Source organism: Trichomycterus rosablanca, chromosome 4, assembly GCF_030014385.1.
Source record: "Trichomycterus rosablanca isolate fTriRos1 chromosome 4, fTriRos1.hap1, whole genome shotgun sequence".
In the NCBI taxonomy this organism is placed as follows: Eukaryota; Metazoa; Chordata; class Actinopteri; order Siluriformes; family Trichomycteridae; genus Trichomycterus; species Trichomycterus rosablanca.
In genome coordinates, this window is record NC_085991.1 from 26,322,702 (window position 1) to 26,439,165 (window position 116,464).

Consider the following 116,464-nt stretch of genomic DNA (forward strand, 5'->3'; position numbering starts at 1 on the left):
AACAAGTCCAAAAGCCAGCATGTGCCATGGTATGGGGTTGTGCCAGTGCCCTTGGTAAATGTAATTTACACCTCTCAAATGACAGCATTAATGCAGAAAAGTACATTGATATTTTAGAGCAGTATATGCTGCGTTCATGACAACATTTTTGCTAGTAATGTCCAGCCTTTTTTTCAACAACACAATGCAAAACCACATGCTGCACACATTACAAAGGCATGAAGCAAATAAATGGTACAGGTACTAGACTGGCTTGTCTGCAGTACCGACCAGTCCCCAACAGAGAATATGTGGAGAATTTTAAAATGAAAACAATGACAACCACGTACTGGTGCACACCTTATGACTAGTTTGCAGGAAGAATGGGACAAAATAAAACCTAAAAACACTAAATCACTTGGTATCTTTGGTACCAAAATATCATTTCAGTGCTGTGAGTAGGAATGGCAACATTACAAAATGGTAAATGCTTTACTGTCCCAACTTTTTTGAAATGCGTTTCAAATAAATATAAAGATACCAATAAAGTTAAGAATTAATTTGATTGATTACATAGCTCATACATGCACTCATGCAGGTAATTATTTTTCACAATTTTATTGATTAAAACATTACAAAAGTAGAGTTCATTATTCCTGTCAGTGCCCTGAAAAATGTCTAGTGTATGAATAATTATCTAGCATATATAAATATTTAAACAATATCTAGAAATAAAATATAATTTTACAATAGAAAAAAAGAAAAGTATTTAAAATACTACTTAATTAATATTTTAGGTATTTTGTGGGATTTCTCTACAGTGGTTGAGATCACACTGACTGCATAAAAAAACTATTTCACTCTATGTAGAGTCTGAACTTGCCAATAATATCTACAACTACTCCACATAGAATTACAGTATATTAACATGTCAATATTATTTCATTTGCACTGTTATTTGACATATATTACTTACAAAACAAATATTCACACCAACATAGTTGTTAGCTTGATCTTTGTTGATCAGATTCTTTGCTTTCTTACACATATTGTAGGACAGTAGTGTGGCAGTAGTTAGACAGCTGTGTGAAGGATGTTAAATTTAACATAGTGTATTATAATCTTGAAATGCCAGGTAGGGCATGCATAAGCCCTACCTGGCATTCCAAGATTATAATATACTGATAATATTGTTGCAGGGAGGTACACAGTGCACTGTAAAACAATTCTGTAATTTAATCATAGAAACATTAAATAATAAAAAAAATCAGGTAAACAGCACTTTAACTGTCATTATTTTCAACACAGCTGTTATTAAGTCAACACAACAATACTTTTGGATTATATACTCTTATACAAAGTATCATATGAATAAGATCTGTATTTCTTGCTAATTACTCATTGATTACTCATTTCAATCAGTAAAAACAAATCATCTAGGGTGATATCTTGTTAATGTGTCTCACACGGAGTGTAAATTTGTCTGGCACACCATTGTTGATCAGAACCTTTTTGACCTGTAAAAACAAGTAATTATAGACGTGTCATGAACAATATAGCACTTACAAATTATAGTTCTAGAAACATTGGGACACTTTCTAAAAATTGCAATGAAAATTTAACTCTGTAATTTGGTAATTCACCTGAACAATTATTTATGTCAAATATTTTCAGTATTTTAATTCTATTTGTTAAGTATAAAAAATGAAACTGATGCCTGTAACACAATCAAAGAAGCTGGAGCAGAGGCATATTTATCACTGCACATTACTCTTTTTTAATCATACTTTTTGATCGTTTGGTAATTGAAGATACTAATTGTTACTGTTTTGCAAGTGGAAGTTTTGCTTATTCCTGCTGTGCACAAGACTTGAGCTGCTCAACAGTCTGTGGTTGACATTGTCTGATTCTCCTCTTCATGATGTACTGTACAATACATTTTCAATAGGAGTCAAATCAGTACTGCAGGCAGGCCATAAGCACATGGCTTATCTTGATGGCAGCATGTGTCTCTCCAAAGTACTAATATAAGCCTTCGCATCAGTGGTACCTTCACACATATGCAGATTACCCATACCATGGGCACAGATGCACCCATGTCATCACAGATTTTTTGCACTTTTCATTGGTAACAGTCTGGATGGTATTTTTCATCTTTTGGTCTTTGGCACATAAAATCTGATGTCCTTTGTTCCCAAAAACAAGCTAAAACATGGGCTTGTCTGACCATAGAACATGTTTCTACTTTTTTTTGGTCCATCCCAGATGACTTTGGACCCAGAGAACTTGTTGGTGTTTTTGTGCAAAATTAATAGATGGCTTCCTTTGAGTTTCAGGTTGCATTTCTTAATGCAGCGGCGTACTGTGTTAAATGTAGGGATGCATCGATACAATTTTTTCCCAACCGAGTACGAGTACAAGTACATGTATTTTAGTACTCGCCGATACCGATACCTATTTAGAATGATGCAATCTGGAGCATTATGGAATAGTGTAGTTTTTAGTGTAAAATAGTGCAGTGGAACAGTTGCTTGGGTTGCCATCACTAATTGTAAAAAAACAAAAAAAACACCGCACAGACATAATTGAGAAAGCTTCTGACAAGCTAACGTTAATGTTCAATAATAAACGCACGTAATTAACGTTGTGCACATCATACATGCGATGCGATTCCGCTGATTGAAATATTTACTTTAAAAGGATAATACAGTCCGATCCCATCTGAGCCGATTTTATCAGCACATACATTCGTGGTTCACCTCGGTAAATCGTAAACGACTCTGAGTCGGCTCCCGCTCTGTGGTAATAACCAGTATAATTAAGCCTGAGCTTTATAATGTAAGCGAGTCACACAAAATGTTCTGTAGTAGTTGGTGTTTATTTACAACCGCATCATTCATTATAACAGTAAACACGGAGAGATGACTGAGAAAAGAAGCTTAAAATGAGTCGACTCCTGAATCACTTGTATCGACACTGTGAACAGAGTATTGAACACAAACACGTCCTATAACAGCGGTCGCTGCTTTTGTAACCGGTTATCTTTGCTGTTTTGTCTCTATTTTGAAGGTTTTTTTTTTTTCAAACGGAACTAAATAACATTAAACGTGCGTGTGAGCGTGGTCAGTGAGAATAATTGAATCTGTCTCCCGTGGGTGAAAAATGAATTGCTTTAGTTTTAGAAGTAAAAAAATCTCGTAATGTGGATGTTTAGTATCGGAGCCTCGTTTGCGAGTACGAGTACGAGTTAATGAGCGTGGTATCGGGCTAATACCCGATACTAGTATCGGTACTCATGCATCTCTAGTTAAATGACAATAATTTTCCAAAGAACTCAAAAGCCCATGTGGCTATGTCCATCATGGTAGCATGACGGTTTTTAGTGTTCATTAATTTATGAATGATTTATTATTACAGACTCACTGCTGGGCAGTGCTTTTATTAATCTTTCAGTTTCTCCTGTTCAGAATTAGTTTTACATTCCGTGTTTTTTGCAGTATTGAGACACTCCAGAAACTGTTGTCTGTATTATCTTCACACAACCCCAAAGTGACTGTCTTTAAAACATGGAGTAGTGACTTTTCACATAGTATAACAAGACAATCAAATCTACGATTTTCATGGGAAACAGAAAGAGAAGAGCTAAGTGCTGTAGCTCTGAATTAACTACATTTCCCACAGATTACGGCACTCATTGGTAATGATTCTCTGCACCTGAACTTAGCACTGTTTTAGTGTGAGAGTTGACCAACATAGTGCGGAGTCTTTGTTAATTACAGACAAAACCGTTAAAGTTAGTTGTTTGTATCTGAACTCTATTGTATTGATAAAAGAAATAACATGTATTTAAAAGAAGCACTGGTGTTTATAGAACATGTTCACCATCAGGCTGCATAGCTCATTATGCAGAGCAATGCAAGCCCCATTTTACACAATCCCTGATCTTGTAAATTATTAATAACCTTAGGTAAATATTTAGCTTTTGTTAGCATTTCTGTAGTTTTGGTTGTAGACTGACTGACCCTGGTTAAGTTAACAAATGGTGTAAAAATGACAAAAAAACGGCAAAAACTTCCTACATTTTGCAGACATAAGGAACATCATGGCTTAAAAATATTGTCAGTATGTTACCTCTTGGAGCAGCTGATCTAACTCATTAGATGCTGTTAAGTCTTTACTTGAAACCAGTCTGACCTGCATGCCCAGCACATTTACTGCAAAAAAATAGTGTAGGTATTTACTGAATATTGAAAAACGCCTAAAAGCAGAATCCATTTAATTAAAATATTCAGACAATATTAATTTAGTCTGCTCTACTGTATACGATTTGCAAACAGTTAACTCTACTAAGTACTTGAAAAAAATCTGTAATTGATGGTTAAATATTATGGTTGATGAATGTTTACTTTTTCAGCTAACAAAAAGGATTTTTTTAATTCAAACAATACAAACAAAATATTTGATCAAGAAAACCTTCAACACCAAAATATCCGTTATCACAATGTATTGGAAACTAACAATAGAGTCAACTACTAAAAATATGTTTGGTCTGACCTGGTGTTTTTGGATCAGATGTCATGTTTGGATGAACAGGAGAAGGAACAGGGGTAGGAGCAGAGGTTGGAACAGGGGTAGGAACAGGGGTCTGGAAGAAAGCTTCTGCAAAATCACAAATTAAAGACATTTGTTAGGTCACAAAAGTGATTCCTTTGCTGAAAATTTTGCCTTTCAGCTTTCAAATAAATACCTTTTCTAATATTGTACTCAAAATTTAAAAAATGGCTTAGAACCTTTCAAGGGTAAAAATGCACTTACAGTCCGAAAACTGTTATTGGTTTATTTATATCTTTGCTTTGTTTACTACAAACATTTATCAAAAATGGATTACTGGAATTAAAAATTAGCAGTAGAATTCAATAAGTTTAGGACGAAGGTCAGCATATTCTGACAAAAGCCATGTGTATAAGAGATGCAAGGGGTAACAAAGTGGTTTGTTATATTTTAAATATGTTTTTCACCTATTGATCTCCTATTTACAGAAGAAGCACAATTTTAAGTATATTTAAAATTCAAATATTTTGAAGGTGGGTCAGAGCACAACTCTTGACTTTTATTTGAGCAGAGCATATTTGTTACATCTTTCAGATGCTCAAACTATTTTTAACTTTAAACAAAGATATACCAAGTAAACGCAACATGATTTTTTAATGATGATTTTAGTTATTGAAGGAAAAATGCTGATCAGCTCTACCTGGTCCCATGTAAAACAAAGTAATTGGACCCTTTAGCTACTAAATCAACCAAATTCAATCAACAACTGGGTTCAGTTTCACCAGCCACACCCAGGAATGATTACTGTCAGAACTGGTGAATCTAAACTTTACTTGAATAAAATCTGTCTGGCAACGTTAAGCAGGCTAGAAGAAGCATGTGATACCATGTTCTAAAGAGATTTAAATACAGATGCAAAACAAAGTCATTAAAATCTACCTGGAATCTACAACCCCAAATCAGAAAAAAGTTGGGACACTATGGAAAATGCAATTAAAAAAATGCAGTGTTCCTTACATTTACTTTGACTTTTATTTGATTGCAGAGAGTTTGAACCCAAGATATTTCATGTTTTGTCGCTCAACTTCATTTCATTTGTTAATATACCTCCATTCCTGAATTTCAGGCCTGCAACACATTCCAAAGAAAGTTGGGACATGGGTCATTTAGGACTAGTAATGAGGTGAAAAAATTAAATAATGATATGATTCTAAACAGGTGATGTCAACAGGTGATTGTTTGTTACAAAAGCAGCATCCAGGAAAGGCTGAGTCTTTGATAAGCAAAGATGGTCGGAGGATCTCCAGTTTGTCAACAAATGCATGAGAAAAATTAAAAAATGTTTAAACACAATGTACCTCAAAGACAGCTTGGAAGGGATTTATATATTTCTCTACAGTGCATAATATTAAACGATTCAAGGAATCAGGAGGAATTGCAGTGCATAAAGGCCAAGGGCTCAAACTTAAGCTGAACGCCTGTGATCTTTGATCCCTCAGACGGCACTGCATCAAGAAACACCACTCAACAATAGCTGATATAACCACATGGACAAGGGATTACTTTAGCAAACCTTTGTCAAGCCCTACAAGACGGAGTTACATGCACAAATGCCACTTAAACAGAGGCATCTAGGATGGACCATCACACAATGGAAACGTGTATTGTGGTCAGAATCAGCATTCCAGGTATTTTTGGGGAAAAATGGACGCCATGTGCTCTGGACCAAAGATGAAAAGGACCATCCAGACTGTTATCAGCTACAAGTTCAAGGGTCTGTCATGGTATGTGGCTGTGTCAGTGCCCTTGGCAAAGGTAATTTACACTTCTGGTGGCAACATTAATGCAGAAAAGTACATTGAGATTTTAGAGCAACATATGCTGCCTTCAAGATGTCATCTTTTCCAGGGACGTCCATGCATTTTTCAACAAGACAATGCAAAAGCACATGCTACACACATTAAGGCATGGCTGCGGAAGAAGAGGGTACGGGTACTGGACTGACCTGCCTGCAGTCCTGACCTGTCCCCAATAGAGTATTTTGAAAGGAAAAATGCGACAACAACGACCCCGTACTGTTGCACATCTTAAGACGTGTTTGCAGGAAGAATGGGACAAAATAAAAGCTGAAACACTAAATCACTTGGTATCTTCTGTGGCAAAATGTCTTTTAAGTGTGGTGAAAAGGAATAGCAACATTACAAAGTGGTAAATGCTTTACTGTGCCAACTTTTTTTGAAATGCAGGAATGGATGTTTATTAATAAATGAAATGAAGTTGAGCACACAAAACAAAATATCTCAGGTTCATCCTGTCTGCAATCAAATTAAAGTCAAAATAAACACTGCATTTTTATTTGATTTCCATTCTCCATACTGTGCCAACTTTTTCTGATTTGGTGTTGTATGTGGACAGGGTTACAAAGTCATTGCTAAAAGCTCTGGTACTCCAAAGAACCACAGTGAGAGCCTATATCCACAAATGAAAAAAAACTTGTGGTGAACATATTCCTGGCATGGCCAGCCTACCAAAATTGATTGTTTTTATAAAGATCTATTGGTTACTAGTTTAAAAAAAAAGATTTCTTAATGAATTATTTGCTTTTTGTGATATAATAACGAGAAATTGTATGATAATCGGTGATTCAGTTTTAGACTGGCGGTGCCTTTTCAGAGGCGGAGTCAACAAAGAACTACTTAAACCTCGTTCATAATATCGGAGGGCTTTTGGGAAACACTCACAAAAATTGGCGTTCTTAAAGTTACGTTGTTCTTAAAGCTGTTCGTAAATTGCTAAGATCAATTGTTATCGGAAAACGCAGCCATGTTCAGGTCACACTACAAGGTCAACTTACTTGAACACACTGATGGAAATTCTGTACTGCAAGGTAGGTCATTCCAAGCCACTAAAGAGGCAAAAATAATAATAAACAAATTAATACATCTTCAAGTATTTACATGTATATCAATAAAGTTGAAATACTTATGTAGTTATAACTGATACTATTTAGTAAGTACTACAGTAAATACCTGGAAAATTCATTTCTAAGCAGTGTTCTGTATTTAGGTAATTATCAGGTTGTGTAATAGACCAGTTTATGTAATCAAACACTGACCCATCAGTCCACACCCAGACTCCCTCCTGTAAAAAAATGCGAATCTTTAAAAATACTGTAACGGTTTCTTAAAAAATAATGTTGAGTTACATCTTAAGTTACACAAACCTGTGCGGCATCACTGGCACCTAACCATGTCCGTATGTCATTACTAAATGCATTATAGACTAAACTCCGGGTGAAATTGTACTCTTCATTGCTGTGCACAGATGCTAGATGCCCTCCCATGTTCACACAGTTTGTCTGAAAATCACAGAAATGAACATAAATGTTATAATAAATAACAAAATGCATTTTAATGTCATAGCTTTTATCATGAGAAAAATAAAGCTCTACTGATTGTTAAAATTCCAACAATCATTTGTTAATTTAATTAACTTAATAATTGGGAGGGGTGTCCACATACATTCGTCTGTGTCGTGATGCAGCAATGCAAGCTCTGGACTTTTCAATGAAATGAATTTTAAATTTAGATTTAAAATTAAAATTTAATTTAACAAAAAAAATCAATAAAGCTCTAAATGAGATTAACTTGCTGATTAGATGAAATTATTTTGATGTATTAGAATGAGGGCGGCACGGTGGCTAAGTGGGTAGCACTGTCGCCTCACAGCAAGAAGGTCCTGGGTTCGATCCCCAGTCGGGGCAGTCCGGGTACTTTCTGTGCAGAGTTTGCATGTTCTCCCCTTTTCTGTGTGGGTTTCCTCTGGGAGCTCTGGTTTCCTCCCACAGTCCAAAAACATGCAGTCATGTTAATTGGAGACACTGCCCTGCGATGGACTGGCACCCATCATCAGCTGGGATAGGCTCCAGCAACACTTTTACTTATTACTTTTTCTCTACTTATTCCATTCCAAAACAAAAAATACTGAATTTATGTCTTTATCAAGGTTACACATACAAGCAGCAAGTTTATACCCACACTAGCAACAACAACCTCAACTTCTCCAAAAGGTTTTCCATAACATTTTTAAGTGTATTTCTAAAAGTTGGTCCACATGAGGTTAATAATTTTTTTGTAAAAGTCAGACATTTATGTTGGGCAAAAAAGGCCTGGCTAGAAGTGAGCCAACAACAATATATAATAAATCAATCCATATCCATATGGCCATATTGTGCAGCTTAGGTGCAGTGTTTTAAGTTCTGAAACTTTTAATGACATGGAATGTAAATAAAATGCTGTAAATGTAAATTCACTTGTGGGTTCTAAACCGTTACTGTTAGACTTATAGTTTTTAGTTTTCACATCACAATAAATGAGCACTGGGATGTGATAATTAAAAAATAAAATTTATTTTTGTACTTACTTGCACACACTGATGGATAAGCTATACTACAATTGGCATCATTCCAAAAACCTAAATAAAATGGAAAAAAATATTAAAAATTAAATTTTCAAGTGTTAGCGGGCATATCAGTAATGATGAAATAATAATTTTTTATAATAACTGATACTTTTTAGCATGTACTACAGTAACTACAGTAATTAATACCTCCGAAATTCATCTCCAAGCAGTGTTCCACAAACAAGTAATTATCAGGCTGTGAAGAAGACCACCAGTTACTGTAATTAAACACTGAGCCATCAGTCCACACCCAGACTCCCTCCTGTAAAAAATGATAAATACTGTAAAAATACTGTAATGGTGACCTACAAAAATAATGGATTTACATTTGTGTACATAAGTGACACCAACCTGTGCTAAATCACTGGCACCTAACCATGTTCGACTGTCATAACCAAATGCATTAGAGACTGAACTTTGGATGAAATTGTACTCTTCATTGCTGTGCACAGATGCTAGATGCCCTCCCATGTTCACACAGTTTGTCTGGAAGAAATCACAGTAACTGACATTATTTTTAAATAGCTGTAACACAACACAATGCAGCGTGCACTTCAATGTTATACATTTTATCATAAGAACAATAAAGCTCTACTGATTAAAAATATCCAACAAACATTTGTGTGAAATTCACTTGCTGGTTAGATTGAATTATTTCAGTGTAATTGAATGAGTAACAATCTACCTCAGAGTCAGTCCAGTTTGCCGATTCTGTGAAGACCATAAAGCAGCGGGATCCAAACAGGGTCCAGCCTACCTGACATTCTGAGTCATATAACAAAACAAAATTGACATTGTTTTTAACTACCATGATTGTTGGTAAGTTCATCACAATATCATACAATCAAATCTTGCAGTTTAAATGATCCAAGTTTCCACTGACCAAATCGTAAAGCTGTCCCAAAAGAGTGGAGTCTGAATTACGTTTTGTAATAAGTTGTCCAACAATCTTATAGTCAGATGTTGACAAAGTTTGGCTATATTGTGTATTTACTTATTTAGTGTGACTAAGGGTTGTGTCTATCAAAGGGATGTAAAGAACATTTATTGTTTGGTTTTATTATAATTCATGAACCACATACTTTACTGAATACTTTGCTATCTGAAAATTTGCTATCTTGTGGGATTTCCACCAAGCTGTCAGGGTTACGGCTATATTTATTTTCCAGTAATGTAAATCTCCACTAAATCACCCAGTATTTTTTCTAACTCATAAGATGACATGAAATCTTTACTTGAAACCAGTCTGACCAGCACATTTATGCAGAAAACCAAAAACGAATTTAGTGTAGGCATTTACTGAATATTTAAAAACACCAAAAAGCAGAATCCATTTCATTACAATATTCAGACAATATTCATTTATTCTGTTCTATTTGCAAGATTTGCAAGCAGCTAACTCTGTTGAATACTTGTAACAAAATTCAGTGATTCATAGTAAACTATTATGGTAAATACATGTTTACTTTTTCAGCTAACAAAAGATTTGTGCAACAAAAACCTTCTGCACCAAAAATATCCATTACCACAATGTATTGGAAACTAACAATAGAGTCAACTACTAAAAATATGTTTGGTTTGGTTTTTGGATGAGAGGTTGTGTTTGGAAGAACAAAAGGGGTTGGATCAGGGGGAGGAACAGGAGCAGTAACAGAAACAGGGGTTGAATCAGGGGAAGGAACAGGAGGAGGAACAGGTGTATTGATGAAATCTTCTGTAGAATCAAAAATTTCATTCGTTAGGTTACAAAAGTGATTTCTTTGCTGAAAACTCTGCTATTCAGCTTTCAAATAAATGGGTTTTTCTAACATTTTACCTAAAATATAAAACTGCACAGTTTTATCTGTTAACTATTTTCTTTGTTAATGGTAAAATGTGGTGAATGATTAAAGTATGGAACAAAATTTTTAGCTAATTGACGACCAATACCCAATAATGCCTTCTTGTGTGCTTAGTTGTAGGGCCTGTTTCTCATTTGCACGTGTGTGTCTTCAGTATACTTTAACTAATTACACTGAAGATCAGAGAAAAGCCATCTGCAGTCAAATATTCTCTGCTATTAATACTGTAATTGTAAAAAGCTCAATGGGAAACAACAATGGCAACAGAGCTGTACTGGGCTTAAAATAGTGACCCTCCAATTATTAGCCCAGTCTCCTAACTGCTGGGTTTGTGTGCAATTTTAAGGTTTTCCTCAAATAAGTTTAAATAATACTGCTTTTTTGTATTTTCTATACTGTCTCTTACAAACATTTTCTGTTTTGGGTTTGTAGAAATTATGTACATTTACAATAATCAACATAGTTAATTAAATTAAATATCTATTATTTTGCCTGTTTTTAATTACATACCTGCAAAAGACAGTTTACAAACCATTGCTTTCTGTTTTTATTTGCTATTCTTGTTTGTCCTAATTTGTTTGAAATTGGATTTGTATTTGCTATTTTTAGCCTTACATTGTTGATAAATACATGTACAGTGGTACCTTGAAACTCAACGTCAATTGGTTCTGGGAGTGATGTTGAGTTTAACAGGCGTTGAATTTTAAGGTATTTTTTCCTATAAGGATGTATGGAAAACCTATTAATGCACATGGTCCTGCAGAACTGCATATATGTTAGGCTAATGTAAAATAATGGGGTTGTTTTTTTAAAACACTGAAAATAACACAAATATAATATAAAAAACATTGAAATACAATTAAAAAACAGTTAAAAATCAATAAAAATACAATGAAACCTGCTCTTTACCTTTACCTCTTTATTGTTTCCTTATGCTTCTTAATTAGTGGAGAGAACTTATGAGCAGTAATAATTAAGAGAGTTTTAGTGTTTCTATGTCACATAGTCATATTAAGATTTTTTTTGATGATAAGTGTTTTAAACTTTTAGGGGTGGTGGGTAGAACTGTAGCCTCACAGTAAGAAGGTCCAGGTAGGGCGGTCTGGGTCCTTTCACAGTCCAAAAACATGCAGTCAGGTTAATTGGAGACACTGAATTGCACTGTAGGTGAACATGCAAGTGAGGTGAACTGGAGATATGAAATTGTCCACGACTTGTTAAAAACTTGTGAACTGATGAATCTTGTGTAACAAATAAATACCGTTTCTGTCATGAATGTAACCAAAGTGTGTAAAACAAGACATTAAAATCCTAATAAACAAACTTTTAAACTCTTGAAAAAGCTGATTCTCACAATTTCTAGGAACCTCGAGCTATAACATCCAGAATAAAATCCAGATAATCACAGATACATGTGGAGCCTTTAGAGTGAATTTGACGATTATTCCACACAAATGCATATTTGTCTCATATTCACACTTTTATGATGATTTACCGCTCAAGCCGAGCGCTGAACAAAGCAGCAGTCACACACACGTCAAGTTTAAAGGAAACGTTGAGTTTAAGGATACAAATGTCTTGACGAAGGGTGTTGAGTTTTGAGTTTAGGGGACGTTGAGTTACAAGGTACCACTGTACTAGCATTCAATGACATAATCTAGGTAATCAGAATATCTAGAGCCAGAGGTTTGATTGACCACAACAGTGAAGAGAAGAAGGTTAATTAATACTGATTCTGCAGACCAAAGAACTTTTGAACCATACAAATTTCAGTTTACAAGATCGAATTAGTATTTTATAAGTATTAAAGAAAATTACTTAAGCAAAACAAATTCTCTAAACACTGCATTTGATAGAATATATCTAAGAAAGAATATATTCTGACCTGTTACAATTGTTGCAGAGGTTGTATTTTTCACCGTCATCAAGGGAACAGACGTAGTGGTGGATGTTTCTACAGAATGAAAAAAAAATTAATATGTAATTATTAGGGCTGTCAAACGATAAAATTTTTTAATCGCGATTAATCTCAGAATTTCATATAGTTAATCGCGATTAATCGCATAAAAAAAAATCTGTGTAAATGTTATAGAAAACAAGGATTTTTAAGTGAAATGTTACAATTAAAATGGTGAACACATTTTATGCTAAATGTCCTTATGTTAAAAACTGCTGTAACAAGAGAAAACTGTAAGGGAGTTTTATTCACTCACATACTAGGCAGTAAATGTCAGATTGTAGGTTAAAATTTCTCCATCAGCAAACATTGTAGATCAGCGGTGCTTTAGGTGGGATAAGGCGTAGTTATTGTAACAGACTTTTCTGTGGTTGTATCGTGACAATGGTTTGATGGCCGTTTCTACACGAAGTGAGTGTGTTTTGACCCTTTGGGGCTTCCATAGTTCATGGACTAACGTGCTTGACTCAGCTTTCCGGTATTTGGTACCGTAACAGAATAAGTTAATAAAAGTGTTCTGCTCCCGACAACTTGTGAATATAGCGTGTATTTATTTCTTTATTATGCAAGTGCATCACTACGTTATAATTACATTATGTTAACAAACCGCAAATGAAAAACGGTGGCAAGTCCGACATTAAAACGTTTGTTCTACCAGTCAAGTCTTAACATTAACTAGAATTTGCGTTAACGACACTATTTTTTTAAATCGCGTTAAATTGAGATTGCGTTAATGCGTTATTATCGCGTTAACTTCGACAGCCCTAGTAATTATATTTCTCAAATGTAAAGGTCTTTTTTGTCTAAACTGGAACAGTAGTTTGTAGGTGGCACATTAATTAATGAAAACGGTCTGTCATGAATTAGAAGCTTCTGGACCACAGGCAACACATTCAGGCACACTCAGGCTTTTTATCACCGTGGTCTTAATGACTCTTGTGCCGCTCCTGCTTTTGTTTCTCCATGTAATCAACAACAAACTTCAGTGTAGCTTCATTCTTGCATAAAAGCCTCTGAGCCTATGCTGATTAAAAAACAAACCTTTGACTGTGTAGCTAATTCATGACAGTCCTGTTTTTGCTGACCAATATTAATGGATTAATTTATGTGGCAGCCACAGGCGGTTGCCATTGATTTCATGGTTCCTTATGAGTGTACAACATACAGTGGTGCTTGAAAGTTTGTGAACCCTTTAGAATTTTCTATATTTCTGCATAAATATGACCTAAAACATCATCAGAAGTCCTAAAAGTAGATAAAGAGAACCCAGTTAAACAAATGAGACAAAAATATTGTACTTGGTCATTTATTTATTGAGGAAAATGATCCAATATTACATATTTGTGAGTGGCAAAAGTATGTGAACCTTTGCTTTCAGTATCTGGTGTGACCCCCCTTTGCAGCAATAACTGTAACTAGGGCTGGACGATATGGCTAAAATTTATATCACGATATAACTCCTAATTTCGGTCGATACGATATAATTCCGATATCGATATGAATAATACAAATGTCAGAAAATCTGCCACCAAAATTGGATGGTGGTACCTGCAAACCTTTTTTCTGGTTTCTGGCAAGAAATACAAGCTGAATACACCACTGAATTAGTCCTTCCTCTCTTATCAGCTATTTCATCTGCTTCTTTTTCAACTGTGGACAGTGGTGGAGCCAGACAATTTTCATAGGGGTGGCCAGACTGAGACCACTGCTCAGGGGTGGCACAGAAACTGTCTGATACCTTATTTTTTATGTGGCAAGTTGCTGTGGATCTAGTAGTGTTTTGGTCACTCACTCATTTACCTATACAGGCAGTGAGTGTCATGTAGAATTACATCAAGCCTAGCATAATAAGCTTTTTATTTTTTCTAATTTTCCCTGACAAGTAAAAAACTAAAATATAGCCTATAACCTTAACATTATGAGGAAGAATTTCAAAGATATTCCTTTGCAATACTTGATCATTTGACTGCAAACTTGTGTGTACTGATGAGACTCATCTGAACCCCAGAACATGCTAGCGTGAATTCATGGAAAACAAATTTTAATTTTCTTTCAACAATATAATACAGACTGACCAACACTATTAAGCCAAATCAGCATTGAAAATTGACTTTACTTTTAATAGCCTTCCACAATGCTGGAGCTTCTTAAAACTGAATATTTTCTTTTAAATGGAAGTGAAAAAAAAACAAAAACGCCCAATTTAGAGGAAAACCGCCCAATCTGGCAACACTCAGGGCTCTAGACTAACTTTTTGCACTGGTTGCACTGGTGTGCCTAACTTTTTTTCTTAGGTGCACCAGCACAAAAGTTAGGTGCACCCAAATTTTCAACCGCATCGCATTTAACACCTCAGTTTTACAGGTTCACTTTTTTTAATACTGACTTTGATTGATATTGATTAACTAACAATCTGGTCAACATAAAGTTCTTTATTTGAAGCACAATTCTACACGAAACGTAACTTACTGAAAAAGTGTTGGTGTTTAAAGTCATTTTTACACTTAATAAAGTGTTTTAAAGAGTACTTTCTGGACTTCCCGACTGCTTTCTTCAGGACCTTTTGAACTAAAAGATTTATCCTAACAAATGGTAGCCAGAGGATGGTTCAAGAGGCCTGAGGTGGCATCGAATCGATTCAGCTGATCAAGGTAGGACCTGGAATTCTGAGGATCTTTTGTACTCAATACAAGACGCGTCTACACAAGGTAAACAGATGTTCTCTGTATATATATTAGCTGCATTTACTATTTAGCGTATTGAGTGTAAAATTGAATCTCGGAATCCGTAAGTGTCTGATTAAATTACTAAAGTATCATTAGATAGTTTAAAACTGTGAATATATGTTGGAGCTAAAAATGTGTGTTTCCTGATATCTGAATTCGAACCAGACCGGTTAAGATAAATGGTAAAGGGCGCCATTTGTGTTTGGCAGGGCTTCACCCGGAACACCATTGGAGCGAAACGTGTCTGTCTGTTTCAAAAGCAGGGGCACGTGATTCGAATGATCTAAGTTTTAACGAGTCTGGGACTGGGTTAATTCTATAGATCTCAAATTTTCGAGCGTTGGATCTAGAAGTCTGGCAGTTCAAAGAACGGGATTCTATGATTCGAGCGTTGGAAATATTAGGGTCTGGCAGTTCAAAGAACGAGATTCTATAATTCGAGCGTTGTAAAACCTAGGATCTGGCAGCTCAAAGAGCGGGATTCTATGAATGAGCGAGCGTTGGAAATCTAAGAGTCTGGCGGTTCAAAGGACGGGATTCTATGATTTGAGCGTGGAAATCTTAAGGATCTGGCAGTTCAAAGAACGGGGTTCTATGAATAAGATTGTCCTAAAATTCGGACTTGACTGTTATGGGAACGGAGTTCGGTTAATTAGACTACTTTAAATTCTAAATTCGGTTCGAAAATAGCACATCAGGAGTTTGTTTGTCAGTGTTTCTGTGTGTATTTGTATGTAACCTTTTGTTTGTCCGCCATCTTTGTCTTGGGAACGCAGCGTGGTCTCCCGTCTATCCGCCATCTTTGTCTTGGGAACGCAGCATGGTCTCCCGTCTATCCGCCATCTTTGTCTTGGGAACGCAGCGTGTTTTCTGTCTGTCCACCATTTTGGCTCTGTCTGTCCACCATTTTGGCTCTGGGAGAGCTGCGCGTGTTTTCTGTCTATCCGCCATTTTGGCTCTATGTGCGCAGCGTGATATGTTTATCCAACGGCCGTTTTGTCTTTGTATGCCTGGATTGGGTAAGTGCTGCAGTTAATTTTATAATTTAATTAAATTTTATAAGCTTAGGGATAACTATGAGTTAAGACGAAGTATTTGTTATGGTACCTTATTAAGTGTGTTTTAATGTGGGTGGCATCTGAAAGAATCCAGTGAGTTTTGCGACAGAGAATCGAGTCTTTTGTCTCGGTTCCTTTTGATGAGCCGCGTATTTACATGGCGACTCCCGGAAGAGTCGGTTCCTTTGTTTCAGTTAGAAGAGCCGATTCATGGATTCGAATCATTTTGCGACACATCACTAGTGGTTATACAGTTTGAAAAAGTTTTATGTCATTTGAAATGACACATTACACATCCCTAACTGTTTTAAATGTTGCATCAACATGTTTCTTTTATTGCATTTGAGTTAAGGACAACGTTTCTTCTATTGCATTTGAATTAAATACTACTGTTGTGAGGTTTGTATCCACTCCTGTTTACATTACACAGAGGAGACCCCCTGCTGTTTACTCGGTGAGTACATTTTAAATGAGTTACTTTCTACTTTTTGCTTGAGTGGATTTTCAGAGTAGTAACTTTACTTGTAATTAAGTAAAGATTAATTAAAGTAATAGTACTTTTACTTGGATACACTTTTTGGTACTCTTTCCACCTCTGATTAAGACATGTGTTGATATATTGGATTATATACTGTCAAAGCTTGTGTTTATTTGTGAGTGATGTCGTGTTTTTCTCTGTGTACAAATGCTGAATACAAGTAAAAGGTAAAAGCTAATATGTTACTGTTTCTAAAATATTGTGACCTACAACAACCGAAATACTCTGACCCTTTCTATTTGGATGTTTCTGAAAAGAATGGCATTATAAATGCAGTTCTTTTTCAGAAAAGGTGGGAGTGGAGAGCTGTACCCTTGTACCATAGCTCAAACAGCACATTTGGTCATGTCATCCTCTTATTGTCAATACAAGTCATGGTGTGACTGCATTTTTGATTTCCACACGACAACATGCGGGCTCCGCGGAGGGGGAACCTTCTTGCTGTGACAGTGTGCGACGGTACTACCCACTGAGCCACCGTGTCGCCCAACTAATAAGGTTAAAAACAAAAGGAATAGGAAAAATGCATTGAAAAAATCAAAGCTCGGGTCTCAGGAGATTAAATATAATTGCGTGCACGGACTCCGGTAAGATTCAATTTAATTGGTAATATTTTTTGGAAATTGTTAATTGGCAATTGTTAATATTTGATGCTTGTGTTGTATCCGATGAATCTTTTCTAGCTAATTGATCAGGTCAACTCACTCATTTTATATTATATAGTTTATTGAAGAAGTTAGATTGGTTCAATGTGGTGCAGTAAACCTTGTGGCAATACTATGCATGATCATAGATGAGTGCAGTTTAAAGATTGAGGGAACAGTGAAGAAAATAACTTGGTAAGTGAGAAGTACCGAATAGTCTAGTAGACAGTTAACTAAGTGGAACTATTTAAGTAGAGTTTAATGTGATTCAAGAAAGCCAAAGTGGATCAAAGCGCTGGTGATGATGAGCATGAGGGATTGGCTGACTAGGAGCAGGAGATGATCATGTGAGAGTCTGTTGGATTGTGGGAAATGGAGTCTGTATTGTTAGAAGCAGGATGTGTGTTAGTATGAGTGACCAAAAGTTGGGGTAAAAATCTGAATGAATAAATAAAATAAGTCAGGGGTTTGTAGGACTGATGGAAGTTGATATAGCAGAGCTGTTGTTATTTTAAGTATGGCAGAGTAAATAATAAATAGTGGATTGGTGATTTTGTATTGGGAAAAATGTAATTTAGAAAATTTGAAGGCTCTCTAGCATGCGGCGATGATGAAGTAGAATAAGTGTAGAAAATGTTAGATGTAATGTGTATGCACCTTCTGCTCTGATCAGTTTGAACTGTTTGAAGTGGAATTTTATATAGCAGGAAGGGTTAATGCAGTATGAGAGACAAATAATGAAGTATATGTTTGTTTCCATAGGACCATTGTCGGTCGCTGTGAAGTAATTGTTTGTTTCCAGGGGATCACTGTCGATTGCCCTGAAGTATATGTTTGTTTCCATAGGACCATTGTCGGTCGCGGTGAAGTGACTGTTTGTTTCCAGGGGATCACTGTCGATTGCCCTGAAGTATATGTTTGTTTCCATAGGGCCATTGTCGGTCGCTGTGAAGTAATTGTTTGTTTCCAGTAGACACTGTTGTTGTACTGAGGTTTACGTTCTTTTGTCTGAGTTGTGTTTGGACAACCGAGTGAGTTGTGCCAGTGAATGTTAAAAGAATACTCGTATTCTTCGACTAGGCAGGAATCTTCTGTTCTAGGGTGTGTCTCGTTAAAACCTATCAGTTTATCTTTTTCTTAATACGTGTTACAGATTTTGCTCGAAAGGTTGTTTAAAGCGGTTTAAAATGTCTAATTTAACACATAGAGAATTGAAACAAGTAGTTGTTAAGCGACTGGTGGAAACCTCCTCTGTCAAAGAGAAGGCGAAAACAGGCGCAAAAGTTGAGGAAACATGGAAGCTTTAACTAAGTTTGTTGTCAGTATCTCTCCCCAGAAACCGAAAGAAGGAGAGGAACGAGTACCATTGCTGTCTGAGGTGGAACCAGGACAGTGGGTCAGGATCAAGGTGCACAAAAGGAAGTGGGATCAGCCGAGGTGGACCGGACCTTGGAAAGTGACTGAAGCCACTTCACATGCAGTCAGAGTAAGAGGGAAGAAAGGTAACAACTGGTATCATCTGAGCCACTGCGTCCGTGCTGAACCTCCGACCAGAACCCTCGCAGGGACTGGACAAGATCTGCAGGCACCCATCCTTGAGGGTGATTCCTAATTCTGCTTAAGGCGGGTCAGCCTAGCAAGTAAAAGGGGACATTTTTCAGAAGGATGGTGTAAGGAAACCATTATCCTGGATAGTGATGGGAAGTATACAGGCAGCCAGCTGAATGCACAAAAATTCAGTAGGGTGGATTTAGTATGGTTGTGTGGAGATATGAGAATCCGGCGAAGGTTGTATGGGAATTGGTCTGGGGAGTGGGCGTTGGTCTTTCTGATTATGCCTTTCAGAATTTACAAGCAGCACGGAGTGGAGGATGCCGCGGTCGTCCTGACCAATCACCACAGCCATCGAAGAGACACCCGAGAGGTCAAACCTGGCGGATCCTTCGACAAGACCGTGTGGATTGATGGTATAGGGGTCCCAAGGGGGGTCCCAGATGAATTTAAGGCTAGGAACCAGATTGCTGCAGGGTTTGAAAGTGCACTCTTTTGGTGGGTAACTATCAATAAGAATGTAGACTGGATAAACTATCTCTATTACAATCAGCAGAGATTTGTTAATTTCAGTGTTCAGGCCATTGAGGGACTGAGAGACCAGCTAGACCAGACTTCACTTATGACCTTACAGAATAGAATGGCATTAGACATGTTAGCAGAGAAAGGTGGAGTTTGCCAGATTGTGGGGTCATCGTGTTGCACCTTCATCCCCAATTATACTGCACCCGATGGTAGTGTGACACGAGCTTTGGAAGGATTAAGGGCTTTGTCACGAGAATGGAAGGAAAATTCAGGGATAAACAATGAATGGGTGTCTGTCCCTAAACCACTGAATGAACTGCCAAAGGCAGCTCACTTGCGGCCCTGACGCTATCCTTCCTGCTCGCCGGCGCCACATTGGTGTCAGAAGTGGGATTGTGGTGTTTGGGTGGCTCTGGGGGTTCGGTGGGCCAATATGCCCGGTCTGTCTGAGTGCGCTAGCCCAGGTGGCTGTAGGGGCAGGGTGCCCGGTCCAGCAGTGGGTGGAAGAGCGACTCGGCAGTGTAATGGGGTGCGGTCCGGACATGGAGCCACCCAGTGGACGCTGGTGAGTGGGTCACCGGGACGGTTGACCATTAGGGAGGGGGCAGTGTAGCGTCGCCACTGGGTCTGGCACGGGCTTTACCCAGAAAGCCTTGCGGCAGTGGTGTCTAAGCTCACCGTGGCCGTGTATCCCGATGTTGGGAGTGGGGTGGCTGCGGTGAGGGCTGGGTAAGTAGCTTATATGTTTGTCTGTTGTATGATTGTATGTGTGTATGAATGGGTTAAGTGGCTAGAAGGGATGTTTGGGCCATGGAAGGAAGTTATTACGAGATTGGTAATTTTAGTGATATGTTGTTGTTGTGTCCCGTGTAACAGGGTATTAATAGAAAGAATTGCATTAGATATAGTGAGTAGAGGAAGCAGAGGGGGGCAGGATCCACCAGTTATCCAGATGATGTTGGCTGATTTGTCTAGATATCATGTAGATGATGATGAGGAGGATACCCTTGAAGGTGGGTCGGAAGACCCACTTCGAGCAGTATAAGTGCTACTAACTGTCACACTGCTGGCCTCGGTGTGCTCGTGTGTGCCACGCCCCTCTTCTCGGTGAGCACACTCACTCCTGCCATGCCTCACTCCTGATTGGTCCCCCTGAGCAATCAGCCCCAGCTGATCCTAATCAGGGACCTTTTATAAGGAGAGCTGAGGAACAGGCTGGCAGGGGTTATTTTGGTTTATGGTGGTTATTTTTGACTTGTTTGTGTTGGACTTCCTCAGGTGATTACTTTGGTTTCTTTGGACTCTGGTTTGCTCTATGTTTCTTGCATTTGTTTGTAGTCAGTTCCTAGTTTGTGTTCCTAGCCTGTGTTTAGCCAGTGTTCCTAGCCTGTGTTTAGCCAGTGTTCCTAGCCTGTGTTTAGCCAGTGTTCCTTGCCTGTGTTTAGCCAGTGTTCCTAGCCTGTGTTTAGCCAGTGTTCCTAGCCTGTGTTTAGCCAGTGTTCCTAGCCTGTGTTTAGCCAGTGTTCCTAGCCTGTGTTTAGCCAGTGTTCCTAGCCTGTGTTTAGCCAGTGTTCCTAGCCTGTGTTTAGCCAGTGTTCCTAGCCTGTGTTTAGCCAGTGTTCCTAGCCTGTGTTTAGCCAGTGTTCCTAGCCTGTGTTTAGCCAGTGTTCCTAGCCTGTGTTTAGCCAGTGTTCCTAGCCTGTGTTTAGCCAGTGTTCCTAGCCTGTGTTTAGCCAGTGTTCCTAGCCTGTGTTTCGCCAGTGTTCCTAGCCTGTGTTTCGCCAGTGTTCCTAGCCTGTGTTTAGCCAATGTTCCTAGCTTATGTTTAGCCAGTGTTCCTAGCCTGTGTTTAGCCAATGTTCCTAGCTTATGTTTAGCCTATGTTCCTAACCCGTGTTTAGTCTGTATCCCTAGTTTATATTCCCAGTCCGTGTTCCCAGTCTGTGTTCCCAGTCCGTGTACCTAGTTCATGTTCCTTACTCTTGTCATTCCCTTGTTTAGTTCTTTAATAAATATCTTGCCCTACATCTCTGCGTGTGTGTCCGCCCCCTTTGTCTTGTCTTTGTCTAGTCCTTAGCCCCACCGTGACATAATAACCCCTCTGCACTAGGACACAGCGAGATGTTTAGTGTTAGTAATTTTCCGGAGTTTGACTCCATGAGGTTCCCGCAGACCTTTGCACTTAGTAGGCCAGCTCCCTATGATGGAAGCAACCACAGTGTTGAAGGATTCCTTCTGCAGAGCCGGCTCTATTTGCAGTACCTTAGCGATCCTCTGCCCACTGAAAGACAGCAAGTGCTGTTTATGATGTCTCGGCTGAGTGGTGCAGCTCGCAAATGGGCTAGGTGGCTCTGGACTGAGAAGGGAGCTGAGCTCAACTCAGTGCAGGGGTTTGAGGGACTCATGCGAGATCAATTTTCAGATGCTCAGGTTCGGGTGAGTCCTTTGCCAGGTCCGTCTGTTTCCGTGACTCGTGGTCAGTCCAAGGCGTTTGTGAGGAAAGTTTATGACTGTATCCTGCCTGTTTGGGTAGCTTTACGTTCTCCAGTGTTTTCGCAGCTGAGTCCAGTTTCTCCAGGGTCCAAACAGCTGACTTTTGACGCATATCCAGGGTCCAAGCAGCTGATTTCGGACGCCTCTCCAGTGTTTTCGCAGCTGAGTCCAGTTTCTCCAGGGTCCAAACAGCTGACTTTTGACGCCTCTCCAGGGTCCAAGCAGCTGATTTCGGATGCCTCTCCAGTGTTTTCGCAGTTGAGTCCAGTTTCTCCAGGGTCCAAACAGCTGACTTCTGACGCATATCCAGGGTCCAAGCAGCTGATTTCGGACGCCTCTCCAGTGTTCTCCCAAGTGACTTCGGACGCCTCTCCAGGGTCCTCACAGCTGAGTGATGTTTCTCTAGGGTTTTCGCAGCTGATTTCGGACGCCTCTCCAGGGTCCTCACAGCTGAATGACGTTTCTCCAGTGTTTTCCCAAGTGACTTCGGACGCCTCTCCAGGGTCCTCACAGCTGAGTGATGTTTCTCTAGTGTTTTCGCAGCTAACCCCGGACGCCTCTCCAGGGTCCTCACAGCTGAGTGACGTTTCTCTAGTGTTTTCGCAGCTAACCCCGGACGCCTCTCCAGGGTCCTCACAGCTGAGTGACGTTTCTCTAGTGTTTTCGCAGCTGACTTCGGACGCCTCTCCAGGGTCCTCGCAGCTGAATGACGTTTCTCCAGTGTTTTCGCAGCTGACTTCGGACGCCTCTCCAGGGTCCTCGCAGCTGTATGACGTTTCTCCAGTGTTTTCGCAGCTGATTTCGGACGCCTCTCCAGGGTCCTCGCAGCTGAATGACGTTTCTCCAGTGTTTTCTCAAGTGACTTCGGACGCCTCTCAAGGGTCCTCGCAGCTGACTCTGGACGCCTCTTCGCCAGGGTCCTCGCAGCTGACTCCGGACGCCTCTTCGCCAGGGTCCTCGCAGCTGACTCCGGACGCCTCTTCGCCAGGGTCCTCGCAGCTGACTTCGGACGCCTCTCCAGGGTCCTCACAGCTGAGTGATGTTTCTCTAGTGTTTTCGCAGCTAACCCCGGACGCCTCTCCAGGGTCCTCACAGCTGAGTGACGTTTCTCTAGTGTTTTCGCAGCTGACTTCGGACGCCTCTCCAGGGTCCTCGCAGCTGTATGACGTTTCTCCAGTGTTTTCGCAGCTGACTTCGGACGCCTCTCCAGGGTCCTCGCAGCTGAATGACGTTTCTCCAGTGTTTTCGCAGCTGACTTCGGACGCCTCTCCAGGGTCCTCGCAGCTGTATGACGTTTCTCCAGTGTTTTCGCAGCTGATTTCGGACGCCTCTCCAGGGTCCTCGCAGCTGAATGACGTTTCTCCAGTGTTTTCTCAAGTGACTTCGGACGCCTCTCAAGGGTCCTCGCAGCTGACTCTGGACGCCTCTTCGCCAGGGTCCTCGCAGCTGACTCCGGACGCCTCTTCGCCAGGGTCCTCGCAGCTGACTCCGGACGCCTCTTCGCCAGGGTCCTCGCAGCTGACTCCGGACGCCTCTTCTCAAGGGTCAACGCAGCTGACTCCCGAAGCCTCTTCGCCAGGCTTACCGCAGCTGACTCCCGAAGCCTCTTCGCCAGGCTCATCGCAGCTGACTCCCGAAGCCTCTTCGCCAGGCTCACCGCAGCTGACTCCCGAAGCCTCTTCGCCAGGCTCACCGCAGCTGACTCCCGAAGCCTCTTCGCCAGGCTCATCGCAGCTGACTCCCGAAGCTTCTTCGCCAGGCTCACCGCAGTTGATTTCTGTTCCCGAATTGGCGTCTCTCGGCGACGCTCCTGTTCCTGAGTTGGTGCCCCCGGATGGCACTCCTGTTCCTGAGTTGATGCCCCCTGATGGCACTTCTGTTCCTGAGTTGGTGTCCTCCGACGGCACTTCTGTTCCCGAGTTGGTGTCCTCCGACGGCACTTCTGTTCCTGAGTTGGTGTCCTCCGACGGCACTCCTGTTCCTGAGTTGGCGCCCCCTGATGGCGCTCCTGTTCCAGAGTTGGTGTCCTTTGATGGTGCTTCTGTTCCCGAGTTGGCGCCCTCCGATGGCGCTCTTGTTCCCGAGTCGGTGCCCCCTGATGGCACTCCTGTCTCCAAAGGCGCTCCTGTCAAGTCAGCACCCCCAGAGGGTGCTCCTGGTTCTTTATCAGCACCCACCGACGGCGCTTCTGAACTTTTGTCATGCCTGCCTGAGGACATTTTTAATGACTTCAAATTTACCCCGCAGGGCCCAGGACCTCCTTGTTTTTGTTTTGTAAGGCACTCCAGGTGTAGTGCCTTTGGGAGGGGCATCTGTCACACTGCTGGCCTCGGTGTGCTCGTGTGTGCCACGCCCCTCTTCTCGGTGAGCACACTCACTCCTGCCATGCCTCACTCCTGATTGGTCCCCCTGAGCAATCAGCCCCAGCTGATCCTAATCAGGGACCTTTTATAAGGAGAGCTGAGGAACAGGCTGGCAGGGGTTATTTTGGTTTATGGTGGTTATTTTTGACTTGTTTGTGTTGGACTTCCTCAGGTGATTACTTTGGTTTCTTTGGACTCTGGTTTGCTCTATGTTTCTTGCATTTGTTTGTAGTCAGTTCCTAGTTTGTGTTCCTAGCCTGTGTTTAGCCAGTGTTCCTAGCCTGTGTTTAGCCAGTGTTCCTAGCCTGTGTTTAGCCTGTGTTTAGCCAGTGTTCCTAGCCTGTGTTTAGCCAGTGTTCCTAGCCTGTGTTTAGCCAGTGTTCCTAGCCTGTGTTTCGCCAGTGTTCCTAGCCTGTGTTTAGCCAATGTTCCTAGCTTATGTTTAGCCAGTGTTCCTAGCCTGTGTTTAGCCAATGTTCCTAGCTTATGTTTAGCCTATGTTCCTAACCCGTGTTTAGTCTGTATCCCTAGTTTATATTCCCAGTCCGTGTTCCCAGTCTGTGTTCCCAGTCCGTGTACCTAGTTCATGTTCCTTACTCTTGTCATTCCCTTGTTTAGTTCTTTAATAAATATCTTGCCCTACATCTCTGCGTGTGTGTCCGCCCCCTTTGTCTTGTCTTTGTCTAGTCCTTAGCCCCACCGTGACACTAACTCTGCTTAATTAAAGGTAAAACCGACCAGACAAGATGAGGAGAGAGGACCAGCACTACTGATCACACACCGTGATGAAGGAAGGAGACTTGGAAGGACTGGCAGAGGCAGACACTGAGGGGACTGGAAGACCCACTCCAAGGGACAGAAGTGCCACTAACTGGACCTGCCTACAGGGAACAAAAACACAGCAGAAAGCCCAACGAAACCAACCATGCGGAAGACGAGTCCAGAGGAGCCACCGGAACAAGAAGAAGAGAAAGGATTTGATTAGACTAGGAGGGAAAAAATATAAACATATAGTTCGCAGACACATAGACCATCTTTGAAAACACTAGTTAAGTGCAACACACATAGTTTAGCTACAAAACGCAAGGGGTTAGTTCAGGATTGTTTACAATGTATATATGTTTGGTACTCTGCTATTTTTAGGAAGGATATTCTCTGTGTTACATCGTTTAAATCTTTGTGCCGCTGCGGAAACAGGTAAGACCGACAGGGTAGAATCCATGGGACAGTAGGAGCCATGCAGAGAAACAGGAGCTATGGGCCCCTTCTGAATATCTGCAGCTCCATCCGGTGGAGGACAACCTGAACAAACTTCTCTTTTTGATTTCATATTTTTTAAATTACTTTATTTTGATTTCCTGTTTTTATTATTTTTTGTTTGTTTGTTTGTTTGTTTTAGGGTTAGGAGCTGTTGCGATAGGTACGGTTCCTTTAGTTTAACTGGTAGCCTTTTATTTTTTAGATACCTTTTATTGTAAAAATTCAGCCCAGTGGCCATATAAGTCAGAAGGGGTTAAATTGGGGGGTTGCTGACGGCTATCCTTATCTCCTGGAATCTAGAAAACACCTAACCTATAGTTAAAAGTTAATGTGAAAGCATTAAGATGCTTTCAAGGGGGGGATGGTTAGGTTTTTCGGAACATAACATCATTATTAAACATCATTATTAAACATAGTCAATATGGGAAGTGTTCCGGCATTCATCCACGTGCTCCCTTTGTTCAAAATGGCGCTGCGCATGCTCCCTTTGTTCAACATGGCGCCGGCTAGGCTCCCTCCCTGACTCCTACCGAGGGGGGGGGGAGGCGGAGCCCTGGGCTTTTTAGCACACTTCATTGGCTCCAACAGCAGCGGCAGAGGAGGAGCCTAGACTAGTTTAAAAAGAAGGGCGCGCTTGGACGCCGGCCTCTTTCTTACGTGGTTGTGTTTCTATACTGCAGGAGAAAGGAGCGTCGATCGGCCTAGCTCTGGCATATATTCACAGATCATTTTTACACTTAATAAAGTGTTTTAAAGAGTACTTTCTGGACTTCCCGACTGCTTTCTTCAGGACCTTTTGAACTAAAAGATTTATCCTAACATGTTCTAACGCATTTGTAGTCAATGAAATGTTAACACAACTGTACATATTTGACCATTTAATTTTTGACATTTTAGGGGAAGCTGAGCTTCCCTTGCAGTCTTACAGAAATCGCCACTGGTTTAGACATATAGATATGATTAAATTATGGGCCTAAAGTGTGTCTGTTGGTGCACCGGAGACTTTCAGAGTCACAGAGACTTTTTTTCCCCTCGAACGGCTGGTCGCAGATTGACTGTGGATGCTCGTTCACTCACAGCTGTTGAACTCATTTAGCCGCTAATATCCACCGTGTTGTAGGCAGTGTAATCAGAGCGGTAACTGTGGCGTACGTCATCATGCACTTACGTAAGCATATCGATCGAATTTGTTTAAAAATCATATCACCGTTATTGAAACATTTTCTATCGCGATATATATCGATATCGAATTATTGTCCAGCACTAACTGTAACTCTGGGATGTTGGTGGGTTTCCTCACATTAACTGCTCGCTTCAGGTCCTTCCACAACATTTCGATTGGATTAAGGTCAGGACTTTGACTTGGCCATTCCAAAACATTAACTTTATTCTTCTTTAACCATTCTTTGTAGAACGACTTGTGTGCTTAGGGTCGTTGTCTTGCTGCATGACCCACCTTCTCTTGAGATTCAGTTCATGGACAGATGTCCTGACATTTTCCTTTAGAATTCTCTGATATAATTCAGAATTCATTGTTCCATTAATGATGGCAAGCCGTCCTGGCCCAGATGCAGCAAAACAGGCCCAAACCATGATACTACCACCACCATGTTTCACAGATGGGATAAGGTTCTTATGCTGGAATGCAGTGTTTTCCTTTCTCCAAACAACGCTTTTCATTTAAACCAAAAAGTTCTATTTTGGTCTCATCCGTCCACAAAACATTCTTCCAATAGCCTTCTGGCTTGTCCACGTGATCTGTAGCAAACTGCAGACGAGCAGCAATGTTCTTTTTGGAGAGCAGTGGCTTTCTCCTTGCAACCCTGCCATGCACACCATTGTTGTTCAGTGTTCGCCTGATGGTGGACTCATGAACATTAACATTAGCCAATGTGAGAGAGGCCTTCAGTTGCTTAGAAGTTACCCTGGGGTCCTTTGTGACCTCGCCAACTATTACACGCCTTGCTCTTGGAGTGATCTTTGTTGGTCGACCACTCCTGGGTAGGGTAACAATGGTCTTGAATTTCCTCCATTTTGTACACAATCTGTCTGACTGATTAGTCAGAAAAAAATGAATGAATATTTTTTTATGCTGGTCAGGAACATCCTTTAGGGGGATTTCTTGTGAATCTGCCTCACACGAAGTGTAAATTTGTCGGGCACACCATTCAAGATCAGAATCCTTTTAACCTGTAACAACCAGTAATAGCAGATGTGTCATGAGCAGTGTGGCACTGTAATATAGTAGGCACACATGCATATACACATCAAAGGATTAGTTTTTTAGTCTGTATTAGCTTGACACAAACACAAAATAGTCTATTTTAAAACACTGAGTAATAAATCTACATATATGAGGTATGGATATTGTGTTTCCACAATGGAAAGTTCCAGCCTTGATGTTATGTAGATGTAGTAACAAGCTTTTACCCGCTGCTGTATTAGATTCATTACAGTTTTCCTGGAACATTACTATATACTGTAGTATCCAGACAGATACATGTATGGGAAAGCTTATACATCTGAATAACTGATTGTAATTCCTTCCATGGTCGTGTGTGTGTTTATGCTTAGACTTATTAGGTTCAGTATTATACTTAATCTGTAAAGCCTTTCAATACCAGAAGCAAGTTATTTTCTTGATCTCAACCAGGTGTTAGTGTAGAGATTTTGTCTGCTGTGCCGATTTCAACTCTAGAGTAATTCTACACAAATCCCCAACCATGTAAACTAGGGATGTAACGATACACTCTACCCACGATGCGATACTGGGTTCATGATACGATTTTTTCCCGATTTTTTTAAACAAAAGGAAATTAAAGACAAATTATGACAGTTTCCTTTTATTATTTCTCTTTAAAAAAATAAAATACTGTATTTGTGCTTATCTTTTGTTTATCTAAATAATGAATGCCCATTTATTTCTGAGGTAGGTACAAACTATGCAAAAAAAAACTGAATTGAAATTTAAAACAAATCCCACATGAAATAAATAAATAAATAATACAAATAAACAATCCTCACATAAATAAATTTGGCTGGAAAATTCTGAACCTGGCAACCCTGTAGTGACGTCAACCAGGCAAGGCGAATAGCGCCAGTGCCCTCTGCTGATTAAAGTGAATATCGATTCATTATACATGTAAACCGATTTGAATCGTTACACATGTGAATCAATTTTTAACTGTCTTGTGGTGCATCGTTACATCCCGAATGTAAACTGCTGTTTAATACATATATGGCACAACTAAACAGGGCTACATTCTATGCTTTTAGCATGTTTGTGGTTTTAGTTTCAGTCTTCACTAAGTATATGACTCTGTTCAAGTTAAAAATGGTGTCAAAATTTTTTGGTTTAATCAAATAGAAACAACAAAACAACACTTCAGCTACTCAACAGTTCATGGTCACAGTTAATTTATCTCTTCATGATGTGCCATACATTTTAAATGTGAGAATGTGTTCTTTTTGGACAGCAGAGGTTTGCAACTTGCACCTCTCTAATGGATGCCATTTTTGCCCAGTGACTTCTTATTGTGGAATCATGTACATTGAACTGAACATGGCTGGTAGATTTCAATGACTTTGTTTCACATCTGTATTTAAATCTCTTTAGAACATGGCATCATGTGCTGCTTCTTGAGAACTCCTAGTCTGTTTCTTATTGGTAGACAGCTTCTATTTAACTGATGTTTAGAATCAACTGGTGAGGCTAGTGAAACTGAACCCAAGTGTCAATTTACATTTACATTTTCGGCATTTATCAGACGCTTTTATTCAAAGCGACTTACAGTACTGTGACAGTATATTGGCAGTGGTGGGGCTTAAATCAGTGACCTTTTAATTACTAGTCCAGTACCTTAACCACTAGGCTACAACATTTTCACGTGGGTTATACAGGTTTTGTATAAATCTTTATGTTAAATTATTAAAATGATCATTTAAATGCTGCACTTTGTCTTTACTCATGTTGTCTTTATCTATATTAGAAGAAATAGCAAATACTTTTTGACAGTGTATATGTAAATATATAAAGCTTTAAACATGTTACAGATGTTAGAAATATTAAGGTGTAATAATAGTGTCAGTATTTTACCTCTTTGAGCAGCTGATCTAATTCATTAGATGCTGTTACATTTCTTGTTGAAGTAAGTCTGACCTGCAAGCCCAGCACATCTACCACAGAAAACCAAAAGTTAAAATGCAGGTAATTTAGTTTAGGCATTCACTAAACATTTAAAAATGCCAAGAAAAGCAAAAAACACTTGTAATGTAAATGTATATAAATGTATTATCTGGTATATATAAAAATACCCAATCTGGTAGTATCCAATTACCCAGTTGTATCTCCTCTACTATTGTAGATTCCTACCCTAACCAAGGAGGGGAGTACCTAACACATGCCCCCTCTGACATGTATGCAGTTGCAAACCACTTATTTTCATCTACCAGAGACAGATTCACACAAAGGGCAGTATCATGAATGAAAAGTCATCTCTTTGCAGACACCAGCTAGCTAACTGTAGGTGGATGGTCAATTGATAGAACATCTGATGTTTAAATCTTAGTGGTGGTGGGCTAGCACATTAGACCACAACACTACATGAGGTATGCCAGATATATCTTACTACAATGTAATTACAAATAATAGTGTCACCTACTAAGAATATGTTTTTTCTGACCTGGTGTTTGGCAGAATGAAAAATTGGAATGAAAATAACATTTCACTGATTACAATAAAAGTGATTTGTTGCCAGAGGTTGTTATTTTAGCTTACAGAAACATGACTTGATTATTCTAATCAAAACAGTAAAAATATATAAATACATATAGAAAATGTAAATATAACCCTAAATGTACATACAGTCTAAACACTATTATGACATATTTTTACTTAGCAAAAAAAGATCCGACCTGGTGATTTTCCTGCTTTATTAATATGTTTGATGCTTTGTGTTATATGTCATCACTATTCACCTACTAATAATGTGAATATCATGACCTGATAGAGTTATATATATTACATATATGTGTCAGTCACAACAGTAATGAAAGTTATAGCTGATTTTGAAGAGGTTAAATATTTGCTCATAACAGTATATGTATATGTTCTGTGTACTGACCTTGTGGAGTAGGGCTGAAGGTTGTGTATGCTACATTAGTGGAGGGAACGGTGCTGGGGGAGGATGCTTCTGCAAAATAAATTGTCTGGTTATATTTTATATCATTTTAAAATCTCCATTTCAGCTAACAAAAGTAAATCATGGAGATGTATAGATTAATGATGATAAAGCAAAACAAAATATTGTGATGTGTGAATGTTTGGAGTTCCAAAAGTTGTGTCTGCCACCACAGTTGAAGAAACAGTAACAATTAGGGTAGATTTTGAAGTGGCTACAGCTTCAACAGATACAGTGGTACCTTGAAACTCAACAATCAATTGGTTCTGGGACTGGCGTTGAGTTTAAAAGGCATTGAGTTTCAAGGTATTTTTTTCTCATAAGGACCTGTTAATGCGTTCCATGGTCCCGTGGACTTGCATATATTTTAGGCTTATGTAAAATAATGGGGTTGTTTTTGACACTTATACACTGAAAATAACACAAATATAATATAAAAACACTGAAATAAGAAGCTGATCCTTACAATTTCTCAGAACCTCGAGCTGTAACACATGTTTTAAAGTGAAACAGGAGGAAAATCCGGATAAAACACATACGGATATGTGGAGCTTTCAGAGTGAATCTGACGGTTATTCCACACAAATGCAGATTTGTCTCATATGCGCACTTTGATGATATAGCAAATGTTCATTGTTAATTTTAAATTAAATAAATTAAAAAAAAAACTGAACACGTTAAGTTTAAGGAAACAAATTTCTCGACGAAGGGCATTGACTTTCAAAGATTTTGAGTTTAGGGGACTTTGAGTTACAGAGTACCACTGTATATAGATACATTGGTCACTTTATGTTAAAAAAAGATATATTTTCCTGAATATGTTTGACTGTATGTCAGCTTAGCATTAAACAAAATTTGAAGTAATCCTAATGAACAAATCCTAATGATTCATTTCATGCAAATAAAACAATTCCTTACATTTACATTTGCATTTTCAGCAAAACAATGTGAACAAAATAATAGCAAATGGCAAATACAATAGATAAATATAAATGTTTGCTTATAACAGTATTTGTATATGTTCTGTGTTCTGACCTTGTGGAGTAGGGCTGAAGGTTGTGTATGCTACAGTATTGGAGGGAACGGTGCTGGGGGAGGATGCTTCTGCAAAATAAATTGTCTGGTTATATGATATATCATTTTAAAATCTCCATTTCAGCTAACAAAAGTAAATTGCTAAGATGTTCAGATTAATGATGATATGTTTGTTTATTAGTTTGTTTGTTTGTTTATTAGGATTTTAACGTCATGTTTTTACACTTTGGTTACATTCATGACAGGAACGGTAGTTATTCATTACACACAAGGTTTATCAGTTCACAAGTTTATATCAAGCACAGTCTTGGACAATTTAGTATCTTCAATTCACCTCACTTGCATGTCTTTGGACTGTGGGAGGAAACCGGAGCACCCGGAGTAAACCCACGCAGACACGGGGAGAACATGCAAACTCCACACAGAAAGGACCCGGACCGCCCCACCTGGGGTTCAAACCCAGGACCTTCTTGCTGTGAGGCGACAGTGCTACCCACTAAGCCACCGTGCCACCCCGTTTGTTTATTAGGATTTTAACATCATGTTTTACACTTTGGTTACATTCATGACAGAAACTGTAATTACTCATTACACACAGATTCATCAGTTCACAAGTTTTTAATGTCAAACACAGTCATGGAACAGTAGTTGAAGGAACAGTAAAAAATTAAGGTAGATTTTAAAGTGGCTACAGCTTCGACAGATACATTGGGCATTTAAAAAAATCCTGAATATTTGACAGTATATTTATTACATTGCTAGTGTACAAATGTATTATTTCTGTCTGCTTTTCTGTCTCAGAAATGTAAATTGCTCATAAAAAGGTTGATAAGCAAAAGGCAAATTAATTGTAACTTAAATTTATTCTTTTCATTGTCATGGAATACAAAGATATAAAGAAATGAAAACAGTCTAAGCTTCAACAAAGGTAACTGATCCTGTCTTAAAGGTATTTAACAATAAAGTGTCATAATGGTTAAATAAAAATAATGTTTTATACTTACTTGCACATGCTGATGCATATGAGAAACTACAAGGCACATTATTCCAATTTTGTGTTCCTTAAAATAAAGCATTATAAAGGATGGTCAATAAAATCAAGACCTTTGCAAAGTATTGTGTATACAGTAATTCTAAATTTAATGGCTGCAACATATTAGAAAAAGCTGGGACAGAGATTTAAGAATGTTTGTGAACTCAATTTGTCATTTATTGCAAAACTCAATAGTTAAGAAGTTTAACATAAAACATCTCTTCTTCTGTTTTAATAAAACACTTCTATGATACAGTTTAAATCACTGCTTTCTGACTAATACTGTTATTTTAAGAATAACTTCAGTAAGAGTTACCTGGGAAATAATTCATGGTCAAACAATTTTCCATTTGAAAATTATTTGGCTCTCCACTTCCCCATTGACTGTAATCGAAAGCTGACCCATCAGTCCACACCCATACTCCCTCCTGTAAAATAAAGATCATTAGTATAAATGATTCATTAACACAAATGCTTTTTAAAAATATGTTATGTATTTATCATACAAACCTGTGCTGCATCACTGGCACCTAACAATGTTTGTGTGTTTGATTTAGTAGTACTCAGGACTAAACCCTGGATAAAACTGTGCTCTTCGTTACTGTGCACTGATGCAAGATGCCCTCCCGTGTTTACACAGTTTTGCTGAAAAGATTTACAAAATGTGGAATGAGCAAGATGCTTCGAGGTTGTTAATCCAGTTATTACAGGATTATTTCATTAGGATTATTTCTGAATAAATTTTTGTGTAATTTTAAGTTTACAAAAAAAAAAAAACCTCAGCAGCAGCCCAGGTGGCCGGTTGTTCGAAGATCCTGAAGCAGCGAGATCCAAACTGGGTCCAACCTTCTTGACATTCTGCATTTTTTACAAAAAGGAAATTAAACTTAAATATTACAATACAAGTGTAAACAGTGATTTAAAAAAAATGTACGGTTTAATGTCCAATTTTTTTCTGATCTGAGGGAGTTGTACCGATTATTTTTTATAATATTTTATGCATTTGTCTCCCAATTTAGTGTAGTCAATTTGTCTTCCACTGCTATGGGATCCCAATTTTTTTGTAATCGAGGTAGTATATTGCTGCTCACACCTCCTCCGACAGCAGCCCTTAACGGAACCCTTTTCCACCCATGCACTGTCCGCCAATCAGGGTCCTTACACAGCGTTTGAAGACCCCAACCACATAGTCTGGTCATCCCTCCCTGCAGGCACTGCCAACTATGCCCGCCAGATGGCGACCAGCTGACCAGTGGCAACACCGAGTTTCGAACTGAGAATTTCAGAATCTCGGCGCTGGTGTGCTAGAGGAATATCCTGCTGCGCCACCTCAATATTTATTTTAAATTTTAAATAGATAAAGAAGGTTTGTGTTTATGAATGATCAACTCTACAGTAATAATAATAATAATAATTAAATATATACTTTTATTTAATGCTAAAGGGTTAACTTAGATTTATATTAATTATTCTGTCCATTTGTTGTAAAGTGATTTTTACAAGAACAGAAGAGTCAGTTAGATAAAGGACTAAAACTCTTTAACTTAATAATAAATAAACATCAAACTTCATGTGAGCTAATAAATCTGATAATTTGATCTGAAAGCAAATTATTTAGTAAATAAATATTAAGTAATGATAGTTTATACATTGCAAATGTTGCATATTTATAAAGGTAGATTTTAAATAATTTGCTTTATCAGATCCAAGGTTAGATGATGTAGTTTATTTATTAGCTCACATAATGTAAATGTATCATGAAGTACCAAATGGTTTGATGGATTTTTTTTTTTTTAAAGTTAATAAAATTTAATTTCATTAGAATAAATACTTGTAATAACAGCATTAAATTTATCACATTCTACATGTGAGGTTTATATAGCTTTAAACCTTTTAATAGAGATTTAATAGAGCAAATTATTAAAATTTTCTCTCTATGAATTAAATTGTTGCTGGCTTAAAATAAAGCATATTAATTATGTATTATGAGAATTGTGTTTCAGTCATTTAGCCACAGAAAAGAATCCCTATACTGCCATGACTTATAAGACTCTTACAAGTGTTCATACTTAAATTTTATTTGTAAATATACTTACACGTGAGCTTATAAATAAAATATGTTATCTAACCTTGGATCTAATAAAGCAAATTATTTAAAATCTAACTTTATAAATATGCAATAATTCAATGTATAAACTGTGATTACTAAATATTTATTTACTAATAATGTAAATGTATGATGAAGTACCAAATGGTGTGATGATGAGGCTGATGTTGCAGTGGCTAGATTTTTTAAATAAGTTAATAAAATTTTATTTCATTAGAATTGTTACTTGTAATAACAGCATGGAAGATTTAAACCTTTTTATAAAGATTTAATAAAGCAAATTATTATAATTTTCTCTCTATGAATTAATGGCAGCTACATTGCATTTGAAGTCACATATACACAATATGTTTTTTTATTAATTAATATGAATCAGGTGTCCAAATAATGTGTGTGTAATACGTGGTAATTATAATCAAGGCTCAACAAATCAAAACTTACCATTTAATGTAAAGGAAAGGGTGCAGAGCCCTGTTAAAAAAAGGAGTAGTTTTAATAAGCCATCCTGCATACTGCTCAGACACAAATAGACCATTTATCCATAATGTATATCTACAAAATATATTTACCTGAAAAAACCATTAAGAAAAGCATCACAGAAACTGATCTGAAAGCAACAGAGAACATACACTTTGTCTTAAATACTGTAGTCCTGATGTTAAAGGCAATATTATTTTTTTAAGTATTTAGTTGGTAAACTTGCATCTTCAAATGAATGTCAGTTATAAGCTTAAGTTAATTCAAGAATTTCAGAAGTGACAGTTATAAAAAATCTTTCTAATTGAATCAAGAAAAGTAAACTAACCTGCCTACTGAAGCAAGGATGCTCAATGTGACTGCTATTTTTCATTTAAGTCTGCAAAAGGAGGAAGAAAACTAATAACAGAGAGGGGAAAATGACATTTAAAAAATGTTTCCTGGTGTCAGTTGACGTGATCATAACACCACAGCTTTGAACTGTGACTGTCTGAGAGAAAGATAACGTTGAACATGAAAAATTTGCATAAAGAACAGAAAGATTATTTAGTAACCTCCAAAAATGTGTCAGCCTCAAAAAAAAAAAAACCCCTGCTGAAACACAGGTGTTACTGGTCACAGTCACGCAGCTTTATTTTGCAGTGGGCTCAAAGGCCGAAAACCTTTATCAACATACTGTAGTTGGTTTGTTGCTTATCATATGGACAAAGAAAATGCCTCTGAATTAGTTATGTGGTGGAAAAACGCAGCACTGGGGCTGCTCTCTTCTTTAACACTAGTGCATTTCAGAAAGTGGACAGCTTTTTAAAAAAAAGGAAATAAAAATAAATGATACTTAGACACAATTGGGCATTACAGTGGGACAGTGGGACAGTGGGACACACCAAACTTCTTTTGGAATGCTTAAATCATCCTATAATTAAACTTTTTAAAAAGATCTTCCCAAAAGTCCTGTAAGAAGCTTGTTGGTGGCTTAAAATAAAGCATATTAATTATGTAAGTTAAGAGACATAAACAAATTTAAGGTTTGTTTTTTATATGTTTTATAAACCTTTAATCAAATTATTAAAAGCATTTTTCAGATAATTGTTTTTCAATGATTTAGCCACAGAAGAGAATCCCAATACTACGATGGCGTATTAGGGCCACTGTAAAAAAATATTTGTAAGTTTTAATTTCGAGAATAAAGTCGTATAAGTTTCGATTTTGAGATTAAAGTAAAAATATTATGAGAATAAAGTCGAAATGATTATAAGAATAAAGTCGAAATATTATGGCCAAAGAGTGTGCAGCTATCGTAGGCTTGTCAGTTTAGAGAAGCACAGGTCTCAGTACCTGGATCGGCATGCAAGTGCCGAGGGCAGCTTACAGTGAGTGTTATTGTGGTTATCCAATAACCCGCGATTATTTTTGGGTGGTTGTTTGTATTGTACACTTCCATCCACATGACATGAAGACTAAACATGTCAATGCAACCATTTATAGCGATGCCATGTGGCTTTAGTCTATCGAACTAGTCCATAAGGCTCGGTTGAAGTACTAATACTCCGTCGTACAATACTGCCATGACTTAAAAATGTGTTTATACTTAAATTCTATATGTAAATACACTTACATTTTCCGTCCATTTAAATTAATTGCCTGTACACCCACTTTAAATTTTAATTTAATTATCAGGTAAAGCATAGAATTATACAGACTTGTGCCAAAAGCTTCAGTTAATGTTTAAAATTGTTGTTCCAAGCACAACATATTTTACAAAAATCATCCAGTAAATGACAAAGTTCTGTGGCAAAAAGATTTGTTAAAAAGGCAGGTCAGAGAAAAATGGCTAAAAAGGAAGGCTCTGTTCATTTAAATAGCCAAACTTTGGTGACCATTAACAAATCTCAGAACTCACCAATCATGGAAGCTCTTAAAATGAATGACACACTGTGTAATCTAACATATTTTAATTTTAAATTCAAACAAGTCAACGTAAAGCTTCAGTAAGCTCAGCTTTCCTATTCCTGTGGTCTGACAAGATGTAATGAAACACTTCACTTGTATGATGACAGTATGTTTCCAAAGATGTGTCTTCTTTGTCCAACCACAGTCATTCTGGAAGATTGGTGATGGGTATTAAAAGTAGCTAATCAAGGCACAAAGGTGATAACTGACCTGAAACCATGTTTTTTTTTTTTCTTACAAACATGTTTTTATATATTTTAACCCAACAGATTTAGTCATGTTTGTGTGCTTGTTTTTTTTCCTTTAAAGATGTATATCTTTGATAACAATGTAATATGAACTAAGTTCCTATGAACTTAGTGACACCACTAGCGTGAAAAAAAAGAAAATGTTATTACAAAATGTAAACACAGGAATTGTATTTATGACATTTTATAAGCACATAAACACTTAAACTGTGACAACACCCACACCTTTTATAGGGTTTCCTTGTTATTAATGGATGAGGTTATTTAGGATGACAAGGTGTACCAGGCAACAAACAAGATATAGTCAGTAATGATATACCCACAAATTCTATATTAAAGTGGTAACTCATAAAATGGCCAATAAATGTCCATACAAGGTAGTTTGAGAAATTATCAAATCAACATTTACAGACCATAACATTATTAAAATAGAAAGGGATTCTGAAAAAAATCTATGTAAGTAAAGGGCAAGACCAAAAACCAATTCTGAATAACTATGACCTTATCATTATGCTTCTGTAATAAATATAACCACATAGGCTTGTGAATATTTTGTTAGCCCCAGTAAACTGTAAACTGAGTTTATTGCTGATTCAACAAATGCAAGACCTCATATGCAAAGTGCAAACCACATATAAACAACAAAATAAAAAGTGCTGTGGTTTGATAGATCCAAATGTTAAACTAATTTTAGAAATAATAGAGTTTGTGTACTACTGGCCAGGTGAAGTATCATGCCAATTGTTTACCATAAAAAAATAAAAGGCAGCTTCTGTTATGCTATTGGGTAACTTGTGAAGGTATGTATTTGTTTTCTATAACAAATATAGGATTTTGGGAGTCTTCAATTATGATAAACAGCATTTAAATAGTATTTCAGAAAGTATTTTTGTCTAACCACAAATGTTAGTGTAATTATACATTTAATTCAAGTTATTTTTATTGAGTTTAATTGGGTTCATTTTTACCAGCCACACCCGGGCATGATTACTGCCAGACCTGTTGTATCTAAACATCACTGAAATAGAACCTGTGTGTCAATTTGATTTGGTCACGATTGTGTGCTTGTCTTTTTCCTTTATAGATGTATATCTCTGATAACAATGTGATATGAACCAAAGGAATTCATATGAACTTAGTGACACCACTAAAATGTGAAAAAAGAAAGAGGAAAAAAAGAAAACATGTTATTAAAAAATTAAAACACAGTAGCTGAAGCATTTTATTTTCAATAATAATGTTTTATACGTTTGTGTTAAACTTTTTTATATAAATAAATATTTAAAGCAGGTTTTCAAGTCATTTTTTACTGAGATTTTATATATGTTCATTTTTAAAGTGTAATGTGACAACACGTAGAGATATTGACAGGGTGTGATGATTTTCTCTAGGCCTTGTACAGGTATATCAAATAAATATGCTATAGTTTTCTTAATTTTACATTATTTTTTAAACTAAGCTATTCTATTGTCAGATAACATTTATCTGCAGTAACTAGTCATAAACAAAATGTAATCATTCTTTTAATAAAAGCTGTACTTTAAAGAGTTACCTCTTAACATATTAGGAACTATTGTTACATTTTATTAAATAAATTATATTTATAATTAAGATATTTAAAGAACTGCATTGATCAAGGAGTCCTCTAGTCTCATTACCACTTCTCTAAAATGTGCTGTTCCTTTGCTGCTATGAATTAACACTAATGGGGCAAAGACAGGTCTACTGTCGCCTCACAGCAAGAAGGTCCTGGGTTCTGTGCGGGGTTTGCATGTTCTCCTGTATCTGCGTGGGTTTACTCCAGATGCTCTGGTTTTCTCCCACAGTCCAAAGACATGCAAGTGAGGTGAATTGGAGACACTGAATTGTCCATGACTGTGTTCTATATAACCTTGTGAACTGATGAATCTTGTGTAATGAGTAACTACCGTTCCTGTCATGAATGTAACCAAAGTGTGTAAAACATGACATAAAAATCCTAATAAACAAACAAAGATAGGTCTAGAGCCTCATGACAGTGTGCATACCTACACTTATTAAAGACTTCATTAGATTAACCAACCATTTTAAAAGCACATTTACACTTACCATACCTTTTATGAGGTTTCCTTGTTATTGATGGATGAAGTTAAGGGGGATGACAAGGTGTACAGGGCAACAAACAAGCTATAGTCAGTAATGATATACCCACAAATTCTAATTTCTAAAGCAGTAGCTCATAAAATGGCTAATGAATGTTCATACAATGTAGTTTGTAATCACCATATACAAACCAAGGTTGTGCAACCATGGGCAAGACCAAAAAACTATTTTGAATAACTGTGACCTGCAGTACCTTAGACAGCACTGCATTAAAATCATCATTCTTTTGTAATGGATTTAACCACATAGGCTTGTGAAAATTTTGGTTAGCTCTTGTAGTTTGTAAACTGATTTTATTGCAGATTCAACAAATGCAAGACCTCCTAAACCATAAATAAACAGCAACAAGAAAAGTGTTGCGGTCTGATAGATTCAAATTTTAAACCCATTTTAGAAATAATAGAGTTTGTGTTCTACTGGCCAGATGTAAAGTACCATGCCAATTGTTAACAATTTAAAAAAGCTAGCTTCTGTTACGCTATTGGGTAACTTGTGAAGGTATGTATTTTGTTTTCTATAGCAAATATAGAATTGAGGCCACAGTGCTACCCACTTATCCACCGTGACGCCCTATCCTCAAAGAACTGAATGATCATTTAAAAGCTGCATATTGTGTTTACTCAATAGAAGAAAGGGGCAAATTTTTTTTTTACAGTCATATGCCATGTTACAGCCTCGTAACTGGCATGGTTAAAGTCTTGGACGATGTTTATGCCTAGGCCCTTTGCAGGCCACTTTTCCCAAGTAGAGTAGTAACAGGTGATTTTTTAATTACTGTTGAATGTAAAATTTGGAAATGCGTTTTCAGCATTTCCGGCTATTAAGTGATCTATTTACTTTAGGAAAAAAATGTGGTGTGTGTTGTTAGACGTAAATCCACACTTTTCCAAGTCACATGATGTTCTGCAAATTCCTCTTTCCTCATAACATTGTGCTGTTTAGTTTGTGTGTAAATACCAAAGTTGACATACACTTGTATGGGACATGTATCTCATCTCAGCTCTACATCTGCATGCTTGCTTGACTGTGAATAGTGTTACCTATGTTTCAACAACTTCCAATTCATGGCAAACCTGTATTCTGTGGTTTTTGGATTTCATCTGACCAAATGGAAAATTGTCCTCTTACCAAAAGCAGTTTGGGTTTACCTTCCGAATTGGGGCGGCACGGTGGCTCAGTGGGTAGCACTGTCGCCTCACAGCAATAAGGTCCTGGGTCTGATCCCCAGGTGGGGCGGTCCGGGTCCTTTCTGTGTGGAGTTTGCATGTTCTCCCCGTGTCTGCGTGGGTTTCCTCTGGGATCTCTGGTTTCCTCACACAGTCCAAAGACATTCAAGTGAGGTGAATTGGAGATACGAAATTGTCCATGACTGTGTTTGGTGTTAAAACTTGTGAACTGATAAATCTTGTGTAACAAGTGACTACCGTTCCTGTCATGTCACCAAAGTGTAAAACATGACGTTAAAATCCTAATAAACAAACCTTCCAAATTTAGCCAGAGACCATTGTTCCATGTACTATTTAAAGGGTGCACTCAATCTTACTTATTATTATTATTATTATTATTATTATTCAGACCGCTTGATTTTTTGCACACTTTATTGTTTTGTAGTTTTGATTTAAACAAATATAATTGTCATTTACCCATCAAGACCCATCAATCTACACTTAATTACCCATAATGATGGAGTCAAAAATTAATTAAATAATTAAATTAATTAAATAATTAAAACTGAGGCCGCTCAGGTGGCACAGCAGTAAAATATGCTAGAGCTGGGATTTTAAATACATCTTATCATCAATATAACCTTGTCAATGATTGGCTGTTGTTCACAGGGTTGGTAAGCCGGACCAGGGTTCCTCATAACTGGTGCAATTACTACCTCTGCTGGCTGATTGATGGTGCCTGTGCAGAGTTGGGGAATAATGCTGATCAGGGTGTGGCTCTCCATGCACAAGGCTGGTCAGCATATGAACTCGCCTCATGCAGGTGAAAAGATGCAGTCGGTACTGATCACGTGTCGAAGGGGGCGTGTGTCAGTTGCAAAGCTCCTCAGTCAGCAGTGAAGGGTTGTATCAGTGGAGGTGAAGCGTAACACAATCAGGGTAATTGGATACGACTAGATTAGGAGAGAAAATTGGGGGGGGAAATTCAGAGAAAAAGAAATCTGAACAAAAGTCTTTGTAAAAGCCTTTTGCCAGCAATCACAGCTGAAAAGTCTTCTTGGATACATATCAACAAGCTTTCCACAAATGAATTCGTACATATTCTTCATGGCAGATCCTTTCAATCTCCATCAAACTGGATGGCAAGTATCTTTGAACTGCGATCTTCAGGTCTCTAAATAGATGCATGGTAAGGTTTAAGTCTGGGCTTTGTCTGGGCCACTTAAAGATGCTTCAGTGTTATTTTGACTGTATGCTTTGGTTCACTGTTGTGCTGGAAGATAAACTGTCACCCCAGTCTGAGTTTGTGTGTGCTCTGGTGGAGGTTGTCTTTATTTGGCTGTATCTATCTGTTCCTTAATTCTTCCCAATCTCCCTGTCCCTGTTGCTGAGAACCACCCCCATAGCATAATACTACCAACACCATGTTTCACCAGTGTCTGCTTTTTATGAGACAAAGAGTTACATTTTATATTATCAGATCAGAAAATGTTTTCCTTCAAGCTGTCTGTGGAGTCCTTCACATGCCGTTTATCAAACTCCAGACATGCCACATGTCACATGCATTTAACTCGACTGTGGCTTTTCCAGCAAAAACTCAGACAACTGGCGCTCAGGTGACGCAGCGGTAAAACACGCTAGCACATCAGAGCTGGGATTTCGAATGCATCACCTGTGCAGAGTTGGACAATAATGCTGATCAGGGTGTGGCTCTCTGTACACAAGGCTGATCTGCATATGAACTCGCCTTGTGCAGGTGAAAAGAGGCAGTCGGTACTGCACACGTTTCGAAGGGGGCGTGTGTCTGTTGTGAAGCCTTTCACTCAGTAGTGGAGGGTTGCATTGCTAAAGGTGAAGCGTAACACAACCAGGGTAATTGGATATGACTAGGGGGAAAATCCTTGTACAGTATACGTAAGTGTGAAAATAGCAATTGTAATGAAACATGAACTGATTGTTCTAATTGAGAATGTACCAAGAAGGTATAAGTGTGCATGCATGCATATGTCGCTCAATGTGAAAGCTCTTGAAGCAGTTTTTGTCCTTGGTGTAGCTGAGGTACACTTTGCACTTAGAGCAAGTCACCCTGACCATGCCTTTGCAGCCAGGATTTTTGAACACCATTGGCCAGTGGTCAGTACAGTCCAGACACATGCTGCTTAGTGGAACACCTCAAGACGGAACTCCACGCTTTCCTTCTTTGCTATTTTAGGTTTTTAGTTTTTAGTCTTTTCCAATATTGGAGATAAAAAAGCCAAAGAAAGAACTCTTCATCTACTTTCACCCTGTTGCACTATCCCTTTTACTCAAAAATGCATGAAACACACATATAACCTGAAAGTAATGAAGCACATCTTTCACTCCTTCCTCTGTGTCTGTAAAATCTGACTCTCCCTCATACTCCTCATCACTGAACCCTAACTCGTCCTCACCTTTATTGAGAGGAATAGCCACCTGTGTCCTATTTCCAGTCCTATTGTCAGCCCTCCTTTTAGCATTCCCATAGAACATTAAAGGATTTATGTTCTAAACAAAAGAATTTTGAACATTCCATTCATACATCAATCTATCTACAGGTATGTATCTGTGTAATTTGTTCAAAGATATTCAGAAGTCAGTAACTTAAGATTATTCTGGCTCAGCTGTCTGGCAACGTACCTAGCTTATTGAATAAAAAGACAATAATTTTATATAAACAAGATTTGCATGAAAAAACAGATCATAACTTACCACAGATTCTCTGAGTATATTTCAAATGCTGCAAATATATGAAAAATTTGAAGAAATTGAGGAGGAAGTGTAGGAAAGACTAAGATTTAGGGGGGTGTAAAAGGCATATGATGTCTTCCAAGTACATAGCTGGTTAAAACAATTCCCCACTTTCCATGTAAAGGCAAATCGGTGTTTAAGTTTATTTTTAAATATCAGGAAGTTGCAAAGAAATGGTATGTTATCATTTGCCAACACAGTGCAGTAGAGGTTTAAACAATGCCCTTAAAACTTCATGACTTTGATTGTTTACTGTTATAATTACACTGATCAGCCATAACATTTAAACCACCTCCTTGTTTCTACACTCACTGTCCATTTTATCAGCTCCACTTACCATATAGAAGCACTTTAAAGTTCTACAATTACTGACTGTAGTCCACCTGTTTCTCTACATACATTTTTAGCCTGCTTTCATTCTGTTTTTCAATGGTCAGGGCCCCCACAGGACCACCACAGAATAGGTATTATTTGGGTGGTGGATCATTCTCAGGACTGCAGTGACAATGACATGGTGCTGGTATGAGTGGATCAGACACAGCAGTGCTGCTGGAGTTTTTATATACCGTGTCCACTCACTGTCCACTCTATTAGACACTCCTACCTAGATGGTTCACCTTGTAGATGTAAAATCAGAGACGATCGCTCATCTATTGCTGCTGTTTGAGTTGGTCATCTTCTAGACCTTCATCAGTGGTCACAGGATGCTGCCTATGGGGCGCTGTTGGCTGGATATTTTTGGTTGGTGGAATATTCTCAGTCCAGCAGTGACAGTGAAATGTTTAAAAACTCCAGCAGCGCTGCTGTGTCTCATCCACTCATACCAGCACAACACACACTAACACACCATCACCATGTCATTGTCACTGCATGCTGAGAATGATCCACGAACCGGGGAGTTCAGAAACTCGGTGCTGGTGTGCAAGCGGAATATCCCGCTGCGCCACCTGGGCGCCTGTATTTGTTTTTTGAACTAGCATATAAAAAATAATAAAATAAATAAACTCTAAAGAATTATTTTATTCAGTCAGACACAGAAAAAGAGGACTCATATAATGTGCATGCCCTTTAAAGGGTATGTATCTAGAGAGCATTGTCCCAGAAGTGTTTGATCCTGTTAATTCATCTCCCCCAGCAGCTACAGCATAGATGACATTCATTAAAATTATTAAAACATGTCTGAAATTTATTTTAATCATTATAGCGTGATCTAAGATCCTGTACACAACACCCTTATAAAATGTTGGCTAATTTAGTTATGAAATGTCAAATCACAGTTTTTACTTCTTCATCATTCAATAACTTACTACCTGTCAATACAAAACATCAGTATACAACACATTTTATTCAGTATTTGTTCCAGGACACAACTGCAATGTAAAAAGTCCACAGAGTCACATTATTTAAATAAATGTGGCTTTGTACTGTGCTGTGCTTTTTGTGCTGTCCTGTGAGATGCTGCTCAGGGGCCGTGGAGGATGACTGGACGGGTAAATACCATTTTTCATTTTACTTTGACACTGACGGAGCTCAGCAGCATAACACTCAAAGCTTTCCTCCAAATTGACTTTCTTCACACCAGTCTTTCTATCCACCTGGTGGTGGCTTCCTGGAACACAAGCTTCACTTCCATCCATCAAACCTGAGGAAGAGAAAGTTTTAAGAGCATGCAGACTAACTGAAGAGATATTAAAATGACATTTCATACTGGTATGGCTTTTATGATTTGGGTAACAGATATAGTGGCAGGGTTTACATGCACTGGTTTACTAGGAGGACCGGTCCTGGAATCAGAAACCACTGTTTCTGCCGCATCCTGGTACACAAGAACCAGTGTTCTACACATTTTTGTATTTTTAATATTTGCGAAACTATGATTTTTTAAATGATCTGGTGATTTAATTCTGTTTAGTAGCATCAATACAAAGGGTTCTCTCATATATTTAGCTTGTTTACTCCTTTTTTCAACTTTTTAAGTAATATTCAGACATGATTCATTTTGATTCAGGTGTACCTTTGTTATTAGGATGCAACGGTGGTAGCAGGTATTGTGGGTTGGAGTTTAGCATTTTATCTTTGGCTTTCTCTTGCCATTCCAGTTTTTTCCTACAAACAGTGGATTGGCTACCATAAATTGCCCCTTATTTCAATAAATAAACGGTAGCTGAGTGTGTGGTGCCCTGCAAACATTTAACATCTTGGCCAGGGTGTATTTCTTTATTGTTGTTAGTGTGGGTGGTGTAGGACCTACTACGATCCTGACCAGGATGTTAGCAGTTAATGAAAATGAATAAACCTGTGGTTAACCTGTGTCATTTTATATCAACCCCACACTCTCTACTCTCTAGAGGAGAGTGATCCTGCATGGTAATAAAGATCTTATAATTATAAAGACCACTATAGGCCTTTATAACCACTTAAGCTTAATTTTTTTGTAAATATTTAAAGCATCCAATGTATAATCATAAACCATGCTAGTAATACAAAAAAGTAGAAACCCAATTAAGCTTATTTCATTGCTATCTTGAAGAAATAGATAATGTGTGACAATTACAGTACAACCAATATAAATATATAGACACCCGTCCTAATTATTAAGTTCTGGTGTTCAGCAATACTCATTGCTAAGAGTGTTGTGTATAAACTCAAGCACATAGCTATGAAATCCACATTGCTAAAGAACGTAAAAAAAAAACTATCCACTACACTACAAAATGTAATGTTTTGTGAGACATTCAAACACAAGGTGGTAGCATTACCCCCTTTAACGAAGCAAAATTCTTTGAACCCAACAATTGTAGGGTCTATTTCAAATTGGCTTTGTTGTATTATGTTAAAAGATCCCTTATTTTTATATTAATAATTACTTACTCTGAGTACATAGTCAATGTTGCAAAGCTAATGGATTAACCGAATCAGCAATGTGAACAAACTCTGTAGCTTTTACTAGTTTCTTTCTTGAGCAACAAGAACCAGCAGCTGGTCTGATGATTCATGTATTGGCAATGAACTACTGTGTGAACCCTTAAAAAAAACTAGAATTCTGGTTGCTCTGAAATGACCAGTATGTATCTGATCTTAAGACGGATACTTAAGACTGAATGCTGCACTTTGCAAAATAAGCTAAATCACAAATGAATCACATATCAGAATAAGAAAAAGGATTAGAAAAGAGGAAGGAAAAATCAACATGAAAATTCATTATGCATGTAGATGCTATATAAGATCACAAGCAACTCTAGTATGATTTCACCTCTAGTGTTTATTAGAATTAACATGATCTACAAAATGATGATGAAATTCAACAATTCAACAATGCATTCTTTTAGAAGAATTCTGCACCTGAAAATAGGTTGTGTGCCAATTCATGCATTATGGAGGTATATGTTTGCCAGTTTATGTAAACCAGCATTACAAAAATTTACAGAATATTTATGTACATGTGTATATCAAGTTATTATTATTAATAACGTTAAACAAGATTCGCTGAACAATTTGAAAACGATTGGTGTTAGCTTGAAGCTCAGCTTGGCAGTTGACACTAACTGCACTGTTCTGTACTCTGCTTAAAAACAGGTTAGTCTAATTTTTATTGAAAAGGAAAACCACGTTTTCCACCCAGACAGTAAGGCCAATTATCTTTTGGACTTCCAGCTACAAACTTTTCTGGCTTAAACCGATGACCTCTTGAAAATGGGGCGAACAGTTTAAAAGTTCATCACCCTGTAGTGAATACGTTCAATCTTTTTTTCATTAGTTTGTTTGATTCTGTGTTATACAATCAGATAAAGCCTTAACACTTAACATTTTGCAGCTTTGTTGAATTGCAGTTTGGTAGAATGGGTGAAAAGAGACACAAGTGATTTGTCATTAGTCACTCTACAAGACGATTAAATAATTGGATGAAAGCACAGTTTCACTACACACAATGAAGCAGCATGGAGAAAGCTGGGTGAAATGTGTTAAATAAAATAACCTTCTTCTTCTATGCATCTAGCACAGTCTCTAAAATACAAGGGTATAAAACAATCAGGGCCCTGTTTTCATCATAGCACAAGCACAAAAACCTTTACTGTCTATAGATGCACAGCAAGGGCTTTGTTGTCATGACTTCAAAGATATGGATTCTTAGATTAAATATGTTTATTCACTGTCCAATTATACTATTCATCCAAAATATGTGGACACCCCTCCTGATTATTGAATTCAGGTGTATGAGCAATGACCAATTACTAACAGGTGTTTAAAATCTACTATCTTTAATAAATTTGGGCCTGCACATGTTCCAATATGACTGAAAAGACATAGTTTGAAAAGACTGGTGTAGAAAAACACTATACATTTAGGATAAGGCTAGACATTCTCGTCCAACAATGCTTGACCTACAAATGCTCATTTGACCAATTGGGCAGCAGTTTCCACAGACAAACTTTCAAATCTTGGGAAATGTAGAGGCTGTTATAGCCGCAAAGTGGAGGGCAGCTACATATTAATGCCAACAGTTTTGGAAAGAGATGCTATGCTTATTGTGAATCATATCATTCAGCACGTAAGCATTCTAAATATTCTAAAAAGGAGGTTTTAATCTTAATAAATGCTAGCTTTTTCTGTCTTCAAGTGCCCTGACAAACGCTTGGGTTTAGGACATGTTACTGTGGTCAGCAATCATTGGCTTTCCTTGGTTCTCTTTAAGCAGTTGTTGCAAAGCTTTGACTTTGTGTTATTATCCATATGAATCCTTCTCCAGAAAGATCCAAACAATAGGGTATAGCATGTCTCTGAAGAATTGAGTGGTACTCCTCCTTTGTCAGAATTCTGTCTTGGTGCCAAACTCAGGTGCCCAGACATAAATATTCTCAGTACCATGCTTCAGTGCTGTTTTGATGTATTGTGGTTACATAAACCCTTCTGTTACTACAATAAGTCTCAAACATGGATTGATTAAGTAAATAGGATTTTTCCATTTATCTACAGTGTGTCTTAACTCAGTGTCAAGAGTTTGCCTTGTTCACCTTCCTGAGAAATGGTTCAAAGACTTCAACTTGACCTTTGAAACCACTAGTACTAGGTGACATTTTTTTTAATGTAGTTCTGCTCTTTAAAGAAGCTTGCTCTTTATTCAGCACATTCTGTATCTGTGCAGGAGTTTCTGTATTTTCAGTAAACAACTTTAAGTATTGATCTTCTGATGGTGTGGTCACTTTTAGTCTGCCTGATTGTGGTTTGTTTTAGAGTGCCATGCACAGCAAGTCATGATTTGACACGGAGATGCCACTGATGCCATATTTCCCACCATCGCAATGCTAGTGTAAAATGTTTTGCAAAAACCTGAAGCATGAACAAATGAACAATAAGTGACACCCATTTTAGGTCCAACAACAGCCACTCTTCTGAGAAGGCTGCTCACAAAACTTTGAAGTATGTCTGTGGGAATTTGTGCCCATTAAGTCAAAAGATGTTTGTATGGCTGGGCACTGATGTTGTCCAAGAAAGCATCACTTGATGTTCCAGTTTATTCCAAAGCTGTTCAGTGGGGCTGAGGTCAGAGCTCTGTGCAGGCCATTACAATTTCTTTAAACCAAGCTTAATGTCTTTATAGAGCTTGCTTTGTGCACAAGGGCACAAGCATGCTGGACCAACAAAGGGCCATGCCTAAACTGTTGCTGCAAGGTTGGAAGAATATAATTTCCTTTTTATAGCTGATTTATTACACCTGTTGTGGCTGAAACACATAAAGTCAATCATTTATTTTGGTTTGATTTAAGTTCTTATCAGGATAGTGTATCATAAAAATGCCCCAAAAAGAAATTTGTAGTTCAGCTTGTAGTCTTTGTAACCCTTTAGAAATGGTCATTTTTGTTTATAGTCAGACTGGTTTACCATGTCAATTGGTATAGCCCAAAATTGTTTAACACTGTTAAAAGTTCAACAGTTATAATGAAAATTATTTTGCAATGTTTTAGTAAAGCCATCACAAATATTACTTTTGAGTTTTTAGTATGTAGAGAAAATTGTATTATATATATTTTGTTATATACATTGTAATATAATGAGGGGGGGGTGCAACATCTGACATTTATTATGAATCAAACTATCCATTTTTACCCTCTGCAAAATGTCACAATTTGTGTTGTGTTAGTTGGATTTAATATTAAATAAAATGTGCTTATTTATATTTGTGGTGTAAAATAAATTATACAATAAATCACAAATCATTCTGGTAGTCAAGGAATGTAGCTAAAAGATGTGGCTCAAAAACACAGCAAGGCTGACTGCATTTCTGTATAGCATCCCCTTATTTTATGTCATTTTACCCATGTAAGAGGGGCACTTACATTTCTGATAGAGATATCAGCGATTTTTACCCAACCCAATTAGAAATAGTGCCAAATTATGCTTGTGCCTTATAGAAAACAGAGCCCTTTGTGTTAACATAGTAAAGCTATTTAACAAAAATGTACATCTTAAGGACAGGAATACAACAATCTTTATATTAACAAAGATCTGTTTGGATAAATCCTCAGTGAGGACGTGTAGAAAAACGCAGAGCAGAGCTGAGCCATGCTCTCTTACATCATAAAGTGCATCTAAACTGTCAGTTTTTAAATGTCCATTCTATCTGACCTTGTTAATATTAATGGTACAATACCTATTCATTCACAACCATAGCCCACCACACACTGACACCCATCACACACAAAAGCACACACAAGGCTAGTCACGTAGGAGAAATACCTGAGCTGGGGTTTGTGCGGGCACAGGATGGTGGTGGCGGTAAAGTGAAGCTGGCATCATGAGGTACTGGGCTGTCTGGCACAGGGGGCAACAGAGTAGAATTGGGGCTAGAGATGTCTCCTTCACCGACCAGCGTGAGATCGCACAGGCCCTCGCCATCTTGCCTGTGTGGGACTTGTGGTCGGAGGATAGGCGAGAGAGGCGGGGCAAGCAGGTCTGTCTTAAGTCCAGGTTTGGGTGCATGTCCATTAGATGTGATGGGTGGAGGCTTGTTGGAGTTATTGTGTTTTTGGGACGTGGGGGTAGAACAGGTGGGAGGTACTGTGGGTTCAGGGTTAAGACGCAAGAAGTCAGGAAGTACTAGGTCCTCTTTTCTGAGCAGGCCCCTCTGATCATCAGCACGGCTGTTCTGAGCACGGCTAAGCAACTCAAAGAACTCTGAGAAAAAACAGTGCAAGTAGGAGTTAGTCCAGTAATCTATACTGTAAAAGAACACACCATCACAAATTAGTTGTCTATTTGCAAACCTCTATACTAAATCTATGCTAATTATACCTCAATAACTAATGTTTATACTTAAAATAGCTTCATATATTTTTTAATTATCTGTGAATCCAATTCCCTCAAGCTTTTTCACATTTATATAATATTCCAATTTTGGATTTTTCATTTAGGTTCAAAAAGCACATTTAAAATGTTTTCATACTTTTGGGTGCTTTGGTGGCGCAGCAGTCCAGTGCAAGCCGACCACTTCTGAGATTAAAGAATTTAAATCTCAGCTCAGCTTTGCATCAGCCGGCTGGGTGCCTACACAGACATGATTTGTCTGAGTCTGAGGGTGATAGGAGTAAAGAGATTCCTCATTACTGCTGCAGTTACGGCCTCTGTTGGCAGGTCGAATGTGTCTGCACAAAGTAATAATGGGGAGCAGTGTGTGACTCTTACTACACACGTGTCAGAGGGGGCATGTGTTTGGTACAGCCCTTCCCAGTCAGGGTAGGGGTCTGCAGCACTAGAGGAGATAGAACTAGGTAATTGGATACAACTATATGAAGGGTAAAATGTATAAATAGAATTAAAGAAAAATGAAATACTTTTGTTAATGGTTGATGAAATAATTTTACTGCTAAAATAATGTAAAACAGGTTCCAGCCTATTTGAAATTTGGTATAGTTCTTACAAAGTATTACTGCATTACCTAAGGACACGAAGCATGATTCATATGGTTAATAGTTGCTATCATAGAACCATATAACAAACAGTACATTACCACAGTATTAGACTAAAACAATTAATACACTGCACAAGAACAACAGGTCTTTATTTATATTTAAAATTTGTTAATCTGCTTAGTCTGATGTGTTGTAACAAATAGAAATACAAGTCATCTTATTAAACAGTGCTTAAGTAGATCGAGGAATAGAGAGAATAAAGTGTTACCTTCAGCTTCATCCAGATGAATTTTGTTTCCTTTCTTTTTGTGTGGTGCTTCTGTGATAGGTCGTTTATCTTCATTATCTTTCACAGGTTTGTCTGATGGCTTGAAATCCTCCTGACAATGAAACAATAATGACTTTGACTAATTTATATACAGGTTGTAGGTAAACACACATACACACCCACCTACCCCTTGAGTAGTACTGGTGGAATTTATCAAATATGGTGTTCATTAAATATTCAGTTTTGAAACTGAACTACAATACATATGAAATCTTAGGCTTGAAAAGGGACATTAAAAGAAAGTAATATGCTACCAAACTGGGTTGCCAATCATTAACTTAAACAAAACTAGAGGATAAAATAATAGAATGCCTTTGTCATATATACATATACAGATGTACAGTACAACGAAATTCTTTCTTTGCATATCCCAGCTTGTTTGGAAGCTAGGGTCAGAGCACAGGGTCAGCTATTGTACGGCTTCCCCGGAGTAGAGAGGGTTAAGAGCCTTGCTTAAGGGCCCAAAAGTGGCTGCATGGCAAAGCTGGAATTCGAACTCTCAGCCTTTCAGTTGGTAGCCCGAAGCCCTACTCACTAGGCTACCACTTTAAGAAAAGGAAAAATCTCATGTAAAGCCTGCTATGAATTTGTTAGGAGAAGCCTAAGACAAACCTCATGAGAGGTAGTAAGAGCTAAGGAAGTAAAGCAGACAAGATTTTGGTTTTGAAACATAAAACCTAGAATAGTGTGACAATTAGTGGCAAATAGTAGAGCAACATTAGTTTATCAAAAATAAACTAATAAGTTAAAATAAGTTAAAATATTTCAGCCTCATTTAGTTGTTACATGGTTTGTTTATTTGCAAGTAGCTACGGCTTATTTATTACTATTTCAAATTACATGCTGTGTATTCCAGTGTCAGAATACTAACACTATTAACTGTGTCCACACTCTTTTATTACAGCTGTATGTAGTTTAATGCCAAAATGCTAAATGTTTTAGTTGTTTTATTGTGTTTTTGTTTTTATACAAATACACAGTCTTACCGGGGTTGGCTGCCCTCTGCTGGTCACTGGTGGTCCCTGAGTTTTGGAAGGAAGCGTCTTGGACTTCTCTGCTTTAAAAAGGAAACAAAGCACATGTTATGAAAGGCTTTTAAAAATAGGATGACCCTGACTGTAGTAATAATACATGTTCTCTGTAAAAGAAAAATGATTAGGGCTTGAATGATTTCCAAGAAGCCTGCTGGCAGAAGTGGTTGTGGCCTCTTTTCTATCACTTGAAGGATGTATTTCTGACACATTCCATTTTATTAGAAAACTTTTTATCATAACTGTGTTACGATAAGTATGTGTAAGCTTTCAACAGTGTGTGCATATACAGGGGTTGGACAAAATAACTGAAACACCTGGTTTTAGACCACAATAATTTATTAGTATGGTGTCGGGCCTCCTTTTGCGGCCAATACAGCGTCAATTCGTCTTGGAAATGACATATACAAGTCCTGCACAGTGGTCAGAGGGATTTTAAGCCATTCTTCTTGCAGGATAGTGGCCAGGTCACTACGTGATGCTGGTGGAGGAAAACGTTTCCTGACTCGCTTCTCCAAAACACCCCAAAGTGGCTCAATAATATTTAGATCTGGTGACTGTGCAGGCCATGGGAGATGTTCAACTTCACTTTCATGTTCATCAAACCAATCTTTCACCAGTCTTGCTGTGTGTATTGGTGCATTGTCATCCTGATACACGGCACCGCCTTCAGGATACAATGTTTGAAACATTGGATGCACATGGTCCTCCAGAATGGTTCGGTAGTCCTTGGCAGTGACGCGCCCATCTAGCACAAGTATTGGGCCAAGGGAATGCCATGATATGGCAGCCCAAACCATCACTGATCCACCCCTATGCTTCACTCTGGGCATGCAACAGTCTGGGTGGTACGCTTCTTTGGGGCTTCTCCACACCGTAACTCTCCCGGATGTGGGGAAAACAGTAAAGGTGGACTCATCAGAGAACAATACATGTTTCACATTGTCCACAGCCCAAGATTTGCGCTCCTTGCACCATTGAAACCGACGTTTGGCATTGGCACGAGTGACCAAAGGTTTGGCTATAGCAGCCCGGCCGTGTATATTGACCCTGTGGAGCTCCCGACGGACAGTTCTGGTGGAAACAGGAGAGTTGAGGTGCACATTTAATTCTGCCGTGATTTGGGCAGCCGTGGTTTTATGTTTTTTGGATACAATCCGGGTTAGCACCCGAACATCCCTTTCAGACAGCTTCCTCTTGCGTTCACAGTTAATCCTGTTGGATGTGGTTTGTCCTTCTTGGTGGTATGCTGACATTACCCTGGATACCGTGGCTCTTGATACATCACAAAGACTTGCTGTCTTGGTCACAGATGCGCCAGCAAGACGTGCACCAACAATTTGTCCTCTTTTGAACTCTGGTATGTCACCCATAATGTTGTGTGCATTGCAATATTTTGAGCAAAACTGTGCTCTTACCCTGCTAATTGAACCTTCACACTCTGCTCTTACTGGTGCAATGTGCAATTAATGAAGATTGGCCACCAGACTGGTCCAATTTAGCCATGAAACCTCCCACACTAAAATGACAGGTGTTTCAGTTTCATTGTCCAACCCCTGTATGTGTTTCTTAATACCTTTGGAACAGCTTGGGTCAGATGTCTCTAGAACAACTCGCAGACCATCAAGGTTTGATATGGGCAGTCCGAGATCAAGAGGCTCAGTCTCTCCGCTCTTGAAAAAAACAGAAATAAATTAGCAAGAAACTTACTTACAATGCTAGATTAAACACACACAGGTATGAAGAAACTGTTTACACAGTTTCATTTGGTTCAGGTTAAATCAATCAGATTTAGCTTTACAACTAATAATTAAAATATAATCTATCAAGAATTAAATAACCTTGTGCTTAAACAAAATGAGAAACTTATCAAATTGACACAGTCCACAAGCGTGTTTGATGCTAGTGCACTATCCTTTTTTCTAACTGTACAATGAATGAAAGTGTACAGCTTAACATATAAAATTAAAGCAATAACTCTAATAAATTACTAATATTATTTATTATTAATTTACGTCATTTAATTACTTAAGTCCTTTATTTTGAGCCTGTTGTTCCTTTTTCCATTGTAGCTTATTTATGATTTGTTTTTCAAAGTATTGTGACTTGGTAGTGTTATCTAAACCAGATGCCTTTTGTAGTCTGCTGTGTTAAAGCAGGCTAGTGAATTGTTACTGTTGCATAGCAACAAACTCATTTGTTGTGGAACTACTTCAGTGAATGTATTGTCAGTATTAAATCATGTTTATTATATATTTCTTTATCATCACTCAACTTTGAGTCTCACATTAACTCACAAACAAAATCTGCATTTTTCCATCTTCCTAACATTGTCTGAGTGATGCTAGTGATGCTGAAACATTTCCTCCGTATTGATTAATGCAATTCTCTGCACTGTTGTTTACTAAAACAAGTAATAAGTGAGAGTACATCCAAAACTCTGCAGCAAGAGTGCTCACTTACAAAAATCTGCCCACATCACCCCTATTCTTAACCAGCTGCACTGACTTCTGGTAACAATGCATATCAAGTGCAAAATATTACTCATTATACTTTAGGTTTCTCACTGTTCCTTATGGACTCTCCTCAATGAAAGGCAGATATTTTAGTGCTACAGCCTATAAGCTCTTGAAAACCTTACCCCAGTCTATTCATGACTGTACATCTGTTTCCTTTTTAAAGTCTCTCTTGAAGACATTCCTTTTCAATTAGTGTTTCTGTCCTACGGTCAGCTTTTTTCTATCTTTCCCCCAGATAACTGTTATTGTCTATTGTACTTTTGTTGTAAAGTGACCATGAGATTATATAAGGTGCTATATAAAAAACATTATTATTTGTATTATTAAAAACTGTTGTATAAAAGCAACAGAACACTCATGACTTTTGGCTTGTTCGTGCTTCAGTAAAGATCACAGCTTATTTTAATTTAGATGGCCTGTACAGATAACCCATGGTAATAGGTTATCTATCTAAATAAATAGAATTTTTTAAGTATTAGGACCCTTTAGAAAGTCTAACTCCAAATGAAACCAAAAATAATATTTGCTAAAATGCTACATATATGTTATGGTTCTTTAGCTGGGACAGTATGGAAAATGCAAATAAAATTTTAAAATGTTAAAATACCTCCATTCCTGCATTATGGGCCTGCAACACATTCCAAAAAAAGTTGGGACGGGGGCAATTTAGGTCTAGTAATGAGGTGAAAAAACTAAATAATGATGTGATTCCAAACAGGTGATGTCAACAGAGTATTTGATGAGCAAAGATGGCCAGTTTATCAACAAATGTGTGAGAAAATTATTGTATTTTAACAATAACAAAAAAACAATGAACCTCAAAGAATTTTGCATATTTCTCCATCTACAATTCAAGGAATCGGAAGGAATTTCAGTGCATGAAGGCCAAGGGTGCAAGCTTGAGCTGAACGCCTGTGATCTTCGATCCCTCAGATGGCACTGCATCAAGAACCACCACTTAACAATAGCTGATATAACTACATGGGCGAGGGATTACTTTGGCAAACCTTTGTCAAGCACTACAATACAGAGTTACATGCACAAATGCCACTTAAACTTTACTGTGCAAAAAAGAAGCCTCATGTTAACCATGCCCAGAAGCGGCATCGACTTCTCTGGACTCTGAGGCATCTAGGATGGATCATCACACAGTGGAAACGTATTGTGGTCAGATGAATCAGCATTTCAGGTCTTTGTTGGAAAAAATGGACGCCGTGTGCTCCGGACCAAGGACGAAAAGGATCATCCAGACTGTTATCAGCAACAAGTCTAAAAGCCAGGGTCTGTCATGGTATGGGGCTGTGTCAGTGCCCTTGGCAAAGGTCATTTACACGTCATCTTTTCCAGGGACATCCATGCATTTTTCAACAAGACAATGCAAAACCACATACTGCACACATTACAGAGGCTTTTTGTGTTAAAGCTCTTTCTAGAATACTTTACTAAAATAAAAACTTACTGGTTTTAAAAATCTTGTTCAGTGAGGTAGTGCTTAAATTTCTTTTCAAAGCTTTAAAGCTTAGCATGCTGCCCTTGACCAATATCTTACTCTTGCCATTAAAGGAAAAAGCAGTGCACGGCAGTTTACCACAATACCCACCACACCCTATGATATCAACATTCATCTTAAAAGCAGTGCAGATCTTACAGCAGTTCTGCCCTTGGTCTGACACCATTTCTATTCCTCTTCATGTGGTTTAGACTGATTCTAAACTAGCAGTTTTAAGTACAGTTTGTAACTATCCAGCTCCACCCTTTTTTGGTCACGGATGTGGAGAAAGCTGCCACAAACATACGTTGCCATGGCAAAGTGACTTACTATTCTAGCCACCAGCTCGTTAAGGCGCAGGCCGTACTTGGCAACCACAGGCCGCAGCACCTCAGCTACGGGTTTGGTCGGCTTGGCTTTTAAGCCTACAGATCTGTTAATAGGCACCAGATCCAATCTAAAAAAAGAACACAGACAAGAAATATTTACAGTCTACATCCAACGTAGCAAAGATTGTTTGATACTCTTTCTCATGCATTGTGCACTTTAAATAAACAGTAGATATGAAAAGAAGTGAGTGTCTGGCTCTTTTGGAAAGCAGGATGACAGCCATCTATAATAAGTGTGCTGTATTTTTATAATGAAATTACACGTTTAAGTCACAGTGTGCCCTACAGTTCAACTCAACTGAATTTACCTAAACAAAGTACGGCGCTCCAAGCGAAGGTCTCTGGAACTGAGAGTCAAGCTGTCTTGGTCCAACACCAAAGGCTAAAAAATACAAATAAAATATGGTAAAGCCACTGTCAGATTTCCTTTATATAAAAATGAAAAGTATTATGTCTGTTAAAAGAAAATTTAATCTTTAAAAACAAATAAATTTTTAAGTCTTTACACATTTAAGCACAAATATCCACAATAAAAGTTTTGTTTTACTTTTAAAAGCGGAAAATGCTCCCTGGTTTTATTCCAGCAATTTATTTTACTACTTTATGTCTGTTCAATAAATGTTTTACCATCACCTCTGAATTATACACCTATATCAACAGAATGTGCAGTATGTGAATGTGTTCTGCTTATATAAACAGTGCACAGCACTCATTACAGCTACTACATGCCAGCACATTCAAACTCTGCATGTTTTATTATTATTACTGTTACTATTATAATGTATACCTAACTAATCTTTATTATTATTACTATTATAATGTATTCATTTGGGCCAGCTGTAGCCAAGTGGTTAAGGTACTGGACCAGTGATCAGAGGGTCGCTGGTTCAAGCCCCACCACTGCCAGGTTGCTGCTGTTGGGCCCTTGAGCAAGGCCCTTAACCCTCAATTGCTCAGACTATATACTCTAACTGTAATGTAAGTCGCTTTGGATAAAGGCGTCTGCTAAATGCTGTAAATGTAATACTTACACATTTTTATTCGTATGCTTATCGTTATTATTGCTATTATGTATATCGTACTATGTATATAGATATAATTCCATATATGTAAATAGCTATAGTTATAACTTTATATTAATATTAATCATAGATATATGTTACTGATATTCTCAGTTTTTTTGCACAATGCTACTATTTGCACTTCTGGTAGATGCTAACTACATTTCGTTGACTTGTACCTGTACTGAGCAATAACAATAAAGTTGAGTCTATCTATCTAAAAAATCTATCTTATGGCACCAGATTTATGTTATTATTATTCATTGAGTTAGCTTACAAAATGTTAGTGATCGACAGTGATCTTCCTATTGTACTTGTAAACAGTTAGCTAATGCCGCAACAGACTATGAGCCTCCAACTGTTTACCTGTGAGAAGCGAACTGGTTTCAAACCAGTGCATGTATGACGTGGTAAAAGAGGATTCAGTTTCTACAGGCTCATTTTCAAAAATATTTACTAAGACACCACACTACATGATGTAATAACATACAAATTGCAAAGCAATTTTTAATAGTACTGATATAAAAAAAAGAAAAATGTTTTGTACAGAAGTGCCATATACAAATCTGACATGCTCCTCTACCTTCTCTCCACCAACAAGAAAGAGATCCACTGCTGCCATGTTGATGTGTTGTTTCTGGCAGAGCTCCTGCAGCACTTGTCTGATGGAAGCACCCTGCTTCAGACACACACAGCAGCTGGAACCATCTGGCAGTGCTACCGTACACGATTTGCTCGTCCCTGCTTTGTCCCTTTCCCACGTAGAACATCTTTGATCACACTAACACACACAGACAGAGAAATTAACCTTAGCTAAAGCTTACTACTGCATCAATGCCATGTTATGAAAATGTAATTAAATTCATTGTTTTTACTGTAAAAATTGCTTTGGACAAAGTTAACTTTAAAATCCTCAATCGAAATATTTTATTCACCATTATATGAGTATTTTGGCATTTTAGTAAGATTTACAGTACATCAGTGGGTTTGATTCATAGACTTCTAGTGAGAATAGAAGTAAAATTAGACCAGCAAATTTCAGTCACTGTGAGTATTTTACTTAGCAAAACAAAAAAAACAGTTATCAAGACTAAAGCCTAGCTAAACTGCCAACAATAATTAGAGTTTGCCAAGAGGGCACTAAAAAAAAAAGTTGCAGAGAGGCTATCTTACATAGCCTGACCTGGAAAATTAGAATGGACAACTGAACGGAATTAGCATTTTTCAAGTTAATCTTTAGTTAAACCCATGACATACTCTTTAAAATAGGTCACACAACTTTTCACTTGAGAAGGGTGGTCAGCAGCCTTAGTTGTTAGAGGGTTCTATTGTGCCATAACCTTAAGCTGAATATTAAATTAAATACTTGTAGTAGACATGGGCTGCTGAGCCTAAACACAATAATGACCCTTTAAAGGTGCAACAATGCAGATATACAATTGACAAAGTGCTTGTAAAAATCTGGATTAAAAGGTTCAGACGTTTATTGTGGTTGTGTTTTTGATGTGGAAGCCAAGTTAGCGTTAGTTTGCCAACAATCTACTGACTGGTAGTCTAGCCATGCCAGCAAAAACATTTGTGTACAATTAGAGGTGAATTGCATTTACAAAGCAGGCAACAGCTAAAATGCTAATGAACAACTAGGTGGCTAAATGCCTTACACTGGCAAACTACTTTCATTCTGCCTTTTTAAGCCTGACCACTTGTCTGGTCTGGTTGATTAAAATTAAAAACAAATGTTTTTAAAATAGTAATAATAATAATTATAATACAACAACAATAGTAATAATAATAAAGAAATGTTAGTTGTTTTTTTTTAATTAAGGTTAGGAATTTTTTTATAAATTTTTTACTATGTTGGAAATGTAAATAAAGTGTAAAAAATTGCAAGTAATTGCAAGTAATTATCATAAAGTTGACTATATAGACTTATAAGACAAAACATGGCATTGCAATGCCTAGTTTGTAACATTTCTGCATGTGCATCGGAACTTGACATCAGACCAATGGAAGGTGGACTGGTCAGATAAATCCTGTATGTACTGGTACTAGATACCACAGTCGTTTAGATGTCGTGGAGTCTATATCCCAGTGGCTCAGAACTTTTCAGGTTGGTGGTTCTACTGTTGTGGCTCACCGGTGTAAGCTGGTTAACCAAACAGTGATTGAGACAATTGTGAGCAGTGACCTTCTATATGCAGTCACATTTACTGCATATAGTTGTCTTTCAAGATAGAGGAAAACAAACTAGAACTGCAATCCTATTATAAGTATACATAATGTCCATTAATATAATGTAGTTGTTGATGTGATCACTGTAAAGAAGTTACCTCATTTCGCACTGTGGAACCGGACGTATTGAACTCCTGACTTGCACTGGAGGACAGAGATCCCTGAGATTCTCTTCGCATATTACTGTCTACATACACACAAAAGAACCAATCACATCACACAATACCATAATAAAACATAGGTCCAGTAAAATAATGCAAAAACATACATTTATATACACATTATTTTTTAATATTATTTTATCAACTGTAATCAATCCTATCAAATAAAAAAATTACAATTAATGCCTACACATTATCCAGACCTGCTTCTGAATACTCTGGGTATTCAGAAAAGAGCTTCAGATGGGTGAAAACGAGATAGTTTATATATTATTTAGTTAATTCTTTTTAAATTTACATTTTTGGCATTTAGCAGACGCTTTTGTCCAAAGCGACTTATAGTATTGTGTCAGAATATTGTCTAAGCAGTTGAGGGTTAAGGGTCCTGCTCAAGGGCCCAACAGTGGCAACCTGGCAGTGGTTGGGCCTGAACCAGTGACCCTTTGATTACTAGTCCAGTGACTTAACCGCTAAAAAAAAAAAAGCTTAAAATCTCTGTCCACTTTTTTAATGATTGGCCAGATGTGTAATATACAGATATACACTGTATATAAACACATAACTAGTGTCTCAAACAGCAAAATACAGGACTATATAGTGTGTTCAATTAGTACATGCTCAGTGTTGTAATAAATGGTATGGCATATTTTATAAGCACACAAATGTGGTTTGGCTTTTACATTTGAGAAGAGGCTGTATTTAAAACAGTGTGTTAAACAGTAGCAGAATTTTCCAGTAGCATGGTTGTAGAATAGTTATTTTGAATCAAATTACTTGTACAGAGTTCCATTCTTTTTTTTTTTTAAATATCTTACGCAACACTGTCAAGTCAATGACAATAAACTAGAAATAGCATTATCATTTTCTTTTATTATTAGTATACTGTTTTGTTCAAACAGATTGCCATACATTTTCTCATAATCACTATAGAGTTACTTCCCCCCATTACAAACCTCTTAGTGAGCTCCCTAAAACATAAACAAGGATTTAGACTTAATTACTTACTAAAATTAAAATCTGTGATTTCTCTTTTCTTCGGCCCTTTACCAAAGCTGCGGTTCCTGTACCATGAGAAAATCCCATTCTTCCTGTCAGCATCGTCTCTGAGATCATCACTTGACCTGCCTGTTCTTGTCCTTTGTGCTTCCTGTATTAAAATTAAAGAGTAAAATAAAAACAATGAATTACTATAAAGAAGTCTAACACTGTAGCGCAACATGTATTTTGCTGCTAATCAAAATACAAAAAATATTTGTAGCAGCATCAATCCCATGGTGAGATCTTATTACCTTTTTTGGTGTTGAGAAGGTAGAGCGGTCTGATATAAAGCTGTGCTTTGAGGGGGCAGGGCTGCAGGGCACATGGTAAGGGTAAGGGAGAGGTCGACTCTCCACTTCGGCCAACATGCACTCTTGATATAGTGAAGACTTCAGAAACCGAGCATAGCTGTCAAACTTCATGAGGTTAAAGATCTACAGAGAGAAAAAAGTGAGAAGAGATGGAATAAAAACATTGATAGCTTGATTTAATATTGGGAGTCTTTACCTGTGCATTTTGTCATGTTTATGTGCAATATGTATGATGCCTTGACAAAAGAATTCACCTCAACTTTTTTGCATAATTGATCATAATCTTGAATTTGTAGATGTTGTATACTGTATATGATTAAACTGACCTTTGATTTGAAGTAATTTTGCACAATGTTTCGGCCCATTTCTCTTTGCAAAGATGTTTGGATGAGGTTCAAATCAGGACCCTGACTGGGCCACATAATCCCCTTAAATTACATTATTTTAAAACATTGTTTTGGCATTATGCTTCGCATCAATGAGTGTATTTTTATACACATCATCTAATTGCTCTCAGGTTTGTGTAGTAATTAAATAATTTAAATGGTCGTAGTAGCATATGAATTGGGCATATTTTGACTATTCTAATGTGATTGAGGCTATTTTTCGATTATAGGTAATTCAAATACCCAGCTACCAGGATGTCTGCCAGTAATGTGTTTATTCAGCTCATGTACTGTATATGAATAATCTGATCAAATTTTTGTGAGAAGCGCAATTGGCTAGCACCATGCTTCATTCCAATAAATCAGAATCAGAATCAGAATCAGAATACTTTATTGATCCCAGAGGGAAATTGCAGTTTTTTTACAGTAGCACCCATTTATGTTAAAATAATAAATAAAGATGTGTACAGTAGTAGGAAAATACTAAGATGTATGATGCAAACAGTTATTCTATTTAAGTTTTTTTTTTTACATCAAAATCCACATGTGGTTTTACAGCCAAAATTTGATTATTACTGATATGCAGTATGTGTAGGTTATTATACAAACTTTATAAGTAAACTACATAGATTGAAAGTTAACATCACTACATTTAACAAGTTGTAATTCAACAATTTTGGTAAACAAAGGTAAACAAATTTGCTACATGCACTTACACTGGAAAAAACCCAATAACTGACTGACTAATGTGTATTTAAAAGGTTTGCCTAATCAGATTACTAAAAGGCTTCTATACCCAGTATTTAAATTTTTGCAATAATCTGATTTCTTCTACTTAAAGACATCAGACTTGAAGCAATAGAAGCAGGGGTTTAATTTAAGACCCATCTGTACCATTCACCTTTTGTTTTCCAAACAGTCCTGATTAGACTGCCATTCCTTGCTGCTGAAAAAAATCCATGTAACATGATGCCACCTAGGGTTGGGAGGTATGACGGTATTACGGTATACCGGGGTATTTAAAAATGGTGACGGTATTTTAAAAAAATGTGAAGCGCCAAATTTCTGCTTCAGTTTTACCTTAAAAACGGAGACTTTAGGACATTCGCGAATACACAGTAAGGGAGGGGTGGGAGGGGTAGGCGGTTGGAGCTCACTGATTGGTTGTGGAGGTGCTCACTGTGGCGATAACACAAAAACTAGTGCGCGCTCTACATAGACGCGTTTTACGTCATCCTATGCGCGCTCCCGAGAAGGAGGCTGTTTGAAACCTTAGATGCCTTAATAAGCTGTAGTATCTTAACATTTCAGGAACGAGTGAGCATCGGAAGTGTCCTTGGCTTAAAACATGGCTGACGGTGCGGAGAAACAGAATTATTTTTAAACGTAAATAAATGATTATTGATGATTATTGAACTTGTATAAACTTGCACATGTGTTTTTATTTGCAAAATCGAGCTTGTGAGTTGACATGCTTGCGCACTGTGCTACCCATCCCATTGGTTTGAATGGCAAAATGCCAACTGTTAGCATTATACTATATAAGACAGCCCCGATATTAATATCAATGATGAACGATCATGAACATTTTGCTACCTTGCCTTAAATGTAGGCATAATTCAAACAACACTTCAATGAGAAAAAAGATTTATTTTAAAAGGAAACTACAGGAAAGAGACAGACTGGTTGCATTGCATTAAGTTTCATAAAAATCCTCTCTTGTGCAGAGATGTGTTTGTGCCTGTGTTTGATTCTGCTTTAAAACATACACGCCATGAACCAATCAGATTTAACATCATTAAACGAGTTTTTTCTCAATTATTTGTCATAATACTACTAGCGCTCTCTTTATCTGTGTGTGTGTGTGTCGCTCGCTCCCCGTGATAACTGCGCAGTTCTAATCGGCTGTATTTCACCCACTCCGCTTCGCATCAGTAGACGGAATTAATCAGTCATTATAAAATAAAAATATATGTAGAGAGCTCTCTAGCTTTTCAAACACACCCTATATAACAGCTCCCAGAGGCGCAACTCGGGTTCCTTTAGTTCATTTCAAGGAGCCGTTCAATAGAATCGGATCGTTTGCGAACAACCCATCACTAACAAACACGCCCCCTCCCCCTACGCAGTAATACCGTATACCGCGGCATTTTTTTGAAGACGGTATGAAAATCTGCAATATCGCCCAACCCTAATGCCACCACCAACATACTGTATTTTGCAGTGGGTAAGTTTCATCTGATAATTTGCTTTGGTAACTTCACACCACACATAACCATTAAGTTGCATTAAGTATTTTTTTTTTTTTCTTATTGTGCTTCTACCAAGCAAGAGCTTTTTGGTTCACCACCTTGAATTTGGTTGATACAGTCACATCAACTTTGAATACAACCACTGACTTCTGCAACTCATTGAGAGTTGGCCAGGCATCCATTCGACTAAATGCCTCTTAGAAGTGTGTCTGTATCATAAAATCTAAATTTCTTCTTTATAACTGGAATAACTAAATAAACTCAGATGTATATTCAGTGCACTTAAGTTAGTCATGTACTTCTCCAGATCTATGCTTCTCAATATTTAGATATATGACTTGTTTGAAGGCTCCTTCTAATATTAACTACATTTTGATTTCTCTTTTATAATACAATGTCTACAAAATAGCTTGGCTATTCCCCTCTCTGCAAATGTCTTGCAAGATGATGACTGCCATCAGGTTGAGTGTTGTGGCAAGGTCACCTGTTGCATAAGATTGAAGCTAGTCTTACATTTGCAAGGGGAATTAACACATTTTCACTAGTTTTCTTTAATAGTGTTTGTATATTATTGAATTAATTTGGCCATCATTTCAGTTGTGCAGTTTGAAATTATGAACTAAATAAATTAGTAGTCTGAAAACTTTTATGTGAATGGAAACCCACCTGTAGCTGTGGCTGTTTAAACATATCAGGCCGTGGAGCAGTAAGGACATCGTCTGCAAGCTGAGCCTGACTGTCAATGTTTACTGGTGTGGTGGCTTTACTGGATAAGAAGCTATTGTAGATCTCACTGGCCTTCTGGGATAGCTAGAGACAAAAACACATTAGCATCACAATTAATACAAAAGACTTAATGCTCACATGGAAAAACAAAGTAGAATAAAGCTTATAACAAGATCTGTAATGATTAAAATTAGTTTTACATTAGATGTGGTAATAAGATATTAATATAGTAAATAGTGACTTTTGTATATGTGAATGCTGAGTTTCTACATGGGTAATTTTAAGAAGAAGTGCCTCTATTTGTCATATATACATAAACACATGTACAGTACAATGAAATTATTTTTCCGCATATCCCAGCTTGTTTGGAGGAGGGTTAAGGGCCTTGCTCATGGGCCCAACAATGGCTGAATAGCAGGGCCTGGATTTGAACCGACATGTAAATGTATAATCAGCCTTAACTACATGCAGTGTTATAATCATTACAGATGACAGTACACCTTCAGTAACATTACTGTATAGATACTTAACATGCATGGCTGCATGTTCCCATTCAAACCTTTTTAATTTTTCCTCCAGCTATATCTTCACTGAGCTATTGTTTAAATTATTCACCTCAGTGTGTCTTTTACCCAGAAATCTATCAGCTTATGTTCACACATAAACCAGCATGATATTTACCCAGCAATGTAAATCCGTTTACTGGCCATATAGACCCTGGGGTGCTTTCAAACATTGAGACGTGCATGTGTGAAAGGAGCTACAGTAACTTACTGTGTAGCACCCATAAACACATTTGCCATAAAACACCCATTGTTTTATGATGACCGCTTTATGACGTACAACAGTGGTCCCCAACCTGTTTTGCACCAGGGACTGGTTTCATATAAGATATAATTTCACTGCCCGTTGGAGGTGGGAGTATTTAACCATACTGCTCACAAATTATTAAAATAAGCTTTTTTCGCTGCAACGAGACTCTGATCCCACCTAGGGGTGATAAGAGACAATAACACCCAAATAACACCCGAAATGGAAGCAGTGAAAATTGCTTTTCTATCGATCTCTAATTATTTATTCTTTCTGTGATGAATGATCCATGGACCCGTACCGGTCCTTGGCCCGGTGGTTGGGGACAACTGATGTACAATACATTTTCAATGTAAAACAGATCTGGACTGCAGCCAGGCCAGTCAAGCATGTGCACGTTGTTTTTACAAAGCCATGCTGTTGTAGAGTGTGTAGAAAATGCAATGTTTGAATATGTAGTAATATAATGAACGAGCCACGTTGATGTCATGATGTTGTGTCTGTGGAAATTGCTTATAAATTGCACAGTCCTATGAAATTGTTATTTAAAGTCACTTTAAAATGCATATTACCAAAATTAACATTTGAAGTACAAATGTTAACATATGTTTTACAGTTGTAGAAGTATGGAAACACCATGAGTTGAGTATTTAATGACAAATGAGGAAGAGATGCCAACAGGTATATTACCATTTAAAAGCTAAAAGTGTGAATTACAGTGTCATTTGTGAAATTTGTCAAATTTACTCTAGTGGTCACTTGTTTTTACAATGTATTAAATCTATTTTTTGACATGCACTGTGCTTCACCAATTTAACATAACGATAAAAGAGAACAAAACTGTTATTATATTTCTCACCTGCTTCTTGTCATGTTCGGGAACCTGGCTGAAGAATTCACAAGCCTGCCAGAATAGGATGTTTTCTTCACTAAACTCCTTCTTCAAAAACTCCTGCAGTTTGAAAAAAAGAAATGACATAATCAGACAAACTAAACTTAAAACAATATAAAATAAAACCATTGATAAAACCGTTGAAAACTTACAGAGAAGTAGCGCACACCGACAGGATCCTGGAGCAACCGCTCAAAGGAAACAGCCCATGATGCGACACGGCGATCTGAGAGACGATGGTTGGTAACACTGGGCAGGCTGCCGTTACTTTCTAAACTGTTAATGCTTCCAAAGTCATGGCGCTCCATACGACCTTGCTCTACACAAAGATGATGTTCAGAGAAAGAACAGGTCAATACATTCTGAAGAAATGTATACTAACGTTGTAACATGACTTCTAGATTTGGAATTTAACTCTAGCACAATACGTGTCACATATTACACAAACCTATCCTGTAATTATACTTTTTAGTCATGAATTGTTAGGACATGTGTCATTTCTGCCATGTGCAGCATGTGGATGTGCACGGGCAGAGCCAGAATCACACTTTCATGCAAAATGTGCATACCAAAGGAACTAAGGAGGGGTAATAGTAGTCTCATTCACAAAGTCTTAACCAGTCCTGAGATCTCAAGCGGAGATTTTCTGAGATATCCCAGCCAAGCTATAAACCTGGATGGTCACCCAAACAGGCACAATTGAGGGAGGGAGGGAGAGAGGTCAACTGGGCGTCATTGTCGCTGTGCAATTGCAGCCTCTGTTATCTGGTCTGCACTGGTGACGGGGTTGTCACAGAGTTCATAAGGTGTCTTTCTGTACATGGTCCGGTCTCTGTGAAAGGTGAAAAGATGCATCTGGCATCTGAGGCCAAACCATGTAGAAGGGGGTGTGTAATAGTCTTAACCAGCAGGGGAAGTACAATAGGGTAATTGGCCATCATTATACTGGAAGAAATATGGATACAGAATGCAAAAAATGCTTTAAAAAGGTCTTTTAAATAGCGGCCTATGGACCAGACCAGCTTCCATAAGGCTCTAAATAATTTCTATACTACTCTGTATTATTTTAAAGGTCCCAGAGTAAGCAGAAGGGTACTTGTGTGTTCAGACTGGTACAAAGCCTGATAGGTTTACTGTGCAAACTTATTTTAATATACAAGATACAAATTACATTGACAAGAACTGTTAATGAGGCACTGATATATGTTGTCAGAAAATTTAGTGGCTTGCCTCATGACTGGGGTCCTTACATAGTTTTGTTTTTGTGACCGGGTGCAACTCTTTTCCATTACAATACAAATCTGCCAGCAAACACTGGCCAATGTTTGCAGATTCTTCAAGACATTTAATAACTGTGCTATAAATTAGCCGTATGTTCTGGATTGCTGTCCTACTGCAATATATGCCTGTATTTTATTGCCTTATTTCTTCATAATTTTAATGTCTTAACTTAAAAACCATGGGAAACCATGGTGCATTTTGGTAGACAACTGTATGCCCCCAAATGACCTCTAACGTTTGGGTCTTTGTGTTACTTAAATGGCTGCCTGAGCACCAAAAGGCCTACACATTTGGCCAGTAGTACTGTCGTCTTAAGCAAACATCTACAAATCTTGAGAAGCTGTTGTAAAAGTGTTGATGTAGAAGCCTCTATCAATGTAGCAAACTGCAATATCGACCAGCCAGGAAACAGCTGATGTGAGAAGACTAAAAAATCCTAGAAATAGCCTAGTTGCCCAGATAAGTTTCTTTTGTTGACTAAAATGGACTTGTAAAGGTCAACTACCCCATATACAACATGGTAATTAAACTTCATTCTGCTTTTTTGTCATTATTTAGACTACAAAGCAACTACAAAGTTATACAAATGCTTAAAATGATAAAAAAAGAAAGCATTTACTCACCTCCGTCTGATGCTGCTGACTGAAAGAAAACAAAGAATGACATGAATGAGAAACAGTCATCATTATTCTCAGATGAAAGAGGACAGGAAAGCTCTGGGTGAGAAGAAGAAAAAGAGGAAAGATGAGGAAATGTAGGACTGGAGGGAATTCCTTCTGACAGTTCAGCAACCTTCCTCATCCTGATTGTGTGTGTGTGTGTTTGCTGAGAAGGGAGTGTTTTACAAAGAGGACCACACAACCATAGTGTAGCTGTGGATAGCCCCCAGTGGCTTTACTCACAGCTGTTCACACCTCTGGTCCGGGAGCCACCCACAAACTCATACACGCTTGCCAACAAACGACCTGAGCCGAGCCTTTTCAAACACACACTTGTAAAGACGGTCTGGAATGATGGCTTTTACTCAATAAGTCATATATAACAAGCATTTTGTGTTTTTGTTAACACATAGAGTGACTGAGCAATGTGGAAGTTGGGGTAGCATGATATAGAAGAGGGAATTGGCCTAACTGACCTCAATAAAAGCTTATGACCTCTTGCACCAGCCACTATTAGTGTACTTTAAACACTATACTACAGCAAACAAAGGTGTGTGCTCATGTGTGTGTTTATGGGTGGCACCACACAAATGGCAGAGACATCAACCCATACACTAAACTGTTTGCTTAGTGGGAGGAAGTGAGTGGGAAGGCATTCCCAAAAAAACAGGAGACAGAGGTTATGAAGGCAGAAGGGATGAACAAAAATACCAAGAGCAAAACAATTCAAGTGACAAATTGACATGATTAGCAGTGTTAACAAACTGCTGGTGCTGCAGATGAGACTTAAGCTTGGCCTGTGTCTGTGTCTATAGGTCTTTGTCCTGGACAGTGTGTTTTGACTGCACTGTTTAGAAGAAGCATGCATACACACACTTTTAAAAGCCCCATAATTGAAGTCTCAGTCCTCCGACTGCTTCGCATTTTGTGTCAACATCAGCTCATCAGCAGTCTAAAGGCAACATTCCAAACCCAGCATGGCTCCCTTTACAAAGCAGAGATCACTGGGAACATCAAGCATACTTGAGATAATGGCTAGTTATTCATATGCTAATCGATGATTTAACCATAAAATAGGGCTGAGCCAGAGTCAGCCAAGTAAGAAAGTGCAGGAATGCCTAATTAACTACATTAGATTTCTCTAAAAGACACTTTAATAACAGTACTAAAGGAACATCAGCATGACAAATTATAGTTTATATATTCACAAGTATACAGTATAAGTGGTTTTAGTTGGCTGATATAACAAAGAAAAAACTCATAACGGCTAACATTTCAAAAATTAAGGTACAATGCCACATGTTTTGAGGTGTAGACCTAGTACAAATGAGTATTTACAAGTTTTCCACTGTGACAATATTACAATTCATGTTTATCCTCTTTGTATGTTTTTATTTTACATCTTATATATATTTTTTCAGTTGCTTGGTTAGTACATTTCCAAAAAAATAATAATTTAAGCACCTTAAAAACATTTTATGTATCATGTATAATATAGGAAAGGCTGTAACACTACTTTCTTTTACATACAATGTAACAAAAATACCTATGTTAAGTCAGTCTATATACATTTGTACTGAACACTTAAAGAACTTTTATTGCACCTGACACTTTTTATTCAAGATGGTTTTGTAGAATGAGCAAGTTAGATGGCAACTGACACATCTTGTTTTAATACAAATGTTGTACTACACAATTTTTAACCCTCAAAGCTACTTATAAAACCTGAGCTGATGAAGTCATGGTCTCTTTTATTCTGGCTTATGGTATATAGTCACACCAGCCTCTTTCTTCCAAGCTCCACTGCTCTAGCATGATCAAGTCCTCTTTAAATAGCATGCAAGTAACATTTTACCTTACCATAAACATCACCACAGTAAGTAAATTAAGATTCAGACATGTACTGTTTTAATTCTCATAAAAACAGACACCACTGCTATGGTTATATTCAAATAAAACAAATGTGGGCAAGAAATCCCAAACACCCCAGTTACATTTGCAGCATTTAGCAGACGCTTTTATCTAAAGCAGTTACTTAGTTTAATATTTAATATTATGAAAAAAATAATTAAGTATATTTTAGTACTGAAAAATGAATAAAACACTATTTTGTGACTGTTCCAAAGTAAAAAATAAAATTAAATAAACCGTTCATGATACTCATTTTAGCTATGCCTACAGCATTTCGCTTTAGATAAAAGCATCTGCTAAATGCTGCAAATGACTAGGGGGTGTTTGGGATTTTCTTGCCCAGATTTGTTTTATTTTAATGCACATATGCATCTTACCTACTAGTAAATAATCTCTATTGCACATTTTTTTAAATTACTTGAAGTCTGTCAGTGTAATGTACTGTACACATTCATTGCACACTTTGCCTGATGCTGTACTGTTCATGTCGCTGCTATATTGTTTATTGTCTGTTTATTGTTTTTTTTTTATGTTGTTGTTTTTTATTATTATTATGTTTATGTTGACACCTGCACCAAAAGAAATTCCTTGTACATCTGGTTCTTGGTGAATAATAAAGATTCTGATTAGATCTGAAATGAAAAATGTAAATAATATAATGTAGTGGTTAAAACTGTGGTAAAACTAACACTGATTACAACCAAAGCTTCTACAACACCTTGGAAAATTCATTGCAAGAATAAAAAACATCACTTGTAATTTACATAATCTTTTTTTAAACCATAAAAAATGTTTTTGTTAAATGTGTTTGTTAAATGTTAAATATACGTATTTAACAAAAAATGTGTTTGTTAAATGTTAAATATACGTATATACTGTGTAGGCTATTCAGACACCCATTTTCACAATAGCCATACATTTTACGCATCTAATATGACAACAGGTGTAAAAAAAAATGATGGACACACTTGTTGGAAATTAGGGGAAAAAGTTAGCCAACATATGACAGTATTGCCAGTTTAAGTGTCAAAAATGGGATACAACATAGTACATTAACAAGAATCTTGCTTTGGAATTGACTGGACTTATGTCAGGACAGAAAACCAACAGTACAGGGTGTGTTCGAAAACCTAGTGAGCTCTCTACATAGACAGCATTTTACGTCATCCTACACGCGCTCCCGAGAAGTAGGCTGTTCGTATTCCTAGATGCCTTAAAATGCTGTCTACTAAGGCACCTTAAATCTGAATGGTATTTTGACAGAATAACGAGGGAGCACCCGATGCTGCCTTAACAGCGAAGGCAATCCCAGCATTCAGTCAGGCACAACTTTTCTCACAGAAAAATAAGAAATATGTCAGACGGTGCGAAGAAACGAACGGAGTTATTTTTAAACATAAATAAATTATTATTGATTTGTAATTTGCATAAACTTGCACAACCATTTTCGGTACACGGAGGGAGATGTTAGTTGACATGTTAGCGCGTTGTGCCACCCCATCCCATTGGTTTGAATGGCATGAGGCTAACTGTGTTAGCTTAGTAAGCAAAAACTGATGGAATCGCTGACTAAGTAGTGCATTCGAATGATCTGCCTTATAAGTCAATGACTTATTAGAATCCTCTCTACTTAGGCAGCTGCCTATGTAGGCAGTAAGACAGCAAGACAGCTCACTAGGTTTTCAAACACGCCCATAGTCTTACTTTGTATAAGTGTTAGGATTTTATGCTTGTATTTCTATTTGATTACCTATTTAAGGAACCCAGAGGTTGGTTTAATCAGGGGTGATTCTTGGTCTAAGAAGTTTAAAAATACTAAAGTCATTACCAGCAGACAGAAATAACAATGCTTGTCCAACATCAATGCTTGTCCAACAATGGAAAAGAGGGCAGGCTCCAGGAACCACAAGACTTTATGAGGCCTCTTCAAAGACTGAACGAGTTCTAAGATATAGGTCTTAGCCAATACCACTACCTCATTGTAAACATCTACAAAGTTAAAAAGCAAACAAAACCTGGGATGTCTTTCTTCAAGATGTATAAAGACTCTGGAAGAAATCTTTACCAAGACTTAAGCTTTGGCATGTAGACTGGTGTATCTAACATCATCTGCAGTGCTGTGTTGTAGTTCAAATAATTTTTTGTTTAAGACATTTAGTGTTAGGTAATGCATGACAAACTTAGCTCATTCTGTTAGTCAAACAATCCACAGAGCTCTGACGAAGTCACTCCAGTTCTACAGCACAATACTCAGCTCTGAAGTGGCCCCTTCTGTGGTTCAGATTGAGGGAGGGAGCAAGACAAGAGGCTACTAATGGGAAACAGAGGGAGCAAAAGAGGCAGCAAGCAAAACAAGTCAGCTTGACGTGGTAGGCACTTGTGGAAGGAGCAGCTCTGTAAATTAGGTGGTGCCACCACCCCAGAATCCTCAAATGGAAGAATCACAGGGTAACGACTCATTTTAGACCACAGACATTACAACCACTGATGACACGTGTTTCAAACTTTGCTGCTTTAAATATACTGTATATCCTGGAGTACCACTAGGAAGTATGTTATTACACAGGAAAGAGGGATTTTAGCAGGAGCAGATGATGGTAACCGCATTCAATAGCAAAGTTTAGAAGAGTAGAAGCGGACATCTGTTTCAGACAATGAATCAGACTGAATCAAAAAGAGCTTAAACCATTGACTTATGTGGTTTAGATTTGGTTTTACACAGGATTATTATTTCATACATAAAAGAAAGTTCTGGAATCAGCCTACTGTAAAATGCCACAACAAAAGCTTTGAGACACAGTGATCTTGTGTTTCTTGCTGAAACATAAAACCCACATAAAAGCAAGTGTCCTCTATTGTAGCGAATTCAACTCAAAGTTGCTTTTCCTGCACATTTAGGAACTAATAAAACACTTGCCAAAGGAAGAGAGTAGCCACAGTTTTAATACCCAAAATGTACCCTCATCTAGTCACTCACTCACTCACTTTCTTAACCGTTTATCCAATTAGGGTCGCGGTGCTGGAGCCTATCCCAGCTTTCCAATGGGTGCAAGGCACACAGTGACACCCTGGACGGGGCGCCAGTCCATCACAGGGCAGACACACACATTCACCTATAGGGCAATTCAGTGTCTCCAATTAATCTGACCATGTTTTTGAACTGTGGGAGGACACCGGAGCTCCCGGAGGAAACCCACACAGACACAGGGAGAACATGCAAACTCAGCACAGAGAGGACCCAGACTGCCCCGCCTGGGGATCGAACCAAAGACCTTCTTGCTGTGAGGCGACAGTGCTACCCACCGAGCCACCCCCTCATCTAGTCATTAAATTAAATGATTAAATCATAAACAAATACAAACAAATTCGAATATGAATAAATACATTTTACTTCATTCACATTTGTCATTTTTTAAAAATAAAAATACAAGGGCCGCTCAGGTGGCACAGCGGTAAAGTACACTAGCTCACCAGAGTTGGGGTTTCGAATACATCGTATCGAATCTCAGCTCTGCCTTTCCAACTAGGCTGGGCGGCTGTATGAACAACGATTGGCTGTTGTTCAGGGTTAGGGGTAAGACAGTCGGATCATAGGTCCTCATAACAGGTGCGACTGCAGCCCCTGCTGGCTGACTGATGGTGCCTGCACAGGGCTGAGGAATAATGCTGATGGGGGTGTGGCCCTCCATGCACAGTGCCCGTTAAGTGTATGAACTCAACTCGTGCAGGTGAAAAATGCACTATCTGTACCGAAGGGGGCGCAAGTCAGTTGAGAGGCGTCCTCAGTCAGCGGTGAAGGGTCGAATCAGTATAGAGGACGCATTCAGGGTAATTGGACACAACTAGACTGGGGGATAAAAATTGGGGGGAAAAAGAGGGGAAAAAATATAAATAAAAAAAATAAAAATAAATAAAAATACAAAAAGTTAAAGAATGCAACACATTTTAGAAAAGTTGAGACAGGAGCAATGTTAAACCAGGATGTTGGTGAAATCTCATTAATAACACCTGGTTTGGAATTTTACAAAAGTAAACAAGTAATTAGGTGACAGATGATGCTGTCATGATTGAGTATAAAAGACTCACCCATTTACAAGCTAGGATGGGCTGAGTTTTGAAAAAATATTGCGAGAGCAAATAGTTTAAGAACTATACACTTGAGAACAATGTTTCTCAATGCACATGCGCATTATGAGAAACTTAGGGATTTCACAGTGTACAGTACAGAACATTATTAAAAGGTTTAAATAATATGGAGAAAGGCCTTAAACAATATTGAATTTCCATACCCTTTTATTCCTTAGAAGGCACTGCATTAATACCCAACATGACTTTACAATAAATTTACCCACATGGGCTTGGGAATCCTTTGATTAATGCTTAGTAGTTTACAGTTTACAGCTGCATCTACAAATGTAACCAAAGACTCAACAATGCAAAGTGGAAGTCATATATCAACAACATCCTGTAAGGCTGCTGACGTATTTGGGTTTAAAGTCATCTATGCTTTATGCAAAGTGAAATGTGTAATGTGGTCTGATTAGTTTACCCTTGTCAAAGAGTAAAAAAAGTCATTTCGACTGTTACCTATGCAACATTAAATAATGAAACAATGAAAAATTAAATATCTTGCCTTTGTATGGCTTTTAATTAAATACAAATATTGGTTTTAGAGATGCTTGAGTGGTGCAGCAGTCTATTACTCTATCCCACCTTTGCTGAGATCCAGGTTCGAATCTCAGAGGTGCTATCAGCTGGTCGGGTATCTACACAGACATGATTAGCTATGTATGGATTGGTCAAAGTCCTGAACTTGCATTATTTTCTTATCCAATACACAGATGTACAGTACACTGATCAGTCATAACATTAAAACCACCTCCTTGTTTCTAAACTCACTGTCCATTTTATCAGCTCCACTTACCATATAGAAGCACTTTGTAGTTCTACAATTACTGACTGTAGTCCATCTGTTTCTCTGCATGCTTTGTTAGCCCCCCTTCATGCTGTTCTTCAATCTCCCAGGACCACTACAGAGCAGGTATTATTTGGGTGGTGGATCAATCTCAGCACTGCAGTAACACTGACATGGTGGTGGTGTGTTAGTGTGTGTTGTGCTGGTATGAGTGGATCAGACACAGCAATGCTGAAGGAGTTTTTACACACCTCACTGTCCCTGCTGGACTGAGAACAATCCACAAACCAAAAACATTCAGCCAACAGCGCCCCGTGGGCAGCGTCCTGTGACCGCTGATGAAGGTCTAGAAGATGACCAACTTAAACAGCAGCAATAGAAGAGCGATCGCCTCTGACTTTACATCTACAAGATGGACCAACTAGGTAGGAGTGGACAGTGAGTGGACATGGTATTTAAAAACTCCAGCAGCGCTGCTGAGTCTGATCCACTCATACCAGCACAACACACACTAACACACCACCACCATGTCATTGTAACTGCAGTGCTGAAAATCATCCACCACCCAAGTGATACCTACTCTGTGGTGGTCCTGATCATTGAAGAACAGGGTGAAAGCAGGCTAAAAAGTATGTAGAGAAACAGATGGACTACAGTTAGTAATTGTAGAATTACAAAGTGCTTCTATATGGTAAGTGGAGCTGATAAAATGGACAGTGAGTGTAGAAACAAGGATGTGGTTTTAATGTTATGGCTGATTGGTGTATATCTACCATAAAGCAAACCACAATAATGCATGTGATTAGTTTCATTTACTTGTTGACCAAAACTCAATTATTAACTATTATAGGGGTTAATAATTATTATAGGGGTTTAGATCTAAAATACGGATTTGGAAATTTGCTTTACATTTAGGAGCATGTACTTTAAGAGAAAAATATTAGATGTACTTAAATGTTTGTGATGAGAATCCTTTGTGTACTTTGCTGCTTCTGCCCCGCACACTCGAAGCTGTCAATGAACTTCAAGCCATACAAGGAACTGTTAGCTTACTAACATTTGCCATGTGGTTACTGATTGTCTTGTTTGCCACAGGGACTCTCTCTGTAATCACATTCCTCTTTGATGGTGTTCACACACCTGCCAGACTCTTCCTTTTCCTGCTCACACCTTTACCAGCCCTTTGCAGACACACTGCACACACACCTAGGCTGCATGTGAGGCACTGGGCCAGCGGAACTACGGTTTTATCTTTGGCACCTTTTGAACAACGTCAGGTGGCAACCTATCATTTCAAAATCAAAGAACTTCACTGCTGATTTATAAAAGAACTATATGCGGTCACTACTGCTTTTCAAAGAATGTATTTGAACATTTTAAGGAATCTATTAGAAATACATGAACCATTGTGATATTTCTAAATTAGGAAGAAAAGGAAAATAGTCTGACAGCTGTAAGACGAAAAGCCCATTCTAAAAGTAGAACAACACATTCACTCTCTAAATTTAAAGCAGCAATTCAGAAGACAAGCAACAGATCTAAACAAAGTGTCTTGGCATGTCTTAGCCTGTTATAGCTGGATGGATCACAGGGAGCTAGATCCACTAGAACAAAGCGCTCAAGGTGTAAAAAGCAAACTCTTAAAAAACAACGGCCAAGCATTTCGACTCACCACCACAGCTGCTTCCTTTTGGAGACAAGGAGTAAAGCTACCAAGAACTAAAAAAGCTGATCTAACAAAGTCAAGCCAGCAAAGCACAGAAAAAAAATCTCAAGCCCAAAGGAGACGAGAAGACGCTTATACATGCTTACCGCTGTTATGTGCAGTGCCCTCCGGAAAGAGAATCTCTTTTTAACATTACTCTTGAAGGTAGACATGGTCTGCCAGGATTTGTTAGTCAGAGCTTGTGTATACTCATCCGTCTGTGTGTGCATACCTTTCAATTCTCCACCCAGGATGGAATGGGGAGCACACACACACAGGCACACTCATGATTAGCCATGTCTTAACAGGTTTGCCCCCATAATATCACCACAATATGGAAAAAGGAAATGAATTCTCCCATGCTGTAGTCACAACTACACTGAGACACTTTCAGGTCGTCAGACTGTATCACACATAGACAGAAAAACATCAAAACGGTTTCCTTTCACTGACTATTTCAACATTAGTTCCGTACTGGACCCATTTGCAAGTGTAATTGTGTATAAAGTATGGTTTAAATCAAAACATTTTCCAAACAAAGAACTACTTTCAGATTATTCTGATTATGTTTATTTAAAAAAAGATTTGTGTTCTGGTAACTAGAATAAAAAACGAATCTAACAAACCTTCTGGGTACATTACAACTTGGGAAGTATACTCTTTTCAGTTTCATAGTTTAATAATTCATTTTTTTTTTTTTTTTTTTTTCCCTCTCCCTTTTTTCTCAGATTTTCCCCCAATTTTCTCCCCTAATATAGTCGTATCCAATTACCCTGGTCCGGCTTGTCCCACCCTGAACAACAGCCAATCGTTGTTCTTGTAGCCGCCCAGTCCAGCTGGATGGCAGAGCTGAGATTCGATAAGATGTATTTGAAATCCCAGCTCTGGTGTGCTAGAGTATTTTACCGCTGCACCACCTGAGTGGCTTATTTATTTATTATTAATAAATGCTTCATCTTAGTAGGGTCCCGCTGGGCGTGCTCTACTGCAGAAACTGGGCACAGGGCAGAAATATAATTTGGACTCGACCCTAACTTTCACAAGGCATAACACACTTAACCATTCACTCATTTAGATTTTACATTTACTCATACTTACTTACTTACACCAATTATAGTCAATCCATCCAGTCTGCTCTAGTATGCTTTTAAGAGGTGGATCAGAACAAGCTCCTCACAGCCATGAGGCAACCTAGATCTGCAGGAAGTGAAGGTGTTTGACTACCCAGACTACTTGCTGTAAATTTATATTTAAATCATAAGAGCAAACCATAGAGCAAACTACAAGAACATGCGTGCTAGATTATTAGCAGTATGCTATGCATAACCTACATACAATTATAGTTATAATGAGGTAATTTTAAGTATAATTCCAAATGTGTCTACCTATGAGCACTTAGCTGCTAGCTAAGTGTTAATGTTATTTATACACAGAATATTATGGTTTAATTTAACTTGTTTGCTTTATATCAAGTTATTTGGTAGAAATACAGTAATGTCAAATATAGATAAGACAAATCTTACTGACTGCATCTTTTCACCTGCCAGTGTCAAAGTAACACAAAGAGCAGTAGTTCATACAGAGAGTCTATCATCTGTTAATCATGTCTTGTGTAGGTGTTTCGACCAGCCAGCAGAGGGTGCAGTTGCAGCAACAATTGGGGAACTTGTTCAACCATGACACCCTTAGACACAGCCAATTGTATCTGTGTGGGTTGAAAGCAGAGCTAAACTTTAGCGCTCAGGAACTCAGTGGTAATGGGCTAGCGCATTACACTCCTGCACCACCTAAGCACCTATTTTGCTTTATTTTTAAATTAGAAATTTGGAATCAACAAGTAGGAACCAGGGTATGTAGGTATATGGTTTCTCCAGGTACTTCTATTTTCTATTGTCTTCTGTCAAGTCCTCCTGACAGTGTAATTTTTTGAAGCTTTGTATATTAGGATAAATGTACTTTCTTTACACACTAAATGGCCAAAAGTATGTGGGTACACCTACTCCTTCTTAGATTTCAGCTTCACCCATTGCTACCAGGTGTCAAAAATCAATCAATATGCTTCCAACTTTGTGGCCACAGTTTAGACATGGCTCCTGCTCCGGCATGACTGTGCCCCTTTGCCTGAAGCAAAGTTAAAAAAGAAATGGTTTGACAAATTTGTTGTGGAAGAGCTTCAGAGGTCTGTACAGAGCCCTGACCTCAACCTCCTCAAAAACATATGGAATTAATTGAAATTACAAACCCAATTTTGTAAAATGCTATAAAATATCATAAATATTTATTTACCTGACAAAGTAGAATATAACTGAATAACCACAAACTGAAAAGGGAAATAGCTTGGAAATCAATAAATACAAAGTAATAAAGAAAAAAAAGGACACTGAATATATAAATCCTCACCTGGTAAAGAGAACTGGAGAATCATAGACAGTGCAAGAATGCGAGCGGGATGCCGCAATTTGGTCACGGTCTAACAATCTGTTGTTGTTGATGCGTACAAGACCAGGCTCTCGAAATCAGAACAAGAGAACTCTCAGGAAAGCAGGATGTCAAGATGCAGCTTGGGGCATTTCGTCCTACCAAGACAGGCAACAAGCAAGACCCATCTAACCAAACCAGGGGCAAGTTCCTAGGAATCAAACAGGAGTGCTGACACTTGTTGGATGGCGAAAACCAGAGGGAACCTTGTGGTCTGACAAAGCAGCTTTAAGACAAAAGGTGTGCTGGCTAATGCATTGCACAAGAAAAAGTCGCAATATAAATAGTAAATCATGCCATAAGGGGCGCAGTGGCGCTCTTTTTTTTAAATGCTTTTTCTCCCCATTTTCCTCACAATTTAGTGCACTCAATCTGTCTTCCAGTGCTGAGGGATACCAGATTGCATCCGAGGAGAGCACGTCGCTGCACACGCCTCTTCCAACACATGTACAACCCTCCTTTTCTCGCCCCTGCACTCTGCACAGGCGTGTCTTCCGCCAATCAGGGTCCTTACACAATGTCAACACATAGTCAGGCCCCCACCCTGCAGATACGGTGGCCAATCAGTATCTGCTGCAGGCACTGCCAATTATGCCCGCTAGATGGTGCCCCGCCGACCGGAGGCAACACAGAGTTTTGAACCAAGGAGTTCAGAATCTCTGCGTTGGTGTGCTGGCAGAAAATCCAGCTGCGCCACCTGGGTATCCCTGTGGCGCTCATTTTCTTGTAATACAAAAACTAATACTAAAAAATAAAAATAAGATTTGAACATGTTTCTAAGCCAACTTAATCTGCACTAATAACAAAACATATACCTTTGAGGAAATCCTTTCTGCTGTTGTTGCTGCAAAGCTACGTATATGCTTGCTTATAGTTTAGAAATTGGATGTCCGACAAGCTTATAGTCAGGTGTCCACATACTTTTGGCCAAATATTGTGCTGTGTTAGTAAATCATTCCCAGGCTGTTCCAGAGCTGCCAGGAAAGAAAAGGTTACATTACTATAATTTGTTCAAACTGTCCAAGACCTGTTTTTGAAAATCTAACAATGGTGTGTTTTCCCATTGCCATAGCAGCATGGCTTATTTATAGAAGAACAAGCTGGGAATGACAGTCATTTATGCATGGACAGGCTTTATTTGTTTGTGTGGGTAGACGTAATTCCTCTAATAGGCCAAACTGCATGTGTGTATATGTTGTACACGGTTAAGTGGGCTGTAGATTTACAGTACAGGTTTCCTCCTATTCACTGAGCAGCCCCAGCTGGGTGAAACACTTGTGATTTCCTCACTTACTAACCATTACAAACTTCCAAATCAGCAAACATCTCAGACTAGCGTGTGAGTATACAAAGCAGATAAATAAGTCTGCTGCGTATTTCAAAATCCAAATCCAAGACTTTAAATTTAATTTTAAAGAAAGCAGACGGTGGTTGAAGCACATCGATATCAAGGGAGTGAAAAAATATTTTTCTTATCGCTAACAGACAACAAACTGCCTGAAAATAACATCAGAGACCTTGGAGGAGACTTCCTCTGTACTCACTGTTGAGGAAAGAGAGGGTGATAAAAATAAAAGTGAAGACTTTTATGAATACTGCAAATTTAATTTATTTAACCTTGGCCTCTTTCACACTTAAAAAAAACCTCCTTTAAAAATGCACTATGGTTTTCAAATTAGATGTATCTAAATCTCTAAAGGGAGTATCTGGTCGCATGTAACATTTGAATCTTATATAATAATGTAACATATACAGCATGCTAAGGAATGTAAGATAGTTAAATTGTAATGATATTAGTATAAAATGATGAAATAACGATCAAAGGGGTATTTAAGTAGGATTGTTCAGGTTAAAGCAGTTCAGCTGAGAACACCAAACACATCACATATACCAAACTTTTGGGAAAACAGTAAGTGGTGAAAAAAGTCTCAAAAGCATTGCAGCATGGAGTTTACCCCATTAGACAAAGTGCAAAAACTCATCATTGTGATTCTATTTTAATTACTGCTATAGCCTGGGTCATGGTGGGTCTGTGGCCACCATAAAGCAATGGAAGGCATGAATACACCCTGCACTAATCGCCATTTCCTTGCAGGGCACAACATACACATTTACACATACACTTATACCTATGGGCAATTTAAAGTAGTGAGTTGTCTTATTTTTAATAAATGGGAAAAAAACATGTACCTGGAAAACAATCCACATAGATCTGGGGAGAACAACAAACTTCTTATAGACAATGACCAGAGGATAAGGATCAAACCCAGAGCCCAGTAGTGGGCTACTAAAATTTACCATTGTGCCACCTGACTGCCCCTATTTAGTTTATGGATCCATTAAAGTGACCCTAAAACAGTTTGCTTTAAATTTCAGTCAGGTGATTTTGCACCACAGTGCTGAAGTTACTTTTTTATTTCAAACACAAACCTACGAGAGATTTTAACACTAGGTCTGGGTGGTAGGGCATTCATCTTGAACACATTTTGTAAATATACTATTAAATCACTCCAAGTATTCACAAGATAGTCTAATAGTGAAACGGAACAATAGCAAGCATACACACATTACACATTATGCATAGTGCATTATTTGGCATGCTATCTAGTACAGTTGTATGTGGTTTGGGACAAAGCCAAAGTACTCCTGTGGTCTGCTGTTAGTTGATGGTAATAGTGCATGGGAGTGTTTCCAATATATTTTGGTATTTTTAATAAGGTACAGCTGTAGAAAGGCTCAAATACCTGTTTTATCATTTTCTTAAATATAAAAACAAGCGTAACTGATAATTATTCAAAAAGACTGTCAACCATTGGTCATGGTTTGAAAATACAAATTAAAATTACTTTTTGATAATGATGCAAAGTAGAAAATAAGTAGATACTTAGACTCATAACATAGTTATAATTGTAAGCGCATTTAAAGTAATTATATTCTTATATTCTGGAGTTTTAATACTTGATTCTACATTTTTTTGCAAGTAGATGTCAGTATGATGACACAACAACTGTACTTTCAGCCTTTCTTGCATTCCAAGCCTTTTTGATCAAAGTGAACAATAAAAAAGTAATTGCTAATATCCACTGACTCAGCTAAGGGAAAAGCAGCACTGTTTACTAAAATCACTGGTTAATTATTTCTATACAAGAACATCATAAAATATCCACCCTACTGCTTTTCATCACATTGACACTCCTATACATTTAACTGATGTATCTAAAATATACTGTATCGATACAGTATATCTCACAACAAATCGCAAACATATCGCAAAACAAATAAGACTAAGTTTTAAACAGTGTACTGTATTGTACTGCAATTTGCATATAGGGATCGAAATATACTGTATTTGCATATAGAGATCACAGTCACTAGCGAACCACTGTTCCTCTGCTTTAGTATAAGGCAGGAAAAAAGTGGCTTTTGTTTACCCTAGAGGCAGTGCATCAGTCATCATCTGAGCTTCAGCCATGACCCCACCCAACCACACGTTCAAAAGTTTTTTCTCTGGCTTTGTACTAAACCAGTGTTCTTTCCAGCTGAAACCTGATACTCATAATTACACATGACAGAACCCTTTACTGATAAAAATAGATCCTTTAGACTAGGCATAAGCGCTAGACCTACTGGTTCTAATGTCATGAAAAATGGAAAGTGTATGCTACTTTTTCTTTATTCAACTAATGCAGCCCTCAGCTACAGCTATTTCAACTTTTCATATCCAACAGTTTATTAACATCTTTTTAAAAAGCATCTTTTCTTAGTGAGGCTGGTACAAAATTGCTAGCCCGGCGTGGCTGCGAAAGGAAGCCAATAAGTAGGTCTTCTGGGAGAAAGTCACTAATAGCTTCCTATTTTCATGTTTCTAGAGTTCAAAGAGTAAAGCATGCAAAAAGTTACAGAGCAGTGGCAGCATATCAGCCAGCTATCTGAACTGTGTACAGAGAGGAAATTACCATTCTTACTTTGGTTAACAAAACAAAAACTCTGAAGTATATGCTTTTTATTAAAACTGAACTGAATATGGATTGTATTAAAGCCCAGTCATTGAATCTATCAAACAACATGAAATATATCTGGTAAATACAGGATTACAAAGTGAACAGTGGAAAGAAACAATAGATACATCTTTAGATCCTTATTTAATCCTATAATTTCACTTTAACTTGTGGTCTTTATCACGGTTGCAATCATCTGCAGACTATGCCAAGATCACACAGGAAGCCCATTAAGACACAGGGAAAATGCTGAATTGCTGTTTAGGACCGTGCTATTATGCTAACCCTGTCCTACTTTGTTATTTTAATAAGAATCCTAATCAAAAGGATCCCCTATTTTTTCTGTAAAGCTGTGTTCCACATGAAACATCATACAATTTCTAGGAACAATAAGCATTTATCCTGTAATGTTCAACAGTATCATCAGAGGTCAACAAGTTAAATGATTCCATATGACAATAAACACTCTTTCAAACCGTTCCAAACTAATTTTGCATTTTTCACACATGCAGCCATTGTTCTAAATATAATAAATTACATATATAATTAGTATCATTGTCTTCTCCATACTTACTTACGGCAGAATCATTTGTGGATCACCACAACGAATGCAGCAATAAGTGCAATGTGGGACTATACAAAAATGTTATACATAGCATGAACAGCAGACAGCCTTCATTTCTTACTATTCTTATTTTATATTAGGTGAATTAAACAGTAGCAGTTGATTCTACCTTAAACAAACTTTTGTTTTTGCACGAGCCAAGACCGTAGTTAGCAGAGCACTATAATAGGTCTGGACCCAGTACTGAGAACTTGTTTACATTTTACAGGTAAATCCCTGAGTTAAATGCATGTGTGAAAAAACCTTAAGCCATAAAACCTTGAAACAAAGATCTACCTCAAATCAATCACCCGGACTTGTAATCTGGACTGTCCTGACCTCAATTTTATGATGATGAAAATAACAGCTGGCCCTCATCAAGGCTTTTTCACTGATGACTAGTTGCTGAACATGCAGCATTGTGGTTTAGGGTTACAAGCATAGCCAAGTGGAACACAGAAGAAAAGCCAAGCATCCAGACGGCAAACATTACTCTTTAAATCAGGGTAGGATGCTTTACAGAAAATGTTTACAGTCAAACCAGCTGACTGCATTACAGAGTAGATGTCTGCAAATGCAGTAGTCATAATATATCTGACAAAAACAAGCACCCCAGTGTCTAGGTAATAATTTTCTTGCAGTGACTATAGGACAGCTGTAAAATTAAAAATGACACAAAAATGGCTTATTATACAGTAGCTTTCTGTATAGTAAACAGTAAGTTCAATCTAGTAGGGGTGTTACTAAGTACAGTGGTAGCTTAGTGGGTAGAGCTGTTATCAACTGTAAAATTGTGGGTTCAAATCCTGGGTCAGTCGTGCAGCCACTGTTGGACTTTTGAGCAAAGCCCTTAACCCTCTCAACTCCAGGGGCACCATATAATGACTGATCCTGTGCTCTGACCCCAGCTTCCAAAGAAGTTGGGATATGCTGAAAAGCATGTCATTATGTATATATATGACAAATAAAGGCATTCCATTCAAATAAAGGGCCTACATTATCATTATTAAAGAACTGGTCCAAATGGGAAACAGTTTAGCTTGGGCTTTTTATTCTACTTTATTTCTCACTGCTTACTAAGTATGGAATGAAAAATCACAAGTAAGTAACTAAAACTGAAGCCGCATGGTCAATTATCATTTTTTACGTCTAATTTGATGTTTGTGTAACCAGCTTAAATAATTGCTTAAGTAAAAATGCAATTGTCATCACTGACAACAAAACAAGTGTGAAACAAAACTTATTAAATAAACTGATTTTAACTTGCTATAAATTAAATAAACTGATTGTTAATCAAAATGACAAAAAATAATAGCAGTTCCTAACATCCAGTATGTGACTAATGTCACCACAAGTATGGCACCAATGTTAATTAAAAACTATTTGTGCTGTAACACTGCTGATTCTGGTTTAAAAAAATAATTATTTTAACAGGTTTGCAGCAAGTGAAAACAATTGTTATGCCAGAAACATGGCAAAAATGAACCAGACTGTTGTGTTTTTGATGTTTGTCTGTATGACATTACAGATTAATGCATATGCTTACGCCCAGATCCTACCAAAAGTTCAGGTACTTTGTGCAGTAAAAGTATAAATATTTAAATGACTACAACAGTATTTTAGTAAAAAATAAATGTACATATGTGTGCTATAAAAAGAACTCTCTGACAACAAACATTCCAAAGCAAGACCACACAAGTTCTTAAAATCACAGCACTAAATCTTAAGCGTTTTTCAAAAACCACAAAGAAGATAAGCATGTATATTTACATTTTCATTTTCAGCATTTAGCAGACGCTTTTTATCCAAAGCGACTTACACAATGAGCGGAACACAATGAGCAATTGAGGGTTAAGGGCCTTGCTCAGGGACCCAACAGTGGCAACTTGGTGGTGGCGGGGCTTGAACCAGCAACCTTCTGTTTACTAGTCCAGTACCTTAACCACTGAGCTATCACTGGCCTTATGTATATAAGAGAAGAATATTTTTTTCTAAAAGAGATGGAGATTTTATCTAAAATAGAAATAACTGACACTTACTGTTGGAGCATGGAGACTTATAGGTGGCTCCATTTGTGTGTCTGTCTGTGTGTCCTCACTGCTCCTTTAAAAGCCCAGCAGAAATAACGTCCAACTGGCTACATGCTCAAAGTGAAGCTGAAATAATTTTCCCTGTATCTAACAAAATCTTTCCACCCTCTCTGTTACTTTCCCTCTCCGTTACTCTTTCTATTACTGTTTCCAAAACTCCCTCCCTCTTTTCATGCTCGCTCAACTTCAGAGTAAGTTCTCCTCCCTCTGTAAGTAAACCTCGTTCCCTCAGGTCAGTCAGAATGAACACGTCAGGCTGATTTAGGAGGAAACTGGAGAAATGGCTTTGGATTTAAATATAGATACACTTGATACATAAGCTTGTTTTTACCTCTCGCTCTTGTATAGGAATTAGGGTATGTTTGATTTCCGTGCCCTACCTCAGCCAACCAGCATATGAAACCACAAAAACGCACCAAATAAGTAGTTCTGATAATAACCTTGGTTTAAAATATATTGTTTCAATAAACTGTCCTGGTGTAGGAAAATAAATAGCTGAAGGAATAGATTCTACTCAAAATCATTACATTCTGGAAGCAAATATGACAAAGCAAAGCATGTAAAGCTGAAAAGAAGTTACTTCCTACAACAGGAAAGTGAATGACAACATACTTTAAATCCCACCATGAACTACTTCAAAAAAAGCTTTTGGAATGACCCTTATAGTAAAAAATCTGAAAGTGGATCTTAAACATGCAACACAGTCCAAGAATATCTCAGAACTAGAAGTGTTTGGGAAGACAAAGGGGGTGAAAAAAAGGAAAGAAAAATGACTCATAGTCGGCTCCAAACAAATGGTCACAAGTTGTGATATCTGGGGTTTCACTAAATACCGTCCTGGAAGGTGTCCAAACATTGCACTTGGCACATCTACAATTTTTTGTTCATTAAATAAAAATGTAACCGTCTATTAATATTTACCATCCATTAATATTTGCATATATTTGAACACCCAGACATCATCTTGCCAGTCATGTCTGTTTGTAGATGCCCAACCAGCCAATAGCACCAATAGAAAACCAAACCCTAGATCCTTGCTGAAATGGGCTAACATATTTTACAGCTGTGCTACCCATATATTGTTTATTTATTTACACTTTAAAATATTAAAATTATGGGCATCCAAACATTTACATTCAATTGTATAGCAACACTTGGGGTGCAACTATAATAATACTATAGGACATTAAAATAGTAGCACTGTCACCTCACAGCAAGAAGGTCCTGGGTTCAATCCCCAGGAGTGGCGGTCCGGGTCCCTTCTGTGCGGAGTTTGCATGTTCTCGCCGTGTCTGTGTGGGTTTCCTCCGGGAGCTCCGGTTTCCTCCCACAGTCCAAAAACATGCAGTCAAGTTAATTGGAGACACTGAATTGCCCTATAGGTGAATGGGTGTGTGTATGTGTGTCTTCCCTGCGATAGACTGGCGCCCTGTCCAGGGTGTTACTGTGTGCCTTGCGCCCATTGAAAAGCTGGGATAGGCTCCAGCACCCAACCAACCCAAACCCCCCCCAACCCCTGCGACCCTAAATGGATAACGGTTAGGAAGTGAGTCAGTGACACATTAAAATAATCCTACATACTTACATTAAGTTATATATTAAAAAGTCACAATCACTAACAACTACCTAACAACAGTAAAACATTTCCAAGTAATACTGACAATGACTGACTGACTAAATTCCATCAGCTGATAACTAAAGCACATGTAAACCCAAAACCTATTGCAACATATTGCAAAAAATCATATATTTGATAGTTGTAAAAGCACACTCTGGCAAAACACGACTCAAGACATTTCAAATTGGATTACTTAAAAACATTTGCCAAAAAAGTCCTTGGAATGACACAACCACAGTAATCGATATAACATACGCATACAGTTGATAATACTGGGTGTTAATTTTTTTGCTGCATGAAACGGATTTGTAAGAGCATGAGAAAAAGCCAACACTAAGTGTGACATTACAAAAACAACAGGACACCAGCTGGAAAGAACACTTACAGAACACTGACTTTTAGTGCAACAGGCAAATGTCATAAACTAAGTGAGTAGGTACAGAATATTCTTATACCTGCTTTGGATGTGTATATAATCAGGTTCTGCAATAATCAAATGTCCTACAGCAGTGCCATTACGGCTAGTGGCATTATTTGCCACCTTTATGTAGCATCCTTTTATCAGTAGTGATGTAAAACCTACTGATTTAACAAAGTTGCTCATAAGCAACACACTCTTTAATTTTCTTTGGCATTATAGTTTATGTTATAGATTTTAACCCATCTACCTACATCTGTTGTGTCAGATACGCATAATACCCAAGTTATGAAGGTGGAACTATAATTATTATGGCAGTATGTAGTCTGGGACGAAGACTTATTTTCTTCCAGTGATGTTTCTGCATAAGATGAGATGTAAACAATAATGGTAACAATGACTGTCAAGAATGGCTTTCTTCAATTTAAAATATAACAAGAGATCTTAATATCTAAGAACTCATTCCTTAATGAGTGTATTAATAATCAGATTAGAAATCAGCCCAGGAATCTGAATATTACTACATTTTGGAAACATGTAAAAGCACTGTTTTATTTTCCTTAAAAATCATAAAGAAGTTTAGAATGTTCTCCCCTTGTACATGTGGGTTTGCTCTGGGGATTTTGGTTTCCTCTTGCCCCTTAAAAACCTTTAAAACTGACATAACAACTGTAAAGTGCCCCTAGGTATGAGTAAGTAAATAACAAAGTGTGCAGTGCCCTGCAACAAAACGCCACACTCTCCAAGGTGTGTTCTTGGCTGGTGGTCAGTGTTTTATGGTGGCACCGGACCCACCAAAGCTCTGATGAGGATGAAGCAGTTACAAAAGATAAATGAATGAATAAACACTAGAATTCCTAGAGTAAATATACAAAGTGAAAAAGATTTTATTTTGGTTAAATTATTATTTAAGTTACTGGAAGTCATTATTAAACTAATTTCTGTTCTTTGTCTTGGCCACTTTAGTTTAGCATAAAATTGTAGTGTAAATTGGTGAATTACACCTTATCTGGCTATCTGAAAAATGCCATGTTTACATAAGACATTTTCCATTCCAGAGTGAGTGAGTATCATTTAGTCTTTCTCCTCTCAAATGCAGCGAGTCTCCTGGTAAACACCATTATAAGGTTCTTATAACCACACTTTCCAGATTGTCTGACCAAAAGAAGAGCATTAGGTCTTTTAAACAGCCTTGTTCAATTCCAGGAAACCTTCAACAGCTCCTACATTTCTCACTTGAAAAAATGACAAAGGCTTTCCTTCTTTCAACCTCAAAAATATTGCTGTTTCATTAAATCTGCTCAGAAAATACTGAGTTTGGCGTAGTTTCAGCTTCCTAAACCCAGAATTCTTAACCATTTTTGCTAAGTAACCCAATTTAAAGGGCCAACCATTGCATTTGTTGCAATATTCTCCCCATGAACATTTTTAATTGATTTACTAAGGGGTCCATAAATTGTAAGCTAAGTAATTTTCTATTGTTATTATTTTTAAGGTGAAAACACATTACAATCAGTCAGCTACACATTTTATATCTCTTTACAATAAATAACATTTAGCACTTATTATAATGAAGGTAAACTGACTGGGCAGAACTGATTTCAGAACTAAGTTTCATTTGACATATTAGGAAGCATAAAGGACAAGAATATTTTATACAAACTAAAAAATACAGAACTACAGAATGGCCAGAGTTTGTAATTAAAAGACTCACCAGATTTGTCATGTAAACCTAACATGAGAAACCCTTTCAACAAAAAATTATATCATAAAACAAACACAATTTCGAGAGGAATGGGGCCTTTTGCAAAATGCAGTAGGGATGAGAAGTACTTTGCAAAATCATTGTTACTTAACACAGTCTACCATTGCATCAAAAAATGCTATGAGAAACTCTGTGGTTACATTATAATCCATACAAAAACTGTATATATCTGTCTAATCTGACAGAGATTTTAACCTGTTCAAAAAACACTTTTGTATTATAGGTCTGCCTGTCCTCATGCTTCATGCTGAAGCTGCTAAACACATTGGTTTGGATGTGTGACTGAGGATCCTGAGTATAACATTGTGGCTGCACAGAGTGGCATGTGTGAAATACAGAGTAAGGAGTGTTCAGAGTCCCACACAACCCCAACCTTACCAGCAACTTTGATCCAGAGACACCAGTCAAAACACACTGTCATGTTTTAATATGATGTAATTATAGCCCACTGAACTAAACTGAACTGAACTAATGAAGACATATGGAAAACAAGCAGAATCGGATGTCAAACATTTTTATCTTTTCAAAGACAACACATACCTCAAGGTCATCAAGTGAATGAGCCAGACTGAGTCGTTTAGTGCGAGCTGTTGTTCGCCAAACAGAAGAACGTCCTCTTGTAAGACCCCAAAATCTGTTACTCTGAAAGAAAAAAAGTCCCAAGTAAATATCAAATGAAGTATTAAGTATTATTAAACCAACTACATTATATTCTAAGTAAAAAAATACGTTAATTATTTTCCTCCAATCATCCTCAGTTGTTTTGGACATTATATGGCCAAAAGTAAAAGAACACCTGACCATTAGCTTGTTGATTCAAAAACCATGGGCATTAATATAGAGTTGTCCCTGTCTTTGAAGGAATAACAGCCTTCATTTTTGGAGTGTCTGTGGGAATGCATGCCTATTACATCAAAAGAGCATTTGTAAGCTTAGGCACCAAAATTGGACAAGAAAAGCTGGCATGCAGTCAACGTTCCAGTTCCAGTTTCTGTGCAGGCCACTGATGTTTCTCCACACCAAGCTTGTCAAACCATGTCTTTATGTATCTGCTTTTGAGGTACAGTCATGCTGGAACAACAAAGTGCCTTTCCCAAACTGTTGCCACATATGTGAAAGCATATCATTTATTTTGTATAACTGATTTTATACACCTGTTAGCAATGAGATATAAATACAATGTTTGGATTTAAATAAGCAAACACGAGATAATTACTGCAGTAATTAATATATTATAGCCGGCAACAATTTATTTAAGCCTGACTGACACAGTGAGTAGCTTCTAATTTTTTAAACAATGTCAGAAGATAAATCATACAGATGTGGAAACGTGGTCATATTATTGGTCTGCATCTAGCAAAGACAACAACTATGGAGATGTCACGCTTTAAGCCTCCCTGTGCTCTAGTGTGCCACGCCCTTCTCTCCCCAGTCTCCAGCCAGCCTCCCTCTCCTGATTGGTTAGCTGGGGCTAATTAGCCCCGGCTGCCTGTATTTAGGAGAGGATCAGGGAAAGGCTGGTTGGAGACTATTCTGTGGTAACTCTGTTTGCTCTGGTTCCTGTTTGGTCATAGCTCTTGATTCTGATTCCTACCTGCTCTGCTCCGTCCCATCCGGTCTGTTCATTCTGTTTTGGTTTTGTTCTATGTTCCTGTCTAGTTAGTTCATGTTCTAGTAACCTGTTTAATCTTTGTTTAGCCTGTCTGTTTAGCCTGTTGGTTCGCCCTGTTAGTCATTTAAGTCCTGTTTGCCTTTAGTCCTGTCTAGTTCTTGTTTAGCTTAGGGTTTAGGTTCGTGTTTGTATATTTAGCATTTATCTTAGCTTAGGTCAAGTATTTGTTGGTTTTGTTTGTGTGATCTTTTGTCTTTATTGTTATTAAATATATCAGTTAATACCTCTCTGCGTGTGTGTGCGCCCCTCCTGTCAGTCTAGCCCACTTACCGTTACATAATAGTCTCCCTTTTTACCAGAACACAGCGAGATGTTTTTGGTACATGAATTCCCGGAGTGTAACTCCATGAGGTTCCCACAGACCTTTCCGTTAAGTAGGCCAGCTCCGTATGATGGAAGCGACTCAGGCGTCGAAGGCTTCCTTCTGCAGAGCCAGCTCTACCTGCAGAACCTTTTAGACCCCCAGCCAGCTGAAACCGATAAAATTCGGTTTATGATGTCAAGGCTGAGGGGCCCTGCTCGTGACTGGGCCAGGAAGCTTTGGTCTGACAGGGGAGTTGTGCTGAACTCGGTTAAGGTGTTCAAGGGCCTCATGAGAGCAAAATTCTCGCAGCTCAGTGACGGCGCTCCTGTTTCCTCGATGGCACCCCCTGACGGCGCTCCTGTTTCCTCGATGGCGCCCCCTGACGGCGCTCCTGTTTCCTCGATGGCGCCCCCTGACGGCGCTCCTGTTTCCTCGATGGCGCCCCCTGACGGCGCTCCTGTTTCCTCGATGGCGCCCCCTGACGGCGCTCCTGTTTCCTCGATGGCGCCCCCTGACGGCACTTCTGTTCCTGAATTGGCGCCCCCCGTTGGCGCTCCTGTTCCAGAGTTGGCGCATCCCGAGGGCGCTCCTGTTTCTGAGATGATCCTAGTTGGCGCTTCTGTTTTTGGGGTGGCGCACCCCGAGGACACTTCTGTTCCTGAGTTGGTGTCTTCCGACGACACTTCTGTTCCTGAGTTGGTGTCCTCCGACGGCACTTCTGTTCCTGAGTTGGTGTCCTCCGACGACACTTCTGTTCCTGAGTTGGTGTCTTCCGACGACACTTCTGTGCCTGAGTTGGTGTCCTCCGACGGCACTTCTGTTCCTGAGTTGGTGTCCTCCGACGACACTTCTGTTCCTGAGTTGGTGTCCTCCGCCAACACTTCTGTTCCTGAGTTGGTGTCCTCCGACGACACTTCTGTTCCTGAGTTGGTGTCCTCCGCCGACACTTCTGTTCCTGAGTTGGTGTCTTCCGACGACACTTCTGTTCCTGAGTTGGTGTCTTCCGACGACACTTCTGTGCCTGAGTTGGTGTCCTCCGACGGCACTTCTGTTCCTGAGTTAGTGTCTTCCGACGACACTTCTGTTCCTGAGTTGGTGTCTTCCGACGACACTTCTGTTCCTGAGTTTGTGCCCTCCGATGGCACTTCTGTTCCTGAGTTGGTGCCCTGCGACGGCACTTCTGTTCCTGAGTTTGTGCCCTCCGATGGCACTTCTGTTCCTGAGTTGGTGCCCTGCGACGGCACTTCTGTTCCTGAGTTTGTGCCCTCCGATGGCACTTCTGTTCCTGAGTTGGTGCCCTGCGACGGCACTTCTGTTCCTGAGTTTGTGCCCTCCGATGGCACTTCTGTTCCTGAGTTTGTGCCCTCCGATGGCACTTCTGTTCCCGAGTTGGTGTCCTCCGACGACACTTCTGTTCCTGAGTTGGTGTCCTCCGACGGCACTTCTGTTCCTGAGTTAGTGTCTTCCGACGACACTTCTGTTCCTGAGTTGGTGTCCTCCGACGACACTTCTGTTCCTGAGTTGGTGTCTTCAGACAGCACTTCTGTTCCTGAGTTGGTGCCCTGCGACGGCACTTCTGTTCCTGAGTTGGTGTCCTCCGACGACACTTCTGTTCCTGAGTTGGTGTCCTCCGACGACACTTCTGTTCCTGAGTTGGTGTCCTCCGACGACACTCCTGTTCCTGAGTTGGTGTTCCCCGATGGCGTTTCTGTTCCTGAGATGGCGTACTCCGATGGCGCTTCTGTTCCTGAGATGGCGCACTCCGATGGCGCTTCTGTTTCTGAGATGACGCCCTCCGATGGCGTTTCTGTTTCTGAGATGACGCCCTCCGATGGCGTTTCTGTTCCTGAGATGACGCCCTCCGAAGGCGCTTCTGTTCCTGAGATGACGCCCTCCGATGGTGTTTCTGTTCCTGAGATGACGCCCTCCGAAGGCGCTTCTGTTCCTGAGATGACGCCCTCCGATGGCGTTTCTGTTCCTGAGATGGCGTACTACGATGGCGCTTCTGTTCCTGAGATGACGCCCTCCGATGGCGTTTCTGTTCCTGAGATGGCGTACTCCGATGGCGTTTCCGTTCCTGTGATGACGCCCTCCGAAGGCGTTTCTGTTCCTGTGATGACGCCCTCCGAAGGCGTTTCTGTTCCTGAGATGACGCCCTCCGATGGCGTTTCAGTTCCTGAGATGGCGTCCTCCGAAGGCACTTCTGTTCCGGAGATGGCGTTCTCCGATGGTATTTCTGTTTATGAGATGATGCTCGACGGCGCTCCGGGCTCCTCGTCAGCGCCCCCCAACGGCGCTTCTGAACTCTCGTCGACACCCCTAGATGGTGCTCCTGGCTCCTCGTCAGCGCCCCCCAACGGCGCTTCTGAACTCTCGTCGACACCCCTAGATGGTGCTCCTGACTCCTCGTCAGCGCCCCCAGACGGCGCTTCTAAACTCTCGTCGGCACCCCTAGATGCTGCTCCTGATTTCTCGTCAGCGCCCCCCGATGGCGCTTCTGAATTCTCGTTGACGCCCCCCGACGGCACATCTGGATTTCTGTTGGCAGCCTGCGTCCCACCATTTTTATCACGCCTGCCTGAGGACATTCTTAATGACTTTGAGTTTGCCCCTCAGGGCCCGGGACCTCCTTGTTTTGGGATTTTTTTTTTTTTTTTTTTTTGGGCACTCCAGGAGGCGTGCCTTTGGGAGGGGGCTACTGTCACGCTTTAAGCCTCCCTGTGCTCTAGTGTGCCACGCCCTTCTCTCCCCAGTCTCCAGCCAGCCTCCCTCTCCTGATTGGTTAGCTGGGGCTAATTAGCCCCGGCTGCCTGTATTTAGGAGAGGATCAGGGAAAGGCTGGTTGGAGACTATTCTGTGGTAACTCTGTTTGCTCTGGTTCCTGTTTGGTCATAGCTCTTGATTCTGATTCCTACCTGCTCTGCTCCGTCCCATCCGGTCTGTTCATTCTGTTTTGGTTTTGTTCTATGTTCCTGTCTAGTTAGTTCATGTTCTAGTAACCTGTTTAATCTTTGTTTAGCCTGTCTGTTTAGCCTGTTGGTTCGCCCTGTTAGTCATTTAAGTCCTGTTTGCCTTTAGTCCTGTCTAGTTCTTGTTTAGCTTAGGGTTTAGGTTCGTGTTTGTATATTTAGCATTTATCTTAGCTTAGGTCAAGTATTTGTTGGTTTTGTTTGTGTGATCTTTTGTCTTTATTGTTATTAAATATATCAGTTAATACCTCTCTGCGTGTGTGTGCGCCCCTCCTGTCAGTCTAGCCCACTTACCGTTACAGGAGATCACTAAAATTGCTGGAAAAAAAGCGGCAAAAGCTTGGTTTGAAAAAAATCTTAAATAACCATAAAATCATTTTAATTGTACCATCAAAAACATTGACGGTAGAACTCACAGTTGACAAAAACTCACAAAATTGTGTCTAAACAGTTGTGTGGCCATAACATTACTTTTCAGTGTGGCAACTGGGAAAAGAGCCTTCTGTTCACGAGCATAAACATTGGACTCTAAAGCAACTGAAAAATATCATGTGAACTGTGTAGTTCAGATTTACCCTATTCCAATGCAATGGGCAGTTTAGGAAACCAGGCAATGTACAAACTGTTAGGTTACATGATTCATACATTCAGGTTCAATGTCAAGCACTGTAACAGGCAATTTTGTATCTCTAGTTCACCTAACTTACACAACTTTGAACTGTGGGAGGAAACCAAAGCTCCCAGAAAAAAACACATATGGACACGGTGAGAACATGCAAAGTCCAAACAGAAAGGACCCGGACCTCTCCACCTGGGACTCGAAACCATGTCCTTCTCGCTGTGAGGTGACACCAACCTATTTTTAGAATTATTATTACATATAATATATAGAATATATATATATATATATATATATATATATATATATATATATACGTATATATACAGTGTATCACAAAAGTGAGTACACCCCTCACATTTCTGCAAATATTTCATTATATCTTTTCATGGGACAACACTATAGACATGAAACTTGGATATAACTTAGAGTAGTCAGTGTACAGCTTGTATAGCAGTGTAGATTTACTGTCTTCTGAAAATAACTCAACACACAGCCATTAATGTCTAAATAGCTGGCAACATAAGTGAGTACACCCCACAGTGAACATGTCCAAATTGTGCCCAAATGTGTCGTTGTCCCTCCCTGGTGTCATGTGTCAAGGTCCCAGGTGTAAATGGGGAGCAGGGCTGTTAAATTTGGTGTTTTGGGTACAATTCTCTCATACTGGCCACTGGATATTCAACATGGCACCTCATGGCAAAGAACTCTCTGAGGATGTGAGAAATAGAATTGTTGCTCTCCACAAAGATGGCCTGGGCTATAAGAAGATTGCTAACACCCTGAAACTGAGCTACAGCCTGGTGGCCAAGGTCATACAGCGGTTTTCCAGGACAGGTTCCACTCGGAACAGGCTTCGCCAGGGTCGACCATAGAAGTTGAGTCCACGTGTTCGGCGTCATATCCAGAGGTTGGCTTTAAAAAATAGACACATGAGTGCTGCCAGCATTGCTGCAGAGGTTGAAGACGTGGGAGGTCAGCCTGTCAGTGCTCAGACCATACGCCGCACACTGCATCAACTCGGTCTGCATGGTCGTCATCCCAGAAGGAAGCTGACGCACAAGAAAGCCCGCAAACAGTTTGCTGAAGACAAGCAGTCCAAGAACATGGATTACTGGAATGCCCTGTGGTCTGACGAGACCAAGATAAACTTGTTTGGCTCAGATGGTGTCCAGCATGTGTGGCGGCGCCCTGGTGAGAAGTACCAAGACAACTGTATCTTGCCTACAGTCAAGCATGGTGGTGGTAGCATCATGGTCTTGGGCTGCATGAGTGTTGCTGGCACTGGGGAGCTGCAGTTCATTGAGGGAACATGAATTCCAACATGTACTGTGACATTCTAAAACAGAGCATGATCCCCTCCCTTCGAAAACTGGGCCTCATGGCAGTTTTCCAACAGGATAACGACCCCAAACACAACCTCCAAGATGACAACTGCCTTGCTGAGGAAGCTGAAGGTAAAGGTGATGGACTAAACCCAATTGAGCACCTGTGGCGCATCCTCAAGTGGAAGGTGGAGGAGTTCAAGGTGTCGAACATCCACCAGCTCCGTGATGTCATCATGGAGGAGTGGAAGAGTATTCCAGTAGCAACCTGTGCAGATCTGGTGAATTCCATGCCCAGGAGGGTTAAGGCAGTGCTGGATAATAATGGTGGTCACACAAAATATTGACACTTTGGGCACAATTTGGACATGTTCACTGTGGGGTGTACTCACTTATGTTGCCAGCCATTTAGACATTAATGGCTGTGTGTTGAGTTATTTTCAGAAGACAGTAAATCTACACTGCTATACAAGCTGTACACTGACTACTCTAAGTTATATCCAAGTTTTATTTCTATAGTGTTGTCCCATGAAAAGATATAATAAAATATTTGCAGAAATGTGAGGGGTGTACTCACTTTTGTGATACACTGTACATAATGCAATAGGTCTGTCACGTACAGTATCAACATTTTTGCGGAACCGGTGACTTTTAAATTAGGCCTGTTTACGTGCATAGTCTATTACATATTAAATCATTTTTTTGTGTTTTATTACTTATTTGGCCACGATTTATCATTTAATGATATAAAAATATATATTTATATATTTGGAAAGTAATAATTATATTGTAAAATCCACTTATAAATTATAGCAATGCAGCCTAAGAACTGCACAGAACAAAGTCAAACAGACTAATCTGCCTGTTTTAATGGAATGATTGGCGGTTATGACAATATCACACATACCACATATGCTTATCATTTACTTTCTATCTGAACACTGGTATAATCTAAACAGATAAAAGCTCTATAGTTAAATAACAAATCTATTCTAAATCACTGTAACTATTGGAAGCCAATGACGTCACGGTCCCATCTGCAACTAAATTAAAAAAGTGTGCCACCATGGCTTTCGCAGAATGGACAATTCAATTTTGTAGCTCAAACAATTCGTTTATTATTCATGCGAATGGGTTGCCGGGTGACTCTTTTCAATCTAAACAGATTAGCAGCGTTTCTAAGAATGTGTCCAATTTAATCATATTAAACTCAACTAATCAACACAACAGCTCCATCTGCTGTGTCTGAACCAGGCAGCACCATCTGTTCCACATGTCACGGTTCAAACTGCTAACGAATCTGCTAAGTGGAAAAACATAGATCTAATATCTAATACAAAGTATTTTTGTGTTTCTGTTTTCAAAAATACCCCCAATAGATAAATTTTGTAAAAATCTGAGTGAATTCAGATTTAAGTACCAATACCAAGTTTATTAAATACAGTCAGCTCATAAATAACTGGCATTCTAGAAAATGATATTACTATGTGGTAAATTCTTTGTGGTAATGTTTTATTATTTTTTTAAGTTTATTTTAAGAAAAAATATTATTTTTAAGAACAGTAGCTTTCAGCAAAACCAAGTGGATTCAAACTATTAGCACTGCTGACTTTATTACTTTGTATAACTTCCCAACAAAACATCACTGATACTCCATTATGCTTTACTATGTGGTTGTTTCAATTTGGCCACCCCACTTTTTACGCCAAAAAAGCTCTATTTTGGGTTTACCAACCTTAGCACCCAGTTCTAATCTTATTTTATTAGAATCTAGCAATAAGCAAGTACACATGCTAACGTTGATTAAGTAGATTAAATAAATTTAGCTTCCAATTGTAAATTTGAAAAATAAGTGACCCAAAGATGCTACCAATTTATGCCAATTAATACCTGACTGTGAGTAGGGGCAAAACACAATAAGTGGATATTGGCACGTTCAGGAGTGTAGCTACTGTTTTATACATTTCATTTATCCCATCCAGTTTGTGTATTCTCTCGTCATTCTAACATTTATGCACGACTACTTTAAAATCTTTCCTCTGTTATCTCATTTTATACACAAGAGAAGCAGAATGTCACTAATGGACAATGATAATGAAGCACAAAGACTATTTTACCCGTCTTTACAATAAGGGATTCTGGAGATTGTATGAAAATTCATATCAAAAAATAATTTACCTTGTATTCTTCATACTTATCTCTTGATCCACTGCTAAAGAGTTTCCAAGTTAGATCGTTGTGAGACCTTTGTGGATCCCCAGGTGTTTTGTATCTCAGTGCAGGAATTTGTTCCATGGCAGGTGGTAAAGTGTTGTGTTTAGCTTTGGGTGCACTGCTGTCACTGTCTGCCAGGCTTTCTATACTATCAGGACGAGGTTTCTGCCAACGTGCTCGAATGCTAACAGAGAGCCACCGTTGACTGCCTCTGCGTTTGGACTTATTTTCAGATAACCCAGATTGTTTAATCAAGGAAGTTGGAGGTAAAGGTTCACGTCCTGTGACCTCTTGTCTGATAGATGGATCATTTTGTGGGGTGGCAGTTAGGAAGGGACCTGGGAATGGCTCGGAAAGGAGGCACTTAGATTCTGGTTTTAGAGACATATCATTTCTCTGCTGGGAGACACAAGGAGAAAGTTTATCCCAAAGTGATTGGGAAGTGTTCGGAGATGAGAGACTCCACCGGTCAGCAAGGCTTTCATGATCTTCCGGAGATATGTTTTCAATCCCACTGTCACCGCTGCCACTGTTTCTTGTGTTCGACTGTGTGTCAGAGTCCTCAGTGTCCAGTTTAAGTCTCAGTTTCTCAATAAAATCCCCCATGTCAGTGTAAAGGACTGAAACAAAGTGTAAAATGGAAAATGGAGTTTGAGGAAACTCCAGACAACCATGTGTGTCAGGGTCAGCAGTGCAGGAAAAGCCAAAGTGATCTGAGATGTTTTGGTGCTCTTTGTGATCACAGAATTCTGGGTCTATAAAGAATACATGACACACTGTCTTTAGCCAAGTGCTTTTCTCAGCTAGTTTCTCATTGTTTGTCAGCTCCACTGAAACTAAACAAAAGAACCTATTGTCCTCAGTACCTACTACGCACAAGACCAAGTTCTCTGCAGGATACGTGACCAAAACCACATCCCTGTCATCACAAAGCTGGACACAATTACACCTGATCCGCATCATCACCAAGGAATGGGTTTTCTGCTCAACTGCTATTTTAGTGATACATTCACGGATAGCTCTTAAGTTTTCCTCTTCAGAATGTGACTTTACAAGATCCAATTCCACTGTGTTTATGTAGCCTACAATCATTCCCACGTTCAATGCGCTAGAGTCAGGTAAAATATCCTGCTGACTCTGGAAGTCAGAGAAAACTGAATCCTTACTCACAACAAGAGCTGGTTCCCCCTGATCAAGAACATGAGGGTTGTATTTTTTGTTGCACTCATAAATCCAGTAAGACATGTCAGGTTCTGACACAGGCCTCTGTTTAGATTGTTGTTTTGATTGCACACTATTGCAAACCTGACCTGAAATGTTTTCAAAACTTCCCAATGACTGCATTGATTGCTTATGCAAATCCTTCATATACAGTGTACAGATTTTAGAGTCCATCTTTCCTGGATTTAGCCATGTCACTTTCTGCTTCCTTTGAAAATCCAGTTCTTCATCACTCAAGCTAGAATTTACTGATTTTCTGTTGCCCGATGCAACTAGCAAACAAAGAGCCCTTGAAGATGAACCAATGAGCTCAACCACTGATTCGAGTGAGGCTGCTGATACGTCTGTCCCATTTACACTCAAAATGTAGTCACCAGGTTTTAAGCCAGCACCATAAGCCGAACTCCCTTTCATAATTCCACTTAAGATGCAAGGAGCCTGCCCAGCCAGTGTGAATCCATATCCAACTCTCCCACGCACTAGCTCCACTCTGCGGACTGTTGTGGCTGGAGCAAATTCTGAAGTTCTTCTTACACCTTTGGCTGGTTCCAGAGCTCTCATTTTTGCCTGTGGTATCCAACCAAATCCCGAAAGAAGGCTTGAATGATACGTCAGTCAGAGCCAAGACCAGTAAGCCACAGTCATCCTAGATACAGTAAAACAAAACAAAACAAAACTCTGTAACTATAGAAATTTACAACAAAAACTCTTATCCAGCAGATGGTTAGGTCCGTAACTAGTATACATATAGCTAAATGCAATTGATCTATTGTGCCTGTTGACAGTACTTTATCTACAGTTTTAAAGAGGAGCCATTTAGTCAATGAAATGCACAAATATTACATGTCAGTAAAAGTTCTGTTGAAACCTGTAGTAAAATAGGTTACGCATAACACAGTTTGAAATATTGCATATGTAAATGGGTTGTTAATGATTAACTGACTGTAATGTAAAGTGCCTATAGATATCATAAAGAATAGTCATATTAATATCTACTGTATAATGATGTACATAAAATTCAGTTTCTGTCTCTGTTTTTTTAAAATAATTATATATAATATATGAATCTCACAATAAACTGCAACATATGTGACATTACATTACACTTGTTAGAGAACAGTAGCAAGATCTATGTTTATCTATGTTTGTTTGTAGATAGAATTTCAATGCATTTAAAAATAATTAAAACTTATTTCTTTTGATTAGAAGAGGTCAGATTTAATAGTGTACTTACGTGTTTTTTTATTGATTTTGAAGTGGAGTTAGATATCGTCAGTTAATAGCAATATATTTGTGCACAGTATATTTATGAAAATACTTATGTTTAATATATAATTATTTAAGAAAAATTATATAAAAATACAAACATAGGCATTAATTCATAGGTATTTACAAGGTGTTTTATAATCAGATGTGCAAAAACAATGTGCAAGATTTCAGTGTAGATTTGTGTAAACATTAAGGAATTGCTGTCCAGTAACATGATTTAGAAGAACGATTTTGTTACTATTAATCATATTAAGTTTTATTTTATTTTTGAGCAAATACGTATTTAGCCATAATCGTGCACCCCTATTCACGCTGTGTCACTCACTAGAGACGAAACTCCAGCGTCTTTGTTTTGACGTTTCATACACTCGCTTAAATCAGTGCTAGAATAAAATAAATAACGTTAACATAACTTTAATGTTTATTGTTTAGTTTTATTTAGACTTGACAATTTCGAAAGCAATCGGAATATGTGAAGTCTAGTTAAATTTACTTTATAACTGTTCCGAACAACTTGCCTCCGTTTTAACACACTCGTCTGTTTTAAGTAAATTATTAAGCTACATTAAGTCGCTTAAAGACCCAGAAACTCGCATGATAAAGCACTATATTACTACATATTTATATTTCATAGTTTAACAACAACAACGCCGAATGTAACAGTTCACATACCTGCTCTCTTAACAGTTGGTGTTTTTGAAGTATCAGCTTTTCCACTTACATACTCACACAACCACTGCCATTCACTATTGTATCCAGCACAAAGCGTCATTCAGTCACTATGGCACCGTAACGACCGCACTCCCAACCGAACCCTCTCATTTGCTCAAACACCCATCAATCACTTTCAGCGTTTAAACATATACTTAAAGCTGGTTGGGAGGTTGACCGATCACGTGGTACACATAGGGCGTGTACCAGAGCGTACCCCATCTGCTCTGGCGTGTACCAATGGCTCACTGTACTTGTGATCCCAGACTACGCTTGAAAAAAACGTCCATATTTTGTGTCCCGATCCGAACTTTGTTCGCTAGCGATGTTGGTGTGTAAAATATTAACGGCTTTGTAGTAGTGCACTTATTTGACATACTATCCAGTGCTGTTTTATGCGACATGGGACGCAGCCCGTAGTACAGCCTAGAGAGCTCTAGTCTTCGTTATAAACAAGTGCAGACGTTTTGTATTCGAAAATACGACTTTGACTGTCGGAGACAAGCAGGCTTTTTTAAATTATATTAAACATATGTGCATTTTGTTGTACTTCAATAAGGATGTAAAAATATGGACATCAACTTAAATACTGTTTCTGTAATAATTTTCATTCAAGTTTAGGCTTCACATTTAATGTTGCACCACATGGCAAACACAACTGGTAGGTCACGACATGGTTACAACCGATATTTTAGAGTGTCAATACGTCCTGATTTTTCCAGGACATGTCCTCTTTTAAAGACCTTTTTGGGTTTTCTACATTTACATTTTCAGCATTTAGCAGACGCCTTTATCCAAAGCGACTAGCAGTAAGTAGTGTGCCAGTATACAGCAATTGAGGGTTAAGGGTCTTGCTCAAGCTTGGGCCCAACAGCAACCTGGCAGAGATGAGGATTGAACCAGCAACCTTTTGATTACTAGTCCACCTTAACCACTAGGCTGCAACTGGCTATTTCTAAATAGCCAAAAAGTCCAGAATTCGGCCTTTACTGTCTGCCGTCGCCATTCTTTGTTGTGCAACGTGAAATGTAGAAAAGAATGTTTTCACACAATAAGTTTTAAAAGTTTTAAAAGCATTTAGTTTCATTCAGGGCTACTAAAGATCGCAGTTTTTCTGCTTTTCCTTCTTAACAATGCAAATGTCTAGAGAGTTTTTTCACAGATGGCAGAGCCAGTGGACAAATGAAAGGAATTCCTTTTCTGTTGAGTCACTATAGGGGCTTCAGTGTACGCAATACAGGGTGTCCCTAAAGTCTGGACACATAGGCAAAATGCATATTTTCAATAACATTTTATTTCATTAAAATATTAATCAATAACATCTTCAGTGTGTTTTCCACTATTTGTGATGCAATATGTATGTGTGTGTGTATTTTAGTAAACATATAGGTAGTTATAGTTAGTGATATTTCCTATGTGTCCAGATTTTAGGGACACCCTGTAGTGGATTTTATGGCAACTGACTTTTTTCAATCTACAGCCATGAAAAGAATCAGTGTTATGTAAAAGGTCTTAAATCTTTTTATTTCTTGTGATTATCGTTAAGCCATATGTTAAATGGAAAGGAATAAAAGTATGCAATAAGGGTATTTGTTAGTTGTCATGTTATTAATGTCATGTTATGTATTAAATAACATAATAACATAGCTGCATTGTTCAGTAACCTAGGTTCAATAACATAGCTGCATTCTTGCAGCTGAGGAACTTTACCATGCACTTACAAGGTGCAACCCACCCCGTTACACAACCCGAAAACAAAGGGTGCCAAATGGAGGAAATAACCTGGCTGAAGTGGCAAACTTAACACAGGCCATTGCAAACTCATTCACTCACTTACTTATGCACACCTAGTGACAATGAAAAGAGGAGTACCTAGAAAAAAACACACAAACGTTAAATGAACAGGTTAAACTACTTCCAGAGGTGAGAATCAAACAAAAGGATTTTGGAGCTTACCTGCCATGGTGAGGGCTAACTATATATTTTAAATAGTTTTGTTTAATATTTGTTTAATAAGTTTAATAAAGTTTAATAATAAAAGTACATTTTTCTGAACCAAAATTATAAAGTTATAGTTCTTTGTGTCTGCTGTTCACACTAAATATAATTTATGTATTTTAAAACTATCTTGTACTCTAACCTAACAGCAAGCATAATTTATTTTCTTTGAAGTGTGTCCACTCCTAGTTTGTTGGACCCTGGTCATAGTGCACTAACAACCCTTTTTATTATTATGAATGTAAACGTGAAGTAGGCTGTAGGCTTTGCTGACTAAGGTGATCGATTTTTTAAAATAAAATATTAATCTAGTCTGTGCTTTGGTCTGGCCATTTAAAGACCACACTCAAAAACAACATTAGTTAACTTGTTTTTCAGCATTATAAATTATGTTTGCAATTTGACAGGTGGTAATTATTGCAAATGTTGTATTGACAGCCACCTGTTTGGGTAATTGTCTTTTTTAATCCTGCTTACATAACTTTCTAGAAAGGGTTGTGAAATGCCCCTTGGGTTCCACCAAGATATACAGTAACTACTCATAACATGTTGACAAACACATTTATTCTTCACTAAAACAAGGGGGGGCAGGTATTTATTAATTATGTTTTTGATCATTTATTACTGGGACAGTCCAATACTGGTCAAAACATTTGGAACATCACCAGTTTCCAGTTTTATTGGTATCCACACATATTAATGTCCCAGTGTACTCTGATAGTAAAGCATAGAACAAATAAACAATTTAGATAAAAAAGTAATCATTTAGTTTATTTGTAAAACAAAATTTAATATTTAATCTTAATTTTCAGCTGATCAAAGCAGCCTTTGACGTAGCCTTTTGCAGATAAATAGTCTTTTAGCAATATACTTTACATTTAGAAATGTTGTGTTGCATTTGTAGATTGCTCTGCTTACACCCTTTTGTCCAAAAATATATGTAAATTTAAATTGAATTTATGTCCTAAATATACTGTAATAAATAGTGATTAAGAAGTGAGTAAATACTTATTTTCCTACATAAAAACTTTACTGAGTACACTGATTATTAATTCACAGCCCATGCTTAAAAATGAGATGTGAACCTTTGGGCTAACAATATTTGAGTGGTGGGTTACAAAGTTGCAAATAGGACATATTCAACCCAAGAAAATAAGGTTTTAGATTTGAACTTAATGCGTAAACATTTTTTACGCTTTGCTTCAACTGTGATGTGTTATACAAACACCACCAAGAGAACAGTCACAAAATTTGTAGATCATTTTATTAAACCAAAAGGGCAACTGGTATATGAACATTTCCAAAACCTTGAACATCCCTAAAAACACCACTGGGAGTATTGTCCGAAAGTTCCAAACTTATGGCGCAGCAGCAGACCTGTCTGGCTGTGGGTGACAGCTTCAAAAGGGCCTTACCAATCTCATAAGGCTGACCTTATGAAAGCTGGGACAAATGAACAAACAAAGACTTCATGGCCAGACTTCACAATGCACATCACTCTTGACCAACAAGCAAACTTAGAGTTGACTGGAATATGGCAGAGGGAATTTGGATTAGAGTTCCGACACAGTTCTATGGAGTGACAAATCAAAACTGAAACTAGCATGAAACTAGCACAAGACAGGTGAGGCTTGTGACCAGAAGAACCACCACGGTCTAGCATGAAGGTGGGTCAGTGATGATGTGAGAATGTTTTTGTGTTGCAGGTACAGTAATCCATGACTGGAATCATGGATTCAAAGAAATACAAAGGCATTTTGAGGAGTAATGTTATACTTTCGGTGGTGAAATTGAACCTTAGTCATAATTGGAATCATTCAAAACAATGAGCCTAGGTACACTTCCAAATCACCCAAAGCTTGGTTTGTGTAAGTTTAATTAGAAACCAATCAAAAACACAATTGCTTATGAATAGGTTTCTACTTTTTTTAATGACAAAGGTTCCACTATACCTGAAGTGTACATTGTGAAAAACATGTCCAGTAAGACAATACTTTAGTGAAATTATATTGTGTGTATGACTTGGTAAGGGTCATACCATATTTGCACAAGTAAAGCAAAGATCTTTATTCTAAAGGTTTCGGAATCCTTGTTTTTGTAACTGTAAGTGTCACTTAAGCTTTTTGACATTGAAAAGGTAGAAACTTTTCTTCAATATCAATAAAACAAAATGTGTTTTAAACAACAAGACCCTCAGTACTTGTAATGACAGTAAAACATGAACTGTACAGGCAGGCAATGTTCAGGTGTGAGTGTTTGAAAGGTGAGTTGTGGATGGTATCATTTTCTCCAACAAGTTCATCATTCGCTCCTGAAGCTGCAGGCTCTGCACCTGCAAGAAGTTCTGTTGGTGCATAACACGGCGCACCTCTCGGCAGGTCTCCTCCACAGCACGGCTCATCTTCTGCTGTTCACGCAACATTGACTCCATCACACGCAGTTTCCTGTGGCGCAGAGAACCACTGTGCGACAGACGCCGTCTTTTCATGGGCTGAGACCTAAAAGACAAGAAAATACAATTAGAATGTACATAAGTCTTTAACTTTTCAGCTGCTAATACAGCTTGTAAACACAATAACTATACTAATATTAGTTTTACTGGTTTATGTAGGAAATTGTTGTAAAAGTGTTAAATTATAATTATTATGATTCATAAAAGAACAAAAACAGTGTACCATAAACTATAATGTTATTATTTCACAATTACTCTGATATTTCTCAAGGAATACATAACACATTGTAAAGTGCCCCTGACCTTCTATATTTTCATCTATGCAAAAATACAAGACCTAATTCCAGAAAAGTTGGGATATTTTGTAGAATGCAATAAAACAACAATCTGTTATTTGGTACATTTCTTAAACCTTCATTTAATAATTAAAAAAAAAAATTTTTTTTGAAAGACTGTAATTGTATTATGCCTGCACACACTCACAAAAAGTTTGGACAGAGGTATGTTTACCATTGTTACGTCACCTTTTTTATTATTCCCTCATTCGTAAAGCTGATTTACCACAGCTTTATCCACAGTGGGTCCAAATTCTCTAGATGAAAGGTAGGAAACACCCCAGAGAGGTCGCCAGTTCATCACAGGGCAAACACACACACATTGGGCAACTTTAGTAGCTCCAATTAACCTGACTGCATGTCTTTGGACTGTGGGAGGAAACCGGAGCTTAAAGAACCCAGACCGCTCCACCTGGGAATAGAAGTACACCTTCTTGCAGTGAGTTGCTAGTGCTACAGTGCCGTCCACCTTTTCTATCAACTGAACTTTTCAATTGTTTGGAAACTGAATATACAAAATTTTCCAAGTGGATTTTAGCCCATTGTTGCTTGATACAAGACTGGTATGTAGTCACAATTGTCTGATTCACCGGTTTATGATGTGCAATAGATTTTAACAGGAGACAGAGCTGGAATGCCAGCAGGTCAGACAAGCACATGCATTCTGTGTCTATGAAGCCATGTGTAGAATGAGTTCTGGCATTGTCTTGCTCAACTAACCATGGACGTAATGGGGGTAAAGTGACCTTGATTGCAGCACATCGTCCTCTAAAATCCCAATATACACCTCTGTGTCAATGGTACTTTTACACATATGCAAGTCACCCATGCCATAGGATCTAAGGCATCCCATAATATAACAGAGCCTGGCTTTTGCACTTTTTGCAGATAACAGTCTGGGTGGTCTCTTTTTTGGTCTCATGTCAGTTCTTCCCAAAAACAAGCTGAAACATGGAATCATCTGACCAAAGCACACATTTAAACATGCTTTCGGTGCATCTAAGATGAGATTGGGCACAGAGAACTCAGCTGTGCTTCTGCAAAAAATGGAAATATGGCTATCTCTTTGTGTAACAGTTTCAGGTTGCATTTCCTAATTCTCATGGAATGCCATCTGAGAGCTCAAAGGTCACAGACATTCAACAATAGTTTCCTGTCTTGTCTTACATTGACTAAGAGTTAACAATTCACCTGCTTATTGTGGAATGTTTCAAAATGGATAAAGTGTAACTTCAAACTTTAATCTAAACCTATTTTTGACAGCTATTTTAAAAAAATGTGTATCTTTACAAATTACTAAGTTAATAAAAGTAAAAGTTTAAGAGAATTAATAATGTACAGATTCTTGTCTGTATTGCATTGAGTTTATAATATTTTAGTATTTTATAAAAAAGGCCCAACAGAATTACTACATTTTCTAATGTACATGTTCCAAATAATTTGCTATTAGGTGATAGTTGATACATGGCATAAGGGGGATTTAAAAGATTTAAAGATTTAGAGATAATTTGTATCATGCACGTTATAATAAATGTATAATTTATTATTGTACACTACTGTATATGGACAAATGTATTGGGACATTATTTTTTAAATAATGTGTTTCAGCCACAACAATTGCCAACATATGTAATAAATCAATTATATAAAGGATGTGTCTCCAATTTTATATACATATTCACTTTTTATGTCAGTAAATAAATAAACAGCTAGCACCTGTCATATAGAAAAAAGATGTTTGTCATAGAAGTGTTCTACTTACAGGGACTCAAAAGAGCTAATGGAAATCTCTGTCCCATCATCACCTTCCTCTTTCACATCCCTCTCCTCTGAGGAGCCAGTGTATTCAGGGATGTAGCCTATCATCGTAGCTCCAGCCTGCGACACAGGGGTTTCAGGCTGTGATGTTGACGCTCCAGTGGTTTGAGCTTCCGCCGGGCCCATATGTGTCTGCTCTGGCACTTTGGATAAAATTCTCTCAATGGACTTGTAATAAGGCCAGTCACTGCTTCCATTGGCTATGTGCTTCATTTTCCTGTTAAAGAAAATATGGTGCATATTAAACGAATTAAAATAAATTGAAGAAAAAATTATCTATGTGTGCAGATAGTGTAATAGGTTAAGAACAACATATCAAGCTTATCTGAGATGGACTGAGGGAGACCTGTGAGTCTACCTAATAATTTGTCATAGTTTGGGGATGTCTTAGTGACAATGCAATGGGTAAACAGCACATCTGTGATGACTTCAGTAATGCTGAAACAACATATACTGCCATCTATACAACATATTGTTAGGGACATCCCTGCATGTTTATGCATGATGATGCCAAGCCACATACTTCATGTGTTTTATGTAAGTGCAGGTGCTAGAGTGACCTGCCAGCTGTCCAGACCTGTCTCCAGTTGGAAATATGTGACATATAATTAAGTGTAATATACCCTGATCAGCCATAACATTAAAACCACCTCCTTGTTTCTACACTCACTGTGCGTTTTATCAGCTCTACTTACCATATAGAAGCACTTTGTAGTTCTACAGTTACTGACTATAGTCCATCTGTTTCTCTACATACATTTTTAGCCTGATTTCACCCTGTTCTTTAATTGTCAGGACCCCCACAGGACAACCACAGAGCAGGTATTATTTAGGTGGTGGATCATTCTCAGCACTGCAGTGACACTGACATGGTGGTGGTGTGTTAGTGTGTGTTGTGATGGTATAAGTGGATCAGACACAGCAGCGCTGCTGGAGTTTTTGAACACCTCACTGTCACAGCTGGACTGAGAATAGTCCAACAACCAAAAACATCCAGCCAACAGCGCCCTGTGACCACTGATGAAGATCTAGAAGATGACCAACTCAAACAGCAGCAATAGATGAGCGATCGTCTCTGACTTTACATCTACAAGGTGGACCAACTAGGTAGGAGTGTCTAATAAAGTGGACACTGAGTGGACATGTTATTTAAAAACTCCAGCAGCGCTGCTGTGTCTGATCCACTCATACCTGCACAACACACACTAACACACCACCACCATGTATGTCAGTGTCACTGCAGTGATCCACCACCTAAATAATACCTGCTCTGTGGGGGTCCTGACCATTGAAGAACAGGGTGAAAGCAGGCTAAAAAGGTATGTAAAAAAACAGATGGACTACAGTCAGTAATTGTAGAACTACAAAGTGCTGCTATGTGGTAAGTAGAGCTGATAGAATGGACAGTGAGTGTAGAAACAAGGTGGTTTTAATGTTATGGCTGATCAGTGTATAGTGTCATCTATTTAACATATTATTTGGGACATCCCTGTATGTTTATGCATGACACCAAGCCACATACTTCATGTGTTTATGTAACTGCTAGACTGACCTGCCAGCTGTCCAGACCTGTCTCCAGTTGCAAATATGTGGCATATACAGGGGTTGGACAATGAAACTGAAACACCTGTCATTTTAGTGTGGGAGGTTTCATGGCTAAATTGGACCAGTCTGGTGGTCAATCTTCATTAATTGCACATTGCACCAGTAAGAGCAGAGTGTGAAGGTTCAATTAGCAGGGTAAGAGCACAGTTTTGCTCAAAATATTGCAATGCACACAACATTATGGGTGACATACCAGAGTTCAAAAGAGGACAAATTGTTGGTGCACGTCTTGCTGGCGCATCTGTGACCAAGACAGCAAGTCTTTGTGATGCATCAAGAGCCACGGTATCCAGGGTAAGGTCAGCATACCACCAAGAAGGACAAACCACATCCAACAGGATTAACTGTGGACGCAAGAGGAAGCTGTCTGAAAGGGATGTTCGGGTGCTAACCCGGATTGTATCCAAAAAACATAAAACCACGGCTGCCCAAATCACGGCAGAATTAAATGTGCACCTCAACTCTCCTGTTTCCACCAGAACTGTCCGTCGGGAGCTCCACAGGGTCAATATACACGGCCGGGCTGCTATAGCCAAACTTTTGGTCACTCGTGCCAATGCCAAACGTCGGTTTCAATGGTGCAAGGAGCGCAAATCTTGGGCTGTGGACAATGTGAAACATGTATTGTTCTCTGATGAGTCCACCTTTACTGTTTTCCCCACATCCGGGAGAGTTACGGTGTGGAGAAGCCCCAAAGAAGCGTACCACCCAGAGTGAAGCATGGGGGTGGATCAGTGATGGTTTGGGCTGCCATATCATGGCATTCCCTTGGCACAATACTTGTGCTAGATGGGCGCATCACTGCCAAGGACTACCGAACCATTCTGGAGGACCATGTGCATCAAATGGTTCAAACATTGTATCCTGAAGGCGGTGCCGTGTATCAGGATGACAATGCACCAATACACACAGCAAGACTGGTGAAAGATTGGTTTGATGAACATGAAAGTGAAGTTGAACATCTCCCATGGCCTGCACAGTCACCAGATCTAAATATTATTGAGCCACTTTGGGGTGTTTTGGAGAAGCGAGTCAGGAAACGTTTTCCTCCACCAGCATCACGTAGTGACCTGGCCACTATCCTGCAAGAAGAATGGCTTAAAATCCCTCTGACCACTGTGCAGGACTTGTATATGTCATTTCCAAGACGAATTGACGCTGTATTGGCCGCAAAAGGAGGCCCTACACCATACTAATAAATTATTGTGGTCTAAAACCAGGTGTTTCAGTTTCATTGTCCAACCCCTGTACTTAAGTGTAATACAAAACAATGGCGACCCTTGACTGCTGAGCTTTTGTCTTTTTGTCTTTTGGCTGCTCCTGTATATTTTCAGAGTTCACCACATACCCTCTTATACCAGACTTAGCACAGGCTTTTATGCCAGATGCCCTTCCTGGTGCAACCCTCCTATTTCTATCTCGACTTGGGACTGGCGCTGAGAGTGCACCGACAAGTGCACTTCTTAATGGATTAGCTGTCTCAAATTAACTAATTACTACAAGCAAAAGCAACAAATGTTTTCTATTCACCTTCAGTTACTGACAGATTTTTTTTTTCCATGGTTAACTGTTAGACATGTTTTTATAGCACTATTTTACAACTGTTAAAACCGACCATCCCCTGCAATGGACATTTTAAAAAATAACAATAAAAATATTATATTTGATTTTTTTTCTGACCTAGCCTTGTTTTTAGTGCATTGCAGACAGAAAACAACATTCATTTACAACCCCAAATCAGAAAAAGTTGGGACATTATGGAAAATGCAAAAAAAAAAAAAATTCCGACGACCCCGTACTGTTGCACATCTTAAGACGTGTTTGCAGGAAGAATGGGACAAAATAAAACCTGAAACACTAAATCGCTTGGTATCCTCGGTGCCAAAACGTCTTTTAAGTGTGGTGAAAAGGAATGGCAAAGTTACAGAGTGGTAAATGCTTTACTGTCCCAACTTTTTTTGGAATGTGTTGCAGGCCTGAAATGCAGGAATGTCAAGTTGACCAGACAAACATAAAATATCTCAGGTTCATCCTGTCTGCAATCAAATAAAAGTCTAAGTAAATATAAGAAACTCTATGTGTTTTTTTTATTATTTGAATTTTCCATGCTTATTTGAAAAAGTTGTGTATTATATGTATTTATGAAAAACACAACACAAAACAAAGTGGAACTTGTTTTTAAGTGGTCTTGGCACATTTAAATGAAATATTAATACAGGGTGAGGATAAACAAGTCATAACAAGTCATTTTCCACAACTATTACATTAATAAAAGGGTTGATGATAAAAGTGTAAAAATGTAAAAATAAATAAATAAATAAATAAATAAATGGTTTCCTTACACTTGCCTGTATTGGAATGTCATGTTGGTGATCTTCATTTTTATCTCCTCCCTGTGACGGTGCTCGCCGCTCAGTTCGTAGAGTCGCTTAGCCATCACTTCATAGATTTTAGCATTGCGCTTAGCCTTCTTGAGCTCTGTAACATACTCTTCCCAAATGTACAGAAGTCCTTTCATTTCTGAGTCTGTCCAGTTGCGAGCCCTTCTGTGCTTCTCATTTGGCACTGTATAACTGAAACTGTCCTCGGCAGACATTTTGTTAAGCAACTAGCTCTCTTAAATGTGTTGCACTGGCAGAATCCTGGGACTTTTGTTTCAATGCAGCATGCTTTTAGAAAGCCTCTTTTCTCTTGCACTGTTCTCTCGTAGTCTCCCCTTGCTTGTGATTGTGTGTGAAAGAGGCCACGCGTTCTGCCCTTCCCCCCTCCAACTCAGTTAAGAGGCATCGGAACAGGGCCTGGAGGGCTGAAGCAATCAGCTTTAAAAGCTTTTAAAGAGGGAAGTTCGTCACTATGATGTCATGTTGCCCTAGCAACAGCCTATCGAGGCCCTTCCTCTTTTGCCATCCCCGCCCCTTTCTCTGTAACGCTGCCTCGCTCTCTGTCGGCCCTGTAATAAAAAGCTTTTAGCAGAAAGCATGTGAAGTGAGAAATCTGCATGAGAAATGTGACTCCGTGGTGGGGGTGCAGGCTGAAGACGGAGCTGTCGCCTTAGCAACAGGCCTTGCTTTGAGCCATGATATTCAAACCTTAATGTGTTTAAAAGCTTTTAATACCAGCACTACATTTTTCTGCTGTCAATTCTAAGATTCACTCAGTATTAGCATGCAATGTACAGCTAGAACTGTATTTAAAATCCTGCACTGTCTACAGTTTGCTTTCGAGTCAAAGGGTGCCCAGGACTGAACATAAAAAATAAACAACAACACAATCCCTCTCTTTTTTATTAAGCTGTTTAGAGCTTGTGTTTCTTTTTTTTGGTCTGATTTGTGACAATCTGGACATAGCAAGCATTGTCTGAGCAAATCTTCCCCTCCTTTCTTTCCTACTCCCTTCTCCTCCTGCATATTCAAAGCAACGCCCCCCACCCTCGCCCCTTCATCTGCAGTGTTTCGGATTACAGGCACCTTTTCCAAAGGCTCAGCATCTGGAGATGTGTCAGTAGATATTAAAGGGACACGGAAGTCCCTGGATCCCTATAAGACAGATTACTAATTCAGTTAACTGCCTAAAGTCCTTTTGTCCATCTGTTGCTTGTAAGCTAGACAAACCTCTATTCTGTATTTATATTTTAGGCATTTAGCAGACACTTTTATTTAAAGCAACTTACAGTATCGTGACAGTACACTGTTTGAGCAATTTAGCAACAGTGACAACCTGGCAGTGGCGAGGCTTAAACCAGCAACCTTTTGATTACTAGTCCACTACCTTAACTGACAGGCTACAACTGAATTATGGCTGAATATGTTTTTATTTATTTATTAGGATTTTAACCTCATGTTTTACACACTTTGATAACATTCACGACAGAACAGCTAGTTACTGGTTACATAAGATTTATCAGTTCAAGTCATGGGCAATTTATTATCTCCAATTCACCTCACTTGCATGTGTTTGGACTGTGGGAGAAAACCAGAGCTCCTGGAGGAAACCCACACAGACACAGGGAGAACATGCAAACTCCACACAGAAAGGACCGCTCCACCTGGGAATCAAACCCAGGACCTTCTTACTGTGAGGCAACAGTGCTACCCACTAAACCACCCTACGACTGAATAAAATAAAATATTTAAAAATGGCATTTATATTTAAATTAAATAAAATGAGCTGCTCAGGTGGCGCAGCGGTAAAAGACACGCGCTGCAACCAGAGCTGGATTTCGAAGGAGCATCGTTTCGAATCCAGCTCTGCCTTCACGGTCGAGGCTGGGCGGCTATGGACAACGATTGGCCTGTTGTCCGGGTGGGGGGCGGGACTTGAGACCGTAGGGGATGCTCTCTCAGGAACGGGGCGGTTGCACCCTCTGCTGGCTGGTTGGTGGCGCCTGTATGGAGACGGGAGGGGGTGTGGCGGAGTGTGTGATCCTCCGTGCACAGTACTCTGCCACGCTACACTCGTCAAGTGTGGGTGATAAGACGGTCGATTGGCTGTGCACGTTTCGGAGGAGGCATGGAACGGCCTCGTCAGCCCCAATCAGGAGCAGGAATCCGCGCTAATGAGAGGATGATAGATGGGACGAAATTGGACGTGCTAAATTTATTAAAAAAATAAATAAATAAAAAATAAATTTTTCACCAAGTTGCCACTGTTGGGTCCCTGAGCAAGGCCCTTAACCCTCAATTGCTCATTGTGTTCCGCTCACTGTGTAAGTCGCTTTGGATAAAAGCGTCTGCTAAATGCTGAAAATGTAAATGAAAATGTAAATGTAAAAGCCTTGCTTAGGGGCCCAACAGTGGCAATTTGGCGGTGGGGGAACTTGAACCGGCGATCAATTACAAGTCCAGTACCTTAACCGCTGAGCTACCACTGCCCTGCACTAGTTTATAAGAATGACCTTATGATCATCATGAACATTCTTAGGTAA

General features: G+C 38.5%; 3 protein-coding genes across 6 annotated transcripts; all 3 read right to left on the reverse strand.

Moving 5' to 3' along the window:
- Nucleotides 1–28,056: 28,056 nt before the first annotated feature.
- On the reverse strand, nt 28,057–37,949 carry LOC134311899 (galactose-specific lectin nattectin-like). Its single transcript, XM_062993548.1, has 8 exons — nt 37,940–37,949; nt 33,974–34,053; nt 33,706–33,840; nt 33,512–33,623; nt 33,167–33,223; nt 32,163–32,231; nt 30,044–30,123; nt 28,057–28,137 (listed from the first exon to the last, which is right to left on the reverse strand). Exons 1-8 carry the CDS (start codon nt 37,947–37,949, stop codon nt 28,057–28,059), a joined length of 624 nt encoding a protein of 207 aa, XP_062849618.1.
- A 7,105-nt stretch (nt 37,950–45,054) lies between these two features.
- Nucleotides 45,055–103,372, reverse strand: rgs12a (regulator of G protein signaling 12a). Of its 4 annotated transcripts, none has more exons than XM_062994082.1 (18): nt 103,294–103,372; nt 101,887–101,998; nt 91,569–91,670; nt 69,491–69,509; nt 67,739–67,905; nt 67,554–67,646; nt 65,825–65,968; nt 62,461–62,643; nt 62,177–62,318; nt 61,109–61,197; nt 59,362–59,559; nt 58,026–58,099; nt 57,659–57,785; nt 54,897–54,993; nt 53,276–53,346; nt 52,230–52,341; nt 50,790–51,227; nt 45,055–45,696 (listed from the first exon to the last, which is right to left on the reverse strand). In XM_062994082.1, the coding sequence occupies exons 2-18, from the start codon at nt 101,911–101,913 to the stop codon at nt 45,458–45,460; spliced, it is 2,322 nt and encodes a 773-aa protein (XP_062850152.1). In that variant the 5' UTR covers nt 101,914–101,998; nt 103,294–103,372; the 3' UTR covers nt 45,055–45,457. The 4 variants fall into 4 exon arrangements, with proteins under 4 accessions (XP_062850152.1, XP_062850150.1, XP_062850148.1 ...); XM_062994080.1 differs by having other exon boundaries at nt 53,276–53,343; nt 100,096–101,998; XM_062994078.1 differs by having other exon boundaries at nt 100,096–101,998.
- A 4,041-nt stretch (nt 103,373–107,413) lies between these two features.
- msantd1 (Myb/SANT-like DNA-binding domain containing 1) lies at nt 107,414–114,136 on the reverse strand. Its single transcript, XM_062993134.1, has 3 exons — nt 113,889–114,136; nt 109,880–110,152; nt 107,414–107,828 (listed from the first exon to the last, which is right to left on the reverse strand). Exons 1-3 carry the CDS (start codon nt 114,134–114,136, stop codon nt 107,573–107,575), a joined length of 777 nt encoding a protein of 258 aa, XP_062849204.1. The 3' UTR covers nt 107,414–107,572.
- Between the last annotated feature and the right edge of the window lie 2,328 nt (nt 114,137–116,464).

Bases quoted from the DNA above. Each gene is read 5' to 3' on its own strand.
- LOC134311899 (XM_062993548.1), bottom strand. The intron at 33,624-33,705 runs GTTTGTATGATA...TTTATTTTACAG, and splicing joins GTGCCAGTGATGCAGCACAG to GAGGGAGTATGGGTGTGGAC. The intron at 32,232-33,166 runs GTAAGTATAAAA...TTTATTTTGCAG, and splicing joins ATATGCATCAGCATGTGCAA to AAGCATCCTCCCCCAGCACC.
- rgs12a (XM_062994078.1), bottom strand. From the start codon at position 101,913: ATGAGAGCTCTGGAACCAGCCAAAGGTGTAAGAAGAACTTCAGAATTT. The intron at 67,647-67,738 runs GTAAGTTTTCAA...TTCAAACTGCAG, and splicing joins TCGGTGTGCGCTACTTCTCT to GAGTTTTTGAAGAAGGAGTT. The intron at 45,697-50,789 runs GTATTTCTCCTA...TCTCTTCCTCAG, and splicing joins CCGCACAAACCCCAGCTCAG to GTTTGATGGATGGAAGTGAA.
- msantd1 (XM_062993134.1), bottom strand. From the start codon at position 114,136: ATGTCTGCCGAGGACAGTTTCAGTTATACAGTGCCAAATGAGAAGCAC. The intron at 110,153-113,888 runs GCAAGTGTAAGG...TTTCTTTAACAG, and splicing joins AACATGACATTCCAATACAG to GAAAATGAAGCACATAGCCA. The intron at 107,829-109,879 runs GTAAGTAGAACA...CTTGTCTTTTAG, and splicing joins ATTAGCTCTTTTGAGTCCCT to GTCTCAGCCCATGAAAAGAC.